The 104,877-nt window shown below is 45.2% G+C and overlaps 23 protein-coding genes across 24 annotated transcripts; 16 read left to right on the forward strand and 7 right to left on the reverse strand.

Annotated features, from left to right (window-relative positions):
• Nucleotides 1–13,864: 13,864 nt before the first annotated feature.
• On the reverse strand, nt 13,865–15,194 carry LOC308155872 (receptor-transporting protein 3-like; the record flags this gene model as incomplete). Its single annotated transcript, XM_080529239.1, has 3 exons — nt 13,865–14,216; nt 14,596–14,752; nt 15,185–15,194. The coding sequence occupies 3 exons, from the start codon at nt 15,192–15,194 to the stop codon at nt 13,865–13,867; spliced, it is 519 nt and encodes a 172-aa protein (XP_080385365.1).
• Nucleotides 15,195–21,478: 6,284 nt separating this feature from the next.
• On the forward strand, nt 21,479–21,790 carry LOC308167659 (histone H4; the record flags this gene model as incomplete). Its single annotated transcript, XM_080542094.1, has 1 exon — nt 21,479–21,790. One exon carries the CDS (start codon nt 21,479–21,481, stop codon nt 21,788–21,790), a length of 312 nt encoding a protein of 103 aa, XP_080398220.1.
• A 1,655-nt stretch (nt 21,791–23,445) lies between these two features.
• On the forward strand, nt 23,446–23,820 carry LOC308167471 (histone H2B-like; the record flags this gene model as incomplete). Its single annotated transcript, XM_080541889.1, has 1 exon — nt 23,446–23,820. The coding sequence occupies one exon, from the start codon at nt 23,446–23,448 to the stop codon at nt 23,818–23,820; it is 375 nt and encodes a 124-aa protein (XP_080398015.1).
• A 2,518-nt stretch (nt 23,821–26,338) lies between these two features.
• LOC308167229 (histone H1-like) lies at nt 26,339–26,977 on the forward strand (the record flags this gene model as incomplete). Its single annotated transcript, XM_080541613.1, has 1 exon — nt 26,339–26,977. The coding sequence occupies one exon, from the start codon at nt 26,339–26,341 to the stop codon at nt 26,975–26,977; it is 639 nt and encodes a 212-aa protein (XP_080397739.1).
• Nucleotides 26,978–27,777: 800 nt separating this feature from the next.
• On the forward strand, nt 27,778–28,164 carry LOC308167388 (histone H2A-like; the record flags this gene model as incomplete). Its single annotated transcript, XM_080541802.1, has 1 exon — nt 27,778–28,164. One exon carries the CDS (start codon nt 27,778–27,780, stop codon nt 28,162–28,164), a length of 387 nt encoding a protein of 128 aa, XP_080397928.1.
• A 1,057-nt stretch (nt 28,165–29,221) lies between these two features.
• On the forward strand, nt 29,222–29,632 carry LOC308167314 (histone H3.2; the record flags this gene model as incomplete). Its single annotated transcript, XM_080541712.1, has 1 exon — nt 29,222–29,632. The coding sequence occupies one exon, from the start codon at nt 29,222–29,224 to the stop codon at nt 29,630–29,632; it is 411 nt and encodes a 136-aa protein (XP_080397838.1).
• A 3,573-nt stretch (nt 29,633–33,205) lies between these two features.
• Nucleotides 33,206–47,841, forward strand: LOC308167249 (histone H1-like; the record flags this gene model as incomplete). Of its 2 annotated transcripts, XM_080541636.1 has the most annotated exons (2): nt 33,206–33,276; nt 47,280–47,841. In XM_080541636.1, 2 exons carry the CDS (start codon nt 33,206–33,208, stop codon nt 47,839–47,841), a joined length of 633 nt encoding a protein of 210 aa, XP_080397762.1. The 2 variants fall into 2 exon arrangements, with proteins under 2 accessions (XP_080397762.1, XP_080397761.1); XM_080541635.1 differs by lacking the exon at nt 33,206–33,276 and having other exon boundaries at nt 47,212–47,841.
• On the forward strand, nt 34,847–35,233 carry LOC308167417 (histone H2A-like; the record flags this gene model as incomplete). Its single annotated transcript, XM_080541837.1, has 1 exon — nt 34,847–35,233. The coding sequence occupies one exon, from the start codon at nt 34,847–34,849 to the stop codon at nt 35,231–35,233; it is 387 nt and encodes a 128-aa protein (XP_080397963.1).
• Nucleotides 36,232–36,543, forward strand: LOC308167602 (histone H4; the record flags this gene model as incomplete). The annotated part of the gene is made up of 1 exon (XM_080542022.1): nt 36,232–36,543. One exon carries the CDS (start codon nt 36,232–36,234, stop codon nt 36,541–36,543), a length of 312 nt encoding a protein of 103 aa, XP_080398148.1.
• On the forward strand, nt 37,623–37,997 carry LOC308167461 (histone H2B-like; the record flags this gene model as incomplete). The annotated part of the gene is made up of 1 exon (XM_080541879.1): nt 37,623–37,997. The coding sequence occupies one exon, from the start codon at nt 37,623–37,625 to the stop codon at nt 37,995–37,997; it is 375 nt and encodes a 124-aa protein (XP_080398005.1).
• Nucleotides 43,660–43,971, forward strand: LOC308167612 (histone H4; the record flags this gene model as incomplete). The annotated part of the gene is made up of 1 exon (XM_080542035.1): nt 43,660–43,971. One exon carries the CDS (start codon nt 43,660–43,662, stop codon nt 43,969–43,971), a length of 312 nt encoding a protein of 103 aa, XP_080398161.1.
• Nucleotides 44,643–45,017, forward strand: LOC308167537 (histone H2B-like; the record flags this gene model as incomplete). Its single annotated transcript, XM_080541954.1, has 1 exon — nt 44,643–45,017. One exon carries the CDS (start codon nt 44,643–44,645, stop codon nt 45,015–45,017), a length of 375 nt encoding a protein of 124 aa, XP_080398080.1.
• Nucleotides 47,842–48,653: 812 nt separating the features above from the next.
• On the forward strand, nt 48,654–49,040 carry LOC308167369 (histone H2A-like; the record flags this gene model as incomplete). Its single annotated transcript, XM_080541785.1, has 1 exon — nt 48,654–49,040. One exon carries the CDS (start codon nt 48,654–48,656, stop codon nt 49,038–49,040), a length of 387 nt encoding a protein of 128 aa, XP_080397911.1.
• A 952-nt stretch (nt 49,041–49,992) lies between these two features.
• Nucleotides 49,993–52,524, forward strand: LOC308155883 (histone H3.2-like; the record flags this gene model as incomplete). The annotated part of the gene is made up of 2 exons (XM_080529249.1): nt 49,993–50,277; nt 52,402–52,524. 2 exons carry the CDS (start codon nt 49,993–49,995, stop codon nt 52,522–52,524), a joined length of 408 nt encoding a protein of 135 aa, XP_080385375.1.
• Nucleotides 52,525–71,570: 19,046 nt separating this feature from the next.
• Nucleotides 71,571–71,882, forward strand: LOC308167630 (histone H4; the record flags this gene model as incomplete). The annotated part of the gene is made up of 1 exon (XM_080542058.1): nt 71,571–71,882. One exon carries the CDS (start codon nt 71,571–71,573, stop codon nt 71,880–71,882), a length of 312 nt encoding a protein of 103 aa, XP_080398184.1.
• A 670-nt stretch (nt 71,883–72,552) lies between these two features.
• LOC308167504 (histone H2B-like) lies at nt 72,553–72,927 on the forward strand (the record flags this gene model as incomplete). The annotated part of the gene is made up of 1 exon (XM_080541921.1): nt 72,553–72,927. One exon carries the CDS (start codon nt 72,553–72,555, stop codon nt 72,925–72,927), a length of 375 nt encoding a protein of 124 aa, XP_080398047.1.
• Nucleotides 72,928–78,774: 5,847 nt separating this feature from the next.
• Nucleotides 78,775–79,149, forward strand: LOC308155894 (histone H2B-like; the record flags this gene model as incomplete). Its single annotated transcript, XM_080529260.1, has 1 exon — nt 78,775–79,149. One exon carries the CDS (start codon nt 78,775–78,777, stop codon nt 79,147–79,149), a length of 375 nt encoding a protein of 124 aa, XP_080385386.1.
• Nucleotides 79,150–88,350: 9,201 nt separating this feature from the next.
• On the reverse strand, nt 88,351–88,734 carry LOC308167427 (histone H2A-like; the record flags this gene model as incomplete). The annotated part of the gene is made up of 1 exon (XM_080541848.1): nt 88,351–88,734. One exon carries the CDS (start codon nt 88,732–88,734, stop codon nt 88,351–88,353), a length of 384 nt encoding a protein of 127 aa, XP_080397974.1.
• Nucleotides 88,735–89,749: 1,015 nt separating this feature from the next.
• Nucleotides 89,750–101,226, reverse strand: LOC308167208 (histone H1-like; the record flags this gene model as incomplete). The annotated part of the gene is made up of 2 exons (XM_080541591.1): nt 89,750–89,857; nt 100,654–101,226. The coding sequence occupies 2 exons, from the start codon at nt 101,224–101,226 to the stop codon at nt 89,750–89,752; spliced, it is 681 nt and encodes a 226-aa protein (XP_080397717.1).
• On the reverse strand, nt 93,319–93,696 carry LOC308167670 (histone H2B-like; the record flags this gene model as incomplete). Its single annotated transcript, XM_080542103.1, has 1 exon — nt 93,319–93,696. Exon 1 carries the CDS (start codon nt 93,691–93,693, stop codon nt 93,319–93,321), a length of 375 nt encoding a protein of 124 aa, XP_080398229.1. The 5' UTR covers nt 93,694–93,696.
• On the reverse strand, nt 94,361–94,672 carry LOC308167581 (histone H4; the record flags this gene model as incomplete). The annotated part of the gene is made up of 1 exon (XM_080541999.1): nt 94,361–94,672. The coding sequence occupies one exon, from the start codon at nt 94,670–94,672 to the stop codon at nt 94,361–94,363; it is 312 nt and encodes a 103-aa protein (XP_080398125.1).
• Nucleotides 98,076–98,486, reverse strand: LOC308173405 (histone H3.2; the record flags this gene model as incomplete). Its single annotated transcript, XM_080548425.1, has 1 exon — nt 98,076–98,486. The coding sequence occupies one exon, from the start codon at nt 98,484–98,486 to the stop codon at nt 98,076–98,078; it is 411 nt and encodes a 136-aa protein (XP_080404551.1).
• On the reverse strand, nt 99,360–99,746 carry LOC308167408 (histone H2A-like; the record flags this gene model as incomplete). Its single annotated transcript, XM_080541825.1, has 1 exon — nt 99,360–99,746. The coding sequence occupies one exon, from the start codon at nt 99,744–99,746 to the stop codon at nt 99,360–99,362; it is 387 nt and encodes a 128-aa protein (XP_080397951.1).
• Nucleotides 101,227–104,877: the final 3,651 nt, after the last annotated feature.

Raw genomic sequence — 104,877 nt, forward strand, 5'->3', positions numbered from 1 at the left:
CACACTTCCACACAGTAAGTTATGTATGGAACTATTAGAGAACGGTACAATATGTGTAATGAATTAATTAATGACTATTAATCATGGTCATGGGATCAAATATATCAGTGGAGTCCAAGGTAGGGTTGCCACCCGTCCCTTAAAATATGGAATCGTTCCGTATCTGACAGTTAAAAGATGCGTCCCGTTTTGAACCAATACGGGACGCTGTTTGTTCCGTATTTTCAATCCACCCGCATTGCGTGATTCCTCCAATATATCATACAGAGCTGCCAAGTCTTTTATTTGTGAAATTCCTTTAAATAAAGCTACCGGACACGAGTTTCGTGGCATCTTTCTGCACGCGCGTTAACTTGAGTCTGCAATCGAAGCGGGAGGCGTGCGCTGCTGGAAGAACCTGTGTTCACACGAGCTGCATAGTGCTAGCTAAATGGGAAAATGTGGTTTGATTATATAAGACAATCTGTTATTCATGCTCATAATGAATCCACCAACAATTGGTTTGGAACAAATACTTTAGTAGTCCAACAACAACCAACAACAACAAATGTAAACATCATGGGGGCTATTCCATCAACGTTGCTAAAGGAAAATCCAATAAATATGGACTTTCCTTTAGCAAAGTTGATGGAATACCCCCCGAACAGCACAATAAAAACAACAAGGTTAATTAACTGTTAACAACTTTGGGGCTATTCCATCAACGTTGCTAAAGGAAAATCCAAAACATATGGACTTTCCTTTAGCAAAGTTGATGGAATAGCCCCTCTAAACAGATCTACTCTACTTGTCTGGAACTTTGTCCACTAGCTGTTTGAACAGCGATAAAAAATATTTCGTGTTTGCGTCATTGGTAGCATGACGCTCCTGTTCAAGCGCCATGTCTTTTTCCAACAGGGTTTCTAGGGCGGTCTTCCTCCTCTTCTTCCTCTGGGTTTGAGGGCTGGCTGAGGTTGAGGCTGGGGCGGGGGCTGAGGTTGAGGCTGGGGCTGGAGCTGGGGCTGGGGCTGAGGTGGAGGCTGAGGTGGAGGCTGAGGTTGAGGCTGGGGCTGGAGCTGGGGCTGGGGCTGAGGTGGAGGCTGAGGCTGAGGTGGAGGCTGAGGTGGAGGCTGAGGTGGAGGCTGAGGTGGAGGCTGAGGTGGAGGCTGAGGCGGAGGGAGAGGCTGAGGAAGAGGCGGAGGGAGAGGCTGAGGTGGGGTTGGTCATTTCCTGAAAGAAAAAAAAACAAATGAGAAGGAAATACATGTTAGAAATAGATGAATTACTACTGCATTACTTGGTAAATGTGATTGTATCTAATCTTCAAACCTTACCAAAGAGCTGACCACCACAGGGGGGTCAATGGATGGCCTAGCTCCTAGGACCTGATGCATATCAGTAAAAAAAAATGCCAATTGGCCGCTGTTACTTCCCCACCCTCTGTGCCTGACCCGGTCTTTGGGGTTTTCAACTCCTGCAATAAACACACAATGTTAATAATGACAAGAATGACAAATAATGCCTTTATGCCTTTATTACAGTAGCCTACACAGTATTTGTGATGGAAAAAATAGTACATCGAACCACATTGCTCTCAGGTTACCTTATATTTCCTTTTCAGGTTCTCCCATTTCTTGGACACTTGCTGGTGGGACATCTTCCCTTCCAGCCCAACTTGTTTAATAAACGCCCTGTATCATAACAATAATTTAAAAATTATGTTAACAGAATGTAAAAAACTATAAACAAACATAGACGTTTGTATGCAGTCAAGAAACTTTAAAACAAATTACTCACTCCCAAAGGCCTTTTGAGGCCGCTTTGCTTTTGAGAAAATTGCTCTCGTTTTCGCTCCTGAAATGGATTAGATCTCTGGTTTGCTCCGGAGTCCCTAATGAGGGAACATAGTTGTATCATTGTTGTATAATTGTTCAGAATCGAAAAAAACAATGCTATTGCTTTCTGACGAAGTCGTGTTCTGCATGGGCCTGCCAGATGCGGCCTGCCAGATGCGACAGTCGTATATAGTTACAATTTGGACATTACAATAGCATGGTCATAACTTTTCACAAGCTTCATTAACGAAGTAAATACTTACATTTGTGGTTCTCAGTTTTTGGTGGCATCTTGTGTATCTTTGTTGTTGTTGTTATTTTGTGGTCTCTTTTCTTGTCTCTTGTCTCTTCTCTTCTTCGCCGTTATCAATAGGTATTGTGGTATTGATCTTTTTATACATGACATGCAATGCATTATGGTATAGTTCACGCTACCAAACCCGTGCTGATGCCAGTCTGCGCTGTATCTGTAGTTACATTTCGCGTGTCATATGCCATCAGACATGGACATATGTCAATGCGTGGCTGTCATGCACAAATCAGCTTGTAACGTTAGACACACAGCACATCGGCATAATAATGTTTTGTTGTTGTTGTGCTTGTTATAAAGAAAAGGTCTATAATGCATTTAAATGAATGATACAACCCATTAATAATATTACTGTGGTGGGTTAACATAATTCACCCCCGGAACTATGGGTTGGGATTATGGTTCCCGCACGGAGGGTTAAGTGCGTGGTACTCGAGTTGTTACATGAGTGTTATAGTTACTGCTTGAAGCATGTGGTCGCAGCTTGTTCATGTTTGTTAATAAACGTTTAGCTGTGACATTTGATACGCCGCCTCCGACTCCCGTCTCTCGGCACTACACTGGTGACCCCGACGTCAGTCCCGTTGAAGTATCCGAGACTGAACCGAACATGGCAAATAATGCTGTTATTCTCAGATTGCCGGAGTTTTGGGAGACGTCCGCGGCAGCATGGTTCGCACAGACGGAGGCGCAGTTCGCCCTCCGTGGGATTACAGATGACGCCACACGCTACTACCATGTCGTCTCGGCGCTGGGGAGCTCCACTGCAGCCAGAACGGTGGGCTTCATTACAGTTCCCCCTGCCCTGAATAAATATACAGCGTTTAAGGCTCTCCTCCTCAAGACCTTCGAACTGTCACGGTCAGAACGAGCCCGACGTCTGTTCGCAATTCAGGGGCTGGGAGACAGCAAGCCTTCCCAGCACATGGACATGATGCTGAACCTACTAGGTACGGAAGAACCTAATTTTCTATTTATGGAACTGTTTCTTCGGCACATGCCTGCACATGTACAGACAGCGCTCGCTAATACGACTATCACTGAACCCCGTGAGTTAGCAGAAGAGGCTGACCGCTTCTTCCTAGCTACCCAGCGTTTTACCCCTGAAGTGCTAGCCCCGACACACAATTACACTCCCCCTGGCAGAGACAGGCTAGCTAACAAGGGCCCACCTACCACCGATAGCCGTACTAGCCCAGGCATGTGCTATTTTCACTCACGCTTTGGCGCGAAAGCGAAGAGGTGCCGCTCCCCTTGCAACTACAGCTCGACGAGAAACGGCAAAGCCTGCGCTCTGTAGTGGCTATGAGTGTGGGCACAACAAACCAGCTACTATTCATCAGAGACACTCTCTCCGGGTGCAAATTCCTCTGTGACACCGGTGCTCAGAGGAGCGTCCTGCCTGCGACAGTGGATGACACCGCCAGGGGAGGTCATGGCCCACATTTAAAGTCCGCTAACGACACCCCCATCCGCACCTATGGCACGAAAGCTGTAGACCTATGTTTCGGGGGTCAGCGGTTTACATGGGACTTCGTCACGGCTGACATCTCTTTCCCCCTCCTCGGTGCGGATTTCCTATGCGCTCACGGACTGCTCGTGGACGTCAAGAACAACCGCCTGGTGGACGCACTGACATTCTCCTCACTTGCATGTGTCCGCGGTGAGGCGACATACGGCGGGCTCTCCAGCTCACTCTCAGAGGGTGACAATTATCAGCACCTGCTCAGCGAGTTCCCCAGCTTGACACAGCCCACATTTTCCGCCACCACTACCAAACATGGGGTGGAGCACCACATAGAGACCAAGGGCGCCCCCATCTACGCTAGGGCCCGGCGGCTCAACCCCGACAGGCTAGCAGTCGCTAAGTCTGAGTTCGCCAACATGGAGCGCCTTGGTATCATCCGCCGCTCAGACAGCCCATGGGCCTCACCGCTACACATCGTGCCGAAACCAGACGGCGGATGGCGACCGTGTGGCGACTACCGCCGCCTCAACGACGCTACGACACCCGACCGCTACCCAGTCCCCCACATTCAGGACTTCTCTGCGCATCTGGCGGGTAAGCTGGTTTTCTCAAAGGTGGACCTAGTGCGTGGCTACCACCAAGTCCCCGTGCACCCTTCAGACATTCCCAAAACGGCGGTGATCACGCCGTTCGGGCTATTCGAATTCCTACGCATGCCGTTTGGACTTAAGAATGCAGCCCAGTCCTTTCAGCGGCTAATGGATTCGACGCTCAGAGACATGCCATTCCTGTTCGTCTATTTGGACGACATCCTCGTGGCCAGCTCCTCGGAGGAAGAGCACCTGGCACATCTCCGAGACCTCTTCACGAGGCTCAGCCAACATGGCCTGATCATTAACGCGGCGAAGTGTCTGTTCGGGTTACCCTCCACCCAATTCCTTGGGCATCTCATCAACAAAGATGGGGCCGCCCCCCTCCCATCGAAGGTGGAGGCCGTTTCCGCCTTCCCCCGCCCACACACAGCTCGAGCACTCCGAGAGTTTCTCGGAATGGTAATTTTTTATCACCGGTTCATCCACCGTGCAGCCCACACCATGCACCCGCTGTACGAGGCTATGAAGGACAAATCCCCCAACCAGGCCATCGACTGGACGGCCGAGAGGGAAGCCGCCTTCATTGCCACCAAGACCGCCCTAAGCCAGGCCGCCAGGTTGGCCCACCCGTCACCCAAGGCCCCTATTGCCATCACCACCGATGCGTCGGACTACGCCGTCGGCGCGGTGCACGAACAATGGGTCGCAGGCGCCTGGCAGCCGCTCGCCTTTTTCAGCCGTCAGTTGACGCCCAGAGAGCGCAAATACAGCGCGTTCGACAGGGAGCTCCTTGGCCTCTTTTTGGCAGTCCGCCACTTCCGGTTCCTGCTGGAAGGTCGTGAGTTCACGGCGTTCGTGGATCACAAACCCCTCACGTTCTCCATGTCCAAGGTGGCCGAGCCTTGGTCTGCCCGCCAGCAACGCCAGCTCTCGTACATATCTGAGTACACCACAGACATCCAACACATCGCTGGCAAGTCCAACGTGGTCGCGGACTGTCTCTCCAGAGCGGTCGTCGGGGCCGTTCAACTGGGTCTCGACTACCTCCGCATGAGTGCGGACCAGGCCTCCGATCACGGGGTCCAGACCCTCAAGAACGCGGACACAGGACTACGCTTGGAGGATGTCGCAGTCGGTGACTCAGGCGCAAAACTGCTGTGCGACTTCTCTACGGGCCAGCCACGGCCGCTAGTCCCTGTGAACTGGCGCCGGCCCGTTTTTGAGGCTGTACACAACCTCTCCCACCCCGGCAGGAAACCATCCGTGAAATTAGTTTCTGAGAAGTTCGTATGGCAGGGACTCAAGAAGGAGGTAAGGGGCTGGGTCGACACGTGCGTGGCCTGTCAACGCGCCAAAGTACACCGCCATACCAGAGCCCCTTTTGAGCCCTTCACTGTTCCTGAGAGGTTCGACCACGTCAACGTCGACCTTGTGGGACCACTGCCCGCCTCTCACGGCTTCACCTACCTTTTCACCATGGTGGACAGGACGACCCGCTGGCCCGAAGCCGTTCCCCTCTCCTCGACGGCGTCTTCCGACGTGGCCCGTGCGTTCATCGGCACGTGGGTCGCGCGCTTTGGGACCCCGTCTGACCTGTCCTCTGACCGTGGCTCGCAGTTTACCTCGGAACTGTGGAACGCTGTAGCTAGTGGTTTGGGGGTAAAGCTGCACCGCACTACTGCCTATCACCCACAGGCTAACGGTTTGTGCGAGCGGTTCCACCGCTCAATGAAGGCGGCCCTACGCGCGAGTTTGACGGACGGCAACTGGGTGGACAAACTTCCGTGGGTCATGCTTGGCCTCAGATGTGCCCCCAAAGAGGACTTGCAGTCCTCGTCTGCCGAACTCGTATACGGCCAAACCCTACGAGTCCCCGGGGATTTCATCCCGGATGCCACAGTCCCCTGGTCTGCAGCCAGGCAGCGCTCCTCCCTACTGGAAGCCGCTGAGGTGTTCGCACCCGTCCCCACTTCACAGCACGGTACCCCTGCTTTCCGGGTCCCCACCGAGCTGCGCTCGTCAGACTTTGTCTTCATTCGCCACGACGCCCACCGCGGCCCCCTACGCCCCCCTTACGATGGCCCGTTCAAGGTCCTACAACACGGGGACAAGACCCTGGTGGTGGACGTTGGTGGTAGACACGAGACGGTCTCCATTGATAGAATCAAGTCCGCTCACGTGGACGTTTCTCGGCCATTGGAACTGGCTCAGCCCCCACGCCGTGGCCGCCCCCCCATGCCCCAACCCCCGCCCCCGTTCACGGTGCCTTCAGCTGCGCCGGCTGCCCCTGCCCCTGTCCCGGTTCCCCCTGCCCCGGCCCCGGCTGGCCCTGCCCCTGCCCCGGATGCCCCTGCGTCCCGCACCCGCCGGGGTCGGATCGTCGTCCCTCCCCGACACAGGGATTTTGACTATGGGTGAATTCTGGGGGGGCTTGTGTGGTGGGTTAACATAATTCACCCCCGGAACTATGGGTTGGGATTATGGTTCCCGCACGGAGGGTTAAGTGGGCGGTACTCGAGTTGTTACATGAGTGTTATAGTTAATGCTTGAAGCATGTGGTCGCAGCTTGTTCATGTTTGTTAATAAACGTTTAGCTGTGACATTTGATACCCCGCCTCCGACTCCCGTCTCTCGGCACTACATTACATAATAACAACTGATTGCGGGTGCCGCTACATGGAAATAGGTAAAAATGCGCATCATGTACAGTGTACATCTCTGAAATGCTCGACTGTCATGCAGCGTTGCGTTACTGTAACGTTAGACACAGCACCGACATAAAAGCGAATTTTTTTTGGGTTATGCTTGTTATAAATAAAAGGTCTATAATGCATTGTAATGACATTAAACTAAGATAATAAGATGGTTATCATAATTTTTCAAATCTTTATTAATAAGTAATTACAGAGAAAGTAAAATGACATTTCCGCATTGAATAGAGCGACATAAGATTTCTGTAGATGATTCGCAATGCATCCTGGAATCAAGGGGTAGCGTACCCCAATGGCTTCGAAGCTAGTCTGGTCCTGGAATCGCTCGAAACGAAGTCATAGGGTGAATCCCAATTCACCACTCCGGCTCCGTTTTCACCCCTACGGCTCCATTTTGCGTGTTCACGTGTAGCCGTAGTCCCAATTCATTACTCATTTAGGGTTAGGGCTAGGGTTAGGGTTTTCCATGGCTCCAGTTGGAGAAAATCTTGACCCTCGTTCGATTCGGAGCCATGAGACTCCCTTCCGGCATGCATTGCGAATCATCTACAGAAATGTTCTTTTCGCTCTCGTAATACGGAAGCGAGCCTGAAATGTCATTTACTTTTTCTGGATTTTTTTTTTTGTAATTAAAGACTTGAAAAATTATGATAACCATCGTATTATCTTAGTTTAATGTCATTTCAATGCATTATAGACCTTTTCTTTACAACAAGCATAACAAAAAAAATCGCTGTTATGCCAAGGTGCTTAACATAGAAAGTTCCACAGTCCAGCGCGCTTGGGACAGCGGGCAGGACACCGGAGCGCGTTTGTCACAGGCTGACAGTCACTGTGTTCCGCTGCCCCGGCGTCAGTCCCATGGAAGTGTCAAGCACAGCCTTTCCAATAGAAATAAATCGGTGCACGATTCACATTTCAGAGATGTACAATTAAGCAATATCACACGAGAGGGAGTGTGTTATACTGAATATCAGCACGGCTGTGATTCGGTCGTAGGTACGAGGCCGCCAGGCCGAGTACCGAAGCTGATATTCAGTATAACACACGACCTCGAGTGTGATATTGCTTTTATACAACAGTTCAACAGCACAATTTATTAGTTAACAGTAATAAGTGACAACAGATTATGATTTGTTTGTTTATTTAATCATTTATTTTGGCTCCGTCAAGAAAAAATAGTTCCTCAACGGGACTGTTCAACTAGCGAAGTTTCCCACAGAAGTGGGGAAAAAAACGTCAGATATCAGATATATAAACGGGTTATTTTGATAAACCGGATACATTTTGTGAATATATATGGTTACTTTCTCGCCTGAAAACATATTAAAACTTCATAAAATGATATATTAACACTTGTAGAGCCAAATTACAGCTTTTGGCCAATGGCGGCCAAAATTGAGGATTTAAAAACGGAGAGTTTTGCTTTGCGCGCTGATTGGCTAATGTCTTCTTAGTAACAATGTAGTCTAATTAACGGTAATTTAACACCTGTGCGGCGGAGTGCTACATATAGTTAAAAGTCCCAGTGCTGTTATACTATATATCGTAACTCATGGAATGCCTCTTGTCCAATCAAATTACTTGGTCGGAACTAACTGTTGTATAATCATGTTTATTTAGAAATAAATTATTACCTGTGGTGTTTGACAGCATGATAGGCGTGAATTCCCCCCCCTTGGTGGTATATGACGCTATAGTTGTTATTATACCAAAACAACCGGCAATCTAATCCGAGCAGTTGTTATTATGTAGCCTAATATTATTGATGGATGTGCCATTTCTGATGGAGGGCAGTGAGTGGGAGACTCATCAAGGACATGTAGTTAATTAATGCAGTGGACAGCGGCTGTTTCTCCAGCGTTCCTGTCACATCGGATTTCGTAACGCCATAAAAATATATCTGTGCTGTTATATATAAATTACATTTTGACATATTTCATGTTTCCGCCCGTTGATGGTATATGACGCTATAGTCAGTCCCAATGGTCCAAAAGTCAAGCGCTTCGTAACACAGACGGGGTGAATTTTATGAATGAAAGTGAAAGTTCTGTCACAAAACGCCAATACGTATCCTCACACATTTTTTAAGTGGGTATACGGAAATCCTTGGCCTTTCCTAGTGGGTATACCGTACGGCGTAGTTCTGCTGACCTAGACTACACCACTGGAGCACAGGTTTCATACAGGTTAGAGCTTATTCTGTCATGGTCTGATAATGAAGGATTGTTCTTTTTTATTTGATGACTTGTTTGATCGATTGATAGCGTTCAAGTTCATTCAAGTTGTGAATGAATCGCGAGCGTCAATGCTTTTCTACGATACTATGTGTAATGTCACTTGGACATAGAATAATAAGACACTTGAGTCTGGGTTCAACAAAGGTATAACCAGTTTACTTCGGTTCTCTCGACACCTGTCAGTCACCTACTGGTATATCATGAACTCTCTCTAAGGCGCATGCGCTGTCCTGACTATGAATTAACCCATTCATTACACTACGGATGACGTATTACAGCCAAGCTCCACCTGCTGCGTTGCGTCAACTCGCCATCGGCGTTGCGTCAACTTCCTGTTGTCCAAGCTCCACCTGCTGCATTGCGTCAACGTTGCGTCAACGTCAACGTTCTACTCTAGCTCCACTGGCATTTTTTGTATACGGCCCCACGTGGGGCAAATATACAATTGGTCTCATTGTGACGTCTGCGTCCACCGTCAAAAATCAATCTTTTTTGAATGTCTACTTTGGACGCAGCCATCGGACGCAACGCTGACGCAACGCAACGCTGACGCAACGCAGCAGGTGGAGCACCTTTCATTGATTACAATGCATTTGATCCCAATTTCGGACGCAACGCACATTAGACGCAACGCTGACGCAACGCTCGATGGCCATGGTGGAGCTTGGCCGTAGTCGTGAAGGGTTGTCCCATTTCCCCCGGGGAACCACTACAGCTTGTGGCTCCAAAACGATCGACTCCAAAATGAGCCAAAGTGGTAGAAAAGAGAAACGGGATTGGGCCATAGTTAGCCCTCGAAATGAAGCCATGGCTCGATGAAATATGAATTGGGACAGCCCTCCCGGCTCCCCCTAAACGTGAAAGCGCAAATCAAGCCATAGGAGTGAAAACAAAGTCATAGGGGTGAATTGGGATTGGTCCTTAGAACGTAGCAATCAGTGTTGCCAGATTGGGCTACTTTTGGTCACACTGGACGGGTGGATTCGGCAGCTTTTAGACTGGTTGGGCTGGAAATGGTCAATTCCGTCTGGCAACCCTGGTAGCAAAATATGTGCATACGTATCTGGTAGCCTGGTACTTTCAAATCGCAAGTTATTTCATCCTCTGTTCTCTTTTTCGGGGTGATGGAGGAGAGATTGGCAGTGAAATATCCATGATGGGACTTTGCTCATCATCCTGATATGCATACAGCCTCCCCTACCCCTAACCACCTCCCCTGTCCCTACCACCCCCCCTACCCCTAACCACCTCCCCTGTGCCTACCGCGTCCTAACTATTCCCACCGTAGTTGGGGTAGACCACGCCAACTTCTGGAATATGTAGGGGTGTTTTTTTTAGTTTTTTTCTCAAACACAAACACAATCACTGACACTAAGAATAGGCGCGCGTTCCAGCGGCACACTCAGCGCCGCCGAGTTGCATACAGAGATGGGTAACCTATATCTAATCGTGCACCCTGTGTTACGTGAAGAACAAGATACAGAGAACACCCCTACATATTCCAGAAGTTGGCGTGGCGTGGGCGTGGTGTGGGCGTGGTCTACCCCAACTACGGTGGGAATCGTTAGGACGCGTCCCTACCACCCCCCCCCCCCCCTTCCCCGTTCGCTGACTCTGTGTTCCATGTTACTTGTTGTTTTTGTGTTTTCCGTATCTCCGATATTGTCAGCGTCTTTGAGCCTCTGAAAAGCGCTATATACATTTAATGAATTATTATTATTAATATTATCCTCCGTCCTCACACTCATATTTTTCCCCCTACATTAATCTTCTGTTATTCAACACAAGTGTGAAAACGGATTGTATCCTTAATCTCAAAGACACTATGGCATACCGTTTCTTAAATAGGCCTATTCACTTAATATTCACTTAATTTGGGTGAGATGATAGGCCTACTTTGCAACTTTACAGTTTTGGTAACTGTTTTTTGTTTCTCTACTGTAACATAATATAACATTGTTATTATTATTATTATTATTATTATTATTATTATTAATTACAATGTACAATACAAATACAACAATTGGGGGTCCCTCAAAAAAAATGCGCGCGCACAACATCAATCCCAAAGGCCTCATTCGGACCCAGGAAAAACCCTGGTATGTCCTGTATAACATGATAGCCATCTATGAGCAATGCACTTATGCAGTTATTGTTATATGTTCATATTTTAATAAATGAATATTTACTACTGTGGTGATAGGGTCTTATCGTCACGATGGCCTAGTGGTGTTTACCGCTGCAGTGTTATTTATTCATCTTTTTAAGACGGTGGTTCGAATCCCTCTTCAGACACACTTTTTTTATTGCATGTCGTTGTCTGAATATAATCTAAAATCTCATCTAAAATATAGTAATAGTAAGTATTTCGGCTATAAAATGATGGTGCAGGCTAATTTACAAGAACTGACACGATTACAATGGTGTTTGAAGCCTTTCTGAGAAAATTATATTCTTAAACTAGACCCTGGATTTGGCATAGATTATTTTTTCTTACGATTACTGATGGATAGATGATTCACTTAGACATATATATATATATATATATATATGTTGTAAATCGATTTGCATGAAGGCTTCGGTTAAATGTAAAAAAAAAAAAAAGAATCACTTAAATCAAGTCTCGAACCCGCAACTTTCGGAACTCTAGCTGGTTGCCGTAACCACTGCGCCAGCTAGACCGCTGTGACAAAAGCAATGCAAGTTGATAGACATACCTATTTATTTAATTTAATTGTTTACACTTTTTAATTTATGTATCTATCGATCTATCTATCTATCACACTTTCAAAATATCAGGTTATCTATCACACTTTCAAATTATCTATCTATCTATCTTGTGTGAAGGAACTAATATTTCCTAAAAGACACTTGAGGAACTGTCGTTCGGGATGTAGTTTCCGCCTGTGAGCCTTTTTTGACGCACGCATTACGTTAGCCAGGCTGTAAGTCTGCTCGGGACCAGGCTAATTATATCTGACTCAGAAGGATATGTTGCCAGGGCTGCCAAGTTTCACCAAAAGTTTGGAGTGAGATTTTTTAGTGCGCGTTTTGGCAGCGGAGGCCCCTCTCTCCCGCCCAATTATTTGTGCTAGTTTGCTGCAATTTTACATGTTGTTCATAATAAACCAGCACAAGAAATGAAAATAATTAACGTTTTATAAAAAAGGAAAAAATTCAGACAATATTATATCATATTTATGAAATCTTAATAAACAAATACAGTAGCCTACAGACTCTAAAAGAAAAATGGGCCCCATCAACAGGACTCAGCCACTTGGTCAGCAGCAGAAAGACCCTTGATCAGCATTTTACAAACAGTGCATTGCTCAAAGATGGCCCACATTTTTTTTGAGGGACCCCCAATTGTTGTATTTGTATTGTAAATTGTAATTATTATGAATTATTGTTATTATTATTAATGTACCTGGTTATGTTACAGTAGAGAAACCAAAAACAGTTACCAAAACTGAGTATTTACTAGATAAGATTGGCAAAATATTGGCGTGGTGCAACCGAAATTAGTAAACAACTAGTTTGAAACGAGCTAGTAACAACTAGGGGTTTAGTAACTACTAAATGCCTGCATTTAGTAATGACTTACGCCAAATTAGTGCAACCCAGTCCAGTAGGCTACCAGATTACGATGTTGTAATGTATGCACATATTTTGCTACCATGGTTGCCAGATGGAATTGACAATGTCCAGCCCAACCGGTCTAAAAGCTGCCGAATCCACCCGTCCAGTGTGACCAAAAGTAGCCCAATCTGGCAACACTGCTTGCTACGTTCCTTCAGCTCGCGTGAACACAGGTTCTTCCATCAGAGCTCGCCTGCCGCTTCGATTGCAGACTCAAGTTAACGCGCGTGCAGAAAGATGCCACGAAACTCATGTTCGGTAGCTTTCTTTCAAGGAATTTAAAACAATTGTTATTTCTCGCCGTGAGAAATAGAGGTGCGGCGTGAGAGCGTGAGAACTACTTGAAATGCGTGAGTCTCACGGCGATTGCGTGAGACTTGGCAGCTCTGTGTTGCATAGCAACCAAGCAGCGAATTATTTGAGCCACATTGATGGAACCGACCGCAAGCTTATTTAAACCTGGATCAGAGTTAATCGCTTGGATCAGAGTTAATCTCGCATAGTGGAACGGCCCCCAGGAAGACAACCTTGATGTCAAGACAAATATCTTGCCTGCTTTAATCTAATTGGTCAAAAGAATGTGTCCGTCTCTCTGTTTTTCTTCCCACATCCCCATCACCCAGATGATCTAAATGTGCAAATAATAAAAAGTGAAATAATACAAATGTCCAATATATAAACGTTTGATGTATGTTTATTGGAGAAAGAAAACATCACATAAAGATGCAAAGTGCATTGAGTATTTACAAATCAAAATAACAATATCCCTTCAAAGACTGAAAAGCATTAATAGGCAATAATGAACAAAAGTGTGCGAAAATGAATTTACACAACATCAAAAATGATGGTGGTACATCTCTCTCTCTCTCTCTCTCTGTCTTTCTCTCTCTCTCTCTCTCTGTCTTTCTCTCTCTCTCTCTCTCTCTCTCTGTCTTTCTCTCACACAAACAGAAACACTTGGCCCCTAACCCCCCCCCCCCCCCCACCCCTCTCTCTCTCTCTCTCTCTCTCTCTCTCTCTCTCTGTCTTTCTCTCACACAAACAGAAACACGTGGCCCCTAACCCCCCCCCCCCCACCCCTCTCTCTCCCTAGTCTTCCTGAGAGCAGATGCCCAGTTTACAGCCTTCACACAGGGATCTCTCATGAGGCTTCGTCCGCACTTCAGAGCCCACCTTCCCATCATCGTCATCATAATCATCATCATCCTCCTCTTTGTAGCAGTTCTTACGGATCTTTTCAAAAAGTCTGAGCAGCACCTTCTCCACCTCGCACTGGGAGAACCCCGGCCTTTCAAACGGGGCGTCCCGACAACGCCGGCAGGCCTGACCGCACGGACGCATCAGCACCGTGCCCCGCCCGGTAGTCTCCTGCAGTCGGTACCAGAACAGCACCACCACCCGCGCTGACGGCCAGGTGTTACAGCAACAACCACACTTGAACCTGGGGGCCGGGCGAGAGAGAGAGAAAGAGAGAAAGAGAGAAAGAGAGAGAGAGAGAGAGGTTCTCAGAATTTGTAAATTCCAGGAGATGTGGGCAGATGCAGCTACGTGCATATTATATTATACTCAGTTTCAGATCTATTCTACACATACGTCACATGTCTCAGGTGGGGCCCTCATCTGGTGTTTCCAATTAGTTTCAGCAGGCTGCAATACCACAGTGCTACTGTGTCATGGCAAAGTCCCAACGGACCGGCTGTTAAAACTGACATTGGCACATAACACTGGACAGGATGACTATGCACAATGCAGATGGAGATAGAAATAGCAAGATTTTAATATACGTATATTCGGATTATAAAATTAAAAGAGGCACTTACTGTCCATGAGCGTTGTACTTGTAGATCTTCCAGCTCTTTCTCCTCTCATCCTTGGTGAGGGACTCTGTCAAGGCGGAGTTGAACTGTAAGGTCCACTTGTCGTCGTCATAGTCCTTAAGTTCCTCTTTCACCTTACTCATAAATGTGTTGATCCAGACTGAGCATCCAGACACACACAGAGAAGGAGAAGGGGACGGACAGACAGTTTCAAGCTTATTTTCTATTTTAAAGTGCATTTTCACTGAGGTCTTAACACACTAACACATCGTATATAAACACATGAACTAAACATAACATAAATTAAAGTATATACATAGTATTATAGTAGTAGTAAACATTGACATAGGGGAATGGGAGGGGGAGTTGCTACAGGCAACCATATATACATATCTAAAACATTATTTACATAGACAGAACATATCAAACATATTAAATTATTCCTTTTTAAAACGTAGTGATGAATGCATATCTTTATTAGGCTATACTGTAAGGTACAGAAGACTAAGATAGCTACACACAACCTTCCCTACCATCAATATTACAGTTCAACTGAGATAAGACTCATACAGTACAAGTCATCAGTCATTACCTTTACTCATGGTTCTCGATGTTATAGATGCGATGTCTTTAAATTCTAGGTTATCATAGAAGTCTATCGTAGGATATCGTACCAGTTGCAAGACAGTCTGTTGTGTTGTCATCATACTCGTGACAGACCGGTGACAGTCCGTTATATATGTATACGGTGTCTGATGGCCCCTCCCGTTGCAGGTAATTGAAAATCGAAACTTACTTAACTGCAGCCAACTTTCGTTTTTTGTTGTTGTTGCTTTTCCCACTTTTCACGGCCCGCTGGCCGTCACTGACAGCAACACGCATTATAATCAAAAACATTTGATAGCCGTACCTTTTTCACACACATTGACCTAGACATACGTAAGTAGATACACCGATAGTTGCATGTACCGTACATGCATGTAGCCAAACCCTTTTTCTCTGTGTTATATTGTTGATAATACATGTATTGTTATTAGTAGGCTACTAATGTAAGTATATGAAACTTTATCATGTTATTATAATTATATAATGAAACGTGATCATGTTATTATAATTATATAATGAAACTTGATCATGTTATTTATGGATTGATTTATGGTTGACCATGGACCTGTTTTTAACTACGTTAATCTTTTAGGAAGCCATCTCTTCGACGTGATTGTGTGACCGTATGCTGTTTTTATTAAGCGAATCTGTCCGTTGATATGCTGCATTTTGGTAATAATAATAACCTTTATTTGTATAGCACTTTTCCTGCAAAAGTTGCAGCTCAAAGTGCTTTAATCATTATATAATCATCATTTAATCATTTAGTCATTTAAAGGCAATATAAAAAATATGGGTTTTTAGTCTTGACTTGAAAATATTTGCTGAGGTTGCATCCCTAATGTAAACTCAGTGCATTCCACAATTTGGGAGCATAAAATGAGAATGCAGCCTCACCAAATCTCTTCTTTTGTACATGTGGTACACAGAGAAAACCAGCGTCAGAAGACCTGAGAGCTCTATTGGGCTGATATACTAGCAAAATATATTTCAGATATTCTGGTGCTGTGCCAGTGAGAGCTTTATAAACAAGCAGAAGGATCTTGAAATCTATTCTGAACTTAACAGGAAGCCAGTGTAGAGTTTCTAAATGCTGCTACACACACACACACACACACACACACACACACACACACACACACACACACACACACACACACACACACGCACACACACACACACACACACACACACACACACACACACACACACTCTCTCTCTCTCCCTATCTCTCTTTTACCTTTGCTATGTCTTTTTCTCTCTCTTTCCTTCTCACTCCCTCTCTCCTTTACTTTCCTTTCTCTGATTTCCCTCTCTCCCTCAGTTGTTAGAAGCAGGAAGGACTCCTGACCTCAGTGCCTCATAAACCATAACCATAAACAAGACAAGTACAACACCACTATGGGGTTGAAAGTCCCCTCTGTGCTGTGTTCCAGGTAAAGGTGTGTGTGTGTGTGTGTGTGTGTGTGTGTGTGTGTGTGTATGTGTGTGTGTGTGTGTGTGTGTGTATGTGTGTGTGTGTGTGTGTGTGTGTGTGTGTGTGTGTGTGTGCGAGCGCGCGCCTCACAAACATAGTTTCATCTCCCAGGAAATCCCCCCTCCCCTCTCTGCAGCAAAGGTGTCAGGTAATCAAGAGGTATAATTGTTTTAGGTTTTTATTTTCAAATGATCAATGTGGATCTCAATTGTACCTACAAATACTTAAATACACAATTAGTTCGACCCAGGTCTGATCTGCAATACATTTACATTTACATTTACAATACCAAATATTGGGAATTTGCATTTACAATAGGCCCTGTACTGAAGAACGTGGGCTCATGTTGACCTCACAAACACTGAGACAAAGCGGGTACATTCATGTAAGGTGCAGTCAGCTGTCTGTGTATCTATTAAATGTGTATCTGAAAGTTATGGCTATTTGAACTGATAACAGAGCAGGATGCACACAGACCATAAAAAGTTGGATAACAGCTTATAACGGCAGCTGTTACCTGCACAGCAGTTTAGTAAATTCTTAAATTGTCCTTGTAGGAGCCTATATCAAATAATATATTTCAGTGTGTGCTTTCCCCCTCTTCTAATGGTCAGCTATGACAGGTTTAGGCTAGTTAAGGATGACCCCAGGGTGCAACTGGTCTGAGTGACTTTTAATTAGTACATCTCTATCTCTCTCTCATTTTGGGAGGAGAAAGAAGAGATCAGAAGAGATAAAGTGGGAGAGCCATATAAGGCGTGTGCAAATAGGCGGGAAATTAAGTGTAGGTGGGAAGTGTTTTTTTTAGCTGTTGAGCTGAGCAATCAGTCTGACTGCCTCAAGCTCCAGCAGATTGAGGGGGAGTACAAACCACTGGTCCCTGGGGACTAGGACCATTGCACCCTTTGCCAGCAGATTCGCAATCTCCTCTCGGAGTGCCCTTGTCTTTACCGGGCAGGGCAAAACAGTCTCTCTCACCCCCACTGAATAAATCAATAAATAATGCAGTCATTGGAGTAAACCAATAGGAGCAAAGCTCTCCTATGGGGCAGAGCTCCACACAATAGAACAGTTGAGCCTACATTTCCTACTACAACATTGCTAAAAGATTGAAACGGTTGCAGTCATAATAGTGACTAAATTTGACCATGTGCTGTTGTAAGGAGTCAATCTTATCAGACCATTCCAAACATCTTGATTAATGTTATGTTCTTTTACTGATCGTGAGTGTGTGTGTGTGTGTGTGTGTGTGTGTGTGTGTGTGTGTGTGTGCGTGCGATGTCCTTTTGCTTCAAGGAGTGCCCAGAATAGGTGGTGGGCCGAACGCGTTTTTTGTGAAGTTGATCGATTTCCATCTATAGAGTACACAATGTTTAACATATGATATTAAGTAATTCTACTAAGTCTAATAACATTTGTTGTCATCTCTAGTTATGTCGGAGATTTTCACAAACTTATTTTTTAATCGTCTGTCTGCTCAGGGACATCGCTGGTCGCTCTAGTTGATAAACCAATCAGAATTCGAGTACGGCTTCATTAGGACCCCGAAATGTAAACACTGGCTGTTAACCCTAGCAACTGACTGGATGTTAACCCTAGCAACCGCGGGGAAATAACGAGATGTGATGAATTATGGAGTGTTGTATGCATTTAACAAACCGAACGGACAATATTATAGCATTTTCAGATGCAAGTTGGACCAAATTTGTACATTGTTCTCTACAGTGGGTGAATCTTCACACTGCAGAAAGCCAAATTGCAGAAAGGGCTGTAAAAAATATATAACCTAGTAGTAGACAGTTACATTCCAGATGTGGCAGCTAATATGAATGAATGAATGAATGGTCTTTATTGTCATTAATATAGTACAGGTACCATACAACGACATTTAGGAGGGGGGGCTCCCCTGGTGCTAGGAAAAAAAATACTAAAAACAAGAAGGTAAAAGAGCTGGTTTACATAAATAAAGGCTATATACACTATCCACTATACTATACTATACAAATAAAACACTGTGCTGTACTCTATGCTATGCTCTAAATATCCTAACATTTCCTATCTCTGAACCTTATGTACCCGAGGGTTGTCATATTGCACATAGTATTATTGCACATTCATTTAAAGTGTCGCAGTTTGCAGGTTTGAAATGTTCACAGTTGTGTTTCAATATTGCACTTGAATACAATCTAGTAGCTTCCATCAAATTGTCTAGATTGTCCAGGGCCTAGAACCTAGGTCTTTGCTGTGTTCAGGGCCTGAATGGCCCTAGAGTAGAAGCTGAGCTTCAGTCTATTTGTCCTTGCGGACATGGTCCTGAACCGCCTGCCCTCGGGGCAGCCGAACAAAGTGTTCGTTCCCAGGGTGGGATGGGTCTCTGGAGATCTTGGAGGCCTTCCTGAGGCAGCGTGTGTTGTACAGCTCTTCCAGAGAGGGGAGGGGGGCGCCGATGATCTTCTGGCCCGATCTCACGACTCTCTGTAGCGCTTTCCTCTCTGCGGCTTTGCAGCTGGAGAACCACTATAACCATAATATTGGCTACCATAGACAATGCTATATGCAGTATGCCAACATACGAAACATTGAAAGAGCCCGCAAGAGAAGGGAAAAATCAGTACAGGAGGCTGCAGGTGTGTTTTATAGCAATATAAGTTATTTATAAGAACAATATGATATAAACAAGCTAAGATTAATATGACATGATATGACATGAACATTATTAACAATATGATATAAACAAGCTAAGATATGACATGAACATTATTAACAATATGATATAAACAAGCTAAGATATGACATGAACAAGATATGAACAAGGCATCAATGGGTCAGGGTCAGCCCTGTCAGGTCAGGTCCAGAAGATGTGCAGTGCAGTCCAGGGCTGAGCATCTGGGGTTACCTGGGGAAACAGATTAGGAGAGTAGTAAATAAACTAGGCTATAACTTTGGAAGCATTAGTATTACAATGCATAGAGTATCATATGTCTCTCTCTCTCTCCCTTCCCTCCCCCCGCCCCTCCCTTACAATGTAGTAGAAGCAGAAGGTCAAACTGAAAATGATACACCACCAAAGCCTAGACTTCTCCGCTCAAAGACTACCACTACGTTCAGCCTAAATAAAAAAACACATCTTCTTCCCGCCCAGTGCATAATATGCAGACGGGACAAATATTTCAGTTTTAGAGCTTGTATACTGCTCCTGCAAAAAAACAAAATGTGTGAAAGGGAGATGCACATGCAAATCTAACAACCTACCATGTACAGACATGTGTCTGTGTTTGCACTGCGAAAACACACTAGTGATATAAATGTTCTCTAAACACTTGAATCTTTGTCTAGTCTCGTCAATTATAGGCAAGGCAAGTGAAGATACATTTAGTCTTGGGTTTTGTCTTACCAGCTCACCTCGTAAAAGTGAGACGATTGACAATATCAAAAACATGCTTGCACACACATATACTGTAACGTACTCACACACAAGTTAATGTTACTGGTCCCAATTTGGCACAATTATTACTGAAATGATTGAGAATAGACATAGTTGACATTGGTAACTTAGCTATTGTACCCTTTAAAGTTAGATAACTAGCTTGTTAATTCATTAGCTTCACAATCGCGGGTGACGTTTGATAGGATTTTTCACTAAAATAGCATATTAGAACATGTTTGTATTGGCACAACATGACATGGACTTGTTTATTAATATGTGAAATGAATTAGTATGACGTGCAAATCTTACCTGAAACATTACTTGACAGTAAAGTTATCCGAAACAACTCAGTCTTCTCGTCTTTCCAGATAATACGTTGTTTACTTCCTAGTTCCGTATTTTGAAGGAATATCATTGGCAGACGTCAAGTCAGGTGACGCTTTAACGGGTTTTGATTGGTTAGCGGCATAGTAGCCCCAATCATTCTCCTTATTAACTTATGGATCGTAAGTTTACTTTTCATAAAACGTTGATCGACGAACGTCTACCAACTGACGGAAACATGTTCCAAAAAAACTATTTAGCTTATATGAAAAAATCAACTAGTCTGTAGTTGTAGATCGATCATTTCACAAACGAAAGCAGATAGACAGCTTCGGCCCACCGCCTACTAGCAGAAGCTCCTCCCTCTACAAAAATCCCCCACAAGAAAAAATAAAAAAAGAGGTGTCGTATATTTTTACACACATATATAACGTATATTTTTACACATATAACACACATATATAACGTATATCTTACACATATAACACACATATATAACGTATATTTTTACACATATTACATACATATTACATTACACATATTTGGGGCCTACAAGGGCATTTAGGGACAGATGGTCGCAAGGAGATTTGGGGATCGATTGTCGCACATGCGCACACACACACACACACACACACACACACACCCCCGGGGGGTATGGGCCAATCGATTCGCTCCTTACTGGGGCGGAGGCCGAGAGGGAGGGATCACGATTGGCCAGGAAGCATTGAACATGCTGTGGTGTGGTTGGCTGAGGGACCGGTATAAAACCGGGGGACATAGAGAGCTCAGTCTCTCTCGTTGCTCGGACCTCGGCCTGACCTGTTTGTATCCTGTGTAAACCTGATGACCTGATCTTGTCTTTTTTGAATAAATAGTCTTAAATCTTTGTTCAGGACCTTTTTCATCTTTTACAATCACCAAACAAAGAAAATATACTACAGAGGCAAGCGATAGCGCGGGCTTCCTGTACAGCCTGGTCTCAATCACGTCCTCGTAGCTGAGATAAATTCACCTCACAACTTCACCGAAGCCATAAACGTACTGAATTCAACATGTCTGGAAGAGGAAAAGGAGGAAAGGGACTCGGGAAAGGAGGCGCCAAGCGTCATCGCAAGGTTCTCCGTGATAACATCCAGGGAATCACCAAGCCCGCTATTCGCCGCCTGGCTCGCCGTGGGGGCGTCAAGCGTATCTCTGGTCTGATCTACGAAGAGACCCGTGGTGTGCTGAAGGTGTTCCTGGAGAACGTTATCCGTGACGCCGTCACCTACACCGAGCATGCCAAGAGGAAGACCGTCACCGCCATGGATGTTGTATACGCTCTGAAACGCCAGGGACGTACTCTGTACGGCTTCGGCGGCTAAACTATTCGTAAACTCAACCACCCCCTACAAAAAACAACGGCTCTTTTAAGAGCCACCCATCTCCACACAAGAGAGTTGATTCCATTATTATAACACATTTTGTCAGGCCTGGGGCCTCATTCATAAAAAGTACTTGAACGTCATCTTTGACTTTGACGTAAGCACATTTTTCTAAACCGTCGTAAGCATTATTTATAAAACGAGCTGAGATGATTTAAAGTTGCGTACGTGCTTCCTTCTATAAATACCAAACATACTTGGAAATGAACGCAGGTGAATGAGGTTTGTATTAACGCCCTGTGATAGCGGCTGAATGAAGCCAAGTGCTATAATATAATATAATACAGACAGTACATAATATACATAATATATATAATAATATAATTATTATATATTATGTACTGTCTGTATTATATTATATTATAGCACTTGGCTTCATTCAGCCGCTATTTGAGCCGCTATCACAGGGCGTTAATACTATATTATAGGGTAGGCGTGCGTCTGGAAGCGGGAGAGGGCAGTAATACCACGTTCATTGATAAAATGACATAAGGGATGGACAGGGGGGATGGCAGTTTTAGACGGGGATGGCAGTTTTAGACGGGGGATGATTTGGACTGTTTTTATTTCAGGGGGGGTGCCATTCACCCTCATCCCGACTCAACTCGAAATCCAGTATCATTTAGCGCGTGGCCGGGCAAGGCATAGGCATGTTGAAGAGAGATAGACAGCTCCGGAGGGATATAAAGAAAGACTGAAATACAATCATAAACATTAGTTCCCTTTAAATCTTGAATTTAACCCATTTTCTCGGCTGGTAACAACATCGTTAATTTTATTACGAGCCACTTAAACTTCGCATGAATTACAGTAGGCAACGTTTTTCCAGTGCGGCTCACATGCCTGTAATAACTCCGCATAACCAGTAGGTAATGTGCGTAAGCAAGTTGAATACTCGACGTCGAGCTACGATCGTTTCCACGATCAAATTGACTCACGTTGAAATTGTATAAATCACTACGTTGACGTGGTTTTCTACGTACGACACGGGTAAGATCAAAATTTGATCTAAGCACGTTCTATGAATGAGGCCCCTGTACATTCAACGGGTTTAGCTGTCATGAAAAAAACATACGTTGCCAAATCAATGTCAACGCAAGTAAATGCGTAGTCTTGGCATTCCACGACTAGAAATGACCATCGCACATGTGCACTCTAGAAAGAAAATGGTTACTTGGATTATTACGCACACAACACAGTGCAGCCCCTTTTTCTATTGCGCATCTAGTGATGATAATAATGCATGCCCTTGTCGTACCATCCCAAAAGGACAATTCCTGGTAGTAATCGCTAGGCTGGTTGGGAGTTTGGGGGACTTGGTGTTCTATGTATATCATTCTCAATCTTCCTCTTGACGTTTTCATGTTCATATCGCCATCGGAAACAAGGCAACCCGACAGCCGAGTGAAAAAGTAAGGAAGGGTTGGGGGGAGGAGCCCGCGCGTGCGCAGATAATGTATTTACCCGCGAGGCAGGCTAGAGCTTTGGAAGTGGATGTCAGCAGCCGCCTAATTTGCATAGCCCCACCTTTATATTACGGGTGTGCGTTTGCCGCCTCTTCATTCGTTTCTGAGAAGTAACGAGCCACTATCAACATGCCTGAGCCTGCGAAGCCTGCGCCCAAGAAGGGCTCCAAGAAAGCCGTCACCAAGACCGCCACCAAAACCGGCAAGAAGCGCAGAAAGTCCAGGAAGGAGAGCTATGCTATCTACGTGTACAAGGTCTTGAAGCAGGTCCACCCCGATACCGGCATCTCCTCCAAGGCCATGGGAATCATGAATTCCTTCGTCAACGACATCTTCGAGCGCATCGCCGGCGAGTCCTCTCGCCTGGCCCACTACAACAAGCGGTCTACCATCACCTCCAGGGAGATCCAGACCGCCGTGCGTCTGCTCCTCCCCGGTGAGCTGGCCAAGCACGCGGTGTCCGAGGGCACCAAGGCTGTGACCAAGTACACCAGCTCCAAGTAGTAGCTCTTCTGCTGCTCCACTAACCCCAAAGGCTCTTTTAAGAGCCACCCACCCTTTCAACATAAGACCAATTCCATAGCGGGTTGATCTCGCGTGTTACAATGTTGTATTGTATCTGTTTAATGACTCGATGTTGTCATCTATAATGATTCATCGCCTTACTTGTAGCATGAACGCGCCCGAGAATGGGAGCGGCTGTCTTTCTCCCCTTTGTCTATCAAATGAGCACGAAGTTACGTTGTGCACACGCATGTACACTAGAGACCAAGGCCTGCACCATGTCCACAGTATTTACCCTAACATAACACAGTTCAATACAGAAATCATTACAGCATAAACCCACAATATTTTTCCACGAAGGAGGTCCTCATCACCCTAAATTGACTTTCTTTCTGTAGATTGTTGCAGCAGAGCCGGGGGACTATCATGCCAAATCTTACCGGGCCATCAACGGCCCATCAAAATCTAATCGTTCGAACGCTGTTGCTTATTGTTCGAACGTTCGACGTGTTCCACACTAGGGCCAATATCTGTCCGCCTGTGACGTCATTATACTGCTCCACAGCAGATGAATGTGTGTATCTTAAACGGCGAAGACAAATGTAATCTTCTTGCACTTGAATAGCATTAAGGTTGATGCAGGCTCACTAGTCAGCTACCTGGACAGAACCTCAAGAACCAATGATGTGAACGAGTTCGGTCATGCATGTCTTTGAATTGTAATAATACCACTAGGTAGCGGGTTTTGTTTACGTAGTAGGGCTTTATATACAAAAATGAATTATGAATAGATCTACAGGATTTAACGGTCCAGCCAGCCATTTATACAGAATGCAATGATGAGGATAACAACTATCATCTATGATAAAGCGATAATCAAACACCGCCATGAACGACCTGCCCAGGTGGCGGGACACACCCAAGATGCAAACATGAATCAAATAAAAACAATTTGTGATATGGTAGAACATAGATTTTTATCTTTCCAACATTAAGTGTCATTCTCATTCTCAGCCCACCAAATGCTCTCTGCAGGACAGTGAATGCAGACTGTAGCTCAGAAAGAGCCTGGTCAGTCGTGGGGGGGCAATAGCATACTGTACAACAGTGTCATAAGCATATATATTATTGTATTATTGATGAATATTAAAAAGAACCAGACCAAGAATTTACTTTTGTATGTCCAGTAAAACAGATTTAACACCATCATTTAAGACTCCTGATGGTCCTGGACTGAATCAATGTAAGACACGTGTAGACACCTAGCCTGTGCTATGGCCGGGTGTAAAGACAGATTGTACATTTAGGTTACATTCCAATGTTAACGACAGGAGTGACTACAAAGCTGTAATATATGGTGATTGATTGTGGTGAATTCCCCACATGTCTTGTCCATGAAGATAAGGGGAAGCCACTTTAGATGATTGACATGCAGCCAACGTCAAACTAGTCAAACAACTCGCTGCCTGTCTGTCTGTCACTCGCTCCTCAACAGCCTTAATACGATTAATACGAGGCTCAAGGACAGCCAAGCAGCAGCAGAACCATTATATTATATCATATTATGTTACATTACAAATGTGATGTAATTTAAACACCCCGGTCCACAAAGACACACAAACACATGGAGAGAGGAGGCACGCTGACGTCACCATCGATAAACAACACATTCATAAGCACATTTAATTTATTGAATTTACTTATTACTATTATTATTTATTTATTTACAAACAAAGTTATGATTGCAATTTCAGCTAGTTACCAACTAGTTTAGTAGCCGAACCTATTCATCATAAGGCTGCTGATGTCCTCGACACAATTCTGGTGATAATATCGCAATTGATTCCTCAGAGTCGACATGCAGTAACCATAGTCTATCTATGGCTTTCACTTGTCTTGTCTAGATTGAATAGGAGGGAGAGGGACACCATCTGAAAAATCACCTATAGGGACAAGCTCTCAGCCCCATCCCCGCGACTGTGTTTCACGACCACCAAAATAGCTCATATTTATAACACCCCGCACCACATCGGGGGACCCTCAACCTTTGGACTCCCTCGCCAGACAACCTGGCAACCTGGACAACGAGTGCTGGTCCCAATCGTATGCAATTTAAGACACTTTAGGAGACAAATAACACAGGAAAAGCTGTGCGCACCGCTCCCTCCGACGGTGCAACGGTGGGGTTTTGATCGAGTCACAACAAAACTCACGAGGCCTTCGCGGTTCACATGACTTTATTCTAACCGGAGGCAAGTCTGCTCGCTGGCCCGTTTGCATTTGGACCTCAACTCGGCACCACCGGTGACTTTTGGCCCGTTATTCGCGAGGAGAAAACACAGGCGCCCGAATATTTCGGCAGCGACTGCTGAGCAGGGATGGTTGAGTCTACACGGTTCTCATGCCGCGTTTAAGGACAGCCCCCTGCTCCGGGTTGAGCTTCATTCTCACAGAGCAGCTTAAAGCTGAGCTTTGCAGACTAGTTGGTTTACCGGAACGAACGAGACTTTCTACAGACATGGCAGAAGTCGCACCAGCCCCCGCCGCCCCCGCGCCGGCCAAGAGCCCCAAGAAGAAGGCAGCAGCCAGGCCCAAGAAAGCAGCTGGCCCCAGCGTCGCCGAGCTCATCGTGACGGCCGTGTCCGCATCCAAGGAGAGGAGCGGCGTGTCTCTGGCCGCGCTCAAGAAGGCGCTGTCTGCCGGTGGCTACGACGTGGAGAAGAACAACTCCCGCGTCAAGGTCGCCGTCAAGAGCCTCGTCATCAAGGGCACTCTGCTCCAGCTCAAGGGCACCGGGGCCTCCGGCTCTTTCAAGCTCAACAAGAAAGCCTCCGAGGCGGTCAAGAAGCCGCCGGCGAAGAAAGCCGCCGCCCCGAAACCCAAGAAGGCGGTCGCAAAGAAGCCCGCCGCTGCCAAGAAGTCTCCGAAGAAGGCAAAGAAGCCCGCTGCGGCCAAGAAGTCTCCCAAGAAAGCAAAGAAGCCCGCGGCAGTCACCAAGAAGGCCACCAAGAGTCCCAAGAAGGCGAAGAAGGCCACACCGGTCAAGAAGGCTCCGGCTAAGAGCCCCAAAAAGGCCGTCAAGGCAGCCAAGGCCAAGGTAGCCAAACCCAAAACGGTGAAGCCCAAGGCAAAGAAGGCAGCCCCAAAGAAGAAGTAAACATTCAAAGGGTTCTGTCCGACACCATTTGTACCACAAAAAGGCTCTTTTAAGAGCCACTCACATGTCCATAAAAAAGCGCATTTTCATCCATGACGACAGAAAAAGTCAAGCGTATGTTTTAGAAAGTTAGTATTGTACTCCATATACACCACGGATTGACATTTACATATACACGACAATATTGGTTATACTTATCGATTGACATGGTAGTAAGAAAGGAGATTGAAATTGCAGTAATGAGTGATTTGACATCTAGGCGTAGTTTACATAAACTTTGACGCTATAAAGTGCCACTCGGTAGATCTGTGTGCGGGAGAGAGGGGGTGGGGGTATGACAGAAAACACAAAATTGCTTATAATATCAACACATTCAGATGTAGTTCCTCTTTCCAATACACCATTATTATGTTACATTTGAACAGAAATGCGCGGGAGATAACAGACAACTTTTCGCTGTTAAGTCATTCAGAAGTAGCAGAGAGAGCTGGGATAGCCTAATGCAATACACAACTTAGTATGTGGTAATAATAATAATTAAAATAAAAATGTGTAGTATGTTCTATAGTATATACTAGTTTCGTTAATCATGGGACGAGTTTGAATCCATCTTTGATTTCTGCGCGCGAGACAGACAAAGACGGAAGTGAAACGGTCTCCGTTGATTGGATGAGGTGACATCGACCCGGTGGCCAATGAGAAGCCGTCAGGGCGAGCTATAAGAACAACGCTGAGAGCATCAGGAGTGTTATCGCTTGTTCTTTTCTTCAGCTGTCACGAAATTCTACTAAACCGTCACTATGTCAGGAAGAGGCAAAACCGGAGGCAAGGCCAGAGCCAAGGCAAAGACCCGCTCCTCTCGGGCTGGACTCCAGTTCCCAGTGGGACGTGTACACAGGCTCCTGCGTAAGGGCAACTATGCCCATCGTGTGGGCGCCGGCGCACCGGTCTACCTGGCCGCCGTGCTCGAGTACCTGACGGCTGAGATCCTGGAGTTGGCCGGCAACGCCGCCCGCGACAACAAGAAGTCTCGTATCATCCCCCGTCATCTGCAGTTGGCCGTCCGTAACGACGAGGAGCTGAACAAACTACTGGGCGGTGTGACCATCGCTCAGGGTGGTGTGCTGCCCAACATCCAGGCAGTGCTGCTCCCCAAGAAGACCGAGAAGCCCGCCAAGGCCAAGTAAACGTCCCACCGCGGCTTCACCTCCTCAAACCCCCCAAAGGCTCTTTTAAGAGCCAACCACTTCTCTCTCCAAAAGTGCAGTCCATCTCTCCCTCCATTGTTTGCCTGCGTTATGCGTGTTTCATGTTGTGAAGAACACTAATTATGATTTCATGTACGAGGCAGAGGACGCACCAATACATATTACACAGGGTTGGGCAGAAAACATCCTCGTGATGTCACTGCCTCAGCATTAGAAATAACGTTCAGTCCTTCATAAGGTTTTAAACATCACCCCTTCCTTGTGTAGTGGACATTGTTCTTCCATAAAAAAGTTTGCGTTTGTTTGGTTCATCATTTGTATGAACTGGGTGTGGACAACTAGTTATGAAACTTTAGATTAAAATTAGAGGACAACAATGATGACATTATAGATTTAGAATAAAGGACAACAATGATGAAGTTATAGATTAAGGATAGAGGACAACAATGATGAAGTTATAGATTTAGAATAGAGGACAACAATGATGAAGTTATAGATTAAGGATAGAGGACAACAATGATGAAGTTATAGATTAAGGATAGAGGACAACAATGTCCACAACAGCAGCGAGATTAAAGGACGTCCAATGGAACACAACCACCGTAAAGACAAAATAAGTGTCTGCACCACGCTGATCTCTGTACATAATGTTTACACTGTTCTTGTTCATTTGTATTCATATAGTCGTACATTACATACTTTGTTGTATCTTCACATTTGTTTTGGCTTTAAAAAAAATATAATTTAAAGGATAGATGATCATTGACAAAGATATCGGAATTACATCTCTTTGAAGCCAACGGTTTGGGGGAGGGGCCAAACAAAGGAAGCGCGCGGCAGGGTTTAAGTGTTTGAATTTGTGGCGGCAATGGCGCGGACGGTGCTCGTGTCCAATGGCAGCCGGAGAAGGAGGCGCAAACGAGCCAATGAGCTCGTCTATAGTCGCCAACCAATCGGGGCACGACTGGGGGTTTATAAATGTACAACGTTCTGTTGAGATTGGTTATACTCCAACTGAACGAAGGAAGACATCGTCATGGCCAGAACCAAGCAAACCGCTCGTAAATCCACCGGCGGCAAAGCCCCAAGGAAGCAGCTCGCCACCAAGGCTGCCCGTAAAAGCGCCCCGGCCACCGGCGGCGTGAAGAAGCCTCACCGTTACAGGCCCGGCACCGTGGCTCTGAGGGAGATCCGTCGTTACCAGAAGTCCACCGAGCTGCTCATCCGCAAGCTGCCCTTCCAGCGCCTGGTGAGAGAAATCGCCCAGGATTTCAAGACCGATCTGCGCTTCCAGAGCTCTGCTGTGATGGCCCTGCAGGAGGCCAGCGAGGCGTACCTGGTCGGTCTGTTCGAGGACACCAACCTGTGCGCCATCCACGCCAAGAGGGTGACCATCATGCCCAAGGACATCCAGCTGGCCCGTCGCATTCGTGGAGAGCGCGCCTAAAATGGTCAATCTGATAACAAATCAGTGACCAAATACACCAGCTCCAAGTAAACAGATCTTAGCCTGTGCTACTTACCCCAAAGGCTCTTTTAAGAGCCACCCACCCTATCAATAAAAGCAATTCCATAGTGAGTTGAGCTCGCGTGCTACAAATCAGTCGAATTGATATGCTGTACTGATTGTGTATTGTAATTTGTAACAGGCATGTATCAATTACTCGATGTTACAATTTTCGAAGACTCCAGTCCTTGAACGCGCCGGAGGTTTTGCGCGCCTTTTTTGATACTCAAAATACACCAGCTCCAAGTAGGCTAAATAGCGTGTGTCGCCTGCTTCACTAACCCCAAAGGCTCTTTTAAGAGCCAACCACACCCAAATAAAGGCGCAATTCCATAGACCTCGAGTTACATAGAAGTGGACATAGTATCATTGCTAGTGCTTGATAGTATCCAGTCGTTACGTTGTATTTTGAGCGCTAGCAGAACGCGCCTGTTTTGGCTTTGGCAGTATTTCAAATACGTTATTGCTCTCATTCTAGGTATACCGTATGCATTTAAAACGTCAACATGAAATCACGCCAGTAATGAACTGAATTCATAGTAATTAAATGTTCTATTAAAAAAGCGTCTACTACTGCATGCATTGTGCACTAGGTAACGCCTCACGCTCTGTAGTTCTCTCAGCTTGTGCCCAGTTGACAGTTAGCATTGATTGAAGATGTATAGATTTGTCACGGGCCGAAATAGAAGATAACATATCCTAATATGAGACATCTCAGTCATCAGCTGAGATAACCGAGGCTGTACCAGAACCACCAGCCTAGTGATGACTCATGTCGGAAGATTATCACTTATTTTCAGGAAATATAAATAGCCTATATGATAATCAGTTCATGACAACAAATTGCATGTAAAATATTTAGATTTATTTAGAGTTTTTTTTTTTTTTTGCGCCAATGCGTTGAAGAATGTAGAATATTTTAGTAGGCTTATCGCTATTGATGAATTATTATTATTATTATTATTATTATTAATAATAATATTATTGTTGTTGTTACCATCATTATTATAATTATGTTTATTTGTTTATGTAGGACATTAAAATAAGGTGTGCGTTACCATGGATAATATCTCCCACATCGACAATCTTCTAGCTCTGCTAACGTCTAGCACACACAGGAATATCGTCAATGTAACAGTAATATATGTGAATATTGCCATGTAGCCTACAGTTATTGTTGGGAAAATATAAATGATCAAATTGACAGGTAATTGGCCTATATAAGCTGTAGGTCATTTAACATTGAATGTGCTTGTAAACTTGTGTGAACAATCGTTCCCATGTGTCAGGAACCAAGAGAACGTTGTGAGGGCTTCAAAGCAGGAGTCCACCCTGGTTGTTCTAGGTCGAGAGTCTTATCAGAAGGATAGATCATGTCCCTGGCTATCTCAGCAGGCCTCACAGTGCCTCACAGGCCTGTCCCATAGTGCTCTGCAGCAGACATACATGGAGGCCAGTCAGGTGCCAGGCAATCTTCCCTGCAACCTATCCAACGGCAGGCCCAAGGCGGCTGGCAGCAAGAAACGCCAGAGAGAAGCCAGCCAGAGTGAAGGAGGAGACGTCAGCAGCTCAGCCAAACGCTCCCGCAGTCACCAGCCCAGCAGGACATGGAGATCTGCTGCAGTTGCTAGACGATCTCGCAAGCCTACACACCAGAATGGATCTTAAGTGACATTCTTCTCACTCACACACACACACACACACACACACACACACACACACACACACACACACACCTCCCAACTATCCCCCCCCTCCATTCCAATTCACACACATCCCCCCATTTCCACTCCCCACCTCCAAAAACGCACAATCCCAACCCCACCACCCAACACACACACACACAACCCCCCTCCCATCACGCTGGGAGGTACCCCGGTGGCCTCCGTGGAGTCATGCCGCTTTCTAGGCATGACCATCTCCCGGGACCTCAAGTGGGAGCGGAACACCGAGGCCCTCACGAAGAAGGCCCAGAAGAGGATGTTCTTCCTCCGGCAGCTGAGGAAATTCAGGCTGCCAAGGTCCATGATGGTCCAGTTTTACACGGCCATCATAGAGTCCATCCTCACCCACTCCATCATCACCTGGTTCCCTGCTGCAACGACCAAGGACAAGGCCAAGTTGCAGCGGGTGTTACGTTCAGCAGAGAGGGTGATCGGCTGTCCCTTGCCCTCCCTCAACTCCTTGCATGACACCAGGGCTCTGAGGAGGGCAAGAAAGATCATGGCTGACCCCTTCCACCCCGGCCACGGCCTCCTCACCCTGCTTCCCTCTGGAAGAAGGTTGCGGCTGCCTAAGGCACTGAAGGCCCGCCACAGGCTCAGTTTCTTCCCCTCAGCCGCCAGGCTGATAAATGACTCTGGCTTCCCCCTCCCCCCGCCCCCAAGTCTCCCCAGGACTGAATATGCACTGGACTCACTGTAAAAACTCTGCACTGCACTTTATATATGTTGCACTATCCAATGCACTGTTGTCTGTCCTGTGTTGTCCTGTTTTTTTGCATTTGTTTGTAACATGTACAAATAAAATAATAAAATAAAGTTCTGTCTTGTTTTATGCATACCAATATGATTTGGACATCACGGTATTGCTGTCTTATAATAAACCAATACTTTCATACAGTGGTGACCCTAGCTGTCTCATCCCAGAATACCTCTGCAGTTTACAACTTTAAATTGCAGCAATGGTCCCAAGTAAGCTCAAAAGACATTTTGACACAAGACACCCCACTTATACTAGCAAAGACATTGACCACGTAAAGCTATTAAGACTGCAAAATGATAACTAGAATAAATGCATGACGTCATGTGTCCGCTTAGCAAAGTGCAGGATCCAGCTTCTTGGAGCTAATAGCAAAAGCGAATGTTTGCCGAATCACTCATTCTACCACATTGGAAGGAAATTGTAAAGATAATGATCGGAGAAAGGAGAGTCACCACCACCATCACCACCCACGGACAAGCTCCCAGCCCCATCCAGGCGATTGTGTTTTGCCCCCCCCGAAAGAGCTCACATTTAAAAGCCCAGCACCACATTGGGGAACCTTCAACCTTGTAACTCCCAGCCAAACAACCTGGCTACCAGGACAACGAGTATTGGTCGCAATCGTATACATTTTTAAGCAGTTTAGGACACAAATAGCACAGGGAAAGCTGTGCGCATCGCTCCCTCCGACGGTGGAACGGCGGGGTTTTGAGCGAATCACAACAAAATACACGAGGCCTTCGCGGCCCACATGATTTTATTCTGAACGGAGGCATGTCTGCTCGCTGGTCCGTTCAAATTTGGACCTCAAGTCGGTTCCATCGGTGACTTTTGGCCCATTATAGGCGAGGAGAAAACACAGACGCCAGCACATTTTGTCAGCCAAGATTGCCGAGCATAGAGGGTTGAGTCTGTACGGTTCTCATGTCGCGTTTAAGACCAGCCCCCATCTCCGGGTTGAGCTTCATTATCACAGAGCAGCATCGCAGAGTGATTTGTAGCCCGCAACAAACGACACTTTTTACAGTCATGGCAGAAGTCGCACCAGCCGTCGCCGTCGCCGCTCCGGCCAAGGCCCCCAAGAAGAAAGCAGCAGCCAGGCCCAAGAAAGCAGCTGGCCCCAGCGTCGCCGAGCTCATCGTGACGGCCGTGTCCGCATCCAAGGAGAGGAGCGGCGTGTCCCTGGCCGCGCTCAAGAAGGCGCTGTCTGCCGGTGGTTACGACGTGGAAAAGAACAACTCTCGCGTCAAGGTCGCCGTTAGGACCCTCGTCACTAAAGGCACTCTGGTCCAGACCAAGGGCACCGGTGCCTCCGGCTCTTTCAAGATTAACAAGGAGGCGGTCAAGAAAACGGTGAAGAAAGCCGCCGTCGCAAAACCCAAGAAGGTAGTAGCAAAGAAGCCCGCCGCCGCTAAGAAGTCTCCCAAAAAGGCCGTTGCAAAGAAGCCTGTCGCCGCTAAGAAGTCTCCCAAGAAGGCAGTCGCAAAGAAGCCCGTCGCCGCTAATAAGAAGGTTGCCAAGAGCCCCAAGAAGGTTAAGAAGCCCGCACCTGTCAAGAAAGCACCGACCAAGAGCCCCAAAAAGGCCGTCAAGGTAGCGAAGCCCAAAGCAGCCACGGCAAAGAAGGCAGCCCCAAAGAAGTAAACTTGTGTTGACAGTGTTCATGTTGACACTTGTACCACAAAAAAAGGTTCTTTTAAGAGCCACCCACCTTTCCATAAAAAGTGCATTTTCATCCATGTCGACATAACGGAACTTTCTCAAATAAGAAGGTCCGATTTACACCAGTCTCAATCACTGACCTATGCACACGAGAATAATAGCTATATTAAATATCTCCGTCACAATAACACTATGTGCAATATGACAACCCTAGTCGTCTATCTGTACAGTATAGTATAGTGGATAGTGTACATAGCCTTTATTTATGTAAACCAGCTCCTTCCCTTCTTGTGTTTTTTTAAAGTTTTTTTGTATTTATTTTTTTAAAGTTTTTTCTCTTTCCTAACACCAGGGGAGCCACCCCTCCTAAATGTCGTTGTTTGGTACCTGTACTGTAGCAATGACAAAAAATAAAGACCATTCATTCATTCATTCATTCATTCATATTGAAATGGCCTTAATGAGAGTTTAATACTTTACACAAACATGTTTTAACAAACGATATATATTGTCTCTCTCGGTCTCTGCGTGAGCGAGGAGGGGGGGGGGGGTCTGTGCTAGACTCCACAAAATACCTTTCAATATCGACATACGGTAGTTTTCTATATATAACGTTATTTGGATAGAAATGGTCAACTTTTCGCTCTAGTAGTAGCCTACTACATTGCGTATGGGGAGAGCTGTGAGAGCCTAATGCACTTCACTTTTCGCTGTAATGCCAATAAGGAGTATTGTTTCGCTATTTAGTATATTATTAGGAAATGATTGGTTTGATTTGAACTTTGATTTCGGGCGCGCGAGGGAAACTCACAAAGGCCGAGTGAAACAGCGGCCAATCGCTGGGCGGCGGGAAGAGGCGCGCGTATCCGGGTTGCTGATTGGATGAGGTGTCATCGGCCCGGTGGCCAATGAACGCTGGTCAGGCTGAGCTATAAGAACACCACCCCAAGCGAGCAACTAGTATCCGCTTTTTCTTTAACTAGCACAGAACCCGCTTTAAGTTTCAAGATGTCAGGAAGAGGTAAAACCGGAGGCAAGGCCAGAGCAAAGGCAAAGACCCGTTCTTCCCGAGCTGGACTCCAGTTCCCAGTGGGCCGTGTCCACAGGCTCCTGCGTAAGGGCAACTATGCCCATCGTGTGGGCGCTGGCGCACCGGTCTACCTGGCCGCCGTGCTCGAGTACCTGACTGCTGAGATCCTGGAGTTGGCCGGCAACGCCGCCCGCGACAACAAGAAGTCTCGTATCATCCCCCGTCATCTGCAGTTGGCCGTCCGTAACGACGAGGAGCTGAACAAACTGCTGGGCGGTGTGACCATCGCTCAGGGCGGTGTGTTGCCCAACATCCAGGCAGTGCTGCTCCCCAAGAAAACCGAGAAGCCCGCCAAAACCAAGTAGAAGTTCTACTCCGGCTTTCACCCCACTTCTTAACCCCAAAGGCTCTTTTAAGAGCCAACCACTTGTCTCTCAAAAAGAGCAATTTGTATTTTCATCTCTAAACGGTGTTTGTCCGCTATGAGTACCGTTGTGTGCCTCGTGTTGACGACTACAATCACTAAATTAAAGTGTCATCATACACCTTCATGAGGCTGAGAACGCACCCACAACAACACACTTCTGTTTTGGCCACGTGGTGTCACCAACCAATACTTCACGATAAGTATTGGCTAAGCTTAAACACATTTTAACGGTACCTTACAGGGATATTGTGAAAATACATTAGCAGTCTTGTATATGGCCATAAGCTCACATTCATTCATATTCAGCCTCATATTGTGAAAATACATTAGCAGTCTTGTATATGGCCATAAGCTCACATTCATTCATATTCAGCCTCAAACCTAATGCATCTGAGAATAGGGTAAAAGCTATAGCTGGGGTCGTTGTCCTTAAGAAAGTGGTATCACAACAGTGGTATCATATGCCAGTTGACTAATAATTATGGATTCTCCCATAACACCGATTTTTTAAAATCTTCATATTATGTTTATTATTATAATTTACATGGGCGGGGCGGGTGGACAAGGGAAGCGGAGGGGAGCGGGAGGGGTTTAGAGTTTTAATTTATGTCGGGAAGGATGCTCGGGGCTCGTGTCCAATGACAGCCTGAGAAGGAGGTGACAACAGGCCAATGAGCTCGTCTACATTCGCGGGCCAATGAGCTCGTCTACATTCGCGGGCCAATGAATAAGTCGGAATCGTGTGACGCTACCAAGCGGACCAATCACAGTTCTTATGGTCTGGGTAGGTGACAGGGTTGTCCTTAGCAGAAGCTCCCGCCCTCTTTAATACGCGGTCCTGTGTCGAGGGTGGTCTCAATCACGTCCTCCCAGCGGAGATAAATAAGCTCCACGCTTGTCTAACAACTCACACATTAACTTGTTCTCATCGTGATCATGTCTGGCAGAGGAAAAGGTGGAAAGGGACTCGGCAAAGGAGGCGCCAAGCGCCATCGCAAAGTTCTCCGTGATAACATCCAGGGAATCACCAAGCCCGCTATCCGCCGTCTGGCTCGCCGTGGGGGCGTCAAGCGTATCTCTGGTCTGATCTACGAAGAGACCCGTGGTGTGCTGAAGGTGTTCCTTGAGAACGTTATCCGTGACGCCGTCACCTACACCGAGCATGCCAAGAGGAAGACTGTCACCGCCATGGACGTCGTCTACGCTCTTAAGCGCCAGGGACGCACCCTGTACGGCTTCGGCGGTTAAGTTTCCGGAACCCCAACCACCACATGAACCCAAAGGCTCTTTTAAGAGCCACCCATCTCCACACTTAAAAGAGTTGATTCCATCAGTAACATAGCAGTCCTGCCTACTTTTTAAATACAAAGACAACAATTTACGTTGCCAAATCAGTAGTTCACAAGCACTTCCACGCTCCCAACAGTCCTCCATGGAGACCTGATAGTTTATATTTTGTTCCGCAAATATCCACATAGTTTAAGACTGCGACCATGCTTGTCCTTGCAATGTACCGCCTCCAAAAGACAGTGTATTGCGTACGTGCAAGCCTTACTATATAGTATTGGGACTTGTTCTAGGTATTCTAAACTCCAAAAAAATTGGAAACGTTATTTTTGTGGATTATTCCTCCCCTTTAATAATACCAATTGGTATTGTATCTTATATCGTTGGAAAGCCTGATTAGTCACCATTACAATAGTTAGTTACATTAGTACAACTTGTAAGGAGCATGCATGCGTGGAATGAGCAACACAGCTGAACGTGTGGGTAGCGGCCCCAAAATCGCCTGCAATATTCTGTTGGTATCGTTTTGAGTTGCTTGCTGGATTGGATGGTTGCCCTCTCCCACAGTAATAAGGAAAAAACAACACATATTGGCCATTTTTACACTTTATTCATTTTACACTGTCAGGGCACCTCGTTGCAATGGTGACTAATCAGGCAATCAACGATATTAAATACAATACCAATTGGTATTATTAAAGAGGAGGAATAATTGACAAAAAAAAACTTTTTTGAGGAGTTTATTTGTGTCCTTTTTCGTATTCTCAATCTTCCTCTTCAGGTCTTTTTTTCCATTTGTCTCTGGTTGAACGAAACAAGGCAGACCAGTGAAAAAGCAGCGTGGGGGAGGAGACTTGGGGAGCGCGTGCGCAGATAATGAATGTCCGTGAGCGTGGAGTGTCTGGCTGTTGAGCGTCAGAGCAACGCTCGGCATTGGAAGTGTGTGTCAGCAGTCGCCTAATTTGCATTGCTCCCCCTTCATATAGGGGCTATGTGCTTACGGCACCATCATTCGTTTCTGAGAAGCAACGATCATCAACATGCCCGAGCCAGCGAAGTCAGCGCCCAAGAAGGGCTCCAAGAAAGCCGTCACCAAGACCGCCGGCAAAACCGGCAAGAAGCGCAGAAAGTCCAGGAAGGAGAGCTATGCCATCTACGTGTACAAGGTCCTGAAACAGGTTCACCCCGACACCGGTATCTCCTCCAAGGCCATGGGAATCATGAACTCCTTCGTCAACGACATCTTCGAGCGCATCGCCGGCGAGTCCTCTCGCCTGGCCCACTACAACAAGCGTCGTACCATCACCTCCAGGGAGATCCAGACCGCCGTGCGTCTGCTGCTCCCCGGTGAGCTGGCCAAGCACGCCGTGTCCGAGGGCACCAAGGCCGTAACCAAATACACCAGCTCCAAGTAAACAGATTTTCGTCTGTATTACTTACCCCAAAAGGCTCTTTTTAGAGCCACCCACCCTATCAAAAAAAGCAATTCCATAGTGAGTCGAGTTCACGTGCTACAAATCAGTCGAATTTATATGCTGTACTGATTGTGTGTATTGTAACAAGTAAGTACAAATACAATGTATTTATACAGCACCTTTCCCAGACCAAGGGTCACAAAGTGCTTCACATGACAAGGAAGAAAACACAAATATAACATAATACAAGAGTGAAAGACACAGAGGGTTGAAACAGACAGAAAGCATACATAACATAAGCATGTATAAGCCATATGTATCAATTACTCGATGTTACAATTTTCAAAGACTCCAGTCCTTGAACGCGCCGTAAGTTTTGCGCGCCTTTTTTGTTTTTCCACTCTGCCATTGTTTCTTTCAACTGCTGGAGTAGTGTACTCACTAGTCGTCTAAAACGGTTTCCGGTATTAATATAATGGACAGGAGTGACTACACTGCATACATACGCATGGTCAATTTCTCGGGACAGGTGGATTTAAACATAAATCATGAATATAATAATGGTTTAAACAGCGTTCACATGTGGATAATCTAGTACAATCAAGAAGTTAGCCTACCACTACCGCCAAGACATGCTCACTTATCTATCGATAAAATGCTTTCATATCACCCCCATGATGTCATTAACTGGCCAAGTCAGTGTGACAAGTCAATAAAAGAGCAATTCCATAGTGATTTGAGCTGACGTGCTACAATGAAGTCGACGTTATAGTAGATATTATATAGTACTGGTGTTTAATAACTTGATGTTACAATCTTCAATGACTCCAGTCCTTACGTGGTGTCCCTCCCAAATACCTCTTAATCCCCAATACCTCCCAGTACAGTTTCTCCACAGTAAATAAGTTAATAATAAAAACATGTAATTCTTCCTTTTTCTAGCATTGTGACTGCCTGGTCCTAGCATAGATGTATTTTCTTATGATGACTGATGGATAGGTGATTTCTTAGGCCCTGTCCACACCTATACGTTTTTTTGATAAACGTGGATTTTTATATTCGTTTTGGGGGGTTCGTCCAGACGCAAACGAGTTTTTGCCCCCTGAAAACGAAGATGTTTAAAAACGCCTGCCAGAGTGAAGATGTTTAAAAACGCAGTATATTCGCTTTATATTTTTTACGTGTGGATGAGATAGACAGAGATTTTTGTATTCGTCACGTCATCATGCGCGTAGATTTCTATGATCATGCACACTGCAGCTGTTTGCTGTTCCCTCCAACGTCATATCCTAGCACCAGTAACTACTATGTTTACAACAGGCAACGGTGTTCGAGGCTACACAAGCGAGGAAAATGGATGTGAACAAAGTGCTTCTAGTTCTTTCACTGTTAACTGGACTTTTAACCTGTTCACAGATAAATGCACAGTTAATGATCGAGAATATTGAGAGACAGAGGCGTCTGATTGGCCAGCGGGGCTATGGGGATAATAGTATATCGCCGACTAGCATCCTCACCTACGGCATCTGCAACTGGTTCTCCAGCTGCACAACAGCGGAGAGAAATGCGCTACAGAGAGTCGTGAGAACAGCACAGAAGATCACCGGCACCCCCCTCCCCTCTCTGGAAGAGCTGTACAACACACGCTGTCTCAGGAAGGCCTCCAAGATCTCCAGGGACCCGACCCACCCCGGGTACGAACACTTTACCAGGCTGCCCTCGAAAAGGCGGTTCAGGACCCTGGCCGCAAGGACAAACAGACTGAAGAACAGCTTCTACCACAGGGCCGTCCAGGCCCTGAGCACAGCAAAGACCTAAGTTCTGGGCCCTGGACAGTCTGGACGGATTGATGGCAGCTGCTGGACTGAAAAAATCAGGTCTAGTGCTGAGGCACAAACATGTACATTTCAAGCCTGCAAACTGTGACACTTTAAATAAATTTGAAATAATACTATTGTGCAATATGACAACCCTAGTCGTCTATCTGTACAGTATAGTACAGTGGATAGTGTACATAGCCTTTATTTATGTAAACCAGCTCCTTCCCTTCTTGTGATTTTTTTAAAAGTGCTTTTTTTTTCCAGGGGAGCCACCCCTCCTAAATTTCGTTGTTTGGTACCTGTACTGTAGCAATGACAATAAAGTCCATTCATTCATTCATTCATTCATTCATTCATTCATTCATTCATTCATTCATTCATTCATTCATAAAGCATCACTCACTTATGGGGAGCTCTAAGATCACACAGCTCAGCACTGTCACCCCAATGAGGCCCAAACCCAGGATAGAGGGGCTGAGAGAATGTGGTCTGGACTCTGTGGAGGAGGGTCATTGTGTCAGAGGAGACGCTGTAGAAGGACAGAGTACCTGACCTGTGATCCAGGTACACTCCTACTCTGGAGGACAGAGGGCCTGATACTGCAGTAGGAACATTATTGTGATGGAAACTGTAACCATTACTATAGCAGTATAACATCCAGGACTTGTCATTGTATCCAAATATACTGTCATTACCTCTCCCCGTTCTACTGATGTCTTTATATGAGACTGCTGCAGAAACAGTCTGACCACTCATCTTGACCTCCCAGTAACAGCGTCCAGACAGACCCTCTTTACACAGCACCTGAGTCTGGTTAGTGAATCTCTCTGGATGATGAGGATATGGCTGGGGTTGGTTCGTGTATGTCACCTTCCTGTTCCCCTTAGACAGAGAGAGGGTGGGGTATGTTGTGTTTGGGTCCAGTGTGAGCTGACAGGAATCTGGGAGAAGAGCAGAGACCAAATCAGAGAAATAAGAGGAGTAAGATATCGAGCCTGTTTTTCATGAGTCTCTCCCTCTCCTAGATCTCTCTAATTATATCTCAGGGTTTGTGGAGAGTTTCAGTGGAGAGAGACTGTTAGCTACTTCAGGATAAAGAGACTCACATTGTAAAAACTGGGCTCTGGTGGCAGTAAAACATCCACTGCATTCACTACAGACACATTCACAGAGAGAGAAAACATTCACATCATGTCATATTACACACACATCATGTACTGTACACAAAGTGATGATTAGGACCGTGGTCTGAAGTTAAAGGGACTAGAGCAAAGTGATGATTAGGACCTTGGTCTGAAGTTAAAAGGACTAGAGCAAAGTGATGATTAGGACCTTGGTCTGAAGTTAAAGGGACTAGAGCAAAGTGATGATTAGGACCTTGGTCTGAAGTTAAAGGGACTAGACTAGAGCAAAGTGATGATTAGGACCTTGGTCTGAAGTTAAAGGGACTTGAGCAGACGTGGTCCAACTAAGGCCCATGGACCGGATCCGGCCCGCCACAAAAACACAGATCTCAAGCAAAGGAAGACAAATCGGGACCAACTCGAGCAGTCACTGAGCCTGATCTTTGCCATGGAAAAGGCATACGTATGGCCACCAGAACCGGTCCACTTATAATAATAATAATAATAACTTTTATTTGTATAGCGCTTTTCCTGCAAACGTTGCAGCTCAAAGTGCTCCAATCATTATATAATCATCATTTAATCATTTAGTCATTTAAAGGCAATATAAAAAATATGGGTTTTTAGTCTTGACTTGAAAATAATTTTGCTGAGGTTGCATCCCTAATGTAAACTGGCAGTGCATTCCACAATTTGGGAGTATAAAATGAGAATGCAGCCTCACCAAATCTCTTCTTTTGTACATGTGGTACACAGAGAAAACCAGCGTCAGAAGACCTGAGAGCTCTATTGGGCTGATATACTAGCAAAAGATCTTTCAGATATTCTGGTGCTGTGCCAGTGAGAGCTTTATAAACAAGCAGAAGGATCTTGAAATGTATTCTGAACTTAACAGGAAGCCAGTGTAGAGTTTCTAAATGCTGCTACACACACACACAAACACACACACACACACACACTCTCTCTCTCTCCCTATCTCTCTTTTACCTTTGCTATGTCTTTTTCTCTCTCTTTCCTTCTCACTCCCTCTCTCCTTTACTTTCCTTCCTCTGATTTCCCTCTCTCCCTCAGTTGTTAGAAGCAGGAAGGACTCCTGACCTCAGTGCCTCATAAACCATAACCATAAACAAGACAAGTACAACACCAGTGAAAGTCCCCTCTGTGCTGTGTTCCAGGTAAAGGTGTGTGTGTGTGTGTGTGTGTGTGTGTGTGTGTGTGTGTGTGTGTGTGTGTGTGTGTGTGCGCGTGCGCCTCACAAACATAGTTTCATCTCCCAGGAAATCCCCCCTCCCCTCTCTGCAGCAAAGGTGTCAGGTAATCAAGAGGTATAATTGTTTTAGGTTTTTATTTTCAAATGATCAATGTGGATCTCAATTGTGGATCTCAATTGTACCTACACATACTTAAATACACAATTAGTTCGACCCAGGTCTGAACTGCAATACATTTACATTTACATTTACAATACCAAATATTGGGAATTTGCATTTACAATAGGCCCTGTACTGAAGAATGTGGGCTCATGTTGACCTCACAAACACTGAGACAAAGCGGGTACATTCATGTAAGGTGCAGTCAGCTGTCTGTGTATCTATTAAATGTGTATCTGAAAGGTATGGCTATTTGAACTGATAACAGAGCAGGATGCACACAGACCATAACAAGTTGGATAACAGCTTATAACGGCAGCTGTTACCTGCACAGCAGTTTAGTAAATCCTTAAATTGTCCTTGTAGGAGCCTATATCAAATAAGATATTTCAGTGTGTGCTTTCCCCCTCCTCTAATGGTCAGCTATGACAGGTTTAGGCTAGTTAAGGATGACTCCAGGGTGCAACTGGTCTGAGTGACTTTTAATTAGTACATCTCTATCTCTCTCTCATTTTGGGAGGAGAAAGAAGAGATCAGAAGAGATAGAGTGGGAGAGCCATATAAGGCGTGTGCAAATAGGCGGGAAATTAAGTGTAGGTGGGAAGTGTTTTTTTTTTTGCTGTTGAGCTGAGCAATCAGTCTGACTGCCTCAAGCTCCAGCAGATTGAGGGGGAGTACAAACCACTGGTCCCTGGGGACTAGGACCATTGCACCCGTTGCCAGCAGATTCGCAATCTCCTCTCGGAGTGCCCTTGTCTTTACCGGGCAGGGCAAAACAGTCTCTCTCACCCCCCCTGAATAAATCAATAAATAATTCAGTCATTGGCTACCTATAGGAGTAAACCAATAGGAGCAGAGCTCTCCTATGGGGCAGAGCTCCACACAATAGAACAGTTGAGCCTACATTTCCTACTACAACATTGCTAAAAGATTTAAATGGTTGCAGTCATAATAGTGTCTAAATTTGACCATGTGCTGTTGTAAGGAGTCAATCTTACCATTCCAAACATCTTGATTAATGTTATGTTCTTTTACTGATTGTGAGTGTGTGTGTGTGTGTGTGTGTGTGTGTGTGTGTGTGTGTGTGTGTGTGTGTGTGTGTGTGTGTGTGTGTGTGTGTGTGTGTGTGTGTGTGTGTGATGTCCTTTTGCTTCAATAATGCCCATAATGCCAAACGTTGTCCCTAGCAGAAGCTCCTCCCTCTACAAAAATCCCCCACAAGAAAAAAGAAAAAAAGAGGCAAGCGATAGCGCGCGCTTCCTGTACAGCCTGGTCTCAATCACGTCCTCGTAGCTGAGATAAATTCACCCCACAACCTCACCGAAGCCATAATCTTACTGAACTCAACATGTCTGGAAGAGGAAAAGGAGGAAAGGGACTCGGAAAAGGAGGCGCCAAGCGTCATCGCAAGGTTCTCCGTGATAACATCCAGGGAATCACCAAGCCCGCTATTCGCCGTCTGGCTCGCCGTGGGGGCGTCAAGCGTATCTCTGGTCTGATCTATGAAGAGACCCGTGGTGTGCTGAAGGTGTTCCTGGAGAACGTTATCCGTGACGCCGTCACCTACACCGAACATGCCAAGAGGAAGACCGTCACCGCCATGGATGTTGTATACGCTCTGAAACGCCAGGGACGTACTCTGTACGGCTTCGGCGGCTAAACTATTCGTAAACTCAATCACCCCCTACAAAAAACAACGGCTCTTTTAAGAGCCACCCATCTCCACACAAGAGAGTTGATTCCATTATTATAACACATTTTGTCAGGCCTGTACATTCAACGGGTTTAGCTGTCATGAATAAAAACATACGTTGCCAAATCAATGTCAACGCAAGTAAATGCGTAGTCTTGGCATTCCATGACTAGAAATGACCATCCCACATGTGCACCCTAGAAAGAAAATGGTTATTATGGATTATTACGCACACAACACAGTGCAGCCCCTTTTTCTATTGCGCATCTAGTGATAATAATAATGCATGCCCTTGTCGTACCATCCCAAAAGGACAATTCCTGGTAGTAATCGCTAGGCAGGTTGGGAGTTTGGGGGACTTGGTGTTCTATGTATATCATTCTCAATCTTCCTTTTGACGTTTTCATGTTCATATCGCCATCGGAAACAAGGCAACCCGACAGCCGAGTGAAAAAGTAAGGAAGGGGTGGGGGGAGGAGCCCGCGCGTGCGCAGATAATGTATTTACCCGCGAGGCAGGCTAGAGCTTTGGAAGTGGATGTCAGCAACCGCCTAATTTGCATAGCCCCACCTTTATATTACGGGTGTGCGTTTGCCGCCTCTTTATTCGTTTCTGAGAAGTAACGAGCCACTGTCGACATGCCAGAACCTGCGAAGCCAGCGCCCAAGAAGGGCTCCAAGAAAGCCGTCACCAAGACCGCCACCAAAACCGGCAAGAAGCGCAGAAAGTCCAGGAAGGAGAGCTACGCCATCTACGTGTATAAGGTCCTGAAGCAGGTCCACCCCGACACCGGCATCTCCTCCAAGGCCATGGGAATCATGAATTCCTTCGTCAACGACATCTTCGAGCGCATCGCCGGCGAGTCCTCTCGCCTGGCCCACTACAACAAGCGTCGTACCATCACCTCCAGGGAGATCCAGACCGCCGTGCGTCTGCTGCTCCCCGGTGAGCTGGCGAAACACGCCGTGTCCGAGGGCACCAAGGCCGTAACCAAATACACCAGCTCCAAGTAAACAGATCTTCGTCTGAATTACTTACCCCAAAAGGCTCTTTTAAGAGCCACCCACCCTATCAAAAAAAGCAATTCCATAGTGAGTTGAGCTCGCGTGCTACAAATCAGTCGAATGTATATGCTGTACTGATTGTGTGTATTGTAACAAGTAAGTACAATTATACAGTATTTATACAGCACCTTTCCCAGACCAAGGGTCTCAAAGTGCTTTACATAACAAGGAAGAAAACACAAATAAAACGTAGTAATACAGGAGTGAAAGCCACAGCAGGTTAAAACAGGCAGAAAGCATACATAACATAACAAGCATGTATAAGGCATATGTATCAATTACTCGATGTTACAATTTTCAAAGACTCCAGTCCTTGAACGCGCAGGAGGTTTTGCGCGCCTTTTTTGTTCCTCACTTGTTTGTTGCTCACTAGTTGTCTAAAACGGTTTCCTCTATTAATATAATGGACAGGAGTGACTACACTGCATACATACGCATGGCCAATTTCTCGGGACAGGTGGATTTAAAATAAATAATAAAATATAATAATAGTTTAAACGGCGTTCACATGTGGATCTACCATCACCTCCAGGGAGAATCAGACCGCCTGCTACTGCTCCACAGCAGATGAATGTGTGTATCTTAAACGGCGAAGACAAATGTAATCTTCTTGCACTTGAATAGCATTAAGGTTGATGCAGGCTCACTAGTCAGCTACCTGGACAGAACCTCAAGAACCAATGATGTGAACGAGTTCGGTCATGCATGTCTTTGAATTGTAATAATACCACTAGGTAGCGGGTTTTGTTTATAGTAGGGCTGTATATACAAAAATGAGTTATGAATAGATCTACAGGATTTAACGGTCCAGCCAGCCATTTATACAGAATGCAATGATGAGGATAACAACTATCATCTATGATAAAGCGATAATCAAACACCGCCATGAACGAACTGCCCAGGTAGCGGGACACACCCAAGATGCAAACAATTTGTGATATGGTAGAACATAGATTGTTATCTTTCCAACATTAAGTATCATTCTCATTCTCAGCCCACCAAATGCTCTCTGCAGGACAGTGAATGCAGACTGTAGCTCAGAAAGAGCCTGGTCAGTCGTGGGGGCAATAGCATACTGTACAACAGTGTCATAAGCATATATATTATTGTATTATTGGTGAATATTAATACGATTAATACGAGGCTCAAGGACAGCCAAGCAGCGGCAGAACCATTATATTATATTATATTATGTTACATTACAAATGTGATGTAATCTAAACACCCCGGTCCACAAAGACCCACAAACACATGGAGAGAGGAGGCAGGCTGACTACGTCACCATCGATAAACAACACATACATAAGCACATTTAATTTATTGAATTTACTTATTACTATTATTATTTATTTATTTACAAACAAAGTTATGATTGCAATTTCAGCTAGTTACCAACTAGTTTAGTAGCCGAACATATTCATCATAAGGCTGCTGATGTCCTCGACACAATTCTGGTGATAATATCGCAATTGATTCCTCAGAGTCGACATGCAGCAACCATAGTCCATAGTCTATCTATGGCTTTCACCTGTCTTGTCTAGATTTAATAGGAGGGAGAGGGACACCATCTGAAAAATCACCTATAGGGACAAGCTCTCAGCCCCATCCCCGCGACTGTGTTTCACGACCACCAAAAGAGCTCATATTTATAACACCCCGCACCACATCGGGGGACCCTCAACCTTTGTACTCCCTTGCCAGACAACCTGGCTACCTGGACAACGAGTGCTGGTCGCAATCATATGCACTTTTAGCCACTTTAGGAGACAAATAACACAGGAAAAGCTGTGCGCACCGCTCCCTCCGACGGTGCAACGGTGGGGTTTTGATCGAGTCACAACAAAACTCACGAGGCCTTCGCGGCTCACATGACTTTATTCTAACCGGAGGCAAGTCTGCTCGCTGGCCCGTTTGCATTTGGACCTCAACTCGGCACCACCGGTGACTTTTAGCCCGTTATTCGCGGGGAGAAAACACAGGCGCCCGAACATTTCGGCAGCGACTGCTGAGCAGGGATGGTTGAGTCTACACGGTTCTCATGCCGCGTTTAAGGACAGCCCCCTGCTCCGGGTTGAGCTTCATTCTCACAGAGCAGCTTTGCAGACTAGTTGGTTTACCGGAACGAACGAGACTTTCTACAGACATGGCAGAAGTCGCACCAGCAGCAGCCCCCGCGCCGGCCAAGAGCCCCAAGAAGAAGGCAGCAGCCAGGCCCAAGAAAGCTGGCCCCAGCGTCGCCGAGCTCATCGTGACGGCCGTGTCCGCATCCAAGGAGAGGAGCGGCGTGTCCCTGTCCGCGCTCAAGAAGGCGCTTTCGGCCGGTGGTTACGACGTGGAGAAGAACAACTCCCGCGTCAAGGTCGCCGTCAAGAGCCTCGTCACCAAGGGCACTCTGCTCCAGCTCAAGGGCACCGGGGCCTCCGGCTCTTTTAAGCTCAACAAGAAAGCCACCGAGGCGGTCAAGAAGCCGGCGAAGAAATCCGCCGCCCCGAAACCCAAGAAGGCGGCCGCAAAGAAGCCCGCCGCTGCCAAGAAGTCTCCGAAGAAGGCAAAGAAGCCCGCTGCGGCCAAGAAGTCTCCCAAGAAAGCAAAGAAGCCCGCGGCAGTCACCAAGAAGGCCACCAAGAGCCCCAAGAAGGCGAAGAAGGCCACACCGGTCAAGAAGGCTCCGGCTAAGAGCCCCAAAAAGGCCGTCAAGGCAGCCAAGCCCAAGGTAGCCAAACCCAAAACGGTGAAGCCCAAGGCAAAGAAGGCAGCCCCAAAGAAGAAGTAAACATTCAAAGGGTTCTGTCCGACACCATTTGTACCACAAAAAGGCTCTTTTAAGAGCCACTCACATGTCCATAAAAAAGCGCATTTTCTTCCATGACGACAGAAAAAGTCAAGCGTATGTTTTAGAAAGTTAGTATTGTACTCCATATACACCACGGATTGACATTTACATATACACGACAATATTGGTTATACTTATTGATTGACATGGTAGTAAGAAAGGAGATTGAAATGGCAGTAATGAGTGATTTGACATCTAGGCGTAGTTTACATAAACTTTGACGCTATAAAGTGCCACTCGGTAGATCTGTGTGCGGGAGAGAGGGGGTGGGGGTATGACAAAAAACACAAAATTGCTTATAATATCAACACATTCAGATGTAGTTCCTCTTTCCAATACACCATTATTATGTTACATTTGAACAGAAATGCGCGGGAGATAACAGACAACTTTTCGCTGTTAAGTCATTCAGAAGTAGCAGAGAGAGCTGGGATAGCCTAATGCAATACACAACTTAGTATGTGGTAATAATAATAATAATGATAATAACCCAAAAAATGTGTAGTATGTTCTGTATATGTATATACTAGTTTCGTTAATCATGGGACGAGTTTGAATCCATCTTTGATTTCTGCGCGCGAGACAGACAAAGACGGAAGTGAAACGGTCTCCGTTGATTGGATGAGGTGACATCGACCCGGTGGCCAATGAGAAGCCGTCAGGGCGAGCTATAAGAACAACGCTGAGAGCAACAGGAGTGTTATCGCTTGTTCTTTTCTTCAGCTGTCACGAAATCCTACTAAACCGTCACCATGTCAGGAAGAGGCAAAACCGGAGGCAAGGCCAGAGCCAAGGCAAAGACCCGCTCCTCTCGGGCTGGACTCCAGTTCCCAGTGGGCCGTGTACACAGGCTCCTGCGTAAGGGCAACTATGCCCATCGTGTGGGCGCCGGCGCACCGGTCTACCTGGCCGCCGTGCTCGAGTACCTGACGGCTGAGATCCTGGAGTTGGCCGGCAACGCCGCCCGCGACAACAAGAAGTCTCGTATCATCCCCCGTCATCTGCAGTTGGCCGTCCGTAACGACGAGGAGCTGAACAAACTGCTCGGCGGTGTGACCATCGCTCAGGGTGGTGTGCTGCCCAACATCCAGGCAGTGCTGCTCCCCAAGAAGACCGAGAAGCCCGCCAAGGCCAAGTAAACGTCCCACCGCGGCTTCACCTCCTCAAACCCCCCAAAGGCTCTTTTAAGAGCCAACCACTTCTCTCTCCAAAAGTGCAGTCCATCTCTCCCTCCACTGTTTGTCTGCGTTATGCGTGTTTCATGTTGTGAAGACACTAATTATGATTTCATGTACGAGGCAGATAATGCACCCATACATATTACACAGGGTTGGGCAGAAAACATCCTCGTGATGTCACTGCCTCAGCATTAGAAATAACGTTCAGTCCGTCATAAGGTTTTAAACATCACCCCTTCCTTGTGTAGTGGACCTTGTTCTTCCATAATAAAGTTTGCGTTTGTTTGGTTCATCATTTGTATGAACTGGGTGAGGACAACTAGTTATGAAACTTTAGATTACAATTAGAGGACAACAATGATGAAATTATAGATTTTGAATAAAGGACAACAATGATGAAGTTATAGATTAAGGATAGAGGACAACAATGTCCACAACAGCAGCGAGATTAAAGGACGTCCAATGGAACACAACCACCGTAAAGACAAAATAAGTGTCTGCACCACGCTGATCTCTGTACATAATGTTTACACTGTTCTTGTTCATTTGTATTCATATAGTCGTACATTACATACTTTGTTGTATCTTCACATTTGTTTTGGCTTTAAAAAAAATATAATTTAAAGGATAGATGATCATTGACAAAAGATATCGGAATTACATCTCTTTGAAGCCAACGGTTTGGGGGAGGGGCCAAACAAAGGAAGCGCGCGGCAGGGTTTAAGTGTTTGAATTTGTGGCGGCAATGGCGCGGACGGTGCTCGTGTCCAATGGCAGCCGGAGAAGGAGGCGCAAACGAGCCAATGAGCTCGTCTATAGTCGCCAACCAATCGGGGCACGACTGGGGGTTTATAAATGTACAACGTTCTGTTGAGATTGGTTATACTCCAACAGAACGAAGGAAGATATCGTCATGGCCAGAACCAAGCAAACCGCTCGTAAATCCACCGGCGGCAAAGCCCCAAGGAAGCAGCTCGCCACCAAGGCTGCCCGTAAAAGCGCCCCGGCCACCGGCGGCGTGAAGAAGCCTCACCGTTACAGGCCCGGCACCGTGGCTCTGAGGGAGATCCGTCGTTACCAGAAGTCCACCGAGTTGCTCATCCGCAAGCTGCCCTTCCAGCGCCTGGTGAGAGAAATCGCCCAGGATTTCAAGACCGATCTGCGCTTCCAGAGCTCTGCTGTGATGGCCCTGCAGGAGGCCAGCGAGGCTTACAGGGCTTAAAGTACTCCGGCACAGTGCCGGATTTCCGGCGCAGGAGAATTAAAAAAAAAAAAAAATGCAATTGCGGCATTGCGCCGACGTGGTGGCGGGGGCGCTGTTTCACAAAATAACTTAGCTTTCGTGTTTGCTAGCGAAACAGCTGATAGTTGATGTTGACTGCTCAAGGAGAATACATATTTGAAAGTACAGAATGCCTGAGAGCCTTATATTGCATTATATTACATTATATTTTGAATGGCCATCTGGTGCCTGAATATTGTTTTTTCCTTTACATATATAATGACATTTCCACCATAAATTTATGGCGAAAGGGCACAAATTGGTGCATATCAATTCACCAGAATGCAAGAAATTAAGTGTTTGATGCTCGTTTAAGGACCCCCAGACAGCCCTGCTTCATCGGTCCCCCCCGATGTCAAACACCACTGGTACCACCTCCGCCTCATTTTGAGCCAGGAAAAACCCTGAGTAGTGACGGGAAGCCTTATGGGACGTGGTGCCAAGAAGGAGAATATAAGTGATAGTGGCTTAATAAGTAATCAGTTTGTTCTTTTAAAGACATGTATATATTTTATTCTGTATTGTTATAGTGATAGTGGCTTAATAAGTGATGCAATCAGTTTGGCCTTTTAAAGACATCTACTTTTTTATTTTTTTTATTAAGTATAAAACAGTATTATGAATGAATGAATGGTCTTTATTGTCATTACAGGTTTTCCCAATTGCTAAAACACAAAAGCCAATTCTCTAAACCAAATGACCAGTTCTCTAAACACATTTAATAAAACTAGCTCCCATTTGCCAAAACCATAAACACATTTCACATGAAGACACAATTCACAAAACACAATCCTCCTTTTCTCATAAATCTAAACACATTTTGTCTTGCTAAAACACAAGTTGCAAAAAACTCTGCTCAAAATGTCAAATTCTCAAATTAAAGCTCATGTGATGCAAAATGCTTGCCACAGTCAGCAACATTTTAACACAATGAACACACCTAGCTTCATTCATTAAACATAACGACTCAAAATTTAAGACACTTGTTGCAAATGATTGTGGTGTGTGTGTGTGTGTGTGTGTGTGGTATAGTTCCATAAATAAATAAAAAAACATCACACCCTGAACATTGTTTTCAGTGAGTATTGTTGTGTGTAATGGATCCTCTGTAGTGTTTGCATTGAGTTGTGATACAGTACAGTATTGTACATTTGTACATTTTTCAAACCTTTATTTACGTAAAACTCGATAGGACAACAGTGCAACAACTTCGCGGCTGAACTTTAGTAACATTTCGGACATCATATGCCATTTAAAGGGGGGAAATAGATATCTAAAAATGCATGACTATCATGCAAAATCAGCCTTACTGTAATGTAAAATATGTAATGTTAGATATAACGTTAGACAGGGAGCGCAGATTTATTTTTATGCATGACTATCATACATGTGGGAAAACTAGGGTTAGGTGCTAGGGTTACAGTAAGGTTAGGGTTAGGATTAGGGGTAGGGTCTGAGTTTGAGTTTTGAAGAGAGAAGGTGTGGTTTTGCTTATGTAGCTTTAGAAAAGTGTGTTGTGTTTAGAGTTTTGGGAAACTGGAGGAAAGTTTTGTGAAATGTGTTTTAGCAATTGAGAAAAACTGTAATACAGTACAGGTACCATACAACGAAATTTAGGAGGGGCTCCCCTGGTGCTTGAAAAAAGACTAAAAACACGAGGGCCAAGGGTAAAATAAAAAAGGGAAAAGAGCTGGTTTACATAAATAAAGGCTATGTACACTATCTACTATACTACTATACTATACAATAAAACACTGTGCTGTACTCTATGCTATGCTATAAATATCCTAACTTTTCCTATCTCTGAACCTTATGTACACAAGGGTTGTCATATTGCACATAGTATTGTTGCACATTCATTTAAAGTATTAATGCATTTTAACATTGAGACATATATTTTGTATTGACTATAAAATAGTATTAATGCATTTAAACATTGAGACAAGAAGCTGTCTTCTGTACCCGCTCTCCCAATATCTCAAACTGTGACCCCCCTCCCCAAGAAAAAGTTTCAGGCACAGGATTTTTTCCCACTTTAAGCCCTGGGCTTACCTGGTCGGTCTGTTCGAGGACACCAACCTGTGCGCCATCCACGCCAAGAGGGTCACCATCATGCCCAAGGACATCCAGCTGGCCCGCCGTATCCGTGGAGAGCGCGCTTAAGATGACTACACCGATCTGAGAGGAAATCCCCAAAGGCTCTTTTAAGAGCCACCTCAATATTTCCCTCAAAGGCGTGTTTCCATTTACCACCCGTGTAGGGCTTTAATCTATAGGTTATACAACTCAAATGAGTAGCCTGCAGGGATGCTGACCGTGCCATCTCGGTAACCGAAATACATGTAGGCCAATTCACAACAGCATAAGGCCTTAATGTGTGAATTCGTTGTGATGGTCAAACTATGATAAGTACTCTATGTAAAATAATCCGAAGTAAATCAGGGTCAGTCAGTGTATTCTGTAGATCACGGATTTTTTCCACACAAGGTCTGTGATTTACTTCTGCTAAAGCTTAATGGTGCTGGGAGGACATCAAAATGCGGTACACCCATAGGCTGTTATTAAAATAGATAGTATATACAGTATATATATACAGTGTTCAGACCCCTTCAATTTTCCACATTATGTGGTGTTATAGACTCAATTTAAAATGGATTAAATTAGAAGAATTTGCCATAAATCCACACACAATGAGCACATGATTATAAAAGCATATTGTATTGAATATGTCAGGGTTATTAAAACACGTTAGGCTATACTGCATATGTGAATGAAATGTGCCACAGTATTTATTGAAAATAGAGTTTAATCTGATTTGATGGTTAGGGTCATTTACATTGTACAAGGAAAACATTTAAATGTAGAAAATAATAATAATAATCTCTAAAAAATAAAATAATCTCTTTTACAGTTTATTGAGAAAACATTGAAAACAAATGTCCTATTTGCAATCATTGGATCATTCAAATGAAGATGACCTGACCCCAGGAATATGTAATAGAGGTCAAGTCTGACCAGATATGAACATCCTCTGACTGTTGACACCATCACAGGATTGGGCTTCAATAATCTCAGATTCTAGACTTCACAGAGAGAGCTCAATCTGAGAGTCAACCCTCTGAGATTCATTGAAGTGGGAAATAATTACATATTACTCTTAAAACCAAATCACAGAATACAGAATAGTAGGTTATGATAAAGCATCACTCACTTATGGGGAGCTCTAATATTACACAGCTCAGCACTGTCACCCCAACAAGGCCCAAAGACCCCTTCCAGCCCAATTGGGCTAGTTTAGGTTGCATTGTGCTGGTAAAATTGGGCTTGGGCTGGTGGACAGAATTTGGCCTGGTTTCCCATGAAAAAAAATGTTTTAAAATAACTTGACAGAGACTGTGTTAACTGTGTTTAAATATGCTGTGATCACCATGCTAATGTGTGTTTAATTGCAGACCATGCTAATGTGCAATTAACACATTTTATTATATTGCCAATTCAATTGGGGGTTGGTTTTAAAAAGGCACATTCATTGAGACTATAGAGGATGTCACATGGAAATGGATTTCATATGATAATACCATGATTGAATTGAGGTTATCTTCCATGATCATATTTTGCCATTGCATTGAACATGAAACAAGACTAAGCATTGTCATTACTTTGACTCAGCATTGCTAATCGAAACAATCAACAAATGTTATTTTTGGTATTTGAGCAGTCCCTTTGTTTACTCTATTCTATTCGTTTTTGATATGTATAATTATGATATATTCTATGCTATAATATTTGGTCTGGTTTTTATCAATTTGGGCGGATTTTGAGCACTTATTGGTCTGGTAAACATCAGACCAATCTGGCAACACTGCTGACCACTCCTCTCAACCTCCCAGTAACAGCGTCCAGACAGACCCTTACGATATCTAGCTAGCTAACTTAGCTAGTGCTAACAGCTGAACTGCAAAACTTATTCGCTTCATAACTTAGCAAATAACGTTACATTGATGAACAAAACATCCATTAATTGACTAAACATATCCATTAGGTAATGAATTCTAAACGTCATAACATAATTAATTAAAACCACATTTAACATTACCTGAAGAGGCTCCACACCGCACAGCACAAGAGACAGCTCAGCAGGCAAATTCAAATCTCTCCATGTGAAATAGGGTGCAACCATTCGGGTGCATGAAATAGGGTGCAACAGTTAAAAAAATAAAGATCCAATAATAAAAATACAACAAATTATATCAGTTGGTCTGTGTAACTGGGGTGGCAAGTAGGTTGGCAGGACTTTTTTCAATTGTGGCGGCTCCCTCCCTTTGTTACCATTGATAACTACGCAGCACATACCGAGACCCCCTATTGAATCTCTCTGGAGGCTGGGATTGGTACCTGTCTTTCCCAATTTTCACTGCATGGCGTGTGTCTCCCGAATTCACTGCATGGTGTGTCTGGGTCCAGTGTGAGCTCACAGGCATCTGGGAGAAGAGCAGAGACCAAATCAGAGAAATAAGAGGAGTAAGATATCGAGCCTGTTTTTCATGAGTCTCTCCCTCTCCTAGATCTCTCTAATTATATCTCAGGGTTTGTGGAGAGTATCAGTGGAGAGAGACTGTTAGCTACTTCAGGATAAAGAGACTCACCTTGTGAAAACTGGGCTCTGGTCTGGGGCTCTGGTGTTAGTAAGATATCCACTGCATTCACTACAGACACACAAACACATTCACAGAAAGAGAAAACATTCACATCATATTACACACACATTATGTACTGTACACAAAGTGATGATTAGGACATTGGTCTGAAGTTAAAGGGACTAGAGCAAAGTGATGATTAGGACCGTGGTCTGAAGTTAAAGGGACTAGACTAGACGTGGTCCAACTAAGGCCCATGGACCGGATCCGGAGATGTCTGAGTTTTAATCCAACATCTTTTAACCAAAACAATACATTTGATTCTGTTATGCCCTAATTAGTTTCAGCACAATATGAGGTCACATGCTATAAAGGTGAATTGTTGAATTTAATCTTTCAGTACAGCAGAACTCGTGTAGATGGCAGTAGAAGTAGGAGCCCCTGCCTGTTTCTGCTCAATCTTACAGTGTGTATGTTACGGTACATGTGGAAAAACTAGGGTTAGGGTTAGGTGCTAGGGTGCTACAGTTAAGGTTAGGGTTAGGGGTAGGGGTAGGGGTAGGTGTAGGGTTAGACATGCCAGCATGTACCAAGTCAACGTAGCACCTAACCCTAACCCTAGTTTTCACACATGTACTGTATTACCACATGTACCGTAACATGTAGACAAAGTCTGAAAATCAATGAATTAATGAATGAATGAATGGTCTTTATTGTCATTAATACAGTACAGGTACCATACAACGAAATTTAGGAGGGGGGGCTCCCCTGGTGCTAGGAAAAAAATACTAAAAACAAGAAGGGAAAAGAGCTGGTTTACATAAATAAAGGCTATATACACTATCCACTATACTATGCTACTATACTATACAAATAAAACACTGTGCTGTACTCTATGCTATGCTATAAATATCCTAACATTTCCTATCTCTGAACCTTATACCTTCCCCACCTTCCAACGCAGCCCCATTTCGTAGTTGCTACTTGTAAAAGATTTTTAAAAATAAACATTGTTTATTCATAAAATGCGGCTGATATTCTGTCGGCACCTATCAGCATTCATTAAAAATCCTCCAATACAATAAACATTTTATCTGTGTGTGTGTAAAATTCACTGTGAAAATACATAGGGGAGGAGTCGGGGCATGCGCAGATTATAGGCTTACCTAGGCTGCAGCCTAGGGCCACTACCACTAGGGGTAGTAAAAAAAAAATGCGTGAGACTTGAGAGCCCTGAATATCCGGTTGTTAAGTCTGACGTCAAACGTGAGGTTTTGCAATTTCCGGGTTCAAACCAGAAATTCTCCGCACCAGAATACCAGTATACTACAGCGGTAGAATGACAGTTTAATCGTTTTTTAGACTGGGATCTAAGTATTCATACAACAAGGGACACAGCACTTTCCCGTTTCCCCCATATTGTCAGGGTATTTGAGCCTCGGAAAAGCGCTATATAAATATAATTAATTATTATTATTATTGCTGCATTTCGAAGACAGCGCCTCAGCCAACTTTGGACCCGGAAACACGTCGCGACTTAACAACCGATATTCGGACAGACAACAGGAGAGGAGAGCAACAGAGAGACAGACAACAGGAGAGGAGAGCAACAGAGAGACAGACAACATGAGAGGAGAGCAACAGAGAGACAGACAACAGGAGAGGAGAGCAACAGAGAGACAGACAACAGGAGAGGAGGGCAATAGAGACAGAACTGAGGTGAGGTGAGCAACAGAGATACTTCAGGATGATAACAAACAGTTCAGTATGACAGAGACAACTAATAGAAAGACAACTGTATGATTATAGAGTTTACATGTTCAAGGAAATATTGTATGATAATAGAAAGGTACACTTTAATTTAATTAAAGAAGTAACAAAGAACACATTTATTATCACAATTGCATTGTGTTCCATGTCTTTCTCCATTGAATAAATAATGCCTAGTTGAATGGCTAAACAAGACAACTGTCTGGACAGTACTGCTAGAATTATTCACCTTACCGCTGCACAGATAGACAAAGGGTATAAGTCCATTCTGTTAACATTAGGTCTACTCTGCTAACAAAGACTATTCCAGTTGATTTGTCAGTTGTTGTGCATTATATTTTTGTTGTGTTTGCAGTTTGCCCTTTAATAAGTTATATATAAAAATAATTAAGTTATATATATATTCTCATGCTAAAATCGACTGTAAATCCACATTTTAAAGTTGATATTCTTCCCCGTGGAGCATGCCCCCATAACCTGGGCCCCACCCAACATTTTTATCACCAGCCGCCACTGTGGTCAGCTATGACAGGTTTAGGCTAGTTAAGGATGACTCCAGGGTGCAACTGGTCTGAGTGACTTTTAATTAGTACATCTCTATCTCTCTCTCATTTTGGGAGGAGAAAGAAGAGATCAGAAGAGATAGAGTGGGAGAGCCATATAAGGCGTGTGCAAATAGGCGGGAAATTAAGTGTAGGTGGGAAGTGTTTTGTTTTAGCTGTTGAGCTGAGCAATCAGTCTGACTGCCTCAAGCTCCAGCAGATTGAGGGGGAGTACAAACCACTGGTCCCTGGGGACTACTAGTGGCGTTTTTCCATCAGCAGCCCAGCCCAGGTCGGTTCAGGTCGGGTCGGGTCACTTTAGCCCGCTTTTGATCAGTTCTGGTTTTCCATTATACACAACCGACCCGGACTAGTAGGAGGAGTAGGCGATAGTAGGCGGAGTTACGCGTCATAACAGCGCGCCATGGTGGTGACGTATATTTTCACGAGACACAACACAGCAACAATACAGGGCTCAACAGTGCGACCATTTCACTCGCAATTGCGACAAAAAATACATCTGTGCGACTAGAGAAATAAATTCACGAGCACACTGTGCGAGTACAGATTTTTTTTTTTTTTTTTTATTTTTTTATTTTTAATTCTAAAAATAAATCTGCGCGAACCGTGTGGCCACATTTTAAGCCGTCAGCCAGCCCGCTACGACCACGGGAAGTCATGTTAAAAGTGAAGTTACTTCTGTTAAACTGGCGCTAAGCTAACATCGCTAATCGCTAACTCCCTCCTGGGCCTTAAAGAGACAAGCGCCCTTTTCTCATCTCAAGCTTCATTAGCTTCATTAGCTCACCACATCTACAGATTTGGTCCCACACACTCCAGATTTGAACCCAAGGTTACAACCAGGGTTAACTACCCAGGGTAGAAAGTAGAAAGCTCTCAGACCTTCAGAACCCATTGAAAGTAGTGGAGGTACTCCAGAAGTCCAAATGCATCTCTAATCCTAGGAAACCCTAGGAAGCAAGTTGCCTAATGGCATGAAAATGCAACATGTTGTACTTGAGTGTGGCAGAGAGGTGGGACCCCCGGGGATGGTGGTGTGCTAACAGCTAGCCGCCGCAGAGGCACCGTGCTGGGCTGGCCACCTCCACATGTCACCACCCCGGGCAGCATGGGGCTGGGGACTGGTCATCTGGATGTGGGGTAGTTTAATACCCCTAGATGTGGAGTTGTCTGGCCACCGTGTGTGACTGATGTAGCCTGACCCAGCAGCAGGGAGGTGGGCAGCATGGAGACAGACCTTTGCATGGCCTGGCTGCGTCCTAACGATTCCCACCGTAGTTGGGTCAGACCACGCCCACGCCACGCCAACTTCTGGAATATGTAGGGGTGTTCTCTGTATCTTGTTCTTCACGTAACACGGGGTGCACGATTAGATATAGGTTACCCATCTATGTATGCAACTCGGCGGCGCTGAGTGTGCCGCGGGCCAACGGTCAATGTTCGCCGCGGGCACGGCCGCAAGCGGCCGGGCGCGGCTCTCATTGCCCTGTGGGCCCTGGAACGCGCGCCTATTCTTAGTGTCAGTGATTGTGTTTGTGTTTGAGAAAAAAAAGGAAAAAAAACACCCCTACATATTCAAGAAGTTGGCGTGGTCTGACCCAACTACGGTGGGAATAGTTAGGACGCGGCCTGGCTGGGCTGCTAGCTGACAGACCTAGCCCTAAAGCCTGGCTGGGCTGCTAGCTGCTAGCTGACAGGCATGACATGGATGAATGAATGAACATGCTGCTAACCAGGAGAACTTGACACAGCTAGTTACCATAATACAATGCCATCAACTCTGCGTCTAGTAGGGCTGTAGGCATGGGCCAATGTGTGATTTTGGTGCAAAAATTGCAAAATCACTAATAAAAATGTGTTATAATTACATTTTTCACTGTGCTCCTAAATTTCTTTGTGTGCCCCTAACATTTTTCATTTATGTGTGCTCCTAGTGAAAAAGGTTAGCGTAGAGCCCTGCAATAGCAGACTGGAGGAACTTGCAACTATCCTATGCCTTTCCCTCTGCATGTGGTATATTATTAACCATGGTTTTTGGGAGAGAAAAGAGAGAAGACAGAAGAGCGAAGACAGAAGGAAGGATACTCGAAAGAGGAATGCTGGAAAGAGAAATAAACTTATGTGGGCTATCGTAAGGAGATGGCTACTTTACCTCACTGTAGCATCATTGTTATGTTCAGCATAGAGACGGCTACTGCCTGATTGTCTGCATGTTTTAATCATTTCTATTGGATTTTGTTCTGCACATATGTTGTTCTACACATAATAAAGTCATGTTTTTTTAACCCTTAAAACCACTGCCTTCACTTGTCTGCTTTATGAACTGTAGTATCATTGTGTGCCGTGTTATTCACGGACAAACACGGTGCCGTTTGCGGGTTAATAACTTCGGTTTACCGTGGGTTAGGATAACAATTCAAACGTGTCCGGATAGAGGAGAAGACAGGGAATCCAAAACCATTTGAATGGTGTAGATCCTACTCTCCTATCACCGTCGACACAGCGCGGAGCGAATTCCCTGTTAAAACGTTTCTCTGTCAACGGGCTGCACTCTCTCTATATATTTCGGGCTAAACTGTGCAGTGTAGCCGGCGTCCTGGTTCCTCCAGCAACCGGACACTGCCATAAATAACAACTAATATGTAATATGTAAATATGTATAATACCACGTTCATTGATAAAATGACGCCAGGGATGGAAAGGGGTGAAAGGGGATGATGAAGCTCTGGACTACGGAACGGCAGCACAATGGGGGGAAATGCGATAAGAATTATGTCAAAATGCAGCACCATCATGCACAGATCAGCCTTAAAACATGTAACGTTAGATATATATCGTTATACAGGGAGCGATGTATTTCTACGGAAAGGCTGATAGATTGTAGAATCTTCTTGTCGGTAAAACGATGGAATCAATCTATTGAGGTTGTGATCTTAAATGCGTTGTCATCTCATGATAGATTAGGTGCACACTGCACAGCATACACGATTTGACAAGGAAATAGGATGTTCAACACGGGTTGGAATCTCTGTACTTGATTTATTAAGACAGTCAGCGAATGGTTCATCAGCACAGTATCTCAGCATCGGCATTCAACGACATCATCATACAGACAGGCTGATAGATACGAGTGCAGCGCTGTCTTGCTGGTAGTCAAATATATTTATTTATACAGCATATGGATGTTACGTGCCTGTTAGCCTACTTGCAGCTTTCAGTTCTAGTAGATTTGTAGTTTAGATCTCGCAACCAGGGATTGGGAAGCGATGTATTTCTACGAAAAGGCTGACTGACGCGGGGCTCTGTTGGGAATTTGTATTAAAATCACTAGAAGTGATAAATCATGTACTATGTGCTCATTTAAATAATATGTGAATGCGGTCAGTTGAGAACAATAGGAAGGTCACGCAAAGCCAAAAGAGAGGTTCTGTTTTTGAGCGACAAGAAGAAGACAAGCTCCTGACTAAAATAACGTTTTATGATTCAAACTGCCTATAAATTACTTATTTTTACCTATGTGCTAACAACCATTGTATACCTGCTGTTATGATATTCTATTTTTCTGTACTGATTTTATACTTTCATAACTAATGATTAATGATAAGTCTATTCTTCTATACTATACTTTAACTTGTAAATCGAATCCTAACTCATATTACTGTGCAACTTCAAATGTTTTCACAAGCTACTGATAAGAACTCAACTCACTGCTCTGCTCACAAAGTATGATATCACCATGGGAACGAGACGCTAGCAGGACACTCAAGCTGATAACATACATACACTCTCGCACCCACATACCAGAAGAATTGAAGGCCAACGCTAACGAGAAGACTTTCTGCAGCTGCAACGGATTTGTGCTGACACTTGGAAAACTACCAGATAGAGGGGGGGGCATCACCCAGCCCAAAATGTTTGATGAATTGTATAAAGGACTATGTACGGAGGTGAGAGGCACTCTGGTCTGGTGGAGCTCTTGCAGTTAACTTGTTGACGGCTAGCTGAGACGGGCCTGCAGAGGTGAAACTAGATGAGACCACTTTTCCATGGAAATGAACTAATTATTGCTTGCTGATGTGCTTGAATAAATATTATCTTAATGAACAGTTCAGTAGTGGTGCCTAATATTTGATTGGATCATATCATCTTAAGAAGTGATATCAAGGACGTCTCGTTGAGATTAAACGAACTCGCTTGTAAAGTGACGACTCAATTAAATCGATACTGGAGAAGTTGATCGCCTTACAAAATTGGTGACCCCGACGTGATCTTCAACGGGATGCAAGGAGGAGTGGGCGAGGCTGGGTTCGGACTAAGCACTTCCACGGTACCAACACAAAAGAGGTGAGCAGAGCCATTTAATGAAATCTGCTTAGGTAGACAATAGTATTCTAGCTGGAAGTGCTGGGTCCTGGAATCGTCAAACCCATTCTGATCTGTGTCCTTGAAGATCCGTCAAAAGTAAGGATAATCATTAATTAAATTGACATTCTATACATTATTGAACACCACTGTCTGATATTTAAGCACATCTTGTATTAACGTGTAATAAGACCCGCCGAGGTCTAAAGAAGGGACAGTAGCTAAGTCCTGGAAATAAAGAGGGGTAACCAGTCCCCAGGATAGACCCGCCGAGGTCTAAGGTAAGGAAGGACACTATAGTCCTATTAAGGGGTAGCCAGGGGTAACCATGCAGGCCCAGGCCCCAGGGGTAACCAGGGGTAATCAGGCCCAGGCCCCAGGGGTATCCAGGGGTAATCATGCAGGCCCAGGCCCCAGGGGTAACCAGGGGTAATCAGGCCCAGGCCCCGAAGGTTGAAATACCTTGCAAACCAAGTGAGGAGTGTAGGACATTGCGGATAGGGTAGCGTTCACGGCAGGACTGCAGTCCGGTGAAGGTCCTATTTAGCGTGCCTCCCCTCACAGCGGGCGCTAAAATAATTGTGGCGTTGGGATTATAAGGTTCTATCATCATTTTAGTCAAAATTGAGTTTTTTGCATAATCTGATCCATTAAGTGGTTTATTAATGTGTGGTGGTATTTTTAAAATGTTGACATTTTGAGTGGGTAATTCATAAAATACAAAGGTTCCATCTCACAAAACATAATGGAATGTAAAAACTTTGACGCTCAGTGTCTCTGAATTACCCTAAACGGAGATAGAACCTTATAATTCTAAACTCATGCAAAGGTGTTACGTAATATTGTATGTAAATCATAGATGGAATTGTTATTATTATTGTAATTATTACTATTAAAAGGGATAGTTGTATGTTATGCCTCGTTCAAGGTGTTTAAAGAAGTGTTGTGCTGCGGGTGTGACCCACCATTAAAGCGCAGACAGCAGAAAAAAAAGAAAAGAAAAAAAGGCTCACTAGGAGTGTCTCTGACGCACGGTGATTTGTGTCTCGTCGTCTTTGCAATAGTGGTATATTTGGGGTGTTTGATTAAATTGTGGTTTTGTTTAGTTGTTCAGTTTGTTTAGTATTGGTTGGCAAAAATCATATTGATGATACGTGCAGCGTGAGAGGTTGTTGAAAATGCAGGTGACCGGAGTTGTGGCTACGACAAGGAAGAAGGAATGTAAAGAATGCAAGATATTGGTCCAGCTTGGAGAGGTGCCGCAGGCCTCTGCAGCACCACAGCCCCCGGCTCAGTACCAATCCTTCCCCGAATATCAACAGAGAGGCGGAGGGAGAGGACGTGGGCGAGAAGGCCGCGGAAGAGGCCGCGGAGGACAAAGAGGTGCCTGCCACTCATGTGGAGTAACAGGACACTGGAAGTATGAATGCCCTAACCAAGGGGGCCAACAGCAGTCATGGGGACCAACGCAACAGCAGCAATGGCAGCCCCAGCAGTTTCGACCCCCCACACAGCAACAGTGGGGGGGGCCCGATGCCAGGCCAACCGGCCCCAACCATAATGGCCCCCATGATGAATCAACCACAAGGAGGGGCTCCTTATGGTCAACGCCTATAGGGATGCCCGGGAGGCGAAAGAGGAACCTACCACTTCCACCCGAACGAAGAACCAATGATCGAAATACTGGTGGGAGGAGAGAAAAAACAGTTCATGGTAGATACTGGAGCAGCAGCGTCCACCATGACAAACCACAAGGGTAGAGTTCCTCCTCTGTCGGAAAATCTGGCCATGACGTCAGTAGGCTACTCCGGACAGGCACAGACACAGAAATACACAATCCCCCTAGAAACAGAAATAGGCCACCAGAAATTGTCACACAACTACCTGTTCGCCCCCCAATGCCCCGTAAACTTAATGGGGAGGGACCTGCTATGTAAATTGAACGCGGAGGTAACTTGTGGACCAGACGGATTAACAGTAACACTTCCCGGCGGCAGGAAAGTCACCGGGGAAGCCCCATGCAGAATACTAATAATGAGAGATATGTATTGACTTCACGGACATGGGAGTGATTGATAGATTGTCAAGGTGGCCTGAAGCCTATCCGTGTAAACGGGAGGATGCCGCATCTGTAATAAAGTGCCTCTTAAAGGAATTCATACCACGGTTTAGTTTCCCTACAATAATACGCTTTGATAATGGGTCACATATAAAATAAAATAAAAGTCCATATGGCTGCAATTGAGACAGCAATGGGGATTAAGCATCGATTTGGTTCAGTCTACCACCCCCAGTAGTCACAGGGTTAGGGTTAGGTTGAGAGGGATAACCAATCTATTAAAAGAAAGCTTGCCGACATGATACAGAGACAGAGGGAGGGGGCTTGAACCCCCTCTCCATGAAAATGAATATATGTCAAAACTCTAAACTAATCTCAATCGAGTTTTCTCTTCACAGGAACTGAATGCTGCGGAGAAAGCAGACAACGGCAAAACAGACTCCTATTTTAGACCCAGGCGACGTGGTGGACAAGACCGTGGGAGGTATATTGACCACCTCACACGCTGTCAGAGTCGAAGGTAAACCGGGTACAGGGTGGCCTCTCTTGTCACACTGTACCAAAGCAGACCCACCACATGTATAACATTTTCAATTTCCTGGCGACTCTGTCAGCGTGCACTAAGCCTCAAATAATGTGGAAAGTAACACAACAAGTGGACTATTAATCCATGATATTAGCGATCACCTGCCTGTCTTTTCATTTTATGAATGTAATTATAGAAAGAAGAGGGAGTTAAAGGAAATGACATACAAGACAGTAGAACTGAGGAATCCATATCTGCTTTTAGAAATGAGTTATTAAAATGGAATTAGAAGAGTATATATGAAGAATCAGATGTGGACAAAGCGTATGGGTTATTCCTAGAAACATTTAAAGTTCTATATGACAAAAACTGCCCACTAAAACAATGTAGCAATAAGAATAAATATTCTGAAAATCTGTGGATGTCCAGGGGCATTCAAAATGCATACAAGAAAAAGTATACTCTATAAAGTGTATGTATAAAGCATGAAACAAAGGAGGCAGGGGTTACATATAATAAATACAAAAAACAAACTAATTAGTATTATGAGAATATGTAAGAAGGATTATTATTCCAAATTATTAGATGAGAATAAAAAATAATGTTAAAGGAACAAAGTAGAACATTTTACAGACAATGACAGGAAAATTAACCTTATAAATGAGGTGGTGGATGGATTTAATAAAAAATAGAGATTTGCTGAGGAGGACTGTGGAGAGAGAATCACTGACTCAATATCTTTGGGAACTATAGGAAAAATAATAATAAATAATAATAACTATTTTACTGATATACTGATATGGGTTAAAAGCTATATTAGTAATAGACAGCAATTTGTTCAAATAGGCCAGAACAAATCAAGGTGCTTAAATATTACCTGTGGTGCCCACAGGGGTCGAATTGGTTGTCTTGGCAGATGACAGAAATATGTTATGTTATGGGGAAGATCTGCAGCAGCTTTTAAAGGTGGCAAAGAAGGAATTGTACAAATTAAAATGCTGGGTTGAGACAAACAAGCTATCATTAAATCTGAATAAAACCAAATTCATGCTATTTGGAAATTGCAATATAAATACAGACCTCCATCTGGAAATTGAAAATGTCTAAATCAATAGAGTATATGAAATCAAGTTTTTGGGTGTCTTAAATAGACCACAAACTCTGCTGGAAACAAAGTGAAAATATCTGTGCACAAAGATTGCGAGAAGCTTGGGACTTCTGGGTAAAATTAAATACATCTTAAATCAGAAATCACTATACACTCTATATTGCATACTCATTGTACCCTACCTGTCATATTGTGTTGAAGTTTGGGGAAATACAAACCAACCTAGAAAAGATATGCACATTGCAAAAAAGAGCTATAAGAATTGTACTTCATGCTGGGTATAGAGGTCATACCAATTATTAATAAAATAAAATAAAAGTCAAACTCTGAAATGTTGAGAATTGGTTAAATTCAGAGCTGCACGATTCATGTTTAAAGTAACACAAAATAAGGTCGCTGGCAACTTACTAAAATTGTTTTGTTCATGAGCAGAGATAGGGGTTGTAGTCTAGGAGGGAAATTGAATGAAGAACAGCCTGTTGTCTGTGCAGCGCTCAGGGGCAGGTGCATCTCAGTTTGTGGGGTGTCCATTTGGAATGGCCTTGATGTAACAATGAAAACAAGTAATACTATTGAGTGGTTTGGAGGGATATAGGTTGGAGGAGTTTGAGAATGACGTGAACTGGTATTTTTGTGGATATTTGGTTCCTGGTTAGCTATAGTGGATAGCCATATTATTATAGATATTGATAGATAATCTATTGCGTAATGGTATGATATTGTGGGGAAGGGGCAGGACCATGGGTTTTGTTTCTTTCTGTCTTTTATCGAACAGGGCAATTGCCGACTGTTGCTTCCATGTCGAGGAAGATATATTTTATTTCAATTTATATCTCATTTTATTTGTATTTTTATTTATTTTTTGGGGTTTGTTTTTGTTGTTTTTTGTTGTTGAAGATTTGTGTGTTTTTATGGTTGAAATGTTCGAGATAAATGGAGAAGCAAATCAAATCAAATTAAAATGTTTGGTACAACTGGGTTATAGCCACAATTATTTATACAATTTATTAATTAATTATTAAATTAACTGGGTTAACTACACAATATCCACCATTTATAAGGTAACATGTTTAGTCTGCTTGAAACAACCTACGGTTGTTGGTACACTGTTTCTCCCCCTACAAGCCTGATAATTGTTCAAATTCTCCAGTAGAGATGGGACGAGGGGGAGAACATGCTGCCCCGGTATAAATAGAACTAAAGGCCCCATGATATATGAGGGACATCACCCTTTACACTTAGAAAAAGCCTACGACTGCCTTAACAGGACGGGAAAGGGGGGCGACGTGGGACGCCTTAATACTACGCACTTCTGCAATATGTTCATGAATGCATGGTCAAGACAGGGAAACATTTGTGAACGGGACTTTACTTGCGCATGTTGGCGGGGGGGGGTTCAAGGATACCAAACAAGGGCTGTGTTTATGCCTCTGTTTTTATACTTGTTAATCATCTTATTTTTTGTGATTTTTTTAGTCCTTTTGGTGTGCTGCACATTTTCATTTCCTTTTCGGCGGTGTTCCATGGGTAGGCTCCTTTAAATGTTATACATCTTTGTTTTGCATTTGTTTTAATCTTTGTTTTCATAAATATACATATTCCTCTGAGTTCGTAATTAGTCTGTCTAACTTGGAACAGTCTCTGGATAAAGTCTGGAAGCATCTTATATTTTTTTACTTTGTAGAATTACTTGTGCCATTTTGAAGTCCACCAATTCTTTAAATTTGAGATCATAGGGGTTTATGAATAATTTGTTAGTTGGGTCTTGATAGGCAGCTCTGTTTATTTACGGTAATAGCATTCTACTTACTATTTTACTCCCAATTTCATTGGTAAAAATGTTATCTATTAAAGGAGCACTGTTAATTGTTATTCTAGTCATATACTGTACATTGTGTCCATGATGTCTGTAACATTTTTTTTTGTGTTCATTTGGGTTCAACAAATCTATATTTAAGTCCCCTCATACAAAGACCGTCTTTCTGTCATTTAGTTTATCATACATATCAACCATCATATCTTTGAATGTGTCAAGACAGGATACTGGCGTTCTATATACACAGCGTATTATTATGGTCTTAGAGTTCTCAATATTTTATTTCTACAGTGACACAATCCATAATGTTTTCTATTGTTATTGACTTATTATTATTTGTTTACTATTTTACAGTCAAAGTCATTATTTACATACAAGGCAACTCCTACTCCTTTCTTGTTTGTTCTGTTGGAGGTAAATAGTTAATAGTCCTCAAGTTCCAAATCGGCTTCTTTTTCTTTACTGAGCCATGTCTTCGATACAGCAATGATGCTGAACTTGGTGAACTGTCTCAAATAGTCCTTAGTTTTCTTAAAGTTTCTATAAAGACTTCTACTGCTGAAGTGTATTGTTGATAAAATACCATCCAATATTATATTACTTTTGAATTGTTCCTCTGTGTAATAGTCACAGTTGCAGACGGTTATTATTGTTGTAGAAGTGGTTCGATGTTATTATTGTTGTAGAAGTGGTCGATGTTGTTCTCAATGTCATACATTTTGTGCTCTGTAAAGTCAAAAGTTTTCAAAGTTCAACTCTTCATAGTTTTTAGGTGCAGCTGGATTATAATCCACACAGTCCAGTGATCCCATTTCTCGAAACTCATCATCATTTATATCGTTTAGTGGAAATGAATAATCCTTGTCCATTCCCATTTTGTCAGTCATTGTCTGTTCAAGTATTTCCACTCAGATTTGAGTCATTTGTCTGTTCAGGTATTTCACAGTCATTATTTGTTCTCTCACCATAATCCCTTTGGAGGTTTCAGGAGATCCATTGGGCCTAATCATCACTTTACAGTTTCTTGTCTAAATGCCTTGCAATTTGTTTTGCTTCCTTAGAATGCGTGACTGCCAGGCAATTTCAGTAAACCTGTAGCAGACATGTTTGGAAAGGTGGGGGCTCACCCCATAGATATCTGCTTTTAGATTAGAGGCACCGCTGAAGGGACGCTCGAAAGCCGACACAGACGAAGAAAAAGGAAATTATGCTGCAGATGCAGCCGCTAAATCAGGAGGGGGTGGCTGTGATGCAGGAGGTAGTAGAGCCGCCATCTAATGATCGCAAGGTTGGCAGATCGGCGGTTCGAGCCCCGGCAGGCCACATGTCAGAGTGTCCTTGGGCAAGACACTGAAACCCGAATTGCTCCCAGGGCCGGCGCCTTGTATGGCAGCTTGCCACCATTGGTGTGTGAATGTGTGTGTTGGTGAATGAGAAGCCATTGAAGCGCTTTTGGATAAAGGCGGTATGTAAGCGCAGTCCATTGATATGTCCCCAGAGAACATCAGCTGGTCTCAATCCAGCTAGACAAACCTAAATGCTCTGTACAGACTATAGATGACATACAGGGGGCCGCCTCCCCCCAAGAAAGTTCAGTGTGGGTAACAAGGGGGGTGACGCAAAGCTGGTTGTGGAGAGCGCATGACGGAAGAATAGTGGCCCGTGCAGGTCTAATGAATGTTATTGGTGCTGAGGCACATGGTAATGAGAAATTTGGAAGATGGTGATGAGGATGTTGGTGATGAGGATGTTTACAAGAGGTGTATGCAAACGCTTGAGTTATCACTGTTATTGGTGACTGTTTTGTTAAATGAAAAAATCTGGCTATGTCTATGCTCTCTGCCCTCCTCATCTCTGCCACAGTGCTGATCCTGTTTGGCTGCTGCATTGTCCCTTGCATTAGAGGCCTGGCACAGCGACTGATTACTACGGCCCTAACCAAGGTTGATGCTGGAACACAGATGCACTTACAAATGCTTATTGCTGAGCAGCAGCAGTCACTGTTGGAGGGTGAGGAGATGGATCATGATACAGGAGTTGAAGATATGTTGTAATTATGGAGTTTTGTGAAGGAATGGTGTAAATAAAGGCATTTGCGGTCTACGACCCATCTCACCTTTCTGGCTACAAATTCTCTGTAATGGTCATAATTTTGTTTTAATGACCAAAGGGGGGATTTGTTGGGAATTTGTATTAAAATCACTAGAAGTGATAAATCATGTACTATGTGCTCATTTAAATAATATGTGAATGCGGTCAGTTGAGAACAATAGGAAGGTCACGCAAAGCCAAAAGAGAGGTTCTGTTTTTGAGCGACAAGAAGAAGACAAGCTCCTGACTAAAAGAACGTTTTATGATTCAAACTGCCTATAAATTACTTATTTTTACCTATGTGCTAACAACCATTGTATACCTGCTGTTATGATATTCTATTTTTCTGTACTGATTTTATACTTTCATAACTAATGATTAATGATAAGTCTATTCTTCTATACTATACTTTAACTTGTAAATCGAATCCTAACTCATATTACTGTGCAACTTCAAATGTTTTCACAAGCTACTGATAAGAACTCAACTCACTGCTCTGCTCACAAAGTATGATATCACCATGGGAACGAGACGCTAGCAGGACACTCAAGTTGATAACATACATACACTCTCGCACCCACATACCAGAAGAATTGAAGGCCAACGCTAACGAGAAGACTTTCTGCAGCTGCAACGGATTTGTGCTGACACTTGGAAAACTACCAGATAGAGGGGGGGGCATCACCCAGCCCAAAATGTTTGATGAATTGTATAAAGGACTATGTACGGAGGTGAGAGGGACTCTGGTCTGGTGGAGCTCTTGCAGTTAACTTGTTGACGGCTAGCTGAGACGGGCCTGCAGAGGTGAAACTAGATGAGACCACTTTTCCATGGAAATGAACTAATTATTGCTTGCTGATGTGCTTGAATAAATATTATCTTAATGAACAGTTCAGTAGTGGTGCCTAATATTTGATTGGATCATATCATCTTAAGAAGTGATATCAAGGACGTCTCGTTGAGATTAAACGAACTCGCTTGTAAAGTGACGACTCAATTAAATCGATACTGGAGAAGTTGATCGCCTTACAGCTCCAATCTCCGCGTTTATAGAGTGCTCCAAGCGGTGCTGCGAGCAGCAGCAGCGGGTGAACTCCCGGTTCATCGAGTTTACGGTTAAAAGCATAACTTCTCGGGGTGTCAGCGCAGTGGTTAAGGGCTCAAAATGACCGTAGACCGATGGTGAAGTTAGCAAAGGAGTATTGTGTTTGTACCACCTCCACAGCCGGTGTTATTCACGGGCAAAGACGGTGCATAATAGCGATTTTTGTGTTGTGCTTGTTGTAAACAAAAGTTCTATGATTCATTGAAATGACATTAAACTAAGATAATACGATGGTCAGCATAATTTTTCAAAATCTTTATTAATAAGCTATTACAGAAACTGTTGTGACATTTTCCAAGAGCGAATGTGGTATTTCAAGATGGCGGTTAGTGAAGAAAATCTATGAAAATGGGATGACGATTTCCATTGACCAATCAATGGTGTGCAGCGTCACACGTCACACGCAGCCTGGCAAAAAGATCCGGATCTAAAAATGTAGACCCTGGTCTCGAAGGGGAGCTAAAGAAGCGAGTCGAACCGACCTGACGCGACCTGGGACGACATATGAAAAAGGGGAAAAGAAGCAGGCCGAAGCGGGCTGGCCCGGGCTGGCCTGCTTTGGCCCTGTAATGGAAAAGCGCCAGGACCATTGCACCCTTTGCCAGCAGATTCGCAATCTCCTCTCAGAGTGCCCTTGTCTTTACCGGGCAGGGCAAAACAGTCTCTCTCACCCCCCCTGAATAAATAAATAAATAATTCAGTCATTGGCTACCTATAGGAGTAAACCAATAGGAGCAGAGCTCTCCTATGGGGCAGAGCTCCACATAATAGAACAGTTGAGCCTACATTTCCTACTACAACATTGCTAAAAGATTGAAATGGTTGCAGTCATAATTGTGTCTACATTTGATTGATTTTGATGTGCTGTTGTAAGGAGTCAATCTTATCAGACCATTCCAAACATCTTGATTAATGTTATGTTCTTTTACTGATTGTGAGTGTGTGTGTGTGTGTGTGTGTGCGATGTCCTTTTGCTTCAATAATGCCCATAATGCCAAACGTTGTCCCTAGCAGAAGCTCCTCCCTCTACAAAAATTCCCCACAAGAAAAAAGAAAAAAAGAGGCAAGCGATAGCGCGCGCTTCCTGTACAGCCTGGTCTCAATCACGTCCTCGTAGCTGAGATAAATTCACCCCACAACTTCACCGAAGTCATAATCTTACTGAACTCAACATGTCTGGAAGAGGAAAAGGAGGAAAGGGACTCGGAAAAGGAGGCGCCAAGCGTCATCGCAAGGTTCTCCGTGATAACATCCAGGGAATCACGAAGCCCGCTATTCGCCGCCTGGCTCGCCGTGGGGGCGTCAAGCGTATCTCTGGTCTGATCTACGAAGAGACCCGTGGTGTGCTGAAGGTGTTCCTTGAGAACGTTATCCGTGACGCCGTCACCTACACCGAACATGCCAAGCGGAAGACCGTCACCGCCATGGATGTTGTATACGCTCTGAAACGCCAGGGACGTACTCTGTACGGCTTCGGCGGCTAAACTATTCGTAAACTCAACCACCCCCTACAAAAAACAACGGCTCTTTTAAGAGCCACCCATCTCCACACAAGAGAGTTGATTCCATTATTATAACACATTTGGTCAGGCCTGTACATTCAACGGGTTTAGCTGTCATGAAAAAAACATACGTTGCCAAATCAATGTCAACGCAAGTAAATGCGTAGTCTTGGCATTCCACGACTAGAAATGACCATCCCACATGTGCACTCTAGAAAGAAAATGGTTATTATGGATTATTACGCACACAACACAGTGCAGCCCCTTTTTCTATTGCGCATCTAGTGATAATAATAATGCATGCCCTTGTCGTACCATCCCAAAAGGACAGTTCCTGGTAGTAATCGCTAGGCTGGTTGGGAGTTTGGGGGACTTGGTGTTCTATGTATATCATTCTCAATCTTCCTCTTGACGTTTTCATGTTCATATCGCCATCGGAAACAAGGCAACCCGACAGCCGGGTGAAAAAGTAAGGAAGGGGTGGGGGGAGGAGCCCGCGCGTGCGCAGATAATGTATTTACCCGCGAGGCATACTAGAGTTTTGGAAGTGGATGTCAGCAGCCGCCTAATTTGCATAGCCCCACCATTATATTACGGGTGTGCGTTTGCCGCCTCTTCATTCGTTTCTGAGAAGTAACGAGCCACTATCAACATGCCAGAACCTGCGAAGCCAGCGCCCAAGAAGGGCTCCAAGAAAGCCGTCACCAAGACCGCCACCAAAACCGGCAAGAAGCGCAGAAAGTCCAGGAAGGAGAGCTACGCAATCTACGTGTACAAGGTCCTGAAGCAGGTCCACCCCGACACCGGCATCTCCTCCAAGGCCATGGGAATCATGAATTCCTTCGTCAACGACATCTTCGAGCGCATCGCCGGCGAGTCCTCTCGCCTGGCCCACTACAACAAGCGTCGTACCATCACCTCCAGGGAGATCCAGACCGCCGTGCGTCTGCTGCTCCCCGGTGAGCTGGCCAAGCACGCCGTGTCCGAGGGCACCAAGGCAGTGACCAAGTACACCAGCTCCAAGTAAACAGGTTTCCGTCTGAATTACTTACCCCAAAAGGCTCTTTTAAGAGCCACCCACCCTATCAAAAAAAGCAATTCCATAGTGAGTTGAGCTCGCGTGCTACAAATCAGCCGAACTTATGCTGTACTGATTGTGTGTATTGTAACAAGTAAGTAAACTGTATTTATACAGCACCTTTCCCAGACCAAGGGTCACAAAGTGCTTCACATAACAAGGAAGAAAACACAAATAAAAACAATACAAGAGTGAAAGACACAGAGGGTTAAAACAGGCAGAAAGAATATAACATAACATAAGCATGTATAAGGCATATGTATCAATTACTCGATATTACAATTTTCAAAGACTCCTTGAACGCGCTGGAAGTTTTGCGCGCCTTTTTTGTTTTTCCACACTGCCATTGTTTCTTTCAACTGCTGGAGACTAAGGAGTCTACTAGGGAGTAGTGTACTCACTAGTCGTCTAAAACGGTTTCCTCTATTAATATAATGGACAGGAGTGACTACACTGCATACATACGCATGGCCAATTTCTCGGGACAGGTGGATTTAAACATAAATCATAAATATAATAATGGTTTAAACGGCGTTCACCGCCAAGACATGCTCACTTATCTATCGATAAAATGCTTTCATATCACCCCCATGATGTCATTAACTGGCCAAGTCAGTGTGACAAGTCAATAAAAGAGCAATTCCATAGTGATTTGAGCTGACGTGCTACAATGAAGTCGACGGTATAGTAGATATTATATAGTACTGGTGTTTAATAACTCGATGTTACAATCTTCAATGACTCCAGTCCTTACGTGGTATCTGTTACGGGTCTACTTAGATCGATGCCATCGGCTATCGACTTGTTTGCTTGTTTCTGCATGACCCGTGTGTAGGTGCTTGTTCCCTTCACTTTGATATTACATGGCTGAACTTGATACACGTGTCTGTCATCATTGCTGCATCATACCATACACAAACATGGTGTCAGAAGCTGCTGAACTCACGTTAGCGGAATATTAGATAATATGAAGTGAGTACAGGTAGAGTAGCCTATGTCTGGATCGGAATCAAGTGATTCGGAGACTTTAGAAGACGAGACAAGTCAGCGAGCAACGATAGCTAGCATGGCAGCCATTACTTTTCCACCCCCTTCACCCATGAGCTTCACGGGCGATTGGAGCGTCAATTGGGACATATTCCGGGCCGAATATGAGGACTATGTCATCGTTACTGGCATAACTGAAAAGGACAAGAAAATCCAGGCTGCAACTCTGAGGACCGTGATGGGAAGTGAATGCAGACATATATACCGTCACAACTTAAATCTTTCCGAAGAGGATCAGGGGGATGCTGCGATCATACTGGCCGCGTTGGAGAAGTATTTCAAACCTACCAAGAACACAATATATGAAAGGTACGTCTTCGGGAGCTGCAAACAGGAGGAAGGAGAATCTATAGACGGTTTTGTGACCAGGCTGAGAGAAAGGGCAGCAACCTGTGAGTACGGACAGTTAAGAGATGAGATGATTCGTGACAAAATTGTACTGGGTGTTGGTAACGAGAGCATAAGGCGCAGATTGCTTAGAGAAAAGCAACTGACGTTGATCACAGCAATTGACATGTGCCGCGCAACGGAGCAGACAGACATTCGCATGAGAGCGATGGAGATAGCGAGTCCTCCGCACGTAGAAGCGGTGCTCGCCGTTGCTAGGCAACAATCTAGGCAACAACAATCCAGGCAAAACCAATGGAGGCAGAGCAATTCACCCAGAGCTGTAGACGCAGGCTATGCATGTAAATACTGTGGCAACTCGCATGCAAGGGGCAGAGATCACTGCCCAGCATTCGGAAAACAATGCAAATCATGTGGAGTAAATAATCACTTTGCTAAAGTGTGTCAAAAAAGCAAAAGACCCACTGAGGGAAAGATACACTGCATGGAAAATACAGCTGAGAGCTCAGAACAAAACAGTGAGGAAGACATATACATGCATGAGTCAATTGGTGCAGTGCAAGCCAAAGGGAAGAAATGGTTTGTAACATTACGTTTTCACAACAAGCCACAGCAATGTCAGTTGGACTCTGGAGCGACATGCAATGTAATGAGCCTTCATGACAAGAAAAGGCTGGCACCCAACGCACCACTCTGCCCAAGTGAGGCTAGACTAAAGCTGTACTCCGGGGAAACACTGAGCTCCATAGGCATCTTTGAGACAGAATGTAGAGTAAGAGGTCAAACATACAAGCTCTCATTTGAAATAGTTCAGTCTAGGCAAAATCCTCTCCTGTCAGGCTCTACCTGTGAACGCCTAGGTCTCATGCAGTTCACAATCCCTGAGGACGTGCTCAAAGTGGAACATGCACAGCCTGGAGCCCTAACCAAGGAGCAGCTGACTAACAAATACAGTGATGTATTCAACTCACCTGTGGAATCTCTACCCGGGGAGGTCCACTTTGACCTAGATTCCAGGGTTCCTACAGTTCAATGTGCCCCTCGCAATGTTCCCATTGCAATGAAAGCAGCAGTCAAAGCCCAGCTGGACAAGTACGAGGCTGACGGCCACATGGCGCCGGTCACAGACCCAACTGATTGGATCAGCAACATGGTTATTGTAAAAAAAACAGACAAGCTCAGACTATGTATAGATCCTAAGTTCCTGAACAAGGCCCTAAAGCGCTCTCATTACATCATGCCTACTCTGGATGATGTCCTGTACAAACTACCGAAGGCAAGAGTATTCACCTTAGTGGATGCCCGAGATGCATTTCTACAATGCAGACTTGACTACGAGAGCAGCCTCATGACCACATTCTGGACCCCCTGGGGGAGGAAACGCTGGCTTAAGCTACCATTCGGAGTGTCTGTGGCACCCGAGGTGTATCAGCGAAAACAACACGAGCTCCTGGCTGGACTCAAGGGCATCGAGCCCATTGCGGACGACATCCTGGTTGTGGGTTGTGGGGACACAGACAAAGAGGCTGAGAGTGACCATGATGTCAAGCTTTTGGCACTGATGGAACGCTGCCGTGAGGTCAAGCTGCGGCTAGGGTTGAAGAAGCTGCAGTTCAAAGTAGCTGAGGTCCAGTTTCACGGCCACATCCTCTCATCCACAGGGCTGAAGCCTGACCCAGAGAAGGTGAGGGCCATCATCGAAATGCCCAATCCAACTGACGCAAAAGGGGTGCAGCGTCTGATTGGCTTTGCCAACTACTTGGCCAAATTCATGCCACACTTATCAAGTGTCTGTGAGCCGTTGCGACGCTTGCTGGACAAGGAAACCCCCTGGCATTGGCTACCCAAACACGAGGCGGCAGTTCAAGAACTCAAGTCTCTAGCTACAACCATGCCTGTCCTGCGCTACTATGATGTGACCAAGCCAATCACAGTCCAGAGCGACGCCAGCCAGAATGGTCTCGGATGCTGCCTCATGCAGGAAGGACAGCCCATCGCGTTCGCTTCGAGAGCTCTTACCCCCACAGAAAAGAACTACGCACAGATTGAGAAAGAGTGTCTCAGCATCGTCTTCGCCTGTCAGAGGTTTCACTACTATCTATATGGCCGCGACCTGATCACAGCGGAGACAGACCATAAGCCCCTAATCTCCATTTTCAGCAAACCTCTCCTCAACGCTCCCAAGAGGCTTCAGAGCATGCTCATGACCTTACAGAACTACAGTCTGACGGTCATCTACAAACCAGGGCCTGAAATGTTCATCAGCGACACGCTCAGCAGAGCAACAGCAGGATGCACCGGCAGAGGAACAACCTACCAGCGGCACGCTATCTGCTCCCTGCAACAAGAGCAAGAGGAGATACAGCATGTGAACCAGGCAGACTACTTGAATGTAAGTGACCAGCGTCTCGAACAAATCAGGCTGCACACTGACCGAGATGAATGCCTGCAGGCACTTAAGTCCACAGTTCTCATAGGCTGGCCAGATGTGAGAGAAGAAGCACCTCTCATCACCAGAGAATACTGGCCTTACAGAGATGAAGTCAGTGTACAGAACGGTGTTCTATTCCGGGGGCAGAAAGTCATCATCCCAAAATCACTACGCCCAGAGATGCTTACGCGCATTCATTCAAGTCACACAGGAGGAGACGCATGCTACCGACATGCTCGAGAGACATTGTACTGGCCGAACATGCAGGCAGAGATAAAGGATTTTGTGGCCACCTGCTCAACCTGCAATGAGTATGCTCACAAACAGCAAAAGGAGACCATGCTCTCACATGAACTGCCCACCAGGCCGTGGCAAATTCTGAGCATGGACCTGTTCAGTCATAGGCAGAAGGACTATCTTATTATAGTCGACCACTATTCTGACTTTTGGGAAGTTGAGCTCCTCCCTGACTTATCTGCAGAGACAGTCATCAAGCGATGTAAGGCACAGTTCGCTCGGCATGGCCAGCCAGAGAGGGTCATCACAGACAATGGCCCACAATTTACCTCTCAGTTCTCACGTTTTGCCTCTGAATGGGAGTTTGAGCATGTGACCTCCTCTCCAAGGCACCCGAAAGCAAACGGCAAGGCAGAGTCGGCCGTCAAGATTGCAAAGAATCTGCTGCGCAAGGCTATGCGTGACAGTGACGACCCCTGGAAGGCCATACTACACTGGAGAAATACTCCCACCGAAAGCATGAACAGCAGCCCGGCACAACGTCTCATGTCTCGTCGGCTGAAGACCTCTATTCCAGTGACAAACAAGCTGCTGGAACCAGTCGTTGTGGTAGGAGTCACTGAAAAGCTGCGCCACAGGAGGCAGCTTGCCAAGTCTTTCTATGACCGGTCCGCCCGGGACCTGCCGGAGCTGGCAGTCGGGGAAACCGTCCGAATGAAGCCTCTGCCTACTGACAACACTGGCATCTGGAGGGCTGGGACCTGCCTCCGCAGGGTTGCACCGAGATCGTACCTGGTGGATGTCGACGGCTCCCTCTATCGACGCAACAGGGTGGACCTCAGAGTAGCCGAGCCGACTGCTACTCCGACCTACGAAGAGAATGACCCTGTGCCAGAGAGTACTGCTGCAGAGGCTCCCCTAACTGTGGCCGATCCGAGCCCGGTCAGGTTCACACCTAGGACCTCACCTAGTCCAATTGGCACAGCACCATTTGAGGGACGCGCATACACTAGGGCTGGACGGCTGTCTAAGCCACCTGTGAGACTCAATTTGTAACCTAAACTATATAGGGCTGTTGCCATAAAATAAAAATGGAAAAAAATGAAAAAGGAAAGACACAGAGAATACAGAAGTTAACAGAGACTGTTGTTACATTTTATATAAGAACAAACTTTTGTTATTTTTGCACTAGATTACTTTTGTTATTTTTGCACTAAGTTCTAAGGTGTTTGTGTTCACTTGGAAAAGGAGGATGTTACGGGTCTACTTAGATCGATGCCATCGGCTATCGACTTGTTTGCTTGTTTCTGCATGACCCGTGTGTAGGTGCTTGTTCCCTTCACTTTGATATTACATGGCTGAACTTGATACACGTGTCTGTCATCATTGCTGCATCATACCATACACAAACAGTATCCCTCCCAAATACCTCTCAATCCCCACTACCTCCCAGTACAGTTTCTCCACAGTAAATACGTTAATAATAAAAACATGTAATTCTTCCTTTTTCTAGCATTGTGACTGCCTGGTCCTAGCATAGAAGTATTTTTCTTATGATGACTGATGGATAGGTGATTCTTAGACAACCTGGCTAACTGGGCAACGAGTGTTTTTTCAGGAGTCGCCTACTTTGCATAGCTCCCCCTTTATATAGCGGCTGCACTACCTCCACCCTTTCATTCGTTTCTGAGAAGTAACGAGCTGTTTTCATCATCATCATCATCATCATCATCATGCCTGAGCCTGCGAAGCCTGCGCCCAAGAAGGGCTCCAAGAAAGCCGTCACCAAGACCGCCACCAAAACCGGCAAGAAGCGCAGAAAGTCCAGGAAGGAGAGCTACGCCATCTACGTGTACAAGGTCTTGAAGCAGGTCCACCCCGACACCGGCATCTCCTCCAAGGCCATGGGAATCATGAATTCCTTCGTCAACGACATCTTCGAGCGCATCGCCGGTGAGTCCTCTCGCTTGGCCCACTACAACAAGCGTCGTACCATCACCTCCAGGGAGATCCAGACCGCCGTACGTCTGCTGCTCCCCGGTGAGCTGGCCAAGCACGCGGTGTCCGAGGGCACCAAGGCCGTGACCAAATACACCAGCTCCAAGTAAACAGATCTTAGCCTGTGCTACTTACCCCAAAGGCTCTTTTAAGAGCCACCCACCCTATCAATAAAAGCAATTCCATAGTGAGTTGAGCTCGCGTGCTACAAATCAGTCGAATGTATATGCTGTAGTGATTTTGTATTGTAATTTGTAACAGGCATGTATCAATTACTCGATGTTACAATTTTCGAAGACTCCAGTCCTTGAACGCGCCGGAGGTTTTGCGCGCCTTTTTTGACACTCAAAAATACACCAGCTCCAAGTAGGCTAAATAGCGTGTGTCGCCTGCTTCACTAACCCCAAAGGCTCTTTTAAGAGCCAACCACACCCAAATAAAGGCGCAATTCCATAGACCTCGCGTTACATAGAAGTGGACATAGTATCATTGCTAGTGCTTGATAGTATCCAGTCGTTACGTTGTATTTTGAGCGCTAGCAGAACGCGCCTGTTTTGGCTTTGGCAGTATTTCAAATACGTTATTACTCTCATTCTAGGTATACCCTATGCATTTAAAACGTCAACATGAAATCACGCCAGTAATGAACTGAATTCATAGTAATTAAATGTTCTATTTAAAAAGCGTCTACTACTGCATGCATTGTGCACTAGGTAACGCCTCACGCTCTGTAGTTCTCTCAGCTTGTGCCCAGTTGACAGTTAGCATTGATTGAAGATGTATAGATTTGTCATGGGCCGAAATAGAAGATAACATATCCTAATATGAGACATCTCAGTCATCAGCTGAGATAACCGAGGCTGTACCAGAACCACCAGCCTAGTGATGACTCATGTCGGAAGATTATCACTTATTTTCAGAAAATATAAATAGCCTATATGATAATCAGTTCATGACAACAAATTGCATGTAAAATATTTAGATTTATTTAGAGTTTTTTTTTTTTTTTGCGCCAATGCGTTGAGGAATGTAGACTATTTTAGTAGGCTTATCGCTATTGATGAATTATTATTATTATTATTATTATTAATAATAATATTATTGTTGTTACCATCATTATTATAAGGTGTGCGTTACCATGGATAATATCTCCCACATCGACAATCTTCAAGCTCTGCTAACGTCTAGCACACACAGGAATATCGTCAATGGTACAGTAACAGTAATATATGTGAATATTGCCATGTAGCCTACAGTTATTGTTGGGAAAATATAAATGATCAAATTGACAGGTAATTGGCCTATATAAGCTGTAGGTCATTTAACATTGAATGTGCTTGTAAACTTGTGTGAACAATCGTTCCCATGTGTCAGGAACCAAGAGAACGTTGTGAGGGCTTCAAAGCAGGAGTCCACCCTGGTTGTTCTAGGTCGAGAGTCTTATCAGAAGGATAGATCATGTCCCTGGCTATCTCAGCAGGCCTCACAGGCCTGTCCCAGAGTGCTCTGCAGCAGACGTACATGGAGGCCAGTCAGGTGCCAGGCAATCTTCCCTGCAACCTATCCAACGGCAGGCCCAAGGCGGCTGGCAGCAAGAAACGCCAGAGAGAAGCCAGCCAGAGTGAAGGAGGAGACGTCAGCAGCTCAGCCAAACGCTCCTGCAGTCACCAGCCCAGCAGGACATGGAGATCTGCTGCAGTTGCTAGACGATCTCGCAAGCCTACACACCAGAATGGATCTTAAGTGACATTCTTCTCACTCACACACACACACACACACACACCCCAACTATCCCCCCCCCTCCATTCCAATTCACACACATCCCCCCATTTCCACTCCCCACCTCCAAAAACGCACAATCCCAACCCCACCACCCAACACACACACACACACACACACACACACACACACACCTCCCAACTATCCCCCCTTCACCCAAACACACACACTCCCAACCCCTCATCCCAACACATACAAATAAAAAAATATGTTTTTTAAAGTAATGACTTCTGTCTTTTTTTATGCATACCAATATGATTTGGATATAGTGAGCCCACTCAATATAACAAACAACCGTTTTAGGATCACTAAACACTTATGTCCTAACCAGAATACTTGAGTATTGGGTAAAATTGGGTTATATATATTGGGTTATATATTATATAGTTGAAAGCCAGGGCCCTTTCCCTGTTAGAAACTTGATTCCTCGTTTCCTCTCTTGCGTGTCTCACTTGCTGCTTCTCAAATAGCATTGGAGGAGAATAGGGGAACAACCTAGATATTCTCCTCCAATGCATTTTAATTATGATGCGACGAGTGGACAGGAGATAGGACGCGAGGAATGGAGTTTCTACAATTGAGAAAGGGCCATCGACTTTTGTCTACCACGGAGCACTAGTACTGTTACTTGTGCGTCGACGGAACTATTATACTTAATTCGTGTTGTCCTACGGAGGATTCTAACTGTCTGGACCAAAGAACGTTAGTAAAATGTTTTTAGGATTCAACATAATTCAAGTTATATGGTTATCTCTGGCTTTAGGCTTTCTTTTATCGCTATGTGTTCACAAACTCTCACTTCTCCTGCCGACTGAATTTGAGAAAACTTACGTGTATCTATTATTCCAAGACATAATCAGATATGGTTCTGCTAAGAAAGAATACCTCGATAACAAAATCGAAGAAAACTTAAACAAACCACGTGACCTTTGGAAGCTACTTAATAGCCAACTAGGTTGCAGTCAAAAACTCAAAACCAGGTCTACAAACATCAGCATAAAATCTGGTGATTCTCTCCTTACAGACAAACTGGATGTGGCTAAGTGCTTAAACACTTTCTTTACAACCATAGCCACTAAATTAGTTAACAATCTACCACCCCACTCAGGGCGCTATGGTGTAGAGCACATCCGTGCGTTCTACAATAAACTGGGTGTACGCAATGATGATTTTAAACTCTCCATGGTGTCAAACGATGAGGTGTTTAAAAAGCTGGGCGCTCTACACTCAGAAAAGGCCACGGGCCATGACAATATTCCAGCCAGATTTCTAAAAGACTCAGCTGCCTCCATTACCCCAATCATCACCCACATAATAAACCTCTCCATCAAACAGGGACACGTCCCCCTTGACTTTAAAATAGCAAGGGTAACCCTACTGTATAAAAAAGGAAGCAAATTAGACCCAGGCAACTACCGACCTGTTTCTATTCTTAATTCCATCTCGAAACTTATGGAAAAAATAGTTTATGAACAGGTTGATAGGTACCTTACCGAAAAAAATCTGATGTATGAATTTCAATCAGGATTCAGAACATCCCATTCCACTGACACATGCCTTCTCTATTTGAACGACCACATCAACCATGAGGTGGACTCGGGCAAGTACTGCGGCATGGTCATGCTGGACCTCCAGAAGGCCTTCGACACAGTAGATCACCACATATTGTTAGATAAACTGAAAGCAATTGGGTTCGATAGAACATCGGTGAGCTGGATGCAATCCTACTTAGAGGGGAGGGAACAGGTGGTTAGTGTGAACGGAACACTGTCCCGCCCCCTCCCAGTGACCTGCGGCGTTCCACAAGGAAGCATATTGGGACCTTTACTGTTCCTAATATATGTGAATGACATGTCATCAGCATGTAATTGCAATTTGTTCCTGTTCGCAGATGACTCGGCTCTGCTGGTCTCTGACAGGGACATATTGCAGGTGGAAAAAGCGCTAAGCACTGAACTGAGTAGAATCTGCATCTGGCTAGCTGACAATAAACTATCAATACACCTAGGTAAAACTGAAACCATCCTATACGGATCCCCATCTAAACTCAGAAAGGCTGAACATTTTAAAATAAAAGTGGGTAACATTAATATCACAAGAAAAGAGGATATTACATACCTGGGCTCCATCTTAGAGGCAAATCTTTCCAGAGATAAAATGGCAGCAAAAGTAATCAAAAAAGTGAACCATAGAACTAGATTCTTGTACAGGATATCCTCACTTGTCAGTAAAAACACACTGAGGACCCTATCAGGAGCTCTCATTCAATGTCACTTCGACTATGCCGTAACATCATGGTACTATAGAACCACAAAGGCCCATAAAACAAGACTCCAGACAGCCCAAAATAAACTGGTTAGGCTTCTGCCAGGCCTCAACCCTAGGACACATCTAACCGCTGCTCATTTTTTGAGCCTTGATTGGCTACGAGTAGTTGACAGAGTGCAGCAGCTTGCACTGGGCCTGGTCTTCAAGATACGCTACACCACAAAGACACCCAAGTACCTGTCAACATACTTCCAAAAAGTGAGCAACGTCCACACATACAACACCAGAGGAAGCTCCACGAACCACGTTCAACCGCGTTGCACCACAAACAAGGGGTTAAACTCGTTTGCAAACTATGCAGTAAAAATGTGGAACGCCCTTCCTATAATCTTAAAGGAGTGCAAAACACTGCCCACCTTCAAAACCACTCTCAAAAAACATTTACAGGAGGCTGCAATCCGTAACTGGACCCTCTAAAACAAAAATCAGATTAAAAGACCCGAACTACCCACTGTACATACTTTGTGTTTTGTCCCCCGCCCCCACCTGTGGTGTATGTCCCCACCTGTCCTACCCGCTGTACATACCTTATGTTTTGTTGTATTGTTCTTCCCATGATGGATGTACGTTTATCTTGTAGATAGTAATAGTTATTTGTCTGTATTATCTTGTAGATAGTACTAGTTTTTTTCTTATGTCTGTCTTACATGTAACGATGAATTGAAAATCAAGGACCCCAATTGAAATAAGCCAGTGGCTTTCTTGGGTTTTTATCCTTTTAGTTGACCTTGTATGTAATATGTACTTTCATGTACCTACTTCTGCAAACCTTCTAATAAAGTTTTCAATCAAAATCAATCAATCATGGTAAAACCAAGCGACAATTGAAACGAGACAACTGGCTGCGTGTGTTTGATGTCCCCAAAAGGTGACAGGGTATTAGAAATCTTTTAGACATTTTTAGATTACCCTTTCCTCTAAATATAGGCATTGTTGCTACTATTTAACGTAAATGTTGGTCCCAGCACACAAGATCGATAGCTTTCAGGGATGATTAAAACATCTAGCCTTGAGAATGAATTAGCCTACACATTTCTGATACTGCTTTTCATTATTCTGGTCTTTTTAGATGGTTCTGGCACTTCTATGCAGTCTCTATTGCCTGGAATGGGGTGCTTATTGCCCTGTCACTGCACATGGTTGTATGGGGCCATCAATACCCATTATGGTTGACTCATATATTGGGATTCCTGACAGGTGAAGGCGTGCCAGTAGATCAAGGTAACCTCTCTCTGTCTTTTTTTTCCATTGTTTTGCTTCAGTGTTTCCTTACTGTGTCTGTAGAATGTAATGTGTTTGTAATATATTGTCATGTGTTTCCTCTCCTGCGTGTAGTTCCGCAAGTGTCAGCTGTGCTGGTGCAGGTGCTGCTATGGGTCCATTCCCTAAGGCGACTGTTGGAATGTCTGTTCGTCAGTATTTTCTCTGATGGGGTCATTCATATTGTTCAGTATATATTTGGCTTGAGCTACTACATCTTACTAGGACTGACAGTCCTTTGCTCGGATCATTATATAATTGGAAAAGGTTAGTGTGTATATACATCCCTATACGGTACATGTGGCCCACATGATGTGGGAATACGGTACATGTGGGAAAACTGGGGTTAGGGGTAGGGTTAGGGTTAAGGTTAGGGTTAGGGTTAGACATGCCAGGATGTACCAAGTCACCCTTGCACCTAACCCTAACCCTAGTTTTCCCACATGTACCGTATTCCCACATGTACCGTAACATAGTACAGTGTTTCCCCTAGGTTTGCTGCCTTGGGGGGGTGGCATGGACCGTGGCATGTTACCCCCCCCCCCCCCCCCAGGGGGTAAGATCCTGCGACATACCAGCGTCATGTCCAGGGGGTGTACTAACTTGTACATTAAGCCGCCTCACGCTACAGAAACAGGAGATAGGCTCCTTCCCTATGGGCCATTAGGCTCGAGAACCATCGGTTCTCAAGGCTACTTACTTATGTGGTCTTGACTACCTGTCCACTTTCTCACCGGGTTCTTGCTCTCTCTCTCTGGTGAGCCGACACCATCCTGCTCTCTCTCCTTCTCTCCCTCTCTATCCTCCTCTCTCCCTTTTGCTGTCAACCAAAAGGCAAACATAACAACCAGAGTATTTATAATATAATAAGAGGTATAAATTGATCCATATCAATTTATAACATAATTATAATTGAATTTTGGATTGCTGTGGGCAATGCAGTCAGATAATGTCATTTTGACATTACTCTCTCACCTGGAAAAAAAAACATGTCCAACTATACTATACAAAACAGACATTTCAAATGCTTCAATCCACTGTCCATGTACTGTAAATATGCCATTATGGTATTACCAATGAAGCCCAATTCTAGCAGAATAAGAAAGATTGTATATCTTCCACGATGCCTTACCACCATAGGTCTCTACGGAGATAGCATCCTCAAGATGCCCCTCACCAGTCTCACAGAGGAGTTCAAGTGTGCAAAAACAAGACTCCAGATGACACTGAATGAATCCAGAGATTTAGTGGTGAGCAACAACGCACCAACCTTGACAACCGGGCGCAAATGGACACCAGCCAAAGCGGTGGAGGAAGCAACAGCAGCCCTCAAACATGCTGATATTGTGGGGTATGTTCAGCAGGGAAGAGGAGGCTTCGGGCTAACAGCTGCTCGCCCTGCTTGGAGTAAGGCCACAGCACCAGAACGGAGGAAGATGGTGGTGGAGGAAGTACGCCATCAGGAGGAGGCTGGAAGATGGGCCAAGGCAGTCTCTCTTGCCAAGCAGGGACAGTGGACGCGATCGGACAGTGTGGAGAGGAGGAAGATTAGCTGGAAGGACATGTGGGCCATGGAAGCGAGGCAGTTGAGCTTTATTATCAGAGCTACCTACGACGTCCTTCCAACACCAGTTAACCTTGGCCAGTGGTATGGTGAAGACCCGGGGTGTGCCCTTTGTTCCACGCCAGCCACCCTCAGGCACATTCTTTCAGGGTGCAAAACTAGTCTCGCCCAAGGACGCTACACGTGGCGTCACAACCAAGTCCTGAAGATCTTTGCATCCACCCTGGAGGACAAACGAGCTGCCACCAACTCCCTACCGCCATCAGCATCCAACCACCAACAGGCAATTACCTTTGTCCGTGAGGGGGCAAAGGTTACCAGGAGCAGCTCGACACCATCTGAGCGAGGCCAGCTACGGTTGGCCCGCGACTGGAAGATGCTGACTGATATTGGACGACAGCTTGTGTTTCCTAAAGAGATCGCCATAACCACCCTGAGACCTGACTTGGTTCTCTGGTCCCCTTCTCAAAAAAAGGTGTACATCATTGAACTAACCGTACCCTGGGAGGACGCAGTGGATGAAGCTTACGAGCGGAAACATCTACGCTATGCTGAGCTCGCCGCCGAAGCACAACACCGCGGCTGGAACACTGAAGTCCGCCCAGTGGAGGTGGGGTGCAGAGGGTTTGTGGCAAGATCTACCACCAGATTGTTTACAGACCTGGGAATCAGAGGCCAAAGCCTGCGTTCAGCCGTCAAAGCTGCATCGGAAGCAGCCGAAAGAAGCAGCCAGTGGCTTTTTATGAGAAGGAAAGATCCCTGCTGGGCCCCGAAGTAGCCAACCAGAAGGTATGCGGTCAGCTTAGGCCTGACTCAGGGAAAAGGACGCCCCTGCCTTGCATAGTCTCATGAGACGTCAGCCATTCTCATGACGAATTAGGATTGACGCAAGTTCGGGGCTGATCCCCCTGAGCTGGCCACCTCTGGCGAGGGTGTATAGTGTGATGGCCGAAACACCCCATGACCTGGAGGAACACTACTGATGATGCGTCCGAAATTAAACCTAATCCCAGCCCCCCCCCCCCGCATGAATCACTCACCATCAAGACGACACACACGCACACACACACACACACACTCTCACGTACGTACCTGCACAAAGGAATTTACATCTTATCCTGTGTTTCATAAATCTACTTTAACTTAAGTAAAATAATAAAGTGCATCCAGTTAGCTCTTTAGCTGGCATGTGTGCAGCAGACTAGCTCATCTCATCACCTCTGAGCTAGCTAGCTTGCTAGTTCTTTACAATGGAATTATAGTCATTGTCAAGTGTCAGTCAGACACTTTCTAGTCACAATAATAACGACCAATTTTAACCAACTTTCTCTGTCAGAACACTCAGCAATTATATTTGCTAACATTTAAACTTGCTTACTTTCTATCTGAAGACATCTCACCCGGCAAAAACTCTCTCGCGTCGCGTGCACAATGTTGTATTTCTGGTTTGGAGCTGGAAATTGCAAAACGTCACACATGTTGTTGTTGTTGTTCCTCATATGTTCGGCCCTTCCCCCAAACAGGCTTCAGAGATGTTTCATTTATCCTGATTTATATCATTGATCTACAGCTGCTTCATTAGTTCTGCTTATACAGATGATCAACCAAACAACAACACGGTTCACTACAGTATTATAAGTACCGCGGTTCACTACAGTATTATACGTCCCGCGCACTACTGTATTATAACTGTTCACTACAGTATTATAAGTACCGCGGTTCACTACAGTATTATAACTGTTCACTACAGTAATATAAGTACGGCGGTTCACTACAGTATTATAACTGTTCACTACAGTATTATAAGTACCGCGGTTCACTACAGTATTATAAGTACCACGGTTCACTACAGTATTATACGTCCCGCGCACTACTGGATTACTTGTATACCATTGGAGTAAATGAATACCGTATTATATTATATTGCATTTCATATCATGTACTTTGCACTATTGAAACCACTGTACTTTATTACTTTATTTACTTTTTAATATATGTATTGATGTACATAAAGTACATCAATCATTACTTTATGATTGATGTATGACTTACTTTACTTGCTTACATTACTTATTATTATCGTGTTTTGTGTCTGGCTCATGCCTACTTGTAGTACAATATGTAATAAAAGCGATTCTGATTTTAAAACCTCATGAAGGAGAAAACATTCTGAAAATGACATAACGAGGAATGTTTCTGTAGCCGTGTGTATAAGGTGCGTGTCCTCTGCCTCATCTACGCGCACATGTCAGAATGAGGACATTTCACAACATGAGACTCACAGCGCAGACAAACAGAGGATGGAGTGATGCATTGCTCTTTTGGAGAGAGGAGTGGTTGGCTCTTAAAAGAGCCTTTGGGGTTGAGGAGGTGAAGTCGTTTACTTTTTGGCGGGCTTCTCGGTCTTCTTGGGGAGCAGCACTGCCTGGATGTTGGGCAGCACACCACCCTGAGCGATGGTCACACCGCCCAGCAGTTTGTTCAGCTCCTCGTCGTTACGGACGGCCAACTGCAGATGACGGGGGATGATACGAGTCTTCTTGTTGTCGCGGGCGGCGTTGCCGGCCAACTCCAGGATCTCAGCAGTCAGGTACTCGAGCACGGCGGCCAGGTAGACCGGTGCGCCGGCGCCCACACGCTGGGCATAGTTGCCTTTGCGTAGGAGCCTGTGGACACGACCCACTGGGAACTGGAGTCCGGCGCGGGAAGAACGGGTCTTTGCCTTGGCTCTGGCCTTGCCTCCGGTTTTGCCTCTTCCTGACATGGTGACGGTTTAGCGGGATCTCAAAGAAGCTGAAGAAAATAATTTCAGATAACGGTTCTGCCGCTTGGAGTGTTGTTCTTATAGCTCGCCTTGACGGCGTTCATTGGCCACTGGGTCGACGTCACCTCATCCAATCAAGAGACAGAGATTGTGGATTCATTGTGAATATTGAAGATTGTCTTTGTGAGTTTCCCTCGCGCGCCATAAATCGAAGTTCAAATCAAACTCGTCCCACGTGACATAATCAATATACTAAAAGTAGTATATGTCATAATATAATAATAATAATAATAATATATAATTGATACGTATATAATTTATACATTGTGAAGTTCATTCCCAGCTCTCTGTAGTACGTTACTCCTGACTGAGCGAAAAGTGTTATCACCCGCCTTTCTGTCCAAATATGGTGTAACGGAAAGAGTATCTCATAACTATCTGTATATGTTGATATTATATGCAACTTTATGGACACTGTCATACCCCCACCATCCTCTCCCGCACACAGATCTACCGAGTGACACTTTATAGCGTCAAAGTGTAAACTAGACCTAGATGTCAAATCTCTCATTACTGCTCATTATTTACTCAATAAGTAAAAACATGATTGTCGTGTTTATAAGTCCGTGCTTGACACTGGGGGCGGCTGTGGCGGAGGTAGAGCCGCTGTCTAATGATCACAAGGTTGGCAGATCGGCGGTTCGAGCCCCAGCTGGCCACATGTCGAAGTGTCCTTGGGCAAGACACTGAACCCCAAATTGCTCCCAGTGAGCCGGCCGGCGCCTTGCATGGTAGCTTGCCGCCATTGGTGTGTGAATGAGAGGCCGTTGTAAAGCGCTTTGGATAAAGGCGCTTTATAAGTCAGTCCATTTACACTGGTGTAAAATACTTTCTAAAATAAACACTCGACTTTTTCTGTCGTCATGGATGATAATGCGTTTTTACGAAAATGTGGGTGGCTCTTAAAAGAGCCTTTTAGTGGTACAAATGGTGTCGGAAAGAACACTTTGAATGTTTACTTCTTCTTTGGGGCTGCCTTCTTTGCCTTGGGCTTCACCGTTTTGGGTTTGGCTACCTTGGGCTTGGCTGCCTTGACGGCCTTTTTGGGGCTCTTAGCCGGAGCCTTCTTGACCGGTGTGGCCTTCTTCGCCTTCTTGGGGCTCTTGGTGGCCTTCTTGGTGACTGCCGCGGGCTTCTTTGCCTTCTTGGGAGACTTCTTGGCCGCAGCAGCGGGCTTCTTTGCCTTTTTCGGAGACTTCTTGGCAGCGGCGGGCTTCTTTGCGGCCGCCTTCTTGGGTTTTGGGGCGGCGGATTTCTTCGCCGGCTTCTTGACCGCCTCGGTGGCTTTCTTGTTGAGCTTGAAAGAGCCGGAGGCCCCGGTGCCCTTGAGCTGGAGCAGAGTGCCCTTGGTGACGAGGCTCTTGACGGCGACCTTGACGCGGGAGTTGTTCTTCTCCACGTCGTAACCACCGGCCGAAAGCGCCTTCTTGAGCGCGGACAGGGACACGCCGCTCCTCTCCTTGGATGCGGACACGGCCGTCACGATGAGCTCGGCGACGCTGGGGCCAGCTTTCTTGGGCCTGGCTGCTGCCTTCTTCTTGGGGCTCTTGGCCGGCGCGGGGGCTGCTGCTGGTGCGACTTCTGCCATGTCTGTAGAAAGTCTCGTTCGTTCCGGTAAACCAACTAGTCTGCTAAGCTGCTCTGTGAGAATGAAGCTCAACCCGGAGCAGGGGGCTGTCCTTAAACGCGGCATGAGAACCGTGTAGACTCAACCATCCCTGCTCAGCAGTCGCTGCCGAAATGTTCGGGCGCCTGTGTTTTCTCCCCGCGAATAACGGGCTAAAAGTCACCGGTGGTGCCGAGTTGAGGTCCAAATGCAAACGGGCCAGCGAGCAGACTTGCCTCCGGTTAGAATAAAGTCATGTGAGCCGCGAAGGCCTCGTGAGTTTTGTTGTGACTCGATCAAAACCCCACCGTTGCACCGTCGGAGGGAGCGGTGCGAACAGCTTTTCCTGTGTTATTTGTCTCCTAAAGTGGCTAAAAGTGCATATGATTGCGACCAGCACTCGTTGTCCAGGTAGCCAGGTTGTCTGGCAAGGGAGTACAAAGGTTGAGGGTCCCCCGATGTGGTGCGGGGTGTTATAAATATGAGCTCTTTTGGTGGTCGCGAAACACAGTCGCGGGGATGGGGCTGAGAGCTTGTCCCTATAGGTGATTTTTCAGATGGTGTCCCTCTCCCTCCTATTACATCTAGACAAGACAGGTGAAAGCCATAGATAGACTATGGTTGCTGTATGTCGACTCTGAGGAATCAATTGCTATATATAGAATTGTGTCGAGGACATCAGCAGCCTTATTATGAATATGTTCGGCTACTAAACTAGTTGGTAACTAGCTGAAATTGCAATCATAACTTTGTTTGTAAATAAATAAATAATAATAGTAATAAGTAAATTCAATAAATTAAATGTGCTTATGTATGTGTTGTTTATCGATGGTGACGTAGTCAGCCTGCCTCCTCTCTCCATGTGTTTGTGGGTCTTTGTGGACCGGGGTGTTTAGATTACATCACATTTGTAATGTAACATAATATAATATAATATAATGGTTCTGCCGCTGCTTGGCTGTCCTTGAGCCTCGTATTAATCGTATTAATATTCACCAATAATACAATAATATATATGCTTATGACACTGTTGTACAGTATGCTATTGCCCCCACGACTGACCAGGCTCTTTCTGAGCTACAGTCTGCATTCACTGTCCTGCAGAGAGCATTTGGTGTGCTGAGAATGAGAATGATACTTAATGTTGGAAAGATAAAAATCTATGTTCTACCATATCACAAGTTGTTTTTATTTGATTCATGTTTGCATCTTGGGTGTGTCCCGCTACCTGGGCAGTTCGTTCATGGCGGTGTTTGATTATCGCTTTATCATAGATGATAGTTGTTGTCCTCATCATTGCATTCTGTATAAATGGCTGGCTGGACCGTTAAATCCTGTAGATCTATTCATAACTCATTTTTGTATATAAAGCCCTACTACATAAACAAAACCCGCTACCTAGTGGTATTATTACAATTCAAAGACATGCATGACCGAACTCGTTCACATCATTGGTTCTTGAGGTTCTGTCCAGGTAGCTGACTAGTGAGCCTGCATCAACCTTAATGCTATTCAAGTGCAAGAAGATTACATTTGTCTTCGCCGTTTACACACATTCATCTTCTGTGGAGCAGTAGCAGGCGGTCTGATTCTCCCTGGAGGTGATGGTAGATCCACATGTGAACGCCGTTTAAACTATTATTATATTTTATTATTTATTTTAAATCCACCTGTCCCGAGAAATTGGCCATGCGTATGTATGCAGTGTAGTCACTCCTGTCCATTATATTAATAGAGGAAACCGTTTTAGACAACTAGTGAGCAACAAACAAGTGAGGAACAAAAAAGGCGCGCAAAACCTCCGGCGCGTTCAAGGACTGGAGTCTTTGAAAATTGTAACATCGAGTAATTGATACATATGCCTTATACATGCTTGTGTTTTCTTCCTTGTTATGTAAAGCACTTTGAGACCCTTGGTCTGGGATTAAGGTGCTGTATAAATACTGTATAATTATACTTACTTGTTACAATACACACAATCAGTACAGCATATGTACATGGCCTGGAAGGACAACACTAAAGGCACCATCAAGAGGGCACAACAGCGGCTATACACCCTGAGATGCCTCAAGAAACAACACAGCAAGCAGGAGATGCTGGTGGCCTTCTACCACGGCGCAGTGGAGAGCATCCTCACCTTCGGCATCTCCAACTGGTACCACAGCTGCACGGCAGCGGAAAGAAACGATCTACAGAGAGTCGTGAGAACAGCACAGGGGATCACCGGCGCCACCCTCCCCTCTCTGGAGAAGCTGTACGAAACACGCTGTCTCAGGAGGGCCTCCAAGATCTCCAAGGACCCGACCCACCCTGGGCACGAACACTTTGTCAAGCTGCCCTCGAACAGGAGGTACAGGACCCCGGCCGCTAAGACAAACAGACTGAAGAACTGCTTCTACCACAGGGCCGTCAAGGCCCTGAACACAGAAAAGGCCTAAGTTCTGGGCCCAGGACAAGTCCGGACGGATTGTAATGGCAGCTAGTGCTGAGGCACAAACATGTACATTTTCAAGCCTGCAAACTGTGACACTTTAAAAAAATGTGAAAAAATACTTTCTTGTGCAATATGACAACCCTAGTTGACTATCTGTGCAGTATAGTACAGTGGATTGTGTACATAGCCTCTATTGATGTAAACCAGCTCTTTATCTTCTTGTGATTTTATGCATCTATGCTTTTTCCAAAATGTGTTTCTTTTTCCTTTCTTAAACACCAGGGGAGCCTCCCCTCCTAAATTTCGTTGTTTGGTACCTGTACTGTAACAATGACAAATAAAGTCTATCTATCTATCTATCTATATACATTCGACTGATTTGTAGCACGCGAGGTCAACTCACTATGGAATTGCTTTCTTTTTTGATAGGGTGGGTGGCTCTTAAAAGAGCCTTTTGGGGTAAGCAGTACAGACGAAAATCTGTTTACTTGGAGCTGGTGTACTTGGTTACGGCCTTGGTGCCCTCGGACACGGCGTGCTTGGCCAGCTCACCGGGGAGCAGCAGACGCACGGCGGTCTGGATCTCTCTGGAGGTGATGGTAGAACGCTTGTTGTAGTGGGCCAGGCGAGAGGACTCGCCGGCGATGCGCTCGAAGATGTCGTTGACGAAGGAATTCATGATTCCCATGGCCTTGGAGGAGATGCCGGTGTCGGGGTGGACCTGCTTCAGGACCTTGTACACGTAGATGGCGTAACTCTCCTTCCTGGACTTTCTGCGCTTCTTGCCGGTTTTGGTGGCGGTCTTGGTGACGGCTTTCTTGGAGCCCTTCTTGGGCGCTGGCTTCGCAGGTTCTGGCATGTCGATAGTGGCTCGTTACTTCTCAGAAACGAATAAAGAGGCGGCAAACGCACACCCGTAATATAAAGGTGGGGCTATGCAAATTAGGCGGTTGCTGACATCCACTTCCAAAGCTCTAGCCTGCCTCGCGGGTAAATACATTATCTGCGCACGCGCGGGCTCCTCCCCCCACCCCTTCCTTACTTTTTCACTCGGCTATCGGGTTGCCTTGTTTCCGATGGCGATATGAACATGAAAACGTCAAGAGGAAGATTGAGAATGATATACATAGAACACCAAGTCCCCCAAACTCCCAACCAGCCTAGCGATTACTACCAGGAATTGTCCTTTTGGGATGGTACGACAAGGGCATGCATTATTATTATCACTAGATGCAATAGAAAAAGGGGCTGCACTGTGTTGTGTGCGTAATAATCCATAATAACCATTTTCTTTCTAGAGTGCACATGTGGGATGGTCATTTCTAGTCGTGGAATGTCAAGACTACGCATTTACTTGCGTTGACATTGATTTGGCGACTTACGTTTTTTTTCATGACAGCTAAACCCGTTGAATGTACAGGCCTGACCAAATGTGTTATAATAATGGAATCAACTCTCTTGTGTGGAGATGGGTGGCTCTTAAAAGAGCCGTTTTTGGGGGCGGTGGTTGAGCTTAGACGAATAGTTTAGCCGCCGAAGCCGTACAGAGTACGTCCCTGGCGTTTCAGAGCGTATACAACATCCATGGCGGTGACGGTCTTCCTCTTGGCATGCTCGGTGTAGGTGACGGCGTCACGGATAACGTTCTCCAGGAACACCTTCAGCACACCACGGGTCTCTTCGTAGATCAGACCAGAGATACGCTTGACGCCCCCACGGCGAGCCAGGCGGCGAATAGCGGGCTTGGTGATTCCCTGGATGTTATCACGGAGAACCTTGCGATGACGCTTGGCGCCTCCTTTTCCGAGTCCCTTCCCTCCTTTTCCTCTTCCAGACATGTTGAGTTCAATAAGATGATGGCTTCGGTGAGGTTGTGGGGTGAATTTATCTCAGCTACGAGGACGTGATTGAGACCAGGCTGTACAGGAAGCGCGCGCTATCGCTTGCCTCTTTTTTTCTTTTTTCTTGTGGGGGATTTTTGTAGAGGGAGGAGCTTCTGCTAGGGACAACGTTTGGCATTATGGGCATTATTGAAGCAAAAGGACATCGCACACACACACACACACACACACACACACACACACACTCCTTACAACAGCACATGGTCAAATTTAGACACTATTATGACTGCAACCATTTCAATCTTTTAGCAATGTTGTAGTAGGAAATGTAGGCTCAACTGTTCTATTTTGTGGAGCTCTGCCCCATAGGAGAGCTCTGCTCCTATTGGTTTACTCCTATAGGTAGCCAATGACTGAATTATTTATTGATTTATTCAGGGGGGGTGAGAGAGACTGTTTTGCCCTGCCCGGTAAAGACAAGGGCACTCCGAGAGGAGATTGCGAATCTGCTGGCAAAGGGTGCAATGGTCCTAGTCCCCAGGGACCAGTGGTTTGTACTCCCCCTCAATCTGCTGGAGCTTGAGGCAGTCAGACTGATTGCTCAGCTCAACAGCTAAAAAAAAACAACTTCCCACCTACACTAAAGAGGGGCGAACGGAGGTAACCACAACACAAACACCACTCTCTCCAGCTCTCAGCAGCCTCACCCTCACAGAGCATGAAGTGAGACGTGTGCTGAAGGCGGTGGACCCCAGGAAAGCCTCAGGGCCGGATGGCGTCCTGGGACGGGTGCTGAGGGACTGCGCCGACCAGCTTTTCACCAACATCTTCAACCAGTCCCTGTCCCAGGCCGCCCTGCCTGAAAACCTCAACTATCATCCCAGTCCCGAAGAAAAGCACGGTGAGCTGCCTAAACGACTACCGCCCGGTGGCACTCACACCAATCATCATGAAGTGCTTCGAGAAACTAGTCCGGGCTCACATAGTCACACGCCTCCCGCCCAACCTGGATCCATACCAGTTCGCCTACAGAGCCCACAGGTCCACAGAGGACGCCATCGCGACGACTCTCCACTTCACTCTATCCCACCTGGAGAGGGGAAACAGCTACGCGAGACTGCTCTTTGTGGACTTCAGCTCTGCCTTCAACACCATTCTTCCAGACAGGCTAGTGACCAAACTACTAGACCTGGGACTATCACACTCTATATGTGCATGGATCAAGGACTTCCTGTCTGACCGCCCCCAGAGGGTGCGGGTGGGCTCCCACACCTCCACAGCCCTCAGACTCAGCACTGGGTCCCCCCAGGGCTGTGTGCTAAGCCCCATCCTCTACAACCTCTACACCTACGACTTCACCCCCGTCCACCCCAGCAACTCCATCGTAAAGTTTGCAGACGACACCACCGTGGTGGGCTGCATCTCGGGGGGGGACGAGGCGGCGTACAGGGATGGGGTGGAGCAGCTGGGCAAGCTGTGCAAGGTTAACAACCTGCTGCTGAACCAGTCAAAGACCCAGGAAATCATCGTGGACTTCAGGAGGAAAAAATCTGAGGTCCAGCCCCTGCTCGTCGATGGAGGGAGCGTGGAGAGAGTCTCAACCCTCCGATTCCTGGGGGTGCACATACAGGATGACCTGTCCTGGAAGATCAACACAGCAGCCATCATCAAGAAGGCACAACAGCGGCTCTACTTCCTGAGAGTCCTCAGGAAAAACCACATCGGACAGGAGATGCTTGTGACCTTCTACCGCTGCGCAGTGGAGAGCATCCTCACCTACTGCATCTGCGTGTGGTTCTCCAGCTGCACAGCCGCAGAGAGGAATGCGCTACAGAGAGTCGTGAGATCGGCCCAGAAGATCACCGGCGCCCCCCTCCCCTCTCTGGAAGAGCTGTACAACACACGCTGCCTCAGGAAGGCCTCCAAGATCTCCAGAGACCCATCCCACCCTGGGAATGAACACTTTGCTCGACTGCCCTTGGACAGGCGGTTCAGGACCATGTTCGCAAGGACAAACAGACTGAAGCTCAGCTTCTACCCCAGGGCCATTCAGGCCCTGAACACAGCAAAGACCTAGGTTCTAGGCCCTGGACAATCTAGACAATTTGATGGCAGCTACTAGATTGAAATCAAGTGCAATACTGAAACACAACTGTGAACATTTAAAACCTGCAAACTGCGACACTTTCAATGAATGTGCAATAACACTATGTGCAATATGACAACCCTCGGGTACATAAGGTTCAGAGATAGGAAATGTTAGAATAGGTATAGCATAGCATAGAGTACAGCACAGTGTTTTATTTGTATAGTATAGTATAGTGGATAGTGTACATAGTCTTTATTTATGTAAACCAGCTCTTTTCCCTTCTTGTTTTTAGTTTTTTTTCCTAGCACCAGGGGAGCCCCCCCTCCCAAATTTCGTTGTTTGGTACCTGTACTATATCAATGACAATAAAGACCATTCATTCATTCATTCAGATTGAGCTCTCTCTGTGAAGTCTAGAATCTGAGATTATTGAATCCCAATCCTGTGATGGTGTCAACAGTCAGAGGATGTTCATATCTGGTCATACTGGAGCTCTAATACATATTCCAGGGTTCATGTCTGGTGAGGTTGGACCTCTATTACATATTCCTGGGGTCAGGTCATCTTCATTTGAATGTTCCAATGATTGCAAATAGGACATTTGTTTTCAATGTTTTCTCAATAAACTGTAAAAGAGATTATTATTTTTTTCTACATTTAAATGTAAATTACCCTAACCATCAAATCAGATTAAACTTTATTTACAATACATACTGTGGCACATTTCATTCACATATGCAGTATAGCCTAACGTGTTTTAATAACCCTGACATATTCAATACAACATGCTTTTATAATGTGCTCATTGTGTGTGGATTTATGGCAAATTCTTCTAATTTAATCCATTTTAAATTGAGTCTATAACACCACATAATGTGGAACATTGAAGGGGTCTGAACACTGTATTCTGTACATATATATACTATCTATTTTAAGAACAGCCTATGGGGGTACCGCATGTCCTCCCAGCACCATTAAGCTTTAGCCGAAGTAAATCACAGACCTTGTGTGGAGAAAATCCGTGATCTACAGAATACACTGACTGACCCTGATTTACTTCGGATTATTTTACATAAGGACAATCACAACGAATTCACACATTAAGGCCTTATGCTGTTGTGAATTGGCCTACATGTATTTCGGTTACCGAGATGGCACGGTCAGCATCCCTGCAGGCTACTCATTTGAGTCGTATAACCTATAGATTAACGCCCTACACGGGTGGTAAATGGAAACACGCCTTTGAGGGAAATATTGAGGTGGCTCTTAAAAGAGCCTTTGGGGATTTCCTCTCAGATCGGTGTGGTCATCTTAGGCGCGCTCTCCACGGATACGGCGGGCCAGCTGGATGTCCTTGGGCATGATGGTGACCCTCTTGGCGTGGATGGCGCACAGGTTGGTGTCCTCGAACAGACCGACCAGGTAAGCCTCGCTGGCCTCCTGCAGGGCCATCACAGCAGAGCTCTGGAAGCGCAGATCGGTCTTGAAATCCTGGGCAATTTCTCTCACCAGGCGCTGGAAGGGCAGCTTGCGGATGAGCAGCTCGGTGGACTTCTGGTAACGACGGATCTCCCTCAGAGCCACGGTGCCGGGCCTGTAACGGTGAGGCTTCTTCACGCCGCCGGTGGCCGGGGCGCTTTTACGGGCAGCCTTGGTGGCGAGCTGCTTCCTTGGGGCTTTGCCGCCGGTGGATTTACGAGCGGTTTGCTTGGTTCTGGCCATGACGATATCTTCCTTCGTTCAGTTGGAGTATAACCAATCTCAACAGAACGTTGTACATTTATAAACCCCCAGTCGTGCCCCGATTGGTTGGCGACTATAGACGAGCTCATTGGCTCGTTTGCGCCTCCTTCTCCGGCTGCCATTGGACACGAGCACCGTCCGCGCCATTGCCGCCACAAATTCAAACACTTAAACCCTGCCGCGCGCTTCCTTTGTTTGGCCCCTCCCCCAAACCGTTGGCTTCAAAGAGATGTAATTCCGATATCTTTTGTCAATGATAATCTATCCTTTAAATTATTATTTTTTAAAGCCAAAACAAATGTGAAAGATACAAAAAAATATGTAATGTACGACTATATGAATACAAATGAACAAGAACAGTGTAAACATTATGTACAGAGATCAGCGTGGTGCAGACACTTATTTTGTCTTTACGGTGGTTGTGTTCCATTGGACGTCCTTTAATCTCGCTGCTGTTGTGGACATTGTTGTCCTCTATCCTTAATCTATAACTTCATCATTGTTGTCCTCTATCCTTAATCTATAACTTCATCATTGTTGTCCTCTAATTTTAATCTAAAAGGTCCACTACACAAGGAAGGGGTGATGTTTAAAACCTTATGAAGGACTGAACGTTATTTCTAATGCCGAGGCAGTGACATCACGAGGATGTTTTCTGCCCAACCCTGTGTAATATGTATGGGTGCGTTCTCTGCCTCGTACATGAAATCATAATTAGTGTTCTTCACACCACGAAACACTCATAACGCAGACAAACAGTGGAGGGAGAGATGGACTTTTGGAGAAACAAGTGGTTGGCTCTTAAAAGAGCCTTTGGGGTTAAGTAGTGGGGTCAAAGCCGTAGTCGAACATTTACTTGGCCTTGGCGGGCTTCTCGGTCTTCTTGGGCAGCAGCACTGCCTGGATGTTGGGCAGCACACCGCCCTGAGCGATGGTCACACCGCCCAGCAGTTTGTTCAGCTCCTCGTCGTTACGGACAGCCAACTGCAGATGACGAGGGATGATACGAGACTTCTTGTTGTCGCGGGCGGCGTTGCCGGCCAACTCCAGGATCTCAGCCGTCAGGTACTCGAGCACGGCGGCCAGGTAGACCGGTGCGCCGGCGCCCACACGATGGGCATAGTTGCCCTTACGCAGGAGCCTGTGTACACGGCCCACAGGGAACTGGAGTCCAGCCCGAGAGGAGCGGGTCTTTGCCTTGGCTCTGGCCTTGCCTCCGGTTTTGCCTCTTCCTGACATGGTGACAATTTAGTAGGATTTCGAGATAGTTGAAGAAAAGAACAAGCGATAACACTCCTGTTGCTCTCAGCGTTGTTCTTATAGCTCGCCCTGACGGCTTCTCATTGGCCACCGGGTCGATGTCACCTCATCCAATCAACGGAGACCGTTTCGAATACACCAAGTGGTTGTCAACCGCCAATTGAAGAAGAAAAAAAGAAGAAGAAGAAGGAGACCGTTTCACTTCCGTCTTTGTCTGTCTCGCGCGCAGAAATCAAAGATGGATTCAAACTCGTCCCATGATTAACGAAACTAGTATATACTATAAAACATAATACACATTTTTATTTTTATTATTATTACCACATACTAAGTTGTGTATTGCATCAGGCTATCCCAGCTCTCTCTGCTACTTCTGAATGACTTAACAGCGAAAAGTTGTCTGTTATCTCCCGCGCATTTCTGTTCAAATGTAACATAATAATGGTGTATTGGAAAGAGGAACTACATCTGAATGTGTTGATATTATAAGCAATTTTGTGTTTTCTGTCATACCCCCACCCCCTCTCTCCCGCACACAGATCTACCGAGTGGCACTTTATAGCGTCAAAGTTTATGTAAACTACGCCTAGATGTCAAATAACTCATTACTGCCATTTCAATCTCCTTTCTTACTATCATGTCAATCAATAATTATAACCAATATTGTCGTGTATATGTAAATGTCAATCCGTGGTGTATATGGTGTACAATACTAACTTTCTAAAACATACGCTTGACTTTTTCTGTCGTCATGGATGAAAATGCGCTTTTTATGGACATGTGGGTGGCTCTTAAAAGAGCCTTTTTGTGGTACAAATGGAGTCAGAAAGAACCCGTTGAATGTTTACTTCTTCTTGGGGGCTGCCTTCTTTGCCTTGGGCTTCACTGTCTTGGGTTTGGCTGCCTTGACGGCCTTTTTGGGGCTCTTAGCCGGAGCCTTCTTGACCGGTGTGGCCTTCTTCGCCTTCTTCGGGCTCTTGGTGGCCTTCTTAGCGACTGCCGCGGGCTTCTTTGCTTTCTTGGGAGACTTCTTGGCCGCAGCAGCGGGCTTCTTTGCCTTCTTCGGAGACTTCTTGGCAGCGGCGGGCTTCTTGGGTTTCGGGGCGACGGCGGTCGCTTTCTTCGCCGGCTTCTTGACCGCCTCGGAGGCTTTCTTGTTCAGCTTGAAAGAGCCGGAGGCCCCGGTGCCCTTGAGCTGGAGCAGAGTGCCCTTGGTGACGAGGGTCTTGACGGCGACCTTGACGCGGGAGTTGTTCTTCTCCACGTCGTAGCCACCGGCAGACAGCGCCTTCTTGAGCGCGGCCAGGGACACGCCGCTCCTCTCCTTGGATGCGGACACGGCCGTCACGATGAGCTCGGCGACGCTGGGGCCAGCTGCTTTCTTGGGCCTGGCTGCTGCTTTCTTCTTGGGGGCCTTGGCCGGCGCGGCGGGGGCTGCTGCTGGTGCGACTTCTGCCATGTCTGTAGAAAGTCTCGTTCGTTCCGGTAAACCAACTAGTCTGCAAAGCTGCTCTGTGAGAATGAAGCTCAACCCGGAGCAGGGGGCTGTCCTTAAAAGCGGCATGAGAACCGTGCAGACTCAGCCATCCCTGCTCAGCAGTCGTAGCTGCCGAAATACTTGGGCGCCTGTGTTTTCTCCTCGCGAATAACGGGCCAAAAGTCACCGGTGGTGCCGAGTTGAGATCCAAATGCAAACGGGCCAGCGAGCAGACTTGCCTCCGGTTAGAATAAAGTCATGTGAGCCGCGAAGGCCTCGTGAGTTTTGTTGTGACTCGATCAAAACCCCACCGTTGCACTGTCGGAGGGAGCGGTGCCCACAGCTTTTCCTGTGTTATTTGTCTCCTAAAGTGGCTAAAAGTGCATATGATTGCGACCAGCACTCGTTGTCCAGGTAGCCAGGTTGTCTGGCAAGGGAGTACAAAGGTTGAGGGTCCCCCGATGTGGTGCGGGGTGTTATAAATATGAGCTCTTTTGGTGGTCGTGAAACACAGTCGCGGGGATGGGGCTGAGAGCTTGTCCCTATAGGTGATTTTTCAGATGGTGTCCCTCTCCCTCCTATTAAATCTAGACAAGACAGGTGAAAGCCATAGATAGACTATGGTTGCTGCATGTCGACTCTGAGGAATCAATTGCGATATTATCACCAGAATTGTGTCGAGGACATCAGCAGCCTTATGATGAATATGTGACAATGAAAAGGGCTACCTGTAGGCGAAATCATTTTTCTGTTTTTTACATGTGCTTAAACTACAGATTGTAAGCTTTCAAATGATGCATCATACATTAAAATCGGAAACAAATTGAAGACGACATGAGTATTTGAAAGTTGCTATACCGGAAATCACTAAGCACAGAAAATCCCCATCAAAGATAATGAATCCCCATCAAACAACAAGAAACGAAGTCATTGTGTTATAGATTACACTTATTTAATGAACGTAAAACTGTTCGGAAAAATAACGAGTGGGTACTTCACATCTTCGAGTTGAATGTTAGCTAAAAAAACTGGATGTTCGGCTACTAAACTAGTTGGTATCTAGCTGAAATTGCAATCATAACTTTGTTTGTAAATAAATAAATAATAATAGTAATAAGTAAATTCAATAATGTAAATGTGCTGTATGTGTTGTTTATCGATGGTGACGTAGTCAGCCTGCCTCCTCTCTCCATGTGTTTGTGGGTCTTTGTGGACCGGGGTGTTTAAATTACATCACATTACATCACACATAATATAATATAATATAATGGTTCTGCCGCTGCTTGGCTGTCCTTGAGCCTCGTATTAATCGTATTAAGGCTGTTGAGGAGCGAGTGACAGACAGACAGGCAGCGAGTTGTTTGACTAGTTTGACGTTGGCTGCATGTCAATCATCTAAAGTGGCTTCCCCTTATCTTCATGGACAAGACATGTGGGGAATTCACCACAATCAATCACCATATATTACCAGCTTTGTAATAACTCCTGTCGTTAACATTTGAATGTAACCTAAATGTACACCAATCTGTCTTTACACCCGGCCATCGCACAGGCTAGGTGTCTACACGTGTCTTACATTGATTCAGTCCAGGACCATCAGGAGTCTTAAATGATGGTGTTAAATCTGTTTTACTGGACATACAAAAGTAAATGCTTGGTCTGGTTCTTTTTAATATTCACCAACAATACAATAATATATATGCTTATGACACTGTTGTACAGTATGCTATTGCCCTCACGACTGACCAGGCTCTTTCTGAGCTACAGTCTGCATTCACTGTCCTGCAGAGAGCATTTGGTGGGCTGAGAATGATACTTAATGTTGGAAAGATAACAATCTATGTTCTACCATATCACAAATTGTTTGATTTGATTCATGTTTGCATCTTGGGTGTGTCCCGCTACCTGGGCAGTTCGTTCATGGCGGTGTTTGATTATCGATTTATCATAGATGATAGTTGTTATCCTCATCATTGCATTCTGTATAAATGGCTGGCTGGACCGTTAAATCCTGTAGATCTATTCATAACTCATTTTTGTATATAAAGCCCTACTACATAAACAAAACCCGCTACCTAGTGGTATTATTACAATTCAAAGACATGCATGACCGAACTCGTTCACATCATTGGTTCTTGAGGTTCTGTCCAGGTAGCTGACTAGTGAGCCTGCATCAACATTAATGCTATTCAAGTACAAGAAGATTACATTTGTCTTCGCCGTTTAAGATACACACATTCATCTGCTGTGGAGCAGTAGAATGACGTCACAGGCGGACAGATATTGTCCCTAGTGTGGAACACGTCGAACGTTCGAACAATTAGCAACAGCGTTCGAAAGATTAGATTTTGATGGGCCGTTGATGGCCCGGTAAGATTTGGCATGATAGTCCCCCGGCTCTGCTGCAACAATCTACAGAAAGAAAGTCAATTTAGGGTGATGAGGACCTCCTTGGAGGAAAAATATTGTGGGTTTATGCTGTAATGATTTCTGTATTGAACTGTATTATGTTAGGGTAAATACTGTGGACATGGTGCAGGCCTTGGTCTCTAGTGTACATGCGTTTGCACAACGTAACTTCGTGCTCATTTGATAGACAAAGGGGAGAAAGACAGATTCCCATGGCCTTGGAGGAGATGCCGGTGTCGGGGTGGACCTGCTTCAAGACCTTGTACACGTAGATGGCGTAGCTCTCCTTCCTGGACTTTCTGCGTTTCTTGCCGGTTTTGCTGGCGGTCTTGGTGACGGCTTTCTTGGAGCCCTTCTTGGGCGCAGGCTTCGCAGGCTCAGGCATGATGATGAAAACAGCTCGTTACTTCTCAGAAACGAATAAATGGGTGGAGGTAGTGCAGCCCCTATATAAAGGGGGAGCTATGCAAAGTAGAAGACTCCTGACACTAGATTCTATTGGTCGAGTCTGGTTCTGAACAACATTTGAAAAAACACTCGTTGTCCAGTTAGCCAGGTTGTCTAAGAATCACCTATCCATCAGTCATCATAAGAAAAATACATCTATGCTAGGACCAGGCAGTCACAATGCTAGAAAAAGGAAGAATTACATGTTTGTATTATTAACTTATTTACTGTGGATAAACTGTACTGGGAGATAGTGGGGATTGAGAGGTATTTGGGAGGGATACCACGTAAGGACTGGAGTCATTGACGATTGTAACATCGAGTTATTAAACACCAGTAATATATAATATCTACTATACCGTCGACTTCATTGTAACACGTCAGCTCAAATCACTATGGAATTGCTCTTTTATTGACTTGTCACACTGACATGACCACATTATCCACATGTGAACGCCGTTTAAACCATTATTATATTTATTATTTATTTTAAATCCACCTGTCCCGAGAAATTGGCCATGCGTATGTATGCAGTGTAGTCACTCCTGTCCATTACATTAATAGAGGAAACCGTTTTAGACGACTAGTGAGTACACTACTCCCTAGTAGACTCCTTAGTCTCCAGCAGTTGAAAGAAACAATGGCAGTGTGGAAAAACAAAAAAGGCGCGCAAAACTTCCAGCGCGTTCAAGGCGTCTTTGAAAATTGTAATATCGAGTAATTGATACATATGCCTTATACATGCTTATGTTATGCTATATTCTTTCTGCCTGTTTT

Source organism: Nansenia antarctica (assembly GCF_963989245.1).
Source record: "Nansenia antarctica genome assembly, chromosome: 1".
Lineage (NCBI taxonomy): Eukaryota > Metazoa > Chordata > Actinopteri > Argentiniformes > Microstomatidae > Nansenia > Nansenia antarctica.